The 144,179-nt window shown below is 42.5% G+C and overlaps 1 protein-coding gene across 1 annotated transcript; it reads left to right on the top strand.

Annotated features, from left to right (window-relative positions):
* The first annotated feature begins 63,420 nt into the window (after positions 1 to 63,420).
* Positions 63,421 to 142,748, top strand: LOC124552347 (synaptic vesicle glycoprotein 2A-like). The gene is made up of 7 exons (XM_047126616.1): positions 63,421 to 63,445; positions 98,199 to 98,372; positions 113,564 to 113,725; positions 118,070 to 118,232; positions 133,633 to 133,754; positions 140,391 to 140,893; positions 142,728 to 142,748. The coding sequence occupies exons 1-7, from the start codon at positions 63,436 to 63,438 to the stop codon at positions 142,746 to 142,748; spliced, it is 1,155 nt and encodes a 384-aa protein (XP_046982572.1). The 5' UTR covers positions 63,421 to 63,435.
* The last annotated feature ends 1,431 nt before the right edge of the window (positions 142,749 to 144,179 follow it).

The raw sequence follows: 144,179 nt of genomic DNA, 5'->3' as shown, positions 1-144,179 counted from the left end.
CAAAGTGATCTATTCATGCAAGTGAAATAATCAATACTTTGCATTGCAGAAAGTACTCCGCATGGTCCAGTTTCACTGGAGGTCAAGGTTAGTACAAAAAAATGGTTCAAATGGCTCTGAGCACTATGGGACTTAACATCTACGGTCATCAGTCCCCTAGAACTTAAAACTACTTAAAGCTAACTAACCTAAGGACATCACACAACACCCAGTCATCACGAGGCAGAGAAAATCCCTGTCCCCGCCGGGAATCGAACCCGGGAACCCGGTCGCGGGAAGCGAGAACGCTACCGCACGACCACGAGCTGCGGACAGGTTATTACAGCGAATTTCATAAGTACAAGTAAATCATACAACAGGTAGAGCTATAGGCCTATGCTTATTAATATGACTGTCAGTCAGTTTCACATCTTTAATTTTTAATAACACTTATCTGTATTAATAGTCTTTGTTTAATACTTTGAATATATTAAACGAATGATCTCCTTCTTTATATTACATGGGAATTTATAACACATTCCATTAAATTTCTATTTCTATCTGCCTTACTGAAAGTTACGTTAGTTAATGATAGGTTACACATTTTATGTTATGGGGTCAGAATTTATATTTTTGCAGGTGGGCGCGTGTTGCATACGTTTACACCTGTGGGTTCGTCGAAGTACATTCTAATCCGAGTTTGGTCTCATTTCCATTGCGTTTAAGTCAGCTGTGTTACCAACTGAGCTAGGGCAGTCTCAGCGTATGCTTACAGTACCGGTGTATATTACTCCATCACAGCACAGATATTTATGACACAGGGAGTGTTCATAAAAGATTATAAATGAAAGATAATCATTTTAAAAAAATCGGGACTCCCCAGAAAACATATACTAAGTCCTCGATTGTTATACACCCACAGAAGTTTTGGAAAGTCAGCACCCTTGATGCTCAACACATTTTGTAGAATTTTGCGAGGAATATTCTTCGAAAGTACAGTTCTTTTCTCGAAATGAACAATTTTGTGGAAAAATTTAAAAAAATGGGACATGTTCACATCAGGTTGTCGAGAAAAGGAGGATGTGCTCTCCCTACAGAGAGAGTAATTTTTCTGCGACCATTTGCAGACAATATATCACATGCAGCAGATCACTGCAATCCGTTGCTCGCATCTGCGGCCCACACAACGAAACGCTATCCACGCAGGTAACCGTACTACGTGACTCAAGTCCTATGAGGGCTATTCGGAAAGTAAGAAACGATCGGGTGCGAAATGGAAACTGCAGTGAAATTCTGATGAGGCTTTCCACAGACGTGATGGGCATTATCTCTAGTATGCCTGTCGATAGCGTCACGTCGATCTTTTCTGTTCCGAGTGCACAGACTACTCGTAAAGAAGGCTGGAAGAATAGTATCTCCTTTCAAGTATGGCTGCCCACTGAAAGGTTTCGCCTCATTTCACGCAATCCGCATAACGTACCTGTTATGCGTTTCATTCTTCACCACAGTTCTCAGCCACACACTGCAGGGACATGGTCACTCCGGCACCATTTTCGATGGGAAGTGTTTGATCGCGCACCATATAGCCTCTCTGATTTCCATCTGTGCTGACATGAACCGCTGGCTTTGAAGACAACATTATAGCACAAATAAGGAGCTGTAAACCAGCGTAGAGCACAGGGAGCTGCCTTTTATGACGGGGGTACTGAAAAGTTCATACAATGCTACGACAAATGTCAAACATTTGTCGATGCGGCAACTACACTACTGGCCATTAAAATTGCTACACCACGAAGATGACGTGCTACAGACGCGAAATTTAACCGACAGGAAGAAGATGATGTGGTATGCAAATGATTAGCTTTTCAGAGCATTCACACAAGGTTGGCGCCGCTGGCGACACCTACAACGTGCTCACATGAAGAAAGTTCCAACCGATTTTTCGTACACAAACAGCAGTTGACCGGCGTTGCCTGGTGAAACGTTGTTGTGATACCTCGTGTAAGGAGGAGAAATGCGTACCATCAATTTCCGACTTTGATAAAGGTCGCATTGTAGCCTATTGCCATTGCGGTTTATCGTATCGCGACATTGCTGCTCGCGTTGGTCGAGATGCAATGACTGTTAGCAGGATATGGAATCGGTGGGTTCAGGAGGGTAATACGTAACGCCGTGCTGGATCCAAACGGCCTCGTTTCACTAGCAGTCGAGATGACAGGCATCTTATCCGCATGGCTGAAACGGATCGTGCAGCCACGTCTCGCTCCCTGAGTCAACAGATGGGGACGTTTGTAAGACAACAACTATCTGCACAAACAGTTCGACGACGTTTGCAGCAGCATGGACTATCAGCTCGGAGACCATGGCTGCGGTTACCGATAACGCTGCATCACAGACAGGAGCGCATACGACCGTGTACTCAATGACGAACCTAGATGCACGAATGGCAAAACATTTTTTCGGATGAATCCAGGTTCTGTTTACAGCATCATAATGGTCGCATCCGTGTTTGGCGACATCGCGGCGAACGCACATTGGAAGCGTGTATTCGTCATCGCCATACTGGCGTATCACCCGGCGTGATGGTATGGGGTACCATTGGTTACACCTCTGGGTCACCTGTTGTTCGCATTGACGGCACTTTGAACAGTGGAGGTTACATTTCAGATGTGTTACGACCCGTGGCTCTACCCTTCATTCGATCCCTGCGAAACCCTACATTTCAGGAGGATAATGCACGACCGCATGTTGCAGGTCCTGCACGGGCCTTTCTGGACACAGAAAATGTTCGACTGCTACCCTGGCCAGCACATTCTCCAGATCTCTCACCAACTGAAAACGTCTGGTCAATTGTAGGCGAGCACCTGGCTCGTCATAATACGCCTGTCACTACTCTTGATGAACTGTGGTATCGTGTTGAAGCTGCATGGGCAGCTGTACCTGTACACGCCATCCAAGCTCTGTTTGACTCAATGCCCAGGCGTATCAAGGCCGTTATTACGGCCAGAGGTGGTTGTTCTGGTTACTGATTTCTCAGGATCTATGCACCCAAACTGCGTGAAATTGTAATCACATGTCAGTTCTAGTAAAAAATAGTTGTCAAATGAATACTCGTTTATCATCTGCATTTCCTATTGTGTAGCAATTTTAATGGCCCGCAGTGTATGTAGACAAGTAGCTGGAAGGTATAGCTAAGTGTTGTAAATAAAATATTTTTTTTCACTGTGCTTTCCATTGTGTGATCATTCAGACCTTACTTTCTTAATAGCCCTCGTGCTATTTTCTTTCTGTCTGACTCTGTACTTGGATGCGGGATGGAGATGGTCAGAGTAACGTGACAAACTGTGGCTTCTCTATCATCCCACCCCCCTCAATCCACCCTCCTCCCTTTCCCTACACTGAAAACTAGATCCGCGCGCCTGCCTCTACTTCTGCGGTAAGAGTTAGCAGCGATTGCTACGCAATGAAGGCACAACTCCAGTAGACTGTGCCGACAGGAGTTGGAATGTTTGCGGTGTACCCGGTGGAGGTAACGCACAATAGAGTTCCCACGGTGCGAGGAGGAGGGTGGGGGGGGGGGCACCCACCTCTGCCGCCCTCACACTGTTCCGCTTCACCAGCGCTGCCGACAAGGCGGCTCTCGTTGTCTCGTCTGTCCTTGGGTTCCAGCGCGCCTGCCGTATGCGTCTGCCCCTGTATACAGGTGGAGAGACAGGCGGCCACTTAGCTGCCACCGCGAGATGGAGGGAAAGAAAGAGCCGGCCTGTCGCCGCGACTTGTTCCCACGCAGTGCGTGCGCAAAAAGCTGGCCGACCGCCGACCGCTGCGCCACATTCCGACTGCTCCCAGGCCGGCCTTCTGCGCGATTCTTACCGTGACTGTGTGTCGCCACCTGCCCAAAACTTTCTACCGCTAACTGTTCCTCACTAACTGTAGACAATGTAAACGGCTTGTCTGGAACCAAAGCATCATAGCAAACCTTAGCAAGCAGTCCTGTACTCTCTGCTATACTCCACGTCTTCCAAACCAAGATGTTTGCATTGGGGAATGCTTCGAGGCCACCTTAGTCAGCATGGTTCCCCCACACAACAGCCAGCGTCAGCCAAACACACCAGAAACATCACACGTGAACTGCATTCGTGTTGTTGCTGTTGTGGTCTTCAGTCCTGAGACTGGTTTGATGCAGCTCTCTACGCTACTCTATCCTGTACAAGCTTCTTCTTCTCCCAGTACCTACTGCAGCCTACATCCTTCTGAATCTGCTTAGTGTATTCATCTCTTGGTCTCCCTCTACGATTTTTACCCTCCACACTGCCCACCAGTACCAAATTGGTGATCCCTTCATGCCTCAGAACATGTCCTACCAAACGATCCCTTCTTCTAGTCAAGTTGTGCCACAAACTCCTCTTCTCCCCAATTCTATTCAATACCTCCTCATTAGTTATGTGATCTACCCATCTAATCTTTAGCATTCTTCTGTAACACCACATTTCGAAAGCTTCTATTCTCTTCTTGTCTAAACTATTTATCGTCCCTGTTTCACTTCCATACATGGCTACACTTAAATCTATACTCGATGCTAACAAATTTCTCTTCTTCAGAAACGGTTTCCTTGCCGTTGACAATCTACATTGTATATCCTCTCTACTTCGACTATCATCAGTTATTTTGCTCCCCAAATAGCAAAACTCCTTTCTCATTTCCTAATCTAATTCCCTCGGCATCACCCGATTTAATTCGACTACATTCCATTATCCTCGTTTTGCTTTTGTTGATGTTCATCTTATACCCTCCTTTCAAGACACTGTCCGTTCCGTTCAACTGCTCTTCCAAGTCCTTTGCTGTCTGTGACAGAATTACAATGTCATCGGCAAACCTCAAAGTTTTTATTTCTTCTCCATGGATTTTAATACCTACTCCGAATATTTCTTTTGTTTCCTTCACTGCTTGCTCATTATACAGATTGAATAGCATCGAGGATAGGCTACAACCCTGTCTCACGCCCTTCCCAACCACTGCTCCCCTTTCATCTCCCTCGACTCTTATAACTGCCATCTGGTTTCTGTACAAATTGTAAATAACCTTTCGCTCCCTGTATTTTACCCCTGCCACCTTCAGAATTTGGCCCAATTACACTAAGTGATCAAAGTATGAGGTCACCTGCCCTTCATCGGCAATGCTGGAATTTAATACAGTGTTGGCCCACCCTTAGCTTTAAGGACAGCTTCCACTCTCGCAGGCATTCGTAGTCCACAAAAATCATTCTGACCATCCATTGGCTGCTGCATACGGTACTGTCCAGCCAAGTCACTCTCGATAGCTCTCAATGTCTTATACACAGGAACACTGCGCCGCCAACGGCGACGGTATCCACGTGGCAAAGGCATTGCAGAGGCACGTTTACTCGCAGCACTTCTGTAGGTGACTGAAACACCGCCAGCACAGACAGAAAATAGTGATCACCTTCTAATGGCCCAATTACACTATGTGATCAAACTATGGGGTCACCTGCCCTTCATTGGTAATGCTGGAATTCAATACAGTGTTGGCCCACCCTTAGCCTTGAGGACAGCTTCCACTCTCGCAGGCATACGTTCACTTCGGTGCTGGAATGTTTCTTGGACACTGGCAGCCCATTCTTCATGGAATGCTGTCGGTCGGTGAAACCCGGCACGATGTGGCGCTCCAAAACATGCCAGAGGTGTTCTGTAGAATTCAGGTCAGGGCTCTGTGCAGGCCAGTCCATTAGAGGGATGTTATTGTGGTGTAACCACTCCGCCGCAGACCGTGCATGCTGTGAACAGGTGCTCGAGCGTGTTGAAAGACGCAATCGCCATCCCCGAATTGCTCTTCAACAGTGGGAAGCAAGAAGGTGCTTCAAACTTCAATGTACGCCTGTGCTGTGATAGTGCCACGCAAAACAACAAAGGGTGCAAGCCCCCTCCGTGAAAAACACGATCATACCATAAACCACCACCTCCGAATTTTACTTTTGGCACTACACATGCTGGCAGATGACGTTCACCGGGCATTCGCCATACCCGCACCCTGCCATCGGATCGCCACATTGTGTACCGTTATTCTCACTCCACACAACGTTTTTCCACTGTTCTGTCGTCCAATGTTTACGCTCCTTACACCAAGCGACAGGTCGTTTGGCAATTACCAGGATTGTGTGTGGCCTATCAGCAGCCGCTTGACGATGAAATCCAAGGTTTCTCACCTCCCGCCTGTCGTAGTACTTGCAATGGATCCTGATCCAGTTCGGAATTCCTGTGTGATGGTCGGGATAGATGTCTACCTATTACACATTACGACCCTCTTCAATTGTCGGCAGTCTCTGTCACTCAACAGACGAGGTCGGCCTGTACGCTTTTGTGCTGTACGCGTCCCTTCACGTTTCTACTTCACTACCACATCGGAAACAGTGGACCTAAAGATGTTTAGGTGTGTGAAAATCTCGCGTACGGATGTATGACAGAAGTGACAGCCAGTCACCTGGCCACGTTCGAAGACTGTGAGTTCCGCGGAGCGCCCCATTCTGCTCTCTCACGATGTCTAATGACTACTGAGGCAGCTGATATGGAGTACGTGGCAGTAGGTGGCAGCGAAATGCACCTAATATGAGTTGCGTATGTTTTTGGGGGTGTCCGGATACTTTTGATCACATAGTGTATGTGGTGTCACCGCCAGACACCACACTTGCTAGGTGGTAGCCTTTAAATCGGCCGCGGTCCGTTAGTATACGTCGGACCCGCGTGTCGCCACTGTCAGTGATTGCAGACCGAGCGCCGCCACACGGCAGGTCTAGAGAGTCTTCCTAGCACTCTCCCCAGTTGTACAGCCGACTTTGCTAGCGATGGTTCACTGACAAATTACGCTCTTATTTGCCGAGACGATAGTTAGCATAGCCTTCAGCTACGTCATTTGCTACGACCTAGCAAGGCGCCATTATCATTTGCTATTTATCTTGTGATGCATGTACCGTCAGACAGATGTTTACCAATTATGGATTAAAGTTAAGTAGTCCAGAAGCTACGTGCTATTTTTGCTACTATAAAGACCTTGTCATTTTCCAGACCTCACGCCAGCCTGCGTGAGCTTTAACGCGTGCCTTTCGGCTTCACCTCCAACAGTGTACATACACTGCTGTGCAAAACTTAACTTTAGTAACTACAAGCATGAGCCTCAGGGAGTGTCAGCTTCAAATGTCTCTCGCTGTGGCAAAATTTCAGAGTTGGCTGCATACGAATTCCTTGGAAATATCGCCGGTCTAATCCGCGGCTTGCATTTACACGCGCTGTAGATGGCAAGCTGGTCGAAGCAATTTTTTCGGATTGCTGATGCGCTCGGTCGTTCGCAATACTCATTCCCATCACGCATCGCGGCTAACGGTGCAGTTTGAATGTCCCAACGCAAACCGTTCAGAATTTGTGCCGATTTTATTTCCTATAGTTCAGTAACTGTCACATTGTAGGTATAATGCTAAGACCAATATGTAAATCGGAGCGGCGACTATCTAGGTAAGTAGCTAAAAGGTACAGGAAAGTGTTTGCAAATAAAATGGTTTTCATTTTCACTGTGATTTTCATTTCGAGACCTTGGGGACCTGCTTTCGCAAATAGCCCTCATACGTGGTTCAGGCCAAGTTAGTCGGCAGCGCTAATTGGGTGCAGATTCGTCGACAAGCGTTTTTTTTTATATATTGGGAATGAAATTACAGCAAATTTCAACGATTCGCGCCGTGTTTACAGCACAACCAACTTGCTATGTGGATACAATTAATTGACTGTTCTACCACACGGAATTTTTCTAAAGCAAAGTGTCGCAGATGTTTTTTTCTATTTTTACTAGAAAGGACAATTACGACAGTAAACAATGCATTTTATTATCCATAATGATTTTCCTCAACTGTAGCCTTTATTGTTCGTACCAGTATCTGCTTCATACAAAAGTAGTAAATCATTCTTGTTGAAAATCAGTCAGTTCACCAAATCTACTAACTGTGGTTGACCAGTCGGGAGGGAAGGAATGAATGTGAACCGGAAACACGTTGTGCGTCTCTTCTTATAAAACCTCAACAACCAGATTCCAAGTTGATGTCATCGAGCTGCAGACGTGAATATACAATCAGACTACAGTAACAGCTAGCACAGAGGTGTACGAAGCACTCATTTTTCCCAGGCCATATCGGTAACTGCAATGAGGAGACATTTAAACATCTAACGTGACAACAAGGACGCTCTGTTACATACTTCGTAATGAGTCGCAGACTATGCAGGGAGTCGTCGTTTCATAGTCTTCAGTATTTATCTGTCTTTTTAGTACAGACATAGAACTCACTAAAACTTTGTGGCATATTAAAACTGTGCTGGACCGAGACTCGAACTCGGAACCTTCGCCTTTCACGGACAAGTACTCTACCAACTGAGCTACCCAGGCACGACACACGACGCATCCTCACAGTTTCAGTTCTGCCAGTATTGAAATTGCTTGGGTAGATCAGTTCAGAGAGCACTTGCCCGCGAAAGGCAAAGGTCCAGAGTTCGAGTCTCTGTGCAGCACACAGTTTTAATATTTCAGGAAGTTTCATATCAGTGCACTCTCCACTGCAGAGTGAAACTTTCATTATAGAACTCACTATCCGCAGTTATTTAAACGTGTAGACTTTAAATGAACATCCAAAACAGTGCTTTATCCTTCCTTCACCACAACAAGAATCACTAACCACCGCTAAGTGACCGTCAAAACCGCAGCACAGTTCCCAGTACATTTCACACCACGGAAAGAACGATTATTTATTTATCATTGCTACAAACTAAACCTACACTCTCGTTACCTAATGTTAATTGTATAGCACAAACTGTAATTGTGGCATATTAAATCACTTCAGAGAGACGAGCAAACATTGTGTGCCAAGAGAAATACCCATTATTCAGGGATACGACACGAATGGTGATTCGAAACAAAAACATCTGGTAAGACCGTTGTGTAAAATACAAGGGACGTTCAAAAGGAAACAAGCCGGAGGTATAATTACAGAAACCAGTACCTGTACGTTATAAGTATTGACCCTGGCTGTTGAGACACTTGTCCCACTGTGACAAAAGGCGGTGAAAGGCTGTCTCATAAAATCCCCTGGGCTTCTATGTTCTGTAAGTAGGGATTAGCCGAGCGCTCTAAGGCGCTGCAGTCACAGACTGTGCGGCTGGTCCCGGCGGAGGTTCGAGTTCTCCCTCGGGCATCGGTGAATTCAGGTTAAGTAGTGTGTAAGCTTAGGGAAAGACAACCTTAGCAGTTACGTCCCATTATATTTAAAACAAAAAAACAGTTCTGCAAGTACAGATGGACATCGTCGTCCGAGATGAATCGTTTGCCTCTCAGAGCATTTTTAAGTGGACCAAAAATGGTGTAATCACAGGGAGAGAGATGCGGACTGTATGGAGGGTGGCCGGGAAACTCACATTTGAATTTCTGCAGGAGAACCGCTACTGTGTTGGCCGTACGAGGCTTGGCACTGTTCAGAATGACCGCCCAGGTGACATTGCCTGGTCGTTTTGTTTTGCTCGCTTGGCAAAGGGTGGTCAAGGTTTGCGAGTAACGCTGGGCGTTCGCTGTTGTCCCGTGCTGCAGGAATGGAATCAGAAGGAATAAATTTTTTACACTAATTTCTCGCATCTTATCTTCGTGATCCTGACGCGTAATGTATGTTGACGACTGTGGAATCGTTCTGCAGTCAGCTTCAAATGCCCGTTCTCTAAATTTTCACAATAGCGCTCGTCGAAAAGAACGTCGACTTACCTCAGCCACCGTGACACAGTTCGTGCACTGCTTAAAGATCGAATATTGCGTCCAGCATTACAGCCAAGGCCACAGTAATATTACCAATTCCAACTTTTCACCTAGTACATTTTTTCGTTCGATGAGTCGTTCTCGAGATATTTACCTGTCTCTAATTAAAGCAGACACCATATACAGTATACACTACTGGTCATTAAAATTGCTACACTAAGCAGAAATGCAGACGATAAACGGGTATTCATTGCACAAATATATTATACTAGAACTGACATGTGATTACATTTTCACGCAATTTGGGTGCATACAGCCTGAGAAATCAGTACCCAGAGCAACCACTTCTGGCCGTAATAACGGCCTTGAAACGCCTGGGCATTGAGTCAAACAGAGCTTGGATGGCGTGTACAGGTACAGCTGCCCATGCAGCTTCAACACGATACCACAGTTCATCAAGAGCAGTGATTGTGACGAGCCAGTTGTTCGGCCACCATTGGCCAGACGTTTTCAGTTGGTGAGAGATCTGGAGAATGTGCTGGCCAGGGTAGCAGTCGAACATTTTCTGTATCCAGAAAGGCCCGTACAGGACCTGAAACATGCGGTCGTGAATTATCCTGCTGAAATGTAGGGTTTCGCAGGAATCAAATGAAGGGTAGAGCCACGGGTCGTAACACATCTGAAATGTAACGTCCACTGTTCAAAGTGCCGTAAATGCGAACAAGAGGTGACCGAGACGTGTAACAAATGGCGTCCCATACGATCACGCCGGGTGATACGCCGGTATGGCGATGACGAATACGAATACGAATACGTTCATTTGTGGCATGTAAAAGCTAACACGAGTAACACATACCCCGACAAATTTTAGATAATCTTCATTTTGTAAGTATCGGAATTATATTTAATTTGACCAAAATGTTTTTATTAATACTGACGACAGTGTTACATACAGGAGACTGATAACTAAATACTGAGTAATAAAGTTTAGTTAGAAACATATTAAATTTGATTTCGATAATTTCTCGAACATGTTGACTGCTATTACCTTTTTAATAGACAATATTAAACGAATACGAAGTATTATTTGGATCCTTAGTTGCATTTTTCGTTTTTGTTTACCTCTTCTATTTTAAAACAAAATAATACACTATTGGCCATTAAAATTGTTACACCAAGAAGAAATGCAAATGACAAACGGGTATTCCTTGGACAAATATATTATACCAGAACTGACATGTAGTTACATTTTCACGCAATTTGGGTGCCTAGATCCTGAGAAATCAGTACCCAGAACAACCATCTCTGGCCGTAATAACGGCCTTCATACACCTGGACCTTGAGTCAAACAGAGCTTGGATGGCGTGTGCAGGTACAGATGCCCATGCAACTTCAACACGATACCACAGTTCATCAAAAGTACCGACTGACGTATTGTGACGAACCAGACGCTCGGCCACCATTGACCAGACGTCTTCAAGTGGTGAGAGATCTGGAGAATGTGCTGGCCACGGCAGCAGTCGAATATTTTCTGTATCCAGAAAGGCCCGTACAGGACCTGCAACATGCGGTCATGCATTATTATGCTGAAATGTAAGGTTTCGCAGGGATCGAATGAAGGGTAGAGCCACGGCTCGTAACACAACGGAAATGTAACGTCCACTGTTCAAAGTGCCGTCAATGCGAACAAGAGGTGACCGAGACGTGTAACCAATGGCACCCCATACCATCACGCCGGGTGATACACGCCGGGTGATACGCCAGTATGGTGATGACGAATACACGCTTCCAATGTGCGTTCATTGCGATGTCGCCAAACACGGATGCGACCATCACGATGCTGTAAACAGAACCTGGATTCATCCAAATAAATGACGTTTTTCCATTCGTGCACCCAGGTTCGTCGTTGAGTACACCATCGCAGGCGCTCGTGTCTGTGACGCAGCGTCGAAGGTAACCGCAGCCATGGTGTCCGAGCTGATAGTCCATGCTGCTGCATACGTCGTCGAACTGTTCGTGCAGATGGTTGTTGTCTTACAAACGTCCCCATCTGTTAGCGATCGAGACGTGGCTCCACGATCCGTTACAGGCATGCGGATAAGATGCGTGTCATCTCGACTGCTAGTGATACGAGACCGTTGGGATCCAGCACGACGTTCCGTATTACCCTCCTGAACCCACTGGTTCCATATTCTGCTAACAGTCATTGGATCTCAATGTCGCGATACCTTTATCAAAGTCGGAAACGTGATGGTACTCATTTCTCCTCCTTACACGAGGCACAACAACGTTTCACCAGACAACGCCGGTCAACTGCTGTTTGTGTATGAGAAATCGGTTGGAAACTTTCCTCATGTCAGCACGTTGTAGGTGTCGCCACCGGCGCCAACCTTGTGTGAATGCTCTGAAAAGCTAATCATTTGCATATCACAGCATCTTCTTCCTGTCGATTAAATTTCGCGTCTGTAGCACGTCATCTTCGTGGTGTAGCAATTTTAATGGCCAGTAGTGTATGATGATGAACCTTTATTGCTATATGTCGAACATGAACGTCGTACTTGACCACAGCTCAGGAAAAATACCCCTACTATCTACAAGGCGTGTTAATGAAATAAATACTTATATGTGATCATGTGTATGGCTTTATTCATACAGAAATTTGTATAGAGTACAATATAAACGTAGTATCGACCACTAGAATATTATCGCCACACATAAATTTCAGATGATATTTTGTGAGTTCAAAGATCATTAGCCCTCTTAATACACCACGACTGAGCCGCTACCTCACCCGATCTGAACGGTATAGAAAATGTCGGGAACAACTTGGGACAACAGGTGAAACATGCAATGGATTTCCGATATGCTGGATGACAATCTTTCATTCTTATACTATTTTGGTTTCTTTGCGCACTATTTTGCGGTTCGTAATGTATAATGTTACATTTCGTTGCAGTGCATTTGAGGGCGCAGCTGTTTACTGTTTGTTGGTTTTAAAGGACCTGCTGTTTCTGAAAAACTCTAAAAATCTTGTCTGTGATAGCTGATTCGTACTTTTAATCTCTTATATTAACTGTTTTATCCTTGACGACTGGAAGCTCTAATGAACACATTTGCTACAGCCTAATAGGATGCCCTCTGCCTGAGGTTTTCCTGTTGCAGAGGCGGAAGCAAACTATCAGTTACACGTTGCTTCCGTCATTGTTCATGGTTAAATGTGTCTTTGTTATACATACGAGAGCCGTTCGATAAGTAATCAACCACTTTTTTTTAACTGGAAGCAGGTTGGTTTAATTCGGGATTACAATGCACCGTATTATTCCCCACTCTTTTGGGTACAAAAATCGTTTGACGATGTCAGTGCTTGCGAAAGATTTAAACTTTGATCCTACGCCTTCTTCACCTCCTTTAATAGATTTCGTCAGTTCTATTGAGGAGGCTATTGGACTTCTTCCTGTGGATCCGACAGACGACGTTCGCCGGGAATCGTGTCATACCTTGCTGAAATGTCCGCCGCAGCGGAGTAACATCTCTCCAGCGGAAACAGCTGCTCTTCACAACCTGCGTGAAGATACTGGTACGGTCGCACTCCCTGCTGATAAGGGTGTTATTACGGTCCTTTTGACAAGGGGAGCCTACAACGAGAAGATATACAGGGTGGTCCATTGATAGTGACCGGGCCAAATATCTCACGAAATAAGGGTCAAACGAAAAAACTACAAAGAACGAAACTCGTCTAGCTTGAAGGCGGAAACCAGATGGCGCTATGGTTGGCCCCCTAGATGGCGCTGCCATAGGTCAAACGGATATCAACTGCGTTTTTTTTAAAATAGGAATCCCCATTTCTTATTACATATTCGTGTAGTACGTAAAGAAATATGAATGTTTTAGTTGGACCACTTTTTTCGCTTTGTGATAGATGGCGCTGTAATAGCCTCAAACATTGGCTCACAATTTTAGACGAACAGTTGGTAACAGGTAGGTTTTTTAAATTAAAATACTTAGTTGGATCCGTTAAAGACGATTTACAGTTGAGGAAGGCCGGTGTTTATAAAATTGCTGTGAGTGTGGCTCTGTATATGTAGGTCAGACGACACGAACGGTGTGTAGAACACGAATGCCACACCCGTCTGCGGCAACCTTTAAAAACAGCAGTGGCAGAACATTGCATTTCCATGGGACATTCAATGGAATACAATAGCACGAAAATTTTAGCACCGGTGTCCAGCTTCTGGGACTCTGTAATTAAAGAATCCGTGGAAATACGTCTTGCTGATAATATAATGAATCTTGACAACAGCTTTCAGCTTGATAAAAATTGGAATACTATAATTAAAATGATGCGGCCACAACGGAGTCTACATGCTCAATCAATACTCAGCGATTAGATTGTTCTTACTTTACCAGTGAGGGCAGCACACACAATTTGGCTGCCTCTCGCATCTCATCTCCTAACGCATGCGCTGTAAACCGCCAGTACGATTCGCATGCGCAGAATTCGCTATAAATAGCATGACTGCATCAGGTCTCTTCCAGAATCACCTTGACCTATTTGCTGCATGGTGTAACCAGTGGCTCCTGAAAATCAATCCTTCCAAGACCCAAGACCCAAGACCCAAGACTCGCTCCTTCCGGCTTCTTGATTTCTCCCTTGCCATTTGCGCCCGTCCTCTCCGCCTCACCCCCACCCTCACCTACCTTGGCCTCACTGTTGACCGTCACCTCACCTGGATCCTTCATCTCCATCCAATCCAAAGCCCACAACCGCCTCCTCTCTGGCCAGACATGGGGGTTGAACCCCTCCCTCATCCTCCACACCTACAAGTCCTTAATCCGTCCCATCCTCTGTTATCCCAGTCCCACCTGGATATCCGCCCCCCCCCCCAAATTTTATAAGTCCTTCCAAATCCTCAAGCACCTCACCTTCCGTATACACCTCCTGTCTCCCACGTGGATCCTCTATGACCTGATTCCTTTCCCCCATCTGCTCCTATTCCTTGAACATACCCACATACTCTACACCTCCCACTGCCTTGATCCCCCTCATGCCCTGGTTGCTCCTCTCCTCTCCTCTCCCTCACCCTCTGCCGCGCTTTCACTGTTGTGTCCCCCCCTACCCTCCATCTCTACACCCTACATCTCCTTTGCCATGGTGGCTTCGTCAATTTCCCCTCCCAGATGATGCCCTCTCTCCCTCCTTTTATCCCTGCTATCAACTCTGATCCTCATCTCCCCCTCCTTTCTCCTGTCCTTTCCCTGCGCTCTGTCTTTCCCCCCTTCCATCGTGTTTTTCCCCCACCTACCCTCTCTCTGCCTCCCTTGCCTTGTTCCCCCCCCCCCCTTGCGAGTCATTTGCATTCCCCTCCTCTGCTTTTCCCCACTCCCTCTCGCGTCTGCCCAGCCCCCCGTCGGCTCCTGCTCCCCTCCCCCCAACTCCATTTATCCTCTTCTTCCCCCCTTTTCTTTCCCATCATCTGTCCAGATTCCACTGGCCGGACTGGCCGAGTGGTTCTAGGCGCTACAGTCTGGAACCGCGCGACCGCTACGGTCGCAGGTTCGAATCCTGCCTCAGGCATGGATGTGTGTGATGTCCTTAGGTTAGGTAGGGTTAAGTAGTTCTAAGTTCTAGGGGACTGATGACCTCAGAAATTAAGTCCCATAGTACCCAGAGCCATTTGAACCATCTGTCCAGGTTCCCCCGTCTGCCCTCGGCTGTAGTGTGTCATGTTTGTGCCAACAAAAGTGCTGTGTTCATGTGAGTGTTCAGCGTTGTGCGTCTTTCCAAAGTGTTGCGAACAGAAATCATGCTGGCACTGGGTGTGATTTTGATATGTCTTCCGAACAGAAACCAGACTGTCGCCGTGTTTTATTAATTGTCTGTTTATTATTTTACCTGCCTGCTTCCTGTGTATTTTATTAGCATCACCAACCCTTTGTTTTATGTTTTAAGTTCCACAATTTTCCGACATTTTACCATTTAAGTCACCGATTTTATCGCCTGCTTTTATTATTTATTATCTTCATTTCTTTTAAACAAATTCTGTAGGCTGAAGAGCGGCGTACTAAGCTGCTGCCAGCCCGCCCCCTTCGGGAGGAATCGAAACACAATAAAGGAAAAAAAAGAACAGGTCTCTTCACTACTTCGTCTACTCTCCTGAGGATGGCCGGACGTCTCTGGGCCGAAATATCGTGGCAGAATGTTGATGGGATCCGGCTGCAAACTCGGAAATTACTGGAAGTACAAAACTCTGTTTTTCAGCGTGATCTCCGTTCAATGCGACGGCCTTACGCCACCTTGCTGGAAGGGCCTGTATGCCTGCATGGTTCAGCCCTGCTGGTCGACGTCGGAGACAGCGACTCGCTGCATCAATATCGTCCCCATCACACGCGTACTGCCTCCCGTGGAGTGCATCCTTCATTGGGCCAGTGTCCGCCCCGACAGCGCGACGGAATGCCGTGCTAAAGGGCCCGGGTTCGATCCCCGGCTGGATAGTCCGTTCAGGGACTGGTGTTGTCTTCATCATCTCAACCCCATCGACGCCCAAGTTGCCGAAGTGGCGTCAACTCAAAAGACTTGCACCAGGCGACCGGTGTACCTAACGGGAGGGCCTAGCCACGTGACATTTTATTTCATAGGTCCAAACAGATGGAAGGTGCGAGGTCCAGGCTGTAGGATGGATGAGGGAGAACAGTCCAATGAAGATTTCTGAGCTCCTCACTGATGCACAGACTTGGGTGAGGCCTCGCGTTGTCATGGAGAAGGAGAAGTTCGTTTGCGTTTTTGTGGCAACGAACAGGCTTACCTCGGGCATGGATGTGTGTGATGCCCTTAGGTTAGATAGGTTCAAGTAGTTCTAAGTTCTAGGGGACTCATGACCTCAGAAGTTGAGTCCCATAGTGCTCAGAGCCATTTGAACCATTTGAACAGGCTTCAGTCGTTTCTTCAGTTTCCTGAGGGTAGCACAGTACACTTGAAAGTTGATCGTTGCACCACGAGGGGGGACATCAAACACAATAACCCCTTCAGAGCCTCAGAACACGGTCGCCGTGACTTTATGGGCTAAGGGTGCGGCTTTGAACTTTTTCTTCGGAGGAGAGGTGACGTGCCGCCATTCCATGGATTGCCATTTGCTTCTGGTTTGAAGTGATGAATCCATGTTCCATCACCTGTAACGATGTTTGGCAAAAAGTGGCACAATCAGCCTCGTAACGTGCAGGCGATTTCCAGTAAATGGTCCTCCGTTGCTGTTCATGATCTTCTGTTAGACGGTGAGGAACCCAACGGACACAAACCTTGAGTACCCCAACTGGTGGACTAGTGTGTCAGCACTACCAACAGAAACATCCAGTTGTGCACGTTTAACTGCGATTCGTCGATCACCTCAAATTAAAGTGTCACGTGCGACCTCGTTCCGATGATGACAGACGCCTCGCTCAACGACTCACCGTGATTTTGTTGATTGCTAGGTCTCCGTAGACGTTCTGCAAGCCCCTATGAATACCTGCGATGCGCCAGTTTCCCGGTAACGGATCCTCAACGACACCTTTCTGCTTGGAACGCACCTTTCTCTTTTTCGGAGGTGGAGCCCCTCCACGCCCACATCGGCATGATGACCAACACAAAAGGTCTACTGCCATCTCTGCATAAGGGTTAATTTTTGACCCATGGTAAAATTTGCTGTTTTGAAGTGCCCACCACAGCGCGTAGTGTGAAGCAGTCGCCCTCCATGGTTGGCGGTGACGCCACTGTGGCATTCGCAGCTTTGATGTCTCCCTCTGGTGGGAAAGGGAAAAGGTTGCCTGTTCACGTGCATTTAAGGGGCGCTTTGAGCTCGCCAGACCCTCCATTTATCCCTCCTATCAACTCTGATCCCCTCCTTTCCTCTGTCCTTTCCCTGGGCTCCCTCTTCCCCCCTTCCGTCCTGTTTTCTCCCCACTAAACCTCTCCCTACCTCCCTTCTCTCCCTCCCCCCCCCCCCGAGTCCTTTTGTATTCCCCTCCTCTGCCTACCCCACTCCCTGTCGCGTCTGCCCAGCGCCCCCCACCCCTCTTATGGGTCCTCATCCTCCATCAGCTCCTTTCCTGGCTCCCCCCCCCCCCCTTTTTTATTTTCCCGTAATCTGTCCAGTTTCCCCCCACCTGCTCTCGGCTGTGGTTCGTCACATTTGCCAACTTTTTGGTGCAGTGTTCGAGTGACTGTTCAGTGTTGTTCGTCTTTCTCGTGTTGCGAACGGAAACCATGCTGTCGCTGGGTGTGAATTTTTGTCTTTTGCGAACAGAAACCAGACTGTCGCCGTGATTTTTTTTTTAATTGTCTGTCTATTGTTTTACCTGTCTGCTTTGTATGTCTTTTCTTAGCGTCATCATCCCTCTGTTCTTTGTTTTAAGTTCCACGATTTCTTTTTGCCATGTTACTCTTTAAGTCTCCGATTTTATCGCCTGTTTTTATTGTTTATTCTCTTCATCTTTCTAACAAAGTCTGTAGGCTGAAGAGCGGCATACTAAGCTGCTACCAACTCGCTCCCTTCGGGGGGAATTGAAATTCAATAAAGGCAAAAAAAAAAAAAAAAAAAAGGGCTCGCCAGTCGGTCAGTTGGTCATCTGGGTCAGTGTGGGGCAGTCAGTGTTTGTCTGTCGTCCGGAGAGCTAGTATGTGTTAGGCCACCAGTCTGCTCGAGTTTGCTCAGGCAGTGGTCATTGGCGGTTGGATCGATCGGTTGGTCGGTCGCGCACTGGGACACAAGATGACTTGTCCATCTTGAGCGTCGGCGCATGTGAGGTCGCCACGTGAGTCCAGTGGGCCGCGGCGTATAGCGAGGGGCAGTGGCTTCGCGGCAGACACGGGAGCAACAGGAGTCAACCCAAGACATAGGGCTGGCCGGCGGAGCTGTGACGCCGTGAGACGGGAGATCGGCGCGCCTTCCTGCGTCCGTTGAAGCGGCTGGCAGCGGACGGTTCGGGAGAGCGTTTTGGGGGTACTGCGCCAGGTCTTCTCCAGAAATCGCAGTTAAGTGATTCGTGGTATGTTGTTTCATTTACGTGTTATATTCTGCTTGTTTTCTTGGTCACTCTCTCGTCCCCAGCTTGCTCATCTGTCTCCCGTCCGCATTTGTTAGCCATTTAGTGTCTGTCTGTCTGTATTTCTGCCGTACGTTAATAGCTGACTCTGTCATGCTTGTCGGATTCGGTGTTAACGAATTTATTGCTTGAAGTGTAACGGCCGAATTCCTGAAATATGTTTCTATCTTGCCTATCATCTTGAGAGGCGGTATGTGTGTAATGTAGAGCATGTTTGGCCAACCTTGTATATTTTATGTAAGACTGCATTTCATGGGTTTTTATTTAAATGGTTACTTTAGTATATAAAGTTGCCACCATTCCACCGTAAGAGTTTTTTTCTTTTTTTAAAATAAAGTTGCACCTTCAGTGGCAAGTTAATCTTTTAATGTTAGTGTGTTGTACCATTTCCATCCCTCCTACGGGGTGCATAGTTTATGTGCTTGTGTGAGTTGTTAAAAATTTTTAGTTTAAAGTAATCTGGTGTGTTGCAGATTTGCACCAGTGTAGTCTTTCAGAGGTTGTTGTGAGCGGTCGTGACTACGGCCGTGTCAAAAGAGAGCGGCAAGGTTCTCAGCGCGAAAGCTCATACTGTCAACAATTTGTTCTTTCTGCCTCTTAATAAATTTTAACTTGATATTTAGAGGGTGCTTTCTGATTATAATTTTAAATATGTTTAAAAAAAGGCTTTTAGGAATAAAATTTCCATTTGTTGAAAGAAATTTGATTTGTTTTCATCAGTTACCCACTGGCAACTACTTCCACGCTGACATAGTGTGATTAAATGTGTTAATGTTCTTGATGAATCGCTAGTAAATAAAGTAAATTCTTAAGAAAAGGTTTTGAAAGTAAATTCACGATTCAGTTTTCAATAAAGTGAGGTGTCGCAGGATGTGGGTATAGCGATGTTTGCGTGCGTCTGGTTAAAGGTTAACCATTAATACGCACTCATCTGGAGATACGTTGGGTCGAAAGTTGAACAATTGAACAAAGGGTAGCGATTTGGAGGACAGAGGGAATTAAGTGCCAAGGCAAGAGCCAAGGGTAAAAAATCTCTGCGATACTCGGGTTGTAAGAGCAGTAGCGGTTTTCTTGCTGCCTGCGACAGGTGTTGCAAGGGTAGGCTTTGTTAGTAGCGGGTATCATGCAGGTCGATACCTTTGACGTTGTGACATGGAGCTACTCGGCGGATGCCGCTGGGTGCCGCTGTTGATTTCTAGGTTAGTGTCAGCATACCTGTAGCAGGTTCATCATCGTTTAGTATCCGATAGGCCATAGAGCGGATTCATAGCATAGGGCAGTGCTGTCTGTGCGTTAGTGTGCGAGCTTGTCGGTTTCCCTGCTGTAGCCTTTTGTCGGCTTTAATGGCAGCTGGCGTATCCAGTCAACGCAGCTGATACGCAGCGGCTTGCCGATGTTGTCGCTTATGGGTGTATGTTAGCTCGCCATAGGTGGTTATGCCCTAGCTAGTAGAGTCTGTTTGCCGCTTATGCTTCCTGTGGTGTCACCGCCAGACACCACACTTGCTAGGTGGTAGCCTTTAAATCGGCCGCGGTCCGGTAGTATACGTCGGATCCGCATGTCGCCACTGTCAGTGATTGCAGACCGAGCGCCACCACACGGCAGGTCTAGAGAGACTTACTAGCACTCGCCCCAGTTGTACAGCCGACGTTCATAGCAATGGTTCACTGACAAATTACGCTCTCATTTGCCGAGACGATAGTTAGCACAGCCTTCAGCTACGTCGTTTGCTACGACCTAGCATGGCGCCATTACCAGTGTATATTGAAATGGAAATTATGTACAGTCAAGAGAGATGTACACCGATTGTGGATTAAAGTTAAATATTACAGCAACTGCGTCCGTTTTTCTAGGTTCTCATTTCCTTGCAATGTTCCAGACCTCACGCCAGTCTGCGTGTAATTAAACGTGTGCATTTCGGCCTCCTCTAGCAACACGGTGTTGGCTCTTCTGCCAACACAGCACTTCCACCTATGGTTGTGATCACAGGTGGATGAAAGGATTGTTCGAGTGTCTCGAGTTCCTGTATAGTAGTATGGCGTGTTTTTTGAATACTTCCTTGGGGCTTTCAAGACGGTATGCACTGTGAAGATCCACTGTAGCGTGGAGCGTTCCTAATGATTCGTAGCACTTTGTTCTGTATGATCTGCAGGTGGCGCAGGCGTGTAGGAGCTGCGAATCCCCAGACGGGAGCCGCGTACGTCATCAGAGGTCTAATCAGTGTCCTGTATATGGACCTAGACATCCGCGTATTCAGTGTACTTTCCCTGTTGAGCATTGGGCAGAGTTGTTTGAGTCTTCCGTGCGCTCTGTTGGCAACGTATTCGATGTGGTCCCCCCCATGTAAGTTTCCGGTACGACCAGACACCGAGATATCTTTCTCTCTGAAACGTATCGGGCGTGCACGTAGTGTTACCTGTTGACAGTTGTGATGTTTGCGCAGTAGTTTCGGTCTGCGTGGGGAACGCACCTCTGTTACGGACGCCTACGCATTACGCCGCCACCTATCTGAACTTTATAAAACTACAGCGGCAGAGAGAGTACTCCACTACGTCTACTACTATAACAAATCCTGCATTTTTTCAAACGAAACTGGCCAAAAAATAAATGTGTTGTATTACTTATTGAACTCCCCTCGTATATCGAAACGTAGCAGTTAACCAACATCCGCGCGATTTGGTTGCTCTACGGCAGTGGGGTAGCCAATCTTCCTCAGACCATTACCCCTGAGTGCAATCAGAAATTACCTAGCCTCCCCCTTTCCCCACCCCTCCTGTCACCTGTTGCCTCCCCCCCCTTCCCCTCTAGCACATTATCACCAACTTCAGCACCTAACTAAATTGTAGAAGGAAAGACTTTTCGTGGAAAATGATGAAAGATGAATGATATTTAGTTTGTGTGTGTGTGTGTGTGTGTGTGTGTGTGTGTGTGTGTGTGTGTGTGTGTGTGCACGTTAGAATGAATGACTAAGGAATTCGTGGTGTTTTGCGAGTGCTACCCGCAACTGCTTCTCAGAAAATAAAGCTATTAACAGTGAGGGTATACAAAACATACTTCCTCTCCATTGCGGCACTTGCTTTACCTCCACACTGGAACCCCATTTAAAATGTATGCACAATATTTACTGTTCGTAAATAACTTGATTTCTGCACTCCTTACTTCTGAACAGGCAGAAATTGAAAGACTTTAGGCTGTTAATGCCTTGTATATAAACACTCTAATAATAATAATAATAATAAACTGTATAGAGCACTAAAGCACCCCTTATGTAGTTACTGCTGTCTCGTGATGTCCATCAATTCATTTATCTCTTTTGAAGCGAGTAGTGATGCAAGTTCTGGACTGTTCTTCACGACATTCACATGCTGTGGAGTCGCGTGCAAATCCCTACTTTTTCAAGTTGGTCTTCGTTCTTCCAACTCCAGAACGCAGCCTGTTGAGGGTCTTCCATAATGACTAGCTTTCTTCGTGACCTGATGAGAGCCTTTCGGTAGGGATCATCCATCCTTCGAGGTGGTTGGATCTGGAACGCCATGAGTTGACTCTGAAGTTCAAAGGTGGTTCAGTGAGGCTTTCAGTTGAATGGATACAGCTTTTCCTTGATCCTTGGTGCTGCTGGCTGATACCCGTGTGGGTCTTCAGGTTCAATGCCTCAGACTTTTCCAGTCTGGAAGCACATTCACCACGGATATCTGGAAGTGGGATGCCCGCTTGACAATAAACTTTATCAGGTGGTGTACATCTCAAACATTCCGTAATGAGTCTGCAGGTTTCATTCGAGGCGATATCCACTTGTTTAGCATGACTAGATCTGCACCAGACAGGGCAACCATATTCTGAAGCTGAATAACAAAGGGATACCGCAGAAGTTCTTAAGATGCGAGGATGCTTCCCCCAGGTTGTACCCGATAATTTCCGGAGAATATTGTTCCTTGCAGATACCTTCCGTTTGGTGTTCAAGCAATGTATTTTATATGTAAGTGCTCGATCAAGAGTTACTCAAGATATGTGGTGGTGAAGCAGTGTTCCAATTGCTTATCTTCCCAGAACACCTGAAATTTCCTTGCTGCATGTCTATTTCTATTTCTACTGCAGTTACTATCTTCAACTTGGAGAAGAGAGAGATTTGGCATTTGTTACACTGCTGGCCACCGTAAATGCAACACCCTGAAGGAAGCATCCGAATCAAGTGAAATTTACACCATGAGTATGCAGCGATGAGATATGCAACTGATTAGAATTTCAGCGCAGACCTTCAGGGCTCGGCCACAGCCGTATTTCAACAGGATAATGCGCGACCACACGTGGCACGCATTGTCCAAAGGTTCTTCGTCAATAACCAGATTGAATTGCTTCCCTGGCCGGCTCGCTCTCCGGATCTTTCGCCGATAGAAAACATGTGGTCCATGGTTGCACAACGAGTGACCCAGATTACATCCCCAGCTGCCACACCAGATGATCTTTGGCAACGTGTGGAAGCTGCTTGGGCTGCTGTACCCCAGGAACACATCCAACGTCTCTTTGACTCAATGCCGAGACGTGTGACAGCGGTGATCTCCAACAATGGTGGCTACTCTGGCTACTGATTCTGGCAGGAACCACATGTCACAGACGTCTGTAAACGTAATCATTTGATACTTGGTCAACATGTTATCTACAAAATAAATTTTGTTGTGCTACCTCTTGTCTTTCTTGGTGTTGCATTTACGGTGGCCAGCAGTGTACTTATATGTCTCACTTTTATCGTCAGCGATGTATGGAACGAGGCGCAACATACGAAATAAAATCGCCATAACTTCTGAACGGTTTGGGCTAGGACATTCCAACTACACGGTTGGCCGCGAGGCATACTGGAAATTAGTATGCGCGTGCATGGTTTAGTTTAGCGACGAGGCCCACTTTCATTTAGATGGCTTCGTCAATAAGCAAAACTGGCGCATTTGGGGGACTATGAATCCGCATATCGCGATCGAGAAGTCTCTTCACCCTAAACGGGTTACTGTGCAGTGTGCAGTGTCCAATCACGGAGTAATCGGTGCTGTATTACTTGATGTAGCGGTGACTAGCGAACGGCACGTGAAGGTATTGGAAGATGATTTCGTCCAGATTATCACAAGTGACCCTGATTTCTACAAGATGTTGTTCATGAAAGACGGAGCTCGATCACATCGAAGCTGGAGAGCGATGTCCTAGTGAAGCACTTTGTGGACCGCATTGTAACTCCGGGGTACCCAGAGCCCACTGTCATGGGCTACGATTGGCCGCCATATTCTCAGGCTCTCAAACATGCGACTCCTTTTTGTGGGGCTTCTTTAAAACAAGATGTACGACATTAACCACAAAACCATTGTTGAGCTGAAAGTAGCCATTCAGGAGATCATCGACACCATCGATGTCCCGACACCCCAGCGGCTCATGCAGAATTTCGCTATTCGACTGCGCCACATCATCGCCAGTGATGCCAGGGATATCGAACACGTCATAACGTAGATCTGAATATCTACAGTGACGTTTACATGTTGAATAAAGTCTGTGTGCGCCGCAGTTTGTAGCTAATTTACGTTTCTTTTCCCACCTTGCACGCGTGTAGTGCGTGGACTATGTGAGGAACCTGTAACTTCCACTGCATTAATGCTACTAACTGAAAAAAAGTAATTATTGATAACTTGTATAATCAATATTAGAGATTTGTAAAACTGTGGTAATAAGAAAACGATCTTTTGAAAATAATTTAGTTTCGTGGCTCTGAGCAGTATGGGACTTAACATCTATGGTCATCAGTCCCCTAGAACTTAGAACTACTTAAACCTAACTAACCTAAGGACAGCACACAACACCCAGTCATCACGAGGCAGAGAAAATCCCTGACCCCGCCGGGAATCGAACCCGGGAACTCGGGCGCGGGAAGCGAGAACGCTACCGCACGACCACGAGCTGCGGACATTTGGTTTCGTGACTGAACCAGAATCGAATCATTTAATTTTTACCCTTGATTAAATTTCATTTTGCCCCTCCGGGGTGAATTACCCCCCAGATTGGGAACCAGTGCTCTACGGCATCTGATCATAGACGAGCGGTCTGACCTGGTTGTGGCATACCTCAAGGTACTAGCGGAGTCTTTCTCGCCAATTATCAACGTCAGAGCCGTCGATACACCGGTAATAGCGTGACGTCTCCCCGCAACGACTATTTTCCAGTAGTGCGCTTTGTGAGATGAAGAGAAGGTACGGAATTGATCCCGCCCTCGCACCTGCTGAGAGAGAGAGAGAGAGAGAGAGAGAGAGAGACTCCAGCCGCCGCCTCCGCTCTCGCCTCACGCCCGCACCCGAGGTCGATAGCCTTGCGAGATATCGCACGATCGACTGCCGCGCTGACCGGGAAGTCCGAGCCTCGGCCACGGCTGTCCCTGCCCCCATTACGCCGGCTACCTGCTGCCGGCTGTATATTTTTCTGGCCACCCGCCCAGAGCCAGCCTCATTTGCATACGTCCACCTGCGGGCCCTCTCATGTCTCGCCAATTACCCGCCGGGCGACCTCCGCTGGACACCAGCAAAGCCACACTCAAGAGCGGTCGCCGTCACGAACACGGTAAACACTGGTTGGTCACCACGTGCCACTCATAAGACACTTTCGTTTTTTGTGTCATCAGCCTTCTGACTGCTCTGACACGGTCCATCACGAAATTCTCTCCTGAGCCAACCTTTTCCTCTCAGAGTTGCGCTTGCGTCCTACGTCCTCAACTATTTGCTGGATGTATTCCAATCTCTATTTTCCTTTACAGTTTTTGCCCCCTACAGCTCCCTCTAGTACCGTGAAAGTACACTACTGGCCATTAAAATTGCTACACCACGAAGATGACGTGCTACAGACGCGAAATTTAATCGACAGGAAGAAGATGCTGTGATATGCAAATGATTAGCTTTTCAGAGCACTCACACAAGGTTGGCGTCGGTGGCGACACCAACAACGTGCTGATCTGAGGGAAGTCTCCAACCGATTTCTCATACACAAACAGCAGTTGACCGGCGTTGCCTGGTGAAACGTTGTTGTGATTCCTCGTGTAAGGAGGAGAAATGCGTACTATCACGTTTCCGACTTTGATAAAGTTCGGATTGTAGCCCATCGCGATTGCGGTTTTTCGTATCGCGACATTGCTGCTCGAGATGGTCGATATCCAATGACTGTTAGCAGAATATGGACTCGGTGGGTTCAGGAGGGTAATACGGAACGCCGTGCTGGATCCCAACGGCCTCGTATCACTAGCAGTCTAGATGACAGCCATCTTATCCGCATGGCTGTAACGGATCGTGCAGCCACGTCTCGATCCTTGACTCAACAGATGGGGACCTTTGAGAGACAACAACCATCTACACAAACAGTTCGACGACCTTTGCAGCAGCACGGACTATAAGCTCGGAGACCATGGCTGCGGTTACCCTCGACGCTGCATCACAGACAGGAGCGCCTGCGATGGTGTACTCAATAATGAACCTGGGTGCACGAATGGCAAAGCGTCATTTTTTCGAATGAATCCAGGTTCTGTTTACAGCTTCATGATGGTCACATCCGTGTTTGGCGACATCGCGGTGAAGGCACATTGGAAGCGTCTATTCGTCATCGCCATACTGGCGTGTCACCCGGCGTAATGGTATGGGGTGCCATTGGTACACCTCTCGGTCACCTCTTGTTCACATTGACGGCACTTTGAACAGTGGACGTTACATTTCAGATGTGTTACGACCCGTGGCTCTACCCTTCATTCGATCCATGCTAAACCCTACATTTCAGCAGGATAATGCACGACCGCATGTTGCAGGTCCTGTACGGGCCTTTCTGGATATAGAAAATGTTCGACTGCTGCCCTGGCCAGCACATTCTCCAGATCTCTTGCCAATTGAAAACGTCTGGTTAATGGTGGCCGAGCAACTGGCTCGCGGTATCCTGTTGACGCTGCATGGGCAGCTGTACCTGTACACGCCATCCAATGCCCAGGCGTATCGAGGCCGTTATTATGGCCAGAGGTGGTTGTTCTGGGTACTGATTTCTCAGGATCTATGTACCCAAATTGCGTGAAAATGTAATCGCATGTCAGTTCTAGTATAATATATTTGTCCAATGAATAGCCGCTTATCTGCATTTCTTCTTGGTGTAGCAATTTTATTGGCCAGTAGTGTAGTTCTGTGATGTCTTAATAAATGTAATCATCAGTGTGTTCCATCTACAGGGTGTATCAAAAAATAATCATCCGATTTGGCACGTATATATTTGTGAAACTAATGATCATATACACTGAACTTCGTTTTTCGATGAACGGGAAACTCAAAAAGGTTTTTTTCATGCCGTTTCATAGCTGTTCAATATGACCCGCTTGACATGCACAGCGTATGTAAGGCGGTATTCAAATTATCCCCACAGTGCAGCGAGCATTTTTTGAGTTACAGCCTCCAAAGCTGCTGTTAGGCGATGTCTCATTCATTGTTGTTGGTAACGAAGGTACATAAATAGTCTTTTGTAAACCCCCACAAGAAAAAAATCACATAGGGTAAGGTCTGGTGTCCTTGGAGGCCAGTAATGTAAGGCTGAATCATTTGGTCTACTGCGACCGATCCATCGTTCTGTAATCCTTTGATTTAAAAATTCCCGCACTCCCAGATGGAAAACGGAAATTTGTGGTAAGTTCCCATGGTACCAAACTGCTGAGTTCATCGGTCCCTAGGCTTACACACTACTTCATCTAACGTACGCTAAGGACAACACACACACCCATGCCCCGCGAACTTTGGCAAGGCGCTTTAGCCCGAACGGCTACCCCGCGCGGCGCTTCCAGACGCCTGAGGGGCGGTGCCCTATCGTGTGCCCACGGATCTTAAGAGATACGTTTTAGAGCCCATGTTGACCCTTGTTTTGTTGTAAGGAACCTGTCTCCAAATTTTTAAAACATCCTTCTGAAACACCCTTTCCTTGTAGTTCTGGATACGACTATCTTTTGCTGGAATCTGTGAAGCCATCTTATGGAGTGTGGTGGAGGGTACTTTGAGCATCATTATCATTTCAACCGTCCCCTTCCCCTGTTAAGTCGCGAATGTTGCGAGGGAAGAAGCATTGTTCATAAACCTCAGCTCGAATATTATGTCACGTCTTTTCCCGATATGTACATAAGATGACGCAATATATTGATTCACTCTTTCGAACTTTAAGCCACACAGTGATTGGGAACGCGTCTGTTGCAACGTCTGCCACAGCAGATGGCTGGAGCATCTCTGTGAGTCCGTCGCGCGTGCTAACGAACCTGTGGCGAAAGGCACTGCTCTCTTTTTGGATCCTTGCTACTTCTTGTTCTGCCTGGCGGTTGCGTTTCCTACAATAGTGAGTCAATAAGTAAGTCGCAAACGCCGGAATACGGCATAGAGCTGTAAATTTCGCACCTATACCTACCTAGAAGGTGGCAGCACACGTCTAGCGGAAAATAGCTGCTACACAGTGTTTAACGATCTGCAGCCAAACCCAGGAGGCAGGTACGCAATGACTGTGTGCCCGACTAGAACAACGAGATTTTTGCGAGCCGAGGGACATTCCACAGAGGACGTTGTACGGGATATCCTCCTCTAGCATTACTTTTCCTCAGCAGTAGTTGTCGATACCAGTACTCTTTTTCGAACTTTTGACAGGTCAATATTATCGTAGCTGCTTTTCTGAAAACTTTCATATAATTTTATACGCAGTATGTTATATTTCAAGCTAAAATTTATGAAAAGGAATTACTTTATTTTGAATGTTATAATCGATAAATAAAAATTTAATGAATGAAAATTTAAAATTAATTTTCTAAGAAACATTTGAAATTAGTAAATTATTTGCCACCCTTAAAATTTCAGTTATAAATTACGCAATATAGCACTGTTTATTATGTTTATTTCCGGATTCATATATGAAATAATAATAGAAATTAATAGAAATTCATTTGCCAATGAGAATTTGGAATATGGTTTTTACCGCAGGGTAAGATATGAGTAAGCAAGCCTCTGATGTCATTGGACGTACTTTTTATTTTGGGCGAACAATGTAATTTCGGCTTTGTTAATGTGAAATTTCAAAAGACTGTATGATATACTAAATATATTCACGTAACAACAGAAATTTTGCAACGACAATCTTCAAATTTATTTGGATCAATTCAATCATGAGGAATTGTGAGAATTTCAGCTTCAAGAAACAGACCCTAAACAAGAAGAATTGGAGCCAACTGTACACGAAAAGCTAAGTAAACTAGAAAGTTTATTATAATCTTAGCTCCTCTCATATTTTTCATAAAAGACTTTGCTTATGGTGGACAATAGCTGAAATTAGGAAAGAGGGCGGAGGTTACACGTCCATGGCGAAATTCGTCCCGTATATGGTTAGAACTGTATTTCGTAGAAACTTGTGTTCAACTGGATACTTTGATTCAGCAAATGACAGAAAAAAAGATCACAAACAAGGAGCATCTTGACCGCCCTAGTTATTCAGTGATGGCACGTTGTTTCCACATCTAGAGGTATTTCGCTACCCGCAGAACACGTCTGTCTTGCAGGTTGCAGCAATGTAAGGAACCAAATAACGTTGTTATATGCAGATGCGAAACTGTCACAAGAATTCTATGCTGCGGGCCTTTAACGCTTTGTCGAGCAATGGGTTGAGTGCTTACGTTTATAGGAGGAATATGGTGGAAAGGAGAATAACTTTCAGGCTGGTACACGCGGCTTTGTACCACTTTGGAACCTATTTATTGACACCCTCGTACGATTCCTTTGATGAACTCGTTCCACATTAGGTACCAGATATTCAATAGATGTGACTGCTTCCAGTGATCGCTCGACAATCTTGCTGTCACACAGTAACGGGTCGTTCCGCCTATTTATACGCGCAATACGATACACTCGTTCCGGTTCAAGCCTAAATGACAACGCCTGCATCGAGCGCCAATTCCCTGCAAGTCTTCCCCTATTTCGCTACAATTTTTTTAACGTTGTACTTCACCCTAAAGAAAAACATTATCCACGACCTGAACATCTCCAGACGAGTAGCCAGCAATTTACAAATTAAGTGTCTGGCAGAGGGTTCATCGAACCACCTTCTAGCTATTTCTCTAACGTTCCACTCTCGAATAACGCGCTCAGAAGAGAACACTTAAATCTTTCCATGTGAGGTCTAATTTTTCTTATTTTATTGTGATGATCACTTTTCCCTATGTAGATGGTGGCCAAAAAAGTATTTTCACATTCTGAGGAGGAAGTTCGTGATTGAAATTTCATGAGAAGATCCTGCAGCATCGAAAAACGACTGACTCGCGTATCATATCAGTGGCACTCACATCCATATTTGGCGATAATATAAAACGAGCAGCCCTTCTTTGAACACTTTCGATGTCTTCCGTCAAGATACTACAATGAACGACACTACTCCAGAAGAGGACGGACAAGCGTGGTGTAGGCAGCCTCCTTAGTGGACCTGTTGCATCTTCCAAGGGCTCTGACAATAAAATACAGTCTCTGAGCCGGGCGCGGTGGTCTCGCGGTTCTAGGCGCTCAGTCCGGAACCGCGTGACTGCTACGGTCGCAGGTTCGAATCCTGCCTCGGGCATGGATGTGTGTGATGTCCTTAGGTTAGTTAGGTTTAATTAGTTCTAAGTTGTAGGGGACTGATGACCTAAGATGTTAAGTCCCATAGTGCTCAGAGCCATTTTTGAACAGTCTCTGATTTGCTTTACCCACAACAATATCTGTGTGATCGTTCCAATTTAAGTTATTCTTTTTACATTTGTGTGATTTACTGAATAATCGAAATTTAATGAATTCTTTTTAGTAATCATCTATATGACTTCACACTTCTCATTATTTAGAATCAACTGCCACTTTTCGCAGCATGCAGATATCTTGTCTAAATCATTTTTCGTTTACTATTGATCTTCTGATGACATAGCAAGACGTTAAATGACAGCATCATCCTCAAACAATGTAAGAGGGCTGCTCAGATTGTCTCCTAATCGTTTATATAGACCAGGAACAGCATGGGCAACGCCAGAAATCACTTCCGTTTTACTCGATGACTTTCGCTCGGTTACTGCGAACTGTGGTCTTTCTAACAGCAAATCACGAATGCAGTCGCACAACTGAAATGGTACTCCGTAGGAACGCAATGTGATTGGAAGTCGTTTGTGAGGAACGATGTCAAAAGCCTTGTGGAAACCTAACAAAGTGGAGTTAATTAGAGATCCCCTGTGAATAGCACTCATGGCTTCATGAGAATAAAGGGCTAGTTGTGTTTCACAAGAACAATATTTCCTGAATCCGCGTTGGCTATTTGTTAACAAATCGTTTTCATGATGTTCCTCTTCCTTCGATTCTCTTCTCCCAATGAGTCTTTATGGGTTGTTCCGCTAATGGTCACCCTGGAGGGATACTCTTGTGAGACATACTGCGAATGTAGCACCTTAAAGTGACTTGTAGTCAAAAACGTTACTGAATTTTCTGCATATTTGTGACATGTTCAGTATATATATATATTTTTTAATAAGTTTTGGGTCAACTACTGACCCTGTGCCAGCTGACAATCTTTCGGAGGGCGTCCTTCTTAAAATATATTTTGTGGTGCACCAGATGTCACTATTACGCCAGCTGGTTTTGCAGCTGATGGTCAGATGCGTAACGTGAGCGTAATCTTTATACAAGTACTTTAGTGCTACGAACTCTAAGCGAATATGCTGGAGTGCTGATCAGTTGCATATCGAAGTTTGTAGTATAACATTTCATGTCGATCTTCTGTTTGTTGAATGCCCCTTGATGGTTACAGAGTTCTGATGACGAGGAGTGTCCCTACATGACAACCCGTAGCCACTCGAAATGTAAATTGAAAGTTACAATAAGCTGTTACTCAATGTTGTCAAAGACCTCCTTCATACAGGACGTTGACAGCTATCGATTGCGACTTTTCAGAGAGCTTAAATACAGCTATCGTCGCTGAAACCGTCGTATAACCTGAGTATAATGTCGCAACATCACTCCAAAAGCAATAAAACACTCATACTGTTGTGTGGCCTCTTCCCTTCAATATCCTGAAATAACTGTGTTTGCTGTCTGTTGCGTGATGCACTTTGTATACATCTTTTTAAAAAAGAAAAGACATTGATCGGGACAAAAGCCGAGAGGCGATTTTGCAGCCATTCTAGGTCCTCTCCTCAATAGGTGGCGTAAAATCTGCTATCAATTATTACGAGCCCCATACGTCGCAAAAGAAATCTGCTTTTATCACAGGGTGTACAAAATATTTAATAGTGCCCTAGCTGCATAGTATTTGCAACAAACTCCAATAAGTAAATTAAAATAAGAAACAGAATGCAAGGAATTACTGTCTACTTTGTAGAATAATTACTTTTTCTACTGTCATGTACTTAATTAGCCGGTTTTGCTTTGCGATGGATGTCAATGACGTTATTTATCTGAAGATAATATTCGTTCGATATATACCACAATGACATCGAGACGGCTGCTTGGGAATTGAGAGCTCTCTGGGTCGCATTATTACATCTAACATTATTAAATCGATACAACTTCAGTTATGTCTGAGAACTCTTACTAGTAAATAAATGTATCGCACGTAAGCTCTATTGTTTAACAGATGCACTGCTGTTAACCGTTATTACTGAATTGTCGATTCAGCTAAAGTTAGAAGAAATAGGTTTACTACGACACAATTAACATTGGAACTAAGTCAGCTTTCACAGGGAAGTGTACTGCTCATTCAAGAATATATTCTGGTTAGTGTTTAAAAGGTACGTACCGGATTTACACTACTGGCCCTTAAAACTGCTACACCGCGTAGATGATGTGCTACTGACGCGAAATTTAACCGACAGGAAGAAGATGCTGTGATATGCAAATGATTAGCTTTTCAGAGCATTCACACAAGGTTGGCGCCGGTGGCGACACCTACAACGTGCTGACATGCGGAAAGTTTCCAAACGATTTCTTATACACAAACGGCAGTTGACCGGCGTTGCCTGGTGAAACGTTGTTGTGATGCCTCGTGTAAGGAGGAGAAATGCGTACTATCACGTTTCCAACTTTGATAAAGGTCGGTTTGTAGCCTATCGCGATAGCGGTTTATCGTATTGCGACACTGCTGCTCGCGTTGGTCGAGATTCAATGACTGTTAGCAGGATATGGAATCGGTGGGTTCAGGACGGTAATACGGAACGCCTTGCTGGATCCCAACGGCCTCGAATCACTAGAAGCTTATCCGAATGGCTGTAACGGATCGTGCAGCCACGTCTCGATCCCTGAGCAACAGATGGGAACGTTTGCAAGACAACAACCATCTGTACGAACAGTTCGACGACGTTTGCAGCAGCATGGACTATCAGCTCGGAGACCATGGCTGCGGTTATCCTCGACGCTGCATCACAGACAGGAGCGCCTGCGATGGTGTACTCAACGACGAACCTGGGTTCACGAATGGCAAAACGTCGTTTTTTCGGATGAATTCAGGTTCTGTTTACAGCTTCATGATGGTCGCATCCGTGTTTGGAGACATCACGGTGAACGCAAATTGGATGCGTGATGGTATAGGGTGTCATTGGTTACACGTCTCGGTCACCTCTTGTTCGCATTGATGGCACTTTGAACAGTGGACGTTAGATTTCAGATGTGTTACGACCCGTGGCTCTACCCTTCATTCGATCCCTGCGAAACCCTGCATTTCAGCAGGTCCTGTATGGGCCTTTCTGGATACAGAAAATATTCGACTGCTGCCCTGGCCAGCACATTCCCCAGATCTCTCACCAATTGAAAACGTCTGGTCAAAGGTGGCCGAGCAACTGGCTCGTCACAATACGCCAGTCACTACTCTTGATGAACTGTGGTATCGTGTTGAAGCTGTATGGGCAGCTGTACCTGTACACGCCATCCAAGCTGTGTTTGACTCAATGCCCAGGCGTATCAAGGCCGTTATTACGGCGAGAAGTGGTTCTTCTGGGTACTGATTTCTCAGGATCTATGCACCCAAATTGCGTGAAAATATAATCACATGTCAGTAATATATTTGTCCAATGAATACCCGTTTATCATCTGCATTTCTTCTTGGTGTAGCGTATTTCAAGGAATACAGATTCGCCATTACGATATGCTACGGCGTTTCATAGATAGTGCGGATTGATGTAAAACGAATAAGGCTATACCAAAAACCCCATTACCGCCACCTAACTATGTACTAATTGCTTTTTCTTCTTTCAGGCGATATTTATTTGTGAGAAGAATGGCTGATGAATCCAATTACATCCTGGAACAACGAATAGTCATGAGTACTGGAGTTCATGAACGGCCTTACACTGGGAAAACACTGAGAGAGATTCGAAATGACTTCACCATTAAATATGGCTACAACACCGAAACTAACAATATTACGGTGAGAGAAGAAGATGTTCCATAAAAGACAGACCAGGCTCTGGAAGAGCGAGCGTAGGAGCAGACACCATGTGCGGAAGTTGCAGCATCGGGGGAACGTTCGCCAAAAAAGCCGATTCGCAAGCAATCACGATAAATGAACATCCCATTAACGACTTTACGGCGCCGTATATGAAAAAACATAAACCTAAAACTGTTCAGACCTCGTTTGGGAATGAACTGAGTGACCAAGACCTGGAGAATCGACGGAAGGCCTGTGCTCGGTTACTGGAGGTGCTCGACACAATTCCCAAATGTGCAAAAGTTATGTTCTCAGATGAATGTGCTTCTCACAGTAGTGCAAGAGACAGACATGCTTCATCTTAAGTATTAATAACCTCTTCAGCTGTATTTAGTCCTTTATTACTGTATCACTACCGACAACATGAGATGGTTGCGAAACCTGGACGTTATATCGCTGCAATCTAGAACGCTTCAACCAACAGAAGCTAAGATATATCATGAACCTGAAATGGGATGACTTCATATCCAACACGGCTGTTCTAGAGAACGCAAAAATGCATAGCATGGTAGCTCTTATCATTGGGCATCAACTCAGATGTGTCGGACATGTCCAGCGGATGAAAAATGACAGACTTCCACGCCAAATGCTGTACAGCGAAGTGAGCACAGGTAAAAGGCCACGAGGCGCCCCTCTCAAACGTTATAAGGATCAGTACAAGAAAAATCTGAAAAACTTGAACATCGATCCGAGTAACAGGTCCACAATAGCAGAAGACCGAAGTCGCTGGCGCTCAGTTACCTCAAATGCTCTTCACACTTTGAGCTGAAACGTCGAAGAATGAGAATGACAAACGCTGGAGACGTAAACTCCTCCAGGCTGAGCCGCGTCCTCCACCTTCCATCAGCTGTAATGTCTGTGGCCGCCTGTTCCACGCTAGTATTGGATTGCTAAGCCGTCAACGACACTTCCACGCCTGAACCGTGACAAAGGAAATCTCAGGAGAGAAATGAAAACTCGGATACGAGTATCAGCCGACGACGACGACGACTACCGACAACGAATGTTGCGTAAAAAGATTCCGAGCTTTTCCAAAAAATTGTTCAAATGGCTCTGAGCGCTATGCGACTTAACTTCTGAGGTCATCAGTCGCCTAGAACTTAGAACTAATTAAACCTAACTAGCCTAAGGACACCACACACATCCATGCCCGAGGCAGGATTCGAACCTGCGACCGTAGCGGTCGCATGGTTCCAGACTGTAGCGTTCAGAACCGCGCGGCCACTCCGGCCGGCCGAGCTTTTCCGCTCTAATGTTTTAATCATATAGAAATTCTTCCAATTTTTTGCTAGAAGTTCTAGCTCCGAATGACGCAGTATTGAATGTTATATGGGCGGCCTCTTTATCTGAAATTACGGTCCTGTGTTTTTAATGGTCTCGTTCTAGTGGTATATGATACGAAAAACCTGTATATGTACTGCATCTGTGTGTTGTGTTATACACCTTGTTTTCTGATTTTAAATTTACCGCCTTCAAATGGTTCAAATGGCTCTGAGCACCACGGAACTTAACTTCTGAGGTCATCAGTCCCCTAGAAGTTAGAACTACTTAAACCTAACTAACCTAAGGACATCACCCCGAGGCAGTATTCGAACCTGCGACCGTAGCGGTCGCGCGGTTCCAGACTGTAGCGCCTAGAACCGCTCGGCCACCCCGGCCGGCTTACCGCCTTCATTTATATTTTACTCCGTCAGAATTTTAGGATAAGTTATTGCACAGGTGTTGCCCCTAGTAGCTCCATCCTATCAATGTTTTATGTGCATTACATTTATATAGTTTTAGTGGGTATGTATATCCAGTTTACGATCTCTCATTCTTATCACTGCTGCGTCGCCGCGCCACCTATTGAGGTGATTCTGTATTAGGATTTAGTACTAGCACACGACGCTGTGGCGCATTATGCTTACTACCTGAGCCCCCATCTTACTCTGTTACTCGCTCCTGTGAACGGGATCGCGTTATACAGATCTTGGTGCCTCACGCGTCGATCTAGAAAAGGTAATGATTTTACTGTTTTATATTTCGAATTTTTACTGAGTTTAACGAAGGCGATGTTAGCCTGATATATTCGACGATGCGCTTTGGCTACACTAACTAAAGGATTCTTCTAAGAAATACCAAATTAAGGTATTTGCTCTTTCAATTAGTTGATCTGTTTATACATGCTTATGGGTTATCCATGTCTGCACAACGCGATCGCGATTCTTAAATAGATGTATTTGTTCTCTGTTTTCTGTGTAGATAACCTTAAGATGCTTAAAATAAGGCGAAACGCGTCATTGAAAAATAAAAAACTAAAATTGGAACCAAGACTGTTTTGAACCAATACTTTTAATCATATGTGCATCTGAACATGTGGCTTACAGTGCCACGGAACCAGTAGTGATCCAATAATAAAGGACTAAATACAGCTGAAGCGGTTATTAACACCCAAGATGAATACTCATAGCTGTGGTTGCCCCACTTACAAGGTTGTCTGCAGAGACATGTTTATTTCTGGAGTAAGGAAAACGTGCACTTGGGTTTGAGGAAGTGGAAATGAACCCGCCCCATGTCATGACATGGGATGCAAGTCCATATTTCTTTGAAAATCCCGAAACTCAGTGAATCAGGGAACGTATCTCTCCATGCTACGCGACTGATTTGTATCGGTATTGAAACGTTTGGGACTTCTTGGTCGTATCTGGTCCCAACAAGATGGAGCGACAGCGCATTTGTAACATGTGTAAGGAAATACCTCACCGATGTGTTCAGAGGCCGACGGATTGGAAGAGGATCATCTACGCACCGTTACCGGCACTTCTGGAATAACCCCCCCCCCCCCCCCCCCACCATTCTCCAATTCCCGATATGAGGAGATCGTGTGACAACGTATTATGGGGACAAAACAAATAGAAAGGCGCCCAGACTCGATATCAGACAACTGAGGACCTCAAAGACGCTGTTCGGAATGCATTTTCTTCTATGACGCCAGCAGCGCTGTGGCGAATACCACATCGCACCTGGACGCGAATAATTTCCAGATCACTTGGAGTAAACGGTGGTAATCTGATGGTACACCCTCCTCTCACAAGATCCCTGCTGTTGAAAGAACGTTTCGCACGATTGTAAGCAATGTAGAGGGGGTGTAACGGGACTTTAGGAACAGCCTGTACAGTAGCATCCTGCAGCCAAGTTCACATTCCCCCAGGAAATTCTATTATCTTTTTTACGGACTTTGTTTCATAGAAACGTATTGGACAACTATCATCCACTGTTCATCGGTAAAGCTTTGCTTGCACACGGACGGATTCCGGGCGATCTGTGGAGATCGATTAAGTAGTTCCTTACAGATACCAGTCACCATTCCCGAGCTAGCTACCGGATTCTACAGAAAGCTGTACGGAAAATGCCAGCAAATTAATAGTACTGCTAAACGGAATAACGCCGTTAACTTAAATCAACGTGTCCTATTAAAACAAGGAAAAAAATACCTCTATGTCGTTGATTAGTCTCAGGCTTTATGCAACAACCTTTTCTAAGACTGAATCATTGTGATTTTCCATACTGCTCATTAAATTCACACATTTGAGCTTTCACAGTAAGAGTTCCTTTAGACTTCTTTAACAACTTTCCCTTGGGTTGGCACAGAGTTAATTACAGTCCGTTAGAAAGATATTTTACGATCTCTTTTTGTCAAGCAGAACAAATGTGAACTCAAACCTGCACAGCGCCTGCTGTGTACGCAACCCGCTGCAAACTTGAGCTACGCAGGTTGCCTGGCAAGGTGCCTCTTATTCCACCTCCTGGCGTTGTTACTCTATTATAAATGGTGACATTGCCAATGGCGAGGTTATAATGGGAACCAAAACACAAGATCATATCACTTCGAACGCAAGAACACGAAGTGTAAGCAAGATTAATAACGAGATGCTGAAACGTAAATGTGGCCAGTAATCGCTTTGTTTTCAACATCAGCACAAATTGCTTCCGCATAGATGTAGGTTAGAAAAACGACGCGGCTATTGTGTCATACACCCATATTTGCATATATTCGATAAGAAACGCTAGAAGATTGCTACTGTGTGTGTGTTGCTGGGCGTTAGGCCCTGTAACAGCTACCCAGTTTCAGTGCCATGTTGGTCCATATGGTGGGTGCTCCAAATACTCCACACATGGTAAACGTTGGCCACGCCTTCTACTGAAGGCAATATGCAGGCCATTTACGACGTTATGCGGTCGAATAGCGACGACTTCTTATAAACTTACCACATACCTACATCTGCATCTACATAGATAATACGTAGACCACCGACAGTGCGTGGCAGGTGGTACCTTCAACCCCTGCTAGTAATTCACTTCCTTGTTCCACTCGCAAGTGGAGCCAGGAAAAAGTGACAGTCTATACGCTTCCGTGCGAGCCTTGATTCCTTTTGCGTTGTATTCCCGATCGTTACACTTCCTATACGTTAGTGGCAGTAAAATCGTTCTGCAGTCGAGGCAAACTTTCTCTGTAGTGTTTCGTGAAAAGAATGCCATCTTTCCTTCCTTTAATCCGCCCTTATCAGGATTCCAAACACTCGAGCAGCACTCAAGAATTGGTCGCGGAAGTGTTGTGTACGCAGTCTACTTTTCAGATGAGCTATACTTTCCTAGATCCTTCCAGTAAACGAAACTAGACCATTCGCTTTCCTCGCCACCGTCCTTACGGACTCACACCGCTTTGCAATGATACCTCTGCGCATGCAACCGATTTTCCCATTCACTGCAACATTATCAGCAAACAGTCGTAGACAGCTGCTTATCCGATTCGTCAAATCCATTATGTAGTAATAGTCCCCCATTCGGATCTCCGGGAGGGGACTGCCAAGGGGGAGATTACCATGAGAAAAAGATTGAATAATCAACGAAAGGATAACGTTCTACGAGTCGGGGAGTGGAATGTGAGAAGCTTGAACGTGGTAGGGAAACAAGAAAATCTGAAAAGGGAAATGCAAAGGCTCAATCTAGATATAGTAGGGGTCAGTGAAGTGAAGAGGAAAGAAGTATTTGTTGTCAGATGAGTATAGGGTAATATCAACAGCAGCAAAAATGGTATAACGGGAGTAGGATTTGTTATGAATAGGAAGATAGGACACTAACTGTATTGTGGTGAACAGTTCAGTGATAGCACTGTTCTTATCAGAATCGACAGCAAATCAACAACGCCTACAATTGTTCAGGTATACATGCCGATGTCGCAGGCTGTGGATGAAGAGATAAAGTGCATGAGGGTATTGGAAGAGTAATACAGTATGTAAAGGGATCTGAAAATCTAATAGTCATGGGAGAATAGAATGTAGTTGTTGGGGAAGGCGTAGAAGGAAAGGTTATAGGAGAAAATAATGGCTTGGGACAAGGATGCTTCAGCTAGTAATAGTGAATACCCTGTTCATCAATCACAAGAGGAGGAGATATGCTTGGAAAAAGTCGATTGATCCGGGAAGCTTTCAGTTAGATTATATCATGGTCAGACAGTGATTCCGAAATCAGATAGTAGATTGTAAGGCGTACTCAGGAGCAGACATAGATTCAGATCACAACAAAGTAGTGATGAAGGGTAGGCTGAAGTTCAAGACATTAGTCAGGAAGAATCAATACGCAAAGAAGTGGGATACGGAAGTACTAAGGAATGACGAGATACAGTTGAAGATCTCTGAGGCTATAGGTACAGCAATAACGAATAGCTCAGTAAGCAGTAAAGCTGAAAAGGAATGGACATCTCTAAAAAGGGCCATCACAGAAGTTGGGAAGGAAAACATAGGTACAAAAAAGGTATCTGCGAAGAAATCATCGATAACAGAAGAAATACTCAGTTGATTGATGAAACGAGGAAGTACAAAAATGTTCCGGGAAACTCAGGAATACAGAAATAGAAGTTGCTGAGGAATGAAATAAATAGGAAGTGCAGGGAAGCAAAGACGAAATGGCAACAGGAAAATGTGAAGACATCGAAAAAAAATGATTGTCGGAAGGACAGACTCAGCATACAGGAAAGTCAAAACAACCTTTGGTGACATTAAAAGCAACGGTGGTAACATTAAGAGTGCAGAGGGGATTCCACTGTTAAATACAGAGGAGAGAGCGGATAAGATGGAAAGAATACTTTGAAAGCCTCTATGAGGGGGAATATTTGTCTGATGTGATAGAAGAAGAAACAGGAGTCGATTTAGAAGAGATAGGGGATCCAGTATTACAATCAGAATTTAAAAGAGCTTTGGAGGACTTACTGTCAAATAAGGCAGAAGGGATAGATAACATTCCATCAGAATTTCTAAAATCATTGGGGAAGAGGAAACAAAACGATTATTCACGTTGGTGTGTAGAATGTATGAGTCTGGCGACATACCGTCTGACTTTCGGAAAAGCATCATCCGCACAATTCCTAAGACAGCAAGAGCTGACAAGTGCGAGAATTATCACACAATCAGCTTAATAGCTCATGCATCCAAGTTGCTTACAAGAATAATATACAGAAGAATGGAAAAGAAAATTGAGAATGCGCTAGGTGACGATCAGTTTGGCTTTAGGAAACGTAAAGGGACGAGAGAGGCAATTCTGACGCTACGGATAATAATGGAAGCAAGGCTAAAGAAAAATCAAGACACTTTCATAGGATTTGTCGACCTGGAAAAAGCGTTCGACAATATAAAATGGTGCAGGATGTTCGAAATTCTGAGAAACGTAGGGGCAAGCTATTGGGAGAGACGGGTCGTATACAGTATGTGCAACAGCCAAGAGGGAATAATAAGAGTGGACGACCAAAAAGGAAGTGCTCGTACTAAAAAGGATGTAAGATGAGGATGTAGCCTTTCGCCCCTACTGTTCAATCTGTACATCCAGGAAGCAATGATGGAAATAAAAGAAAGGTTCAGCAGTGGAATTAAAATTCAAGGTGAAAGGATATCAATGATACGATTCTCTGATGACATTGCTGTCCTGAGTGAAAGTGAAGAATAATTACATGATCTGCTGAACGGAATGGACTGTCTGATGAGTACACAGTATGGACTGAGAGAAACTCGATGAAATACGAAGGTAGTGAGAAGTAGCAGAAATGAGAACAGCGAGAAAGTTCACATCAGGTTTGATGAAGTTAAGGGAGTCTGCTACCAGGCAGTAAAATAACCAATGACGAACGGAGCAAGGAGGACATCAAAAGCAGACTTCCAATGGCAAAAAGGGCATTCATGGCCAAGAGAAGTCTACTGATATCAAGTATCGGCCTTAATTTGAGGAAGAAATTTCTGACACTGTACGTCTGGAGTACAGCATTGTATGGAAGATGGACTGTGGGAAAACAGGAACAGAAGAGAATCGACACATTTGAGATGTGGTGCTACAGACGAATGTTGAAAATTAGGTGGACTGATAAGGCAAGGAATAAGGAGGTTCTGCGCAGAATCGGAGAGGAAAGGAACATGTGGAAAACACTGATAAGGAGAAAGGACAGGATGATAGGACATCTGTTAAGACACGACGGAATGACTTCCACGGTACTAGAGAGAGCTGTAGAGGACAAACACTGTAGAGAAAGACAGAGGTTGGGATACACCCAGCAAATAATTGAGGACGTAGGTTGCAAGTGCTACTCTGAGATGAAGAGGTTAGCACAGGAGAGGAATTCGTGGTGGGCAGCATCAAACCAGTCAGAAGACTGATAACCAAGAAAAAAAAGAGGGTGTGGTTATAATTAAACATTCACTACTTGAAAGGGCCCGCATGCAAAACGAGTGATCATGTCACAATGAAACATTGTGGAAATATTTGTGAGGACCTGCGAAAGAGAAATAACGAATAAACTATTGAAAGATGTCTGAGTTTCTAGATCGGGGGGGTAGCATTTTTCGATTGTGTGCAATGTGTATGTTCCAGATTGCAAACGTTGCTCAGTGTGAGGACCATCTACTCCCACGATGGCCTGGAACCACACTAGAGATACAAGTTCACAATTGTTCGCATCACTTTTCGAACCGTGGACCACGGAATGTTCAGCTGTGGGGCACTGCTCGTGCACTGCATGAAGATCGCACATTGCGTCCAGAATTCTCAGCCGTGGCGACAGCTACTTCTTCATCAGTTTGTGGCGCAGTTGGCCATCGGCCTCTCCCAGGAGCAATTCCCACTCCGTCAGTTAATTCCAACTTCCGAATCACGTTCGTTAACCCCAGTACAGAAAGAGGACCTCTCCGCATTCCTTTAATGCGCCGATACTCGCGGTGAGCAGGGTCACCGTTGCTGTTGTTTTGGTAAAACAACGTCACGAGTAAAGTCCTGCTCAGCTTTGCCCAGACCGCTGTTCACTCTCTGCATCTGTAATGCACACTGATGCTTGTGTTCCAACCCTACGTCGCCGTACCAATACCGGCGCCTAATGCTAAGTCGCGATACTAACATTACTAACTCCGCAAATCCTGTAGCGCACAGTCCGAACATCATTCCCGTATAGTTGGGTACCCATACAGTAACAAATTTTCTGTCTACAGCGAGCCAAGTAGGAAAAGTTTATTTACAACCACCCCGTACACAGGGAAATAAAGTAGTCTTGCCACACTTTATAACACTAGACATACTTCTTTGTCTTGCCTGTCGTGACACAAGTTAGTGTTACCCTCTGGGAGGATTTTGGGTTTCGACAGTATGTCTGTCTAGCGGATAAGGGATATCGGACACTAATTTCGATTATAAAGCAATTTATAAAAAAACAAAACAGGCTTTACTTTGGGGATATTGAAAGTATAAAAGCTCATACGAATGAAACAATAAACGGTCGCCACCCTAATTAGGTATATTAATTTGAAACATTAGTGCAAGGAAATTGAACTTTAGTAGTTGTAGTGACTTTAATTAAAATTCCCTTTGAGTAGTACACTGGATACACACGACTACAGGGCGATCTAAGATTTGGGTAGCAGTAGTTACCACTAATGCACAAACCAATTATCAAAGAAAGCAAGATTGCATTCCACTTATAATAATAACAGTTACGATTACAATCATTATGTAACTCAGTACTGAGATGTTACTGTAGGAAATAGTGAACTAAATTTGGGCATGAAAAGAGTTCTGACTTAACTGAGAAACAAATATCACAAATAAAATTAAATAATACTACATGTTACGCCCTCGCCAAGGTAGCCCCTGCGGGCCGGCAACACATCTAACACCACACAGGACCGAGGTTGTCTATGCCCAAGGCGTAAGGAATGGTAGACATCGGCTGTTTTGGAAACAGACATTCCGCGTACTACTTCCTGCAGAGGGAATTCGAGATGGCCTGCAGGAAGTATTACTAGACCAACATCTGATTGGCTGCCCAATACTTTTTTTTGAAGGCTAGAGCCAGCACCGGACGTCAGTCCACGCCAAATACCGACCTCAAGGACGTCTGCACAGAAGACTACGTCTTCACCATCGGAATGTCCGCCCCAGTAGCTGAGTGGTCAGCGTGACGGATTGCCGTCCTCTGGGCCCGGGTTCGATTCCCGGCTGGGTCGGAGATTTTCTCCGCTCAGGGACTGGGTGTTGTGTTGTGTTCATCATCATTTCATCCCCATCCGGCGTGCAGGTCGCCCAATGTGGCGCCGAATGTAATAAGACCTGCGATATGGCGGCCGGACCTGCCCCGCGAGGGGCCTCCCGGCCAATGACGCCAAACGCTCATTTCCATTTTTTACCATCGGAATTGGACTTGGAATTAAGTGTGTGTGTGTTACCAAGGATTTTTGTGGGAAACTTAGAAGTTATCTTTTATTGCGTCTAGTAGGAAATTCTTACTGGCTTTGTGATTGTGACTTTTCGTTGTTATTCAGTCATTTCCATGTAGACTCACGTAAATAAAAATTGTGTTGTAAAAATTTTCAAATTGTCAGTTACAACACTACATATACACATTTTTATACTCCCATTTATATCCCAATTACCTTTATGATATGAGAAGAATATAGTGAGGACCCATAAACTGAGCCGGCCAGAGTGGCCGTGCGGTTCTAGGCGCTACAGTCTGGAGACGAGCGACGCTCCGGTCGCAGGTTCGAATCCTGCCTCGGGCATGGATGTGTGTGATGTCCTTAGGTTAGTTAGGTTTAATTAGTTCTAAGTTCTAGGCGACTGATGACCTCAGAAGTTAAGTCGCATAATGCTCAGAGCCATTTGAGCCCATAAACTGATATTGTCTCTCTAGGCAAACTCTATGATTATTTCAGAAGCAAAGTTCAATTCAATCAACATTAATTCTTAGCCCCACTTGGAATAATTTATGTTTTCATCCTTTAAAGCAAATTGCTCAACACTGAGCTCAATTAACCAAAAAAATATCTTTCATGTTAGCAATCAAGACTAAATTACGTTTCAAATGAGTTCAATTTAAGTGCCTTTTTCATAACCTGTGAAGCAGGTATTTTAGACAGTAACAGCTACACTCTCTGGCACTGAATTTTTGCACATTTAATACACAGAAACAAAGCACAAGTTAGTTAGAAACAGGATATTCGGTTTTCTGCGCACTTATGAGGGGATCCTGCTTCGGTTCATGATTATGATAAAGTTAGGGTCCAAAACATGGGTTCATTGCACTTGGATTATTATTGAAAACACTCACACAAATTTACTCGTCCATGCTATAATACATGACACTAATAACAGATGGAGAAAATCTGAGAGCTGTCATAGAATACAACAAAGTAGTAACTGAAATGAGCAGTGACTGGTGCAGAGCCAACCTTTTATCAATAAACAAATTGAAAACTGAAGATATTTACACCCTGAAACCAATTGAACAGAATACAAAAAATGTCAAGTTAGTAGGTTTACATATAGATCAAAAACTTACTTGGGACAGACACACAAATTATCTATGTGACAAACTTGCTCGAACTCTCTTTCTATTACACAAGCTGAGACACGTTATCAGTAAAAATCTGCTAATCTCCAAATACTTTGCTTTTTTCCATTCACAACTGCAATATGGGTTACTTCTTTGGGGTAACTCAGTGGGTTCAAGTACCATCTTCAAGTGGCGGAAGAAAGCAGTTAGGTGCATTTTAGGACTAGCACCAAGACAAAGTTGCAAAAATCATTTTAAAGAACTAAAGATAATGACACTACCTAGTGCATACATTTATAATTGTTTAATATATGCTAAAGAGAACGTTGTTGTTGTTGTGGTCTTCAGTCCTGAGACTGGTTTGATGCAGCTCTCCATGCTACTCTATCCTGTGCAAGCTTCTTCATCTCCCAGTACCTACTGCAACCTACATCCTTCTGAATCTGCTTAGTGTATTCATCTCTTGGTCTCCCTCTACGATTTTTACCCTCCACGCTGCCCTCCAATGCTAAATTTGTGATCTCTTGATGCCTAAAAAGATGTCCTACCAACCGATCCCTTCTTCTAGTCAAGTTGTGCCACAAACTTCTCTTCTCCCCAATCCTATTCAATACCTCCTCATTAGTTAGGTGATCTATCCACCTTATCTTCAGCATTCTTCTGTAGCACCACATTTCGAAAGCTTCTATTCTCTTCTTGTCCAAACTAGTTATCGTCCATGTTTCACTTCCATACATGGCTACACTCCATACAAATACTTTCAGAAACGACTTCCTGACACTTAAATCTGTACTCGATGTTAACAAATTTCTCTTCTTCAGAAACGATTTCCTTGCCATTGCCAGTCTACATTTTATTTCCTCTCTACTTTGACCATCATCAGTTATTTTACTCCCTAAATAGCAAAACTCCTTTACTACTTTAAGTGTCTCATTTCCTAATCTAAAGAGAACGTAAAGAACTTTAATTTAAAATCTGAAGTGCATGTTCATAATACTCGAAATAGTAGTAAAATAGTCCTACTGTACACAAGGCTGACATTAACACAAAAGAGCCATTAACACATTAGCTTGAAATTTTATAACAAGTTCTCAAAGGCTGTGAGCGATCTACCGATGAATAACTTTAAGCAAACAATAGAAGCGTAGCTCAAATGTACGCCGTATTACTCCCTTGATGAGTTTCTAAACAGTGACACAAAAGAGATATGCTACATGAAACGAAAAACTGCCATATGAATTATACCTACATGTTTGTGACAGTAACGTACCAACAAAGACTTTTACATGGATACGTAAGAAGTACCATAAATATATCTTGATACTATTGTATATTTAACTGTTATGATGTATTATCATTATTATTATTGTGAATGAATAATTGTTGTATTATCAATATTACTTTAGCATGCGTATCTGTTTGCCCTGCACAGGCACAATTATATACAATAATAATTATTGTATTTTTTAAAAAAGTGTATTGAACACACTGACGATGCCAATTGTATGGAAAACATACTGTAAGGCAAATAAAGATTCTATTCTATTCTATATCCGTGTGCGTGAAGTTGTCGAGCAGTGGCGAAGTAGTGGTGGCAAGCTAACTGTGCCCACGGTTCTTGATGTTGAATGCTCTTTACAATTTCTTCTTGGCGACGGATTTTTATCGTGTTAGAGCCATTCCGTATTGCCGAAAGTATTATGCAACAGCCAAATCCACATCCGAGGCTATTTGCCATGCTAAACGGCTTCCAACTGCCTCCCTTGGCACCCTCGATGTTTATCGTGCCACGTCTGGCCACTGACTGCGTATCATTGCCACCAAGTAGCCGCTTAGTTCGACCGCCAAAACCACCTTTTACATCGCGCCGAGCTACTTCCGTTGCAGATGGACTTCTCTACAACTTTTACCTTTGACAATACAAGTTCCCTAAGCATGAACCAGCTTCCAGTATACAAATTTTTCTTTATGAACATAGATATATTATAAAATTTTATTATTTTTAAACATCATTTAGCTTCTACAATATATATCTATTACAAACTTTAACCTTCCTGTCACAAATAAATGACCTTAAGTAACAAAGAACAAACACTTCATAATCACAGATACATAGTTACATAGAACAAATCTATTTCTAATCGATATTGGTGTTACATCTTCCCTGCGACACATATGATGATACCCTTGTCCCTGATGTCAGTGCCAAGGACGTGCGAGTACGACTACTTGTGATAGGTGTGCAGTTCGCATGTAGTGTTGCAGATAGAAGTGTGCTCTTCATGCACAAGTCGTCAAGTTGTAACTACCGCTCCCGTACAAGCATGATGCCATGTCCCTTGTGTCTGTAGCCAGCGCCTAGTTAACAGTACTGTGTGCGCAAACAAAGCTGACACTCGGCGCGGTGGCTGATGGGAGCAACATTAAAGGCATTTCCCATTTACAATCGCCCCATCAGCAACCGCGTCGAGTACCAACTTCGTTTGCACGAATAATACGTGGATCGGTACGAAAAACGTGCTACATGGTAGTTGGCAATCATTCTCTTAACTGTTTAGAGCGCAAAGACGTTGTTTCACTGTTTGTAACAACGGTCCGCACATGTTTTCTTTTATAATTTTGCTTCTGTTCGGGCCCCACTCTCCAGAAATTTTATGAATGAAAGCACGGTCAGTAGCAGGCTGTATGTTTTCTATTTTTTATCAGTTGCGCTATCGGCCGATTTGGAGAATTACGATGCTATCAAACCTAAAATGGAACATACAAACATGGAGCACAATATAACGTCTGTACGTACTTTAAAAAAACGTACAGGACAGAATGAGATTTTCACTCTGCAGCGGAGTGAGCGCTGATATGAAACTTCCTGGCAGAGTAAAACTCTGTGCGGGGCCGAGACTCGATCTCGGGAACTTTTGGCCTTCACGGACAAGTGCTTTACCAGCTGAGCTACCCAAGCACGAGGTGAGGTACTGGCAGAGAACTGAAGCTGTGAAACGGGTCTCGAGTCGTGCTTAGGTAGCTCAGTTGGACGCCGGCACTGTAGCTCAGCGTGTTCGGTCAGAGGGTTAGATGTCTTCAGTAACAAAGAAAACTGAGTAAATGGATGAACTATGAACTTCAACAAGCGTCATGGGACGTGTCCCCCCCCCCCCCCCGAACAAATACAACGACCAATAACGAACAAAATGAGATTTAAAAAAGAAAAAGTTGGTAGAGAACTTGCCCGCGAAAGGCAAAGGTCCCGAGTTCAAGTCTCGGCCCGGCACGCAGTTTTAATCTGCCAGGATGTGACCTAAGCCTTATCTCTACTTACACGGGGATGAGCATCGCTTGATGCGTCATTCGAAATTTCTGTTCTAAACTTGAGGCCACATTTTATACAGTGCATAACAAATATTACGTGTGAATGAAAGCATGTCCTTACATCTGCATGAATACATGACAGCGCGTATAGGCTGTAGCTACTCGATGTGTGAACTGGACGTTACAACAGCTTTACTCAATGTTGTCAGTTGCTTTTTCATACATAATGTCCATAGCTATCGATTACGGCTTGCCAGAGAGCATAAATACACTCGCTGGTATGTCAGAAAAGGCCAAAATAATTTACGTTCCAAACAGAGAAATACATGACTCAGTCACGATAAACAAATTTCAGTTAACCACTACAAGAAACCTTATATACCATATATAACACACACAACACCCCGTATATATAAACATCAGTATTTTACGAATGTGCTAACGTGGATTTGTTTAGCAATAGGTTTACAGATTATTTTTCACTGTTACTTGTATTTTAATTTATTGTATCGTGATTCAGATCAGTGCAATCTTGACATTCACACTAAATTTAAAGTTGACAGAAGAGTTGTGTCTGAGCACAAGTGAAGATTCGTTGTGCTCTATGCTATATACAGTACATTTCGCTTCTTGTAGTGGTTAACTCATGTTTGCGCATCGTAACTGAGTCATCTATTTCTCTGTTTGGAATGTAAAATATTTTGCCTTTGCTGGTGTACCAGCGAGGATATTTATGCTCTCTGGCAAGCTGTAATCGATAGATGTCGACGTCGTGAATGAAGGAGGCCTTTGACAACACTGACCAACAGCTGACTGTAACTTACAATTCACATATCGAGTGGCTACAGCTTATATCGGTTGTTATGTATTTATGTAGATGTAATGACATGATTTTACTCACCTGTGTTATTTGTTATGAACCATATAAAATGTGGTCTCAAGAGAGGAATAGAAATTTTGACTACGTGCCACTTCTGATGTGAAGATTCATATGATGCTCATCCAGTTGTAAGTACAGAAATCACTTTTATCACGTCTGTAACCAGATTGGTACAATGTCTTGTAGGTTGTTGTGAAGTGCGTACTGATGTTATATTGTGCACCATCTCGTTATGTTTCATTTTAGGTCTGATATCGTCGACCGACAGCACAGTTAATCTATATTAAAAAAATGTAAACGTCCGTATGTTCAGTATCGTATATCTCGGAAAGTTCTTGACCAGGGATTTGATATTTTGACACAACGCTGCGTTCTAATATGGACGTGTTTTTAGATACCTAGTGTTTTAGTACATGATGTATAATTTACGTATACAGGTATATAACTTTTTGATATTTTTGTAACAATGTTTCTCTGGTATTAAATTTTTGTAAATTTATGTCTTACAAATACTTAAAAGTAGGTAAATAAAAAGCGAGTGTACCAGTGAAACGTTGTGTCGTAATTTTAACTTTCGGAGATTTGCGATTACGTACACTTTCTATGTAGTTTGTACAAACGGACACGTTTGTTTCTTCAAAATCTCAAATTTCCGAAAGTCCTTCATAGATTGCTTTGAAATTTTGCCAAAACATTGCTTTCGAATACTCACGTGCTTTATATACCTACCGGAACGCCATCTGGCATATACATAACACATATGTAATGAAACGGGAAGTGCTGTAGAAGTGTAAATGTTACTTTGTTCAAAAGCTTTAGTCTCCCAAAGTTCTTGAGTGATTTCTTTGAAATTTTGACACAATGTTGAATTAAATAAAGGCGTGATTTTTGGTATCTAGATTTAAAATATGTATATTTTTAATACATATAATATATAAATATATATAGAAATGTAATCTATAGATGGAAAACTTAGTTTCAAAATCGCAAAATGTACCTTTCCGATTTTCCTGAAATTTTTACACGTTACTGTAATAAACGTTTAGACACATACAGACTAAATGATTCTTAAGATCCAAGTACGAGAGTACAATATACTATAGGGAAACGTTGTTAGCAAACAGGAAAGTTTTTGATTAGAATACTACCATAGAATCTGAATTTGGAATAACGATAAACAAGGCTGAAGGTCAGAGAAAGAGAGACAGATAGACAGACAGACAGATAAACAGGGAGAGAGAGAGAGAGGGAGATGGGCAGAGGAAGGGAGAGAAGGAGATAACAACTTATATCCAATGTCCAATTCCCACACGTAGTAGAAACGTGGACTTTCTCTTTTCTTTCTTTTCCATTTAAGCAGACTGAATCACAGCAATGCGAGGCCGGGTGCAGCTAATAAAAAATAAAAACAATACAGCCTACTACATGCTTTCATTCATAAATTATATTTTCTTTTTATTTATTCTCCTTCGCGTACATGAACACTGCCGGTCCAGACTCAAAGCGACGCCTCCCCATACCTGGTATCAATCGATGGTTTCTCCAGTTTCTGAGTAATGTAAATCGCATTCTGTTCATTTGGTTAAATAACATACAATCCCCCCCCCCCATGAACCATAGACCTTGCCGTTGGTGGGGAGGCTTGCGTGTCTCAGCGATACAGATGGCCATACCGTAGGTGCAAGGGGTATCTGTTGAGAGGCCAGACAAACGTGTGGTTCCTGAAGAGGGGCAGCGGCCTTTTCAGTAGTTGCTGGGGCAACAGTCTGGATGATTGACTAACCTGGCCTTGCAACATTAACCAAAACGGCCTTGGTGTGCTGGTACTGCGAACGGCTGAAAGCAAGGGGAAACTACAGCCGTAATTTTTCCCGAGGGCATGCTGCTTTACTGCATGGTTAAATGATGATGGCGTCCTCTTGGGTAAAACATTCCAGAGGTAAAATAGTCCCCCATACGGATCTCTGGATGGGGACTACTCAAGAGGACGTCGTTATCAGGAGAAAGAAAACTGGCGGAGCATGGAATGTCAGATCCCTCAATCGGCCAGGTAGGTTAGAAAATTTAAAAAGGGAAGTGGATAGGTTAAAGTTAGATATAGTAGGAAGTAGCGACGTTCAGTGGCAGGAGGAACAAGACTTCTGGTCAGGTGAATACAGGGCTATAAATACAAAATCAAGTAGGGGTAATGCAGGAGTAGATTTAATAATGAGTAAAAAAACAGCAGTGCTGGTAAGCTACTACAAACAGCATATTGAACGCCTTATTGTGGCCACAATAGACACGCAGCCCACGCCTACTACAGTAGTACAAGTTTATATGCCAACTAGCTCCGCAGATGAAGAAATTGAAGAAATGTATGATGAGATAAAAGAAATTATTCAGACAGTGAAGGGAGACGAAAACTTAACAGTCATGGGTGACTGGAATTCGATAGTAGGAAAAGGAAGAGAAGGAAACGTAGTAGGTGAATATGGATTGGGGGTAAGAAATGAAAGAGGAAGCCGCCTGGAAGAATTTTGCACAGAGCATAACTTAATCATAGCTAGCACTTGGTTCAAGAATCATTAAAGAACGTTATGTACATGGAAGAAACCTGGAGATACAGACAGGTTTCAGATAGATTATATAATGGTAAGACAGAGATTTAGAAACCAGGTTTAAAAATTGTAAGACATTTCCAGGGGCAGATGTGGACTCTGACCACAACCTATTGGTTATGAACTGTAGATTAACACTGAAGAAACTGCAAAAAGGTGGGAATTTAAGGAGATGGGACCTGGATAAACTGACTAAACCAGAGGTTGTACAGAGTTTCAGGGAGAGCATAAGGGAACGATTGACAGGAATGGGGGAAAGAAATTCAGTAGAAGAAGAATGGGTAGCTTTGAGGGATGAAGTAGTAAGGCAGCAGAGGATCAAGTAGGTAAAAAGACGAGGGCTAGTAGAAATCCTTGGGTAACAGAAGAAATATTAAATTTAACTGATGAAAGGAGAAAATATAAAAATGCAGTAAATGAAGCAGGCAAAAAGGAATACAAACGTCTCAAAAATGAGATCGACAGGAAGCGCAAAATGGCTAAGCAGCTAGAGAACAAAAGTAAGGATGTAGAGGCTTATTTCACTAGTGGTAAGATAGATACTGCCTACAGGAAAATTAAAGAGACCTTTGAAGAAAAGAGACCCAACTGTATGAATATCAAGAGCTCAGGTGGAAACCCAGTTCTAAGCAAAGAAGGGAAAGCAGAAAGGTGGAAGGAGTATATAGAGGGTCTATACAAGGACGATGTACTTGAGGGCAATATTATGGAAATGGAAGAGGATGTAGATGAAGATGAAATGGGAGATATGATACTCCGTGAAGAGTTTGACAGAGCACTGAAAGACCTGAGTCGAAAGAAGGCCCCAGGAGTAGACAACATTCCATTAGAACTACTGACAGCCTTGGGAGAGCCAGTCCTGACAAAACTCTACCATCTGGTGAGCAAAATGTATGAGACAGGCGAAATACCCTCAGACTTCAAGAAGAATATAACAATTCCAATCCCAAAGAAAGCAGGTGTTGACAGATGTGAAAGTTACCAAACTATCAGTTTAATAAGTCACGGCTGCAAAATACTAACGCGAATTCTTTACAGACGAATGGAAAAACTGGTAGACGCCAACCTCGGGGAAGATCAGTTTGGATTCCGTAGAAATACTGGAACACGTGAGGAAATACTGAACCTACGGCTTATCTTAGAAGCTAGATTAAGAAAAGGCAAACCTACGTTTCTAGCATTTCTAGACTTAGAGAAAGCTTTTGACAATGTTGACTGGAATACTCTCTTTCAAGTTCTGAAGGTGGCAGGGGTAAAATACAGGGAGCGAAAGGCTATTTAAAATTTGGACAGAAACTAGATGGCAGTTATAAGAGTCGAGGGACATGAAAGGGAAGCAGTGGTTCGGAAGGGAGTGAGACAGGGTTTTAGCATCTCCCCGATGTTGTTCAATCTGTATATTGAGCAAGCAGTAAAAGAAACAAAAGAAAAATTCGGAGTAGGTATTACAATCCAGGCAGAAGAAATAAAAACTTTGAGGTACGCCGGTGACATTGTAATTCTGACAGAGACAGCAAAGGACTTGGAAGAGCAGTTGAACGGAATGGACAATGTCTTGAAAGGAGGATATAAGATGAACATCAACAAAAGCAAAACGAGGATAATGGAATGTAGTCGAGTTAACTCGGGCGATGCTGAGAGAATTAGATTAGGAAATGAGACACTTAAAATAGTAAAGGAGTTTTGCTATTTGGGAGAAAAATAGCTGATGATGGTCGAAGTAGAGAGGATATAAAATGTAGACTGGCAATGGCAAGGAAAGCGTATCTCAAGAAGAGAAATTTGTTAATATCGAGTATAGATTTAAGTGTCAGGAAGCCGTTTGTGGTAGTATTTGTATGAAGTGTAGCCATGTATGGAAGTGAAACATGGACGATAAATAGAATTCTTCCAATAAACCGAAGTCGGCCATTCACTTAACCTACCACAATCGTCACATGCTCGTTCCATTTTCATGTCGCTTTGTAACGTTGCGTATACATAATTCATCGATGTGACAATGTCAAGTACCACAGCACTACTGGACTCGCATTCGGGAGGACGACGGTTCAATCCCGCGTCCGGCCAACCTGATTTAGGTTTTCCGTGATTTTCCTTAAATCGCTTCGTGCAAATGCCGGGATGGTTCCTCTGAGAGGGCACGGCCGATTTCCTTCCCCGTCCTTCCATAATCCGATGGGACCGATGACCTCGCAGTTAGGTCCCCTCCCCAAATGACCCAACCAACTTATAGTGTATTCTAATATGACGGGATTCTTTTTCCTATCCTTTTGCCTCATCTAGCATTTATCTACATTTAAAGAAGTTGCCTTCAGATCACCAACTAGAAATTCTGGATACGTCATCGTGTATCCTCCTAGAATCAGTCAACGACGACGCTTCCCCTTACACCACAGCGTCATCAGCAAACAGTCACAGATTGCTGCTCACCCTGTCCGTCCGATGTTTTAAGTATATAGATAAGTAACTAAGGTAAATCATATGGTCAGTATTGTCTCGGATATTCAATATTTCTCCGGAACCCAAACAGGTGTCCACCAAGGTCAATTTCGACCAGTCTTTCCATTCTTCCGTAAATAAATTATGTAAGTGTTTTGCAGTCATTACTTATTAAACTGATGATTCGCTACTATTCATACGTTCATTATTTCTTAATCTTGTATCGTCCACATTCCACACCCATACAAAACTATACTCCATACACGTTCATACCAGTAATTCTAATACTTACTTTAGTACATGGTGACAATTATTGAACTACACTACTGGCCATTAAAATTGCTACATCATGAAGATGACGTGCTACAGAAGAGAAAATTAACCGACAGGAAGAAGATGGTGTGATATTCAAATGATTAGCTTTTCAGAGTATTCACATCAGGTTGGCGCCGGTGGCGACACCTACAACGTGCTGACATGAGGACAGTTTCCAACCGATTTCTAATACACAAAAAACAATTGACCGGCGTTGCCTGGTGAAACGTTGTTGTGATGCCTCGTGTAAGGAGGAGAAATGCGTACCATCGGAGTGTAACCTACCGCGATTGCGGTTTATTGTATCGTGACATTGCTGCTTGCTTTGGTCGAGATCCAATGACTGTTAGCAGAATATTGAATCGGTGGCTTCAGGAGGGTAATACGGAACGCCGTGCTGGATCCCAACGGCCTCGTATCACTAGCGGTAGAGATGACAGGCATCTTATCCGCATGGGTGTAACGGATCGTGCAGCCACGTCTCGATCCCTGAGTCAACAGATGGGAACGTTTGCAAGACCACAACCATCTGCACGAACATTTTGACGACGTTTGCAGCAGCATAGACTAACAGCTCGGAGACCATGGCTGTGGTTACCCTTGACGTTGCATCACAGAGAGTAGTTCCTGCGATGGTGTACTCAACGACGAACCTGGCTGCACGAATGGCAAAACGTCATTTTTTCGGATGAATCCAGGTTCTGTTTACGGCATAAAGATGGTCACATCCGTGTTTGGCGACATCGCGGTGAACGCACGTTGGAAGCGTGTATTCGTCATCGCCATACTGGTGTATCACCCGGCATGCTGGTATGCGGTGTCATTGGTTACACGCCTCAGTCACCTATTGTTCGCATTGACAGCACTTTGAACAGTGGCTCTACCCTTCATTCGATCACTGCGAAACCCTACATTTCATCAGGATAATGCACGACCGCATGTTGCAGGTCCTGTACTGTACGGGCCTTTCTGGATACCGAAAATGTTCGATTGCTGTCCTGGCCAGCACATTCTCCTCTCAGCAATTGAAAACGTCTGGTCAATGGTGGCGGAGCAACTGGCTCGTCACAATACGCCAGTCACTACTCTTGATGAACTGTGGTATCGTGTTGAAGCTGCATGGGCAGCTGTACCTGTACACGCCATCCAAGCTCTGTTTGACTCAATGCCCAAGCGTATCAAGGCCGTTATTACGGCCCGAGGTGTTTTTTCTGGATACTGACTTCTCAGGATCTATGCACCCAAATTGCGTGAAAATGTAATCACATGTCAGTTCTAGTATAATATATTTGTCCAATGAATACCCGTTTTTCATCTGCATTTCTTCTTGGTGTGGCTATTTTAATGGCCAGTAGTGTATAGTTGTTTTGAACTGGATGTCATATCATTAAGATAAAAATACATTGTTTGCTCTGCAAAAAAATCTTTCCTTTGCTAACCACATGCCTATCGGTAGTTAGAGCCTTCAGTAGTTAGACTCTTTTTATTTAGCTGGCAGTATTGGTGCTTGCGGCTTTGCTGTAGTTCGTGTGTTGAAGATTTTTGTGAGGTAAGTAACTTATGAAAGGTATAGGTTATTGTCAGGATTCCTCTTATTCAGGGCCACTCTCTTGAGTTAATTTGAAAGCAGTCAGATCGCGTTACCGTTGAATATTGTAACTAATGAATAGGAGGAGTGGTCATAGTAAGGGTCATTCCTTTGTATTAATTATTTGATGTCAGGTTATCATTTTTGAGCAGTCAGTTTGCGTTGCGCTAGGATATTGTGGGTCAGTGTTGAAATGATAATGTAGCAAAGAGACAGTACATTCAGTTTCATTCAGCAGTTTAAGAAGGTTCACTTACATTCAGCAGTTTACGTAAAATCATTTAAATAAAGAAATTCCAACATACACAGACGGATTCAGCAGTTTAAGAAGGTTCAGCAGTTTAAGAAGGTTCACTTACATTCAGCAGTTTACGTAAAATCATTTAAATAAAGAAATTCCAACATACACAGACGGATTCAGCAGTTTAAGAAGGTTCAGCAGTTTAAGAAAGTTCACTTACATTCAGCAGTTTACGTAAAATCATTTAAATAAAGAAGTTCCAACAAACACAGACGGCGATAGAGTCGTGTACACAGAGTATTAAAAGGACAGTGCATTGGCGGAGCTGCAAGTTGTACTCAGTCGATGTCAAAAAGTTTCCAACGTGATTTTTGCCGCACCACGGGAGTTAACATACTTTGGACACAGAATGGTGCTTGGAGCTGGATGCATGGGACATTCCATAACGGAAGTCGTTAGGAAATTCGATATTTTGCGATCTGCAGTGTCAAGAGTGTGCCGAGAATACCAAATTTCATGCATTATCTCTCACGACAGATAATGCAGTGGTCTACGGCTTCCACTTAAGGACTGAGAGCAGTGGCGTTTGTGTAGAGTTGTCAGTGCTAACAGACAAGCAACTCTGCGTGAAATAACCGCAGAAATCAATGTGGGATGTACGACGCACGAAACCATTAGGACACTGCAGCGAAATATGGATTAATGGGCGGCAACAGAAGACGACCAACGCGAGTGCCTTTGCAAACAGCAAATCATCCCCTACAGCGCCTCTCTGGGCTCGTGACTATACCATTTAAACCCTAGACAACTGGAAAACTTTACCCTTGAAAGACGTTCACTTCATTCACCATTCAGTGCTCGTATTTCATATTTCTAATCCCAGCATTCTGGTATTCGGTAAAATAATAATTCAGGTAATATTAATAATTTGTATGGGTTGCCTGATTTATTTGACGATTTTTACAGCTCGTCTCACACTGATCTGTGAGAGGAGCTTGGCGCTAGAAATTTTCTTTATTTATGGGCGAGGGCAGCAGTCTTCCGAGCAGTCATAATGGCTTCCCGTTTCACATCCCTTTTCCGATCACCAGGCTAGCACGTAGTGTCGTTTCAACATTCAGTAGTGGCCAAAGTTTCTCCTGTTCTCATTTCCCCAACCTGCCTTACCAACATTGTAACGCTATTTCTGCTCGATTTTAACGTCGGGAGATCGCCTCCCTGTGAAATTCCGGCGCTATGATTGGCCAGTTCAGGTGCGCGCCCGTCTTTCGCGGGCGGACGCCAACCGTCCTCCGTGCATGGGTGGTGGAGAAAGGGCCAGTAGGGCAGTTCCAGTGTGACCGTGCTGGAGACCGGAGGTGCCGCTTCCAGGAGATGAAGTTCGGTAAGCATGAGCGCCGACGTGCACTGTAGATTCGCGCCCTGCGGCCCAGAGGAAACATTATAGGTCATTGTGAATAGTTTCGCGTCTTGCGGGTTTTATTGCTTTGCTACGGGAGACTACCGAGCGATTCACGCACGGTAGAATCTTCTTAGTCTTTGGCTAATTGCTGGTGGTGGTCGTTGCACGCCTGCAACCCCCTCCTTTACTAAATGGGATTCTATTCGATAATACGGCGATCGTTACTAAAATTCCTTTCCTCCTGCTATCGTAGCTTGTTATGAACGTACGTGAGGGCAGGCTGCTGAACTCGAATCTTTCTTCCCCCTCCCCCATTTTGTTGTATTATTGTTCGATTCTCAACTGTTTAATAAATGAGTCCGTAAATCTTGCATTCTCTCTCTTTCCTTGCGTGAACTCTCCCCTAGTGTAACAGAATAATCCAGAACTATAACGGTTGCTATAAGGTCTCACGCCACTAACGACAGTATAAAGATTCAATATCGCGCGCCTGGCACGACCATTGCGCGCATGGCACCGATAACTGTGGTAATCATGTTCAACTTTTCCCCATTGATAAACTGGGAAGTGTTCACGGCTCAGTGTGAGTACGTGAGCACTAAATCCACTTGATGGGGTGGAAGTAGTGGCCTCTGTTTTACCTTGCTGGTTCAGACAAAAAATCTCAAAAATCACAACCCCTACAGCAAGGAAGTAACCTGTAAAATAATAAAACGAGCCACCGCTTTTAACGTATCAGATGAGTTCCGATTTCAGTTGGTAAGAGCTGACAGTAGTTTTCGAGTGAGTCGCAGACCGCACTTAGCCATGGACCCGAATTTTTAACAAGGCACTGTGCATGCTGGTGGTGTGTCCGTAAGGGTGTTTACTCGGACTGGAAATCACGGAAAACCTAAATCAGGATGTCCGGGCGCAGGTTTGAACCGTCGTCCTCCCGAGTGCGACTCCAGTGTCCTGACCATTGCGCCACCTCGCTCAGTGTGACGAGTGTCTACTCTCTCTGTTTTCTGAGGTTTATTTAAAGGTAGCAGTTGCGACCGACTGAAAATTGATTCATAATTCTATTAAAACGTTGTTATAAATAAACAGCAGCAACTCACTCTTTGACTCATTAGCTCGTGGTTTAATAAAACATTCACAATCTCTAAATACAATATATATAAATGACCTAGTAGATAGTGTCGGAAGTTCCATGCGGCTTTTTCCGGATGATGCTGTAGTATGCAGAGAAGTTGCAGCATTAGAAAATTGCAGCGAAATGCTGGAAGATCTGCAGCGGATAGGCACTTGGTGCAGGAAGTGGCAACTGACCCTTAACATAGACAAATGTAATGTATTGCGAATACATAGAAAGAAGAATCCTTTATTGTATGATTATATGATAGTGGAACAAACACTGGTAGCAGTTACTTCTGTAAAATATCTGGGAGTATGCGTGCGGAACAATTTGAAGTGGAATGATCATATAAAATTAATTGTTGGTAAGGCGGGTACCAGGTCGAGATTCATTGGGAGAGTCCTTAGAAAATGTAGTCCATCAACAAAGGAGGTGGCTTACAAAACATTTGTTCGACCTATACTTGAGTATTGCTCATCAGTGTGGGATCCGTACCAGGTCGAGTTGACGGAGGAGGTAGAGAAGATCCAAAGAAGAGAGGCGCGTTTCGTCACAGGGTTATTTGGTAAGCGTGATAGCGTTACGGAGATGTTTAGCAAACTCAAGTGGCAGACTCTTCAAGAAAAGCTCTCTGCATCGCGGTGTAGCTTGCTGTCCAGGTTTCGAGAGGGTGCGTTTCTGAATGAGGTATCGAATATATTGCTTCCCCCTACTTATACCTCCCGAGGAGATCACGAATGTAAGATTAGAGAGAGTCGAGCGCCCACGGAGGCTTTCCGGCACTCGTTCTTCCCGCGAACCATACGCGACTGGAACAGGAAAGGGAGGTAATGACAGTGGCACGTAAAGTGCCCTCCGCCACACACCGTTGGGTGGATTGCGGAGTATAAATGTCGATGTAGATGTACAATTTAGTCTTCATCATTTTAAATACGAGGTACATGAGGTAAGTTCAAAAAATGGTTCAAATGGCTCTGAGCACTATGGGACTTAACATGTGTGGTCATCAGTCCCCTAGAACTTAGAACTACCTAAACCTAACTAACCTAAGGACATCACACACATCCATACCCGAGGCAGGATTCGAACCTGCGACCGTAGCGGTCGCACGGTTCCAGACCGAAGCGCCTAGAACCGCACGGCCACACCGGCCGGCTCATGAGGTAAGTAATGATACTGGCAATACTGTAAGCGATATGGCAGCGCTGTGTCGTTCTACTGGCGAAGACCGGAGTGTTCATTCTTTCCAGATGCTCAGTCCGAGTTTCAATGAAGTTATATTTTTATTACGGTTACGGAAATGGAACAGCGCAATTTGGAGCAACGTTATGCAATCAAGTTTTGTGTCAAGCTTAGGCAACGCGCGAGTGTGACCTTTGGAAAATTGAAACAGGCCTGTGGGGAACACCTTATCTAGAGCACAAGGTTTTCCCTGGCACAAATCGTTTTTGAGAGGCCGGGAACAAGGTGAAGACGAACCTGGCTCGTGAAGACCTTCAATTTCAAAAACCGATTGAAGCGTCGAACGTGTGCGTAGGTGCCCTTGTGAGATCACACCGATGTTTAGCACCATGAATGAAGATGGGTGACGTGTTAAAATTTAGAAAGATATTCTTGAAAAGCTCAGGAAAAGGATGAACCGAGTTAGACCGGACATTGCAGGAAAGTGGATGCTGCATTTCATACGGCCACTTCCATAACGGAATTTTTGACCTCAAAAGCCATTCCTGTTTTTCCGCAGCCCCCCTATTCACCTCATCTGAGTCCATGTGACTTTGTCTTTTCCCGAAATTAAAAAATATCTTAAAAGGTCGTCATTCTGGGACTCTGGAGAACATTCAAAAGAATATGCTGCTACCAAGCCTGGGAACATCGTCACCGCCGTAGGGATGGGAAAAACCGACCATTTGAAACCGGTATTTAATTCTGATTATCTACCTTTTACGGTGTTTGTTTGATTTTAGTTATAACAGGTTATTTTATTTATTACTAACAACCGAGTAAAATAAAAGAAATATCAATTGGTCATAGCAGCAGTGCTGAAATTTTTTGTTCCTAAATATGGCTGGTCCCGGCGGAGGTCCGAGTCCTCCATCGGGCATGGGTGTGTGTGTTTGTCCTTAGGATAATTTAGGTTAAGTAGTGAGTAAGCTTAGGGACTGATGACCTTTGCAGTTAAGTCCCATAAGAAATGGTTCAAAAGGCTCTGAGCAGTATGGGACTTAACATCTGAGGTCATCAGTCCCCTAGAACTTAGAACTACTTAAACCTAACTAACCTAAGGACATCACACACATCCATGCCCGAGGCAGGATTCGAACCTGCGACCGTAGCGGTCACGCGGTTCCAGACTGTAGCGCCTAGAACCGCACGGCCACACCGGCCGGCTAAGTCCCATAAGATTTCACACACGTTTGAACATTTTTTCCCCTAAATATACCCTTAACAAAAAAAAAAAAAAACAAAAAAAAAAAAAAAAAACAAGAAGGATGTAATTTTTGTTCGTAAAATTTGTTTGGTTTGAAATATTGTATTATTATAGAAAATAAGAAAAGCAATCAGTGCTATTTTAATAACAATGCCGACGGAAAGACATAAGAATTGGTACAGTACTGCAGAGACAATAATGTCCGTGTTGCCGTGTGTCGTGGCTTAAGGTACGTTTGCGCAAGTGCCGTGTGCAAGACTGTTCCCCACGTGGTCTGTACGGCAGTTTCTCGCTGTCGTCTCCAGACATCCGTTGTGTTGCAGAATGACACCAGACATAGCCTGGAAATATTTTTACGAAATGACGTAACCGTGAAGGATAATGTTTCATTTGCTTTAAAAGATAAGAGATTTCCCTGCCATTTCTATGAAGTAATAAAAGGGGTAGGAAATTATGGTATCAGTAATAAATTAGAAACTTCATTCATAGAAAACAATAAAAATAGAAACTAGCTAACCAGTTGCCTGCGACTATATAATATGGCTTTATCTGACTGTAGGCCGGCCGGTGTGGCCAAGCGGTTCTAGGCGCTTCAGTCTGGAACCACACGACCGCAACGGTCGCATGCTCGAATCATGCCTCGGGCATGGATGGGTGTGATGTCTTTAGGTTAGTTTAAGTAGTTCTAAGTTCTAGGCTACTGATGACCTCCGATGTTAAGTCCCGCCGGCCGGAGGGGACGAGCGGTTCTAGGCGCTTCAGTCTGGAACAGCGCGACCGCTACGGTCGCAGGTTCGAATCTTGCCTCGGGTGTAGATGTGTGTGATGTCGTTAAGTTAGTTAGGCTTAAGTAGTTCTAAGTTCTAGGGGACTGATGACCTCAGATGTTAAGCCCCATAGTGCTCAGAGCCATTTGAACCACTTGTTAAGTCCCATAGTACTCAGAGTCGTTTATCTGACTGTAGTCCTTGAAAAAGAACAAATCAACATGAAAAACAGAATTCCTTAATCTCAGTTTTCAATCTGTAGCCATGACTGTTCGTAATATCCGAATAGCGATACGATCCCCAACGACTACATGACTTTTGAGCCGAGTTTCAGAAAATTAGAATCAACAGGAGAATACTGGTGGTTTGTTGTAATATTCAACCATTTACCGCTTGTCCAGAAAGGAATCGAACGGTGCACGGACTGCTTTCGTTTATTAGTTTACTTAATTTAATATTTCGATTGCATGTGTTTTGAAACTGAGTGACTGAACATTTTCTACGTTTGTTCCATTTCTACGTTTATTTCAGGCATTAATAGCACCAAAAGAAACGAAAATCAGTTATTTCAGAAACCGCTTACCTTGAGAGGTTTTAACGCTCTGTTTAAACTGGCGTGAAAAACCGAAACCGGTTGATTCAGCGACAGCGACCATTCCTACTCCGCCAGTGTACAGCTGCCGAAAGAGATCTACTTTGAAGGGGACAATATTATAGCTTTTATGAAAATAAAACTTCGGTCGGTAAAAAAGAACAGTCTCATTACTTTTCTCACACATCTCAGACTAAAACGTTCAAAGAACATTCATTTTCATTCTAACGTTTAATTAGGTGTTAATACTCAGAATGGTGATGGGAGTATGGGAAGTTACCAGCTGAAATCTGACTGCACGCAGACGAAATAGCGTCAGAAAGGTACAGGATAGACGAAGTGACAGGTAAGTTTTGCGACACCGCGTCTTTTGACGTGGGATGGCGATACAAAATGGCAGGGCAAGTAAACGAGGTCGTCATCACCTTGACAGAGTTTGCTAGCAGACGAGAGTCGGATTAGAAGGCGTAGTGTTATCTGAGGATGTGCCCCAGGGTCCTTATGCAGATAACAGTCCGCCGCTGACGAGACAGGCGGGTACAACAAAGCGTGCAGGGGCCGGCGGTGGACATGCGCAGAGGTTAGTATCGCCCACGCTGGAACTGCACACACACACACACACACACACACACACACACACACACACACACAATCACACACACAAAAACTTTAATCTCGTTCCCAGGAGACACGCACATAGGCCTACTCATAAACACATTGGACGAAATGATAGAGAGCCGTTTACACTGGTGACAAAACTGATACGAAGGCAATATGCATATATAAAGAACGCGGTAGTATCTCTCATAAAAGGCATAAAAAGCAAGTGCAATCGCGGAGCTGTCATCTGTACTTAGGTGAGTCATGTGAAAAGGTTTCTGATGTGATTATGGACGCACGATGGTGTAATGTTGATGCATCAATTTGTTCCGAAAGCGGTGCTGATACTCAAGACAATAAAAGCGGGTTAAAAGCTGTGAGCTGTCTGGGGAAGTTAACGTTGCATTACTGAGCAACTGTTTCTCCAGGAATCCAGTCTAGCTTATCAAATTCCCAACCAGACTAACATTAATTATAATCTTTTAGTAGTCATCTTACGATAACCGGTGATATATACAGGGTTATTACAAATGATTGAAGCGATTTCACAGCTCTTCACTAACTTTATTATTTGAGATATTTTCACAATGCTTTGCACACGCATACAAAAACTCAAAAAGTTTTTTTAGGCATTCACAAATGCCCCTTTAGTGATTCGGCAGACATCAAGCCGAAATCAAGTTCCTCCCACACTCGGCGCTGCATGTCCCCATCAATGAGTTCGAAAGCATCGTTGATGCGAGCTCGCAGTTCTGGCACGTTTCTTGGTAGAGGAGGTTTAAACACTGAATCTTTCACATAACCCCACAGAAAGAAATCGCATGGGGTTAAGTCGGGAGAGCGTGGAGGCCATGATACGAATTGCTGATCATGATCTCCACCACGACCGATCCATCGGTTTCCCAATCTCCTGTTTAAGAAATGCTTCTGCCTTAGCCTTTTCCGTAAGATTTTCCAAACCGTCGACTGTGGTACGTTTAGCTCCCTGCTTGCTTTATTCGTCGACTTCCGCGGCTACGCGTGAAACTTGCCCGCACGCATTCAACCGTTTCTTCGCTCACTGCAGGCCGACCCGTTGATTTCCCCTTACAGAGGCATCCAGAAGCCTTAAACTGCGCATACCATCGCCGAATGGAGTTACCAGTTGGTGGATCTTTGTTGAACTTCGTCCTGAAGTGTCGTTGCACTGTTATGACTGACTGATGTGAGTGCATTTCAAGCACGACATACGCATTCTCGGCTCCTGTCGCCATTTTGTCTCACTGCACTCTCGAGCGCTCTGGCACCAGAAACCTGAAGTGCGGCTTCAGCCGAACAAAACTTTATGAGTTTTTCTACGTATCTGTAGTGTGTCGTGACCATATGTCAATGAATGGAGCTACAGTAAATTTATGAAATCGCTTCAATCATTTGTAATATCCCTGTATAAATAAATCAGTTTATATTTGGGCATTTATTTTAATATTGATCATTGTGCTGTGTCTGGACAAGACAGCCTAGACACAATGAGAGGAAGCCGAAAGGCACGCGCTAAGCTAAAGCAGGATGGCGTGAGGTCTGAAACAGGATACGTAATGAATGCTATAAAGAAAAGTACATAGCTTCTGGGATACTTAACTTTAATCCATCCTTGGTACATCGCTATTGACGATATAAGTGAGACTCCATAGATACATGCAATGTTACTAATGGCGCCTTGCTAGGTCGTAGCCATTGACTTAGCTGAAGGCTATTCTAACTATCGGCTCGGCAAAGGAGCGAGGCTTCGTCAGTATAGTCGCTAGCTACGTCGTCCGTACAACTGGGGCGAGTGCTATCCCGTATCTCGAGACCTGCCTTGTGGTGGCGCTCGGTCTGCGATCACACAGTGGCGACAAGCGGGTCCGACATGTACTAATGGACCGCGGCCGATTTAAAACTACCACCTAGCAAGTGTGGCGTCTGGCGGTGACACCACACATTGTTCCCTTAAAATTTCAGCATATTAAACTTGATTCATAACTAAACTGGTGCCTTATTTAGGATTGTGAAAATGTGAGTTTGTAATCTTACGGAACACATCAAATATGGAGCCAAGATTGGGAGACTGCATACAACACTGCATTCATAAAATAACACACGAAGAACGTTGAAACATATGCAAGAGGAAATTGAGCACAACCAACCGATTCAATTTTCACCCAAAGAAGTTACGTTCGTAGAGCAATCCTGTCCGTCATGTAATTACCACACACTGGTATACTAAATTCATACTAACTCTCTGTGAAATCTTCCTGAAAAGAATAGCTGAGGGCTACTTTGATGATTACACTACATGCTTCACGTGGTCAACTTGGTTTACACAAAGAGTGTAACTCCACAATAATTTTGATAATTAAAATAAATTACATCGAAACACAAATTACAAAAGAAAAACCTCAAACTTGTTACTATCATCTTACTATTAACCTGATGGGTCAAACAATTGTATAAGCACGTGGTACTGGTCTCACAAAGTACACCCCACGTGGGTTGAACATAAAGAAAAGTTGCTATATTGCAAAATATTGTCAAGACGAGACGTTATAATCTCACGCACATTCGCATTTAAGATTGATGATATTAGTTAGAGTTACGGATCATCAGCACGTGGTTCCACTTTACTCACAGAGTAGTGACAAAGCAACTACTGGAAGATATTCTGAACTTCACACTCGAATTACACTGCGTCGCAATTTAATATAACATAAGATATTTTAGATCTAAACCTAAAATAAAGGTGATTAAATTTTCAGTTAGGCTGAACTTAGGAAATCCATTGTCCTACGGACTTAGCAGGCACGCGCTTAGCCGGAGATCTCACCACTTCAGACGCTCGCCGCGAACCGACTGTCCGTGGGCCCCTACCGAGGGTGCTTCACAGATACAAACGGAAGTGACCAGAGAGGCAGCTTCCTATACCAACATCACAAGGGACAGACAGGACCATACCAAGAATAGAAACCTCTTTGCTTTCAGAAAGCGTAGCTACCTGTTCCGACGTTGGTCCTACTGATATCTAGCCGACAGGCTTGCCTGCTACCACCAAGCATGCAACTAGAAATACATTTGCTCATTCATCCTTTCACACAGAAGGGAAGGTGGATGACAGTATCTTATCATATACAGTATATAAAAGAAAGCGGATGTAGGTTCCGTATGAAACTGTGTGACATGAATTACATATAAACTGTGTTTTAAAGTGTAGTAGTGTGACAGATCGTTCTTGATTATGTGTAAAAGTAACACGTTCCACTGCTCAGTCTCCTCCCAGATAGAGTCAGAAACACCACAGTAAATTTAGAAGTGGAATGTATGCCGTAGATGACAACAGTTTTAAGAAATTAACATGAAAGGAATCCAACAGAGATCTTTCAATGGGAATTAACAAACGATGAACGCGAGATGGTACTTGGAGCTAGACGCATGGGACATTCCGTTACCGAAACTGTTAGAGAACTCAGTATTCCGAGATCCACAGTGTCAAGAGCGAGCAGAAATTCCTAAAATTTAGGCATTACCTCTCACCACGGACAACGTTAACCACCGAGAGTAGCGCCGTTTCCATACAGTTGTCAGTGCTAACAGACAATCAACTCTGCGTGAAATAACCGCAAAAATCAGAGGGGGACGTACGGTGAACGTGTGGCGAAATTTGTCGTTAATGGGCTATGGCTGCTGACAAACGACGCGAGTGCCTTCGTTAACAGCACGAGATCGCCTGCAGCGCCTCTCCTGGGCTGGCGACCACTTCGGTTGGACCCCAGACGACTGGACAACCTCGGCCTGTTCAGATGTTTCACGAGTTCAGTCGGTAGGGTTCGAGTGTGGTGCAGACCCCACGAAACCATGGACCCAGGTTGTCAACAACAACAAAGCACTCTGCAAGCTGGTGGTGACTCCATAGTGTTGTGCCCTGTGTTTACATGGAATGGGCTGGGTGCTCTAGTGCAACCGAACCGATCATTCTCTGGAAGTGGTTATGCTCGGCTACTCGGAGACCACCTGCAGCCATTCACAGACTTAATGTTCCCAAACAACGATGGAATCTGTGTGGCATGTCTCTGGGCTACAGTTGTTCACGATCAGTTGTAGCAACTTTCTGAACTACTCGAGTAAATGATGCTGTAACCTAGATTGCCCGACATGAATCCCATCGAACATTTATGGGACGTAATGGAGAGGTGAGTTCGTACATAACATCCTGCACAGGCAACAGTTTCGCAGTTGTGGCTCAGTAATTCTGTAGGGGACTTCCAACGACCTCTTGAGTCCATAGCAGGTCGAGTTGCCACGCTACGGCTGCAAAAATAGAGCCGACACCATATTAGGAGGTATCGCATGACCTTTGTCACCTCAGGGTATAGCTACCATGTCCTCGCCCGGAAGTCATCAAAACTTGCGAGTTAGTTCCACGTCGGTCACTATTTTTCAGACGTCCTGAAGTACCGAAAGAACACAGTTACTGTTTAATTACCCGTGTTGCCTCCTGCCAATCGTTGCTACAGCACTAGCAGTATACGAGTTGCTAATCTGTGTTATTATTCCTGACAATCTTACTATTTAAAAGCTGTTCATCATGACTGTATTTAATTGTCTGAATACAAAGCACAGCTTAGTAAAATCCGTGACAGAAAGGCCTGTACATCACAAACATCTCACACTGGAGAGTCTTGTCGCCGGAGCAAGAGAAGGATGTGTCCTATGTGAAGGCCAGTAAGAAGGACTTCATCGTGTTTGCATGGCAGGAAGGAGACACACCTCGGCCACTTGCGTGTTCCACTTCAGTCATTTTTTCCTCCCCAGGAGCAGCTGGTTCTGCGTCTCAAAAGCGGGACGAATGTATGCTGGGGGAAGGCAGACTAAAGTATATGAGGACAACGATCCGTAACATACACCTACATCTACGTACATACTCAGCAAGCCACCGTACAGTGTGTGGCGACGGGTACCTTGTACCGCTGCTTGTCATTTCCTTTCCTGTACCACGAGCAAACAGAGAGAGGGCAAAACATCTACGTAGGTACCTCCGTACTAGAATCTCTCATCTTATCTTCGCGGCCCTTATGCACAATATACGCTGCTGGCAGTAGAAACGTTCTGCAGTCGACCTCAATAGCGTTTCTCGAAAAGGACTTCATTTTCCTCCTGCGATTCCCACTTCAGCTTCCGCACCAGCGTCCTACATGTAGTCTCATTCAGAAATGAGCTACACTTTCCTAAAATTCCCCCAACAAACCGATGTCGACAATTAGCCTTCCTTACCACAGTTCTTACAGGCTTGTTCCACTTCATATCGCTTTGCACTGTTAGGCCTAGATACAGGGTGAGAATTATTGAACTATATGAAAAAAATGTAAATTAGTTACAAAATACGGCGTGCACACAGTTTGTTCAACACGTAAACGTCACTGCAGGTATTCGGATTTAGGTTATGGCATGTTCGATATATATACCATCACTGGCCCCGCTGAAGTATCAGAACATCGATACTGTCGATGTACTCCTGAATGGCTGTTTCCAGCTCAGCTGTGCTTTTGGGGTTATTGCTGTACACCTTGTCTTTCATATAGCCCATCAAAATGTAGTAGCATGTGTTCAGATCCGGAGAATAAGGCGGCCAGTCGAGACCCATGCCAGTGGCGTCTGGGTACCCTAGAGCCAGAATGTGGTCACCAAAGTACTCCTGCAGGACATCAGACACTATCCTTCTTCGATTGGGTCGAGCTCCGTCTTGAATGAACCACATCTTGTCGAAATGAGACTTTGATTAATGGGGATGAAATCATCATACGTTCGGTAGTCACCGTGCCATCAAGGAACATCGCACCGATTATTCCGTGACTGGACATTGCGCACCACCTGCTGAGGATGAAGAGACTTTTCGGTCTCGAAATGCGGACTCTTAGTAAGCGAAAAGTGCCAAATGTGCTTGTTGACGAACCCGTCCAAATGAAAGTGGGCTTTGTCGCTAAACTTACAACAAGGCGCGTCCCCATGCGCATACTGATTCCCATCAAGCTCCGCGCCCAACCGCCCAGTTTGAACGTCCTATCGCAAAACCGTTCAGAAGTTTGAGGATTTCATTTCATTTGGTTCAGAATTGACAGCCTGTATTTAAGCAACTTAACTGTGTCATGCGGTACACTAGTAGTACTGTATCCGAACATTGCAGATTTGTTCTCCCTATTCATCTGCATTCTTACGTTCTTCCACATTTGGTATCTGGGTCATGAGACCAACCAGAAATTTTGTCTAAGTCGTCTTGTGTCTTCCTACAATCAATCAACTTCGACACCTTACCGTACAGCCGGCCGGAGTGGCCGTGCGGTTCTAGGCACTACAGTCTGGAGCCGAACGACCGCTACGGTCGCAGGTTCGAATCATGCCTCGGGCATGGATGTGTGTGATGTCCTTAGGTTAGTTAGGTTTAATTAGTTCTAAGTTCTAGGCGACTGATGACCTCAGAAGTTAAGTCGTACAGTGCTCAGAGCCATTTGAACCATTTGAACCTTACCGTACACTACGACCGTACAGTGCTCAGAGCCATTTGAACCATTTGAACCTTACCGTACACTACGACATCATGAGCAAACGACTGTAGAGTGCTGTCCATCCTGACCGCCGAATCATTTATGTATACAGAGAACAACAGCACTCCTGTTACACTTCCATGGGGCACTTCTGACGATACCCCCGTCTCTGATGAGCACTCGCTGTTGAGGACAACATACTGGGTTCTGTTACCTGAGAAGTGTTCAAGCCACTCACATACACATACAATAAGGAAGTAGGTTACAGTACGCTTCTTCGCCCACTGCTTGAATACTGCTCAGCAGTGTGGGATCCGTACCAGATAGGGTTGATAGAAGAGATAGAGAAGATCCAACGGAGAGCAGCGCGCTTCGTTACAGGATCATTTAGTAATCGCGAAAGCGTTACGGAGATGATAGATAAACTCCAGTGGAAGACTGCAGGAGAGACGCTCAGTAGCTCGGTACGGGCTTTTGTTAAAGTTTCGAGAACATACCTTCAACGAAGAGTCAAGCAGTATATTGCTCCCTCCTACGTATATCTCGCGAAGAGACCATGAGGAAAAAATCAGAGAGATTAGAGCCCACACAGAAGCATAAGGACAATCCTTCTTTCCACGAACAATACGAGATTGGAATAGAAGGGAGAACCGATAGAGGTACTCAAGGTACCCTCCGCCACACACCGTCAGGTGGCTTGCGGAGTATGGATGTAGATGTAGATGTAGATATCTGGGAACCTATCCTGTATGCCTGTAACCTCCTTAACAGTAGGCATATGGCACCGAGTGAAATTATTTTCGGAAATGTACGATTACGGAATGAGCCTGCTGCCGTTGATCCGTAGTTAGCGGTACCTCATGTGAGATACCCACGAGCGATGCTTTCTAAAACCGTGCTGATTTGTGGACAGGATCTTTTTCTATCTCAAGGAAATTTATTATATTTGAACTACGAATGCGTTGTATACCGTAGAGTAAGCAAGATGTCGAATATCGAATCAAGAACCGTGACGTGATTGAATATCTTCATTTGAAGGGAATGACGCCCAAGGAAATTTCGGAGGAGATACGGAATACACTGAAGGGCAATGCTCCGTCTTATGCAACAGCGAAAAACTGGGTTTCCGACTTGAAACGTGGAAGAATGAGTGTGGAAGATGCGCCAAGGAGCGGAAGGCCTGTCACGGTTGCCACTGATGAAACAGCGACCGCAATCGACGATACGACTTTGCAGGATCGTCGAACTAAGTTGCAGCACAGTGAAACCACGTTTTGAATCTCACATGGGCGTGCTCATGACACTGTCGTGGATATTTTGGGCATGCGGAAAGTTTTATCTCTGTGGATCACGAAAGACTTGAATGCAGGTCAGGGACGGGAGGGTGTGCAATGTTGTGAAGAAATCGTCCGCCACGGATGAAACGTGGGTTCACCACTGTGATCCTGGGGCAAAACAACACCACTCACCCCACAACTCCAAAAAATTCAGGGTGCAAAAATCAGCCGGTGAGATGATGGCACCGGTATTGTGGGATCCAGAAAGCATAATTATGGCGGATTACTTGCAAAAGAGCGTAACTATAAATGCATCATACTATTGCACCCTCCTGCGCCCTTTGAGAGAAGAGATAGAGAAAAAAAAGGCGCGGAAAATGGGCTCGCGGAGTTCTTTTGCATCTGGACAACGCACAGGCGCACAAAGCCATCGCAATATCAGAAACTCTGGGTGAATGCGGGTTCGAATTGTTTCGTCATCCGTCAGATTCTCCAGGTTTTGTTCTATCAGACTTTTTTCTTTTCCCAAACTTAAAAAAAGACCTCAAAGGACGACGGTTTGAAAATGACGATGCAGTGATTGTTGCTGTGAAAGCTTGCTTAGAGTCGAAATTGAAGATCTTTAATTTGATTGGTTTGCAGACGCTACCTGAACGTGCCAGCGAGTGTGTAAGTGTACACGGGTATTATATTGAAAAATAAATTGGTATTATGAAATTTCTGACATTATTTATTTGTTAGGCTACGAGTTTTTCGTCCCCCTCCCCCCCCCCCCCCCTCGTAGACGAAAAGTTTACAAATTGAGCAATTTTTGGATGTTAGATCAATTGCTCCGTTCTATCATTACGAGAAAGATAGCACTGTTTTTGGCTCACCCCCCCCCCCCCCCCCCAACTCGCTTTATACAGGGTGTTACTAAAAGGTACGGCCAAACTTTCAGGAAACATTCCTCACACACAAATAAAGAAAAGATGTTATGTGGACATGTGTCCGGAAACGCTTAATTTCCATGTTAGAGCTCATTTTAGTTTCGTCAATATGTACTGTACTTCCTCGATTCACCACCAGTTGGCCCAATTGAAGGAAGGTAATGTTGACTTCGGTGCTTGTGTTGACATGCGACTCATTGCCCTACAGTATTAGCATCAAGCACATCAGTACGTAGCATCAACAGGTTAGTGCTCATCACGAACGTGGTTTTGCAGTCAGTGCAATGTTTACAAATGCGGAATTGGCAGATGCCCCTTTGATTTATGTATTAGCACGGGGCAATAGCCGTGGCGCGGTACGTTTGTATGGAGACAGATTTCCAGAACGAAGGTGTCCCGACAGGAAGACGTTCGAAGCAATTGATCGGCGTCTTAGGGAGCACGGAACATTCCAGCCTATGACTCGCGACTGGGGAAGACCTAGAACGACGAGGACACCTGCAATGGACGAGGCAATTCTTCGTGCAGTTGACGATAACCATAATGTCAGCGTCAGAGAAGTTGCTGCTGTACAAGGTAACGATGACCACGTCACTGTATGAAGAGTGCTACGGGAGAACCAGTTGTTTCCGTACCATGTACAGCGTGTGCAGCCACTATCAGCAGCTGATTGGCCTCCACGGGTACACTTCTGCGAATGGTTCATCCAACAATGTGTCAATCCTCATTTCAGTGCAAATGTTCTCTTTACGGATGAGGCTTCATTCCAACGTGATCAAATTGTAAATTTTCACAATCAACATGTGTGGGCTGACGAGAATCCGCACGCAATTGTGCAATCACGTCATCAACACAGATTTGCTGTGAACATTTGGGCAGGCTTTGTTGGTGATGTCTTGATTGGGCCCCATGTTCTTCCACCTATGCTCAATGGAGCACGTTATCATGAATTCATACGGGATACTCTACCTGTGCTGCTAGAACATGTGCCTTTACAAGTACGACACAACATGTGTTCCGTGCACGATGGAGCTCCTGCACATTTCAGTCGAAGTGTTCGTACGCTTCTCAACAACAGATTCGGTGACCGATGGATTGGTAGAGGCGGACCAATTCCGTGGCCTCCACGCTCTCATGACCTCAACCCTCTTGACTTTCATTTATGGGGGCATTTGAAAGCTCTTGTCTACGCAACCCCGGTACCAAATGTAGAGACTCTTCGTGCTCGTATTGTGGACGGCTGTGATACAATACGCCATTCTCCAGGGGTGCATCAGCGCATCAGGGATTCCATGCGACGGATGCTGGATGCATGTATCCTCGCTAACGGAGGACATTTTGAACAGTTTCTGTAACAAAGTGTTTGAAGTCACGCTGGTACGTTCTGTTGCTGTGTGTTTCCATTCCATGATTAATGTGATTTGAAGAGAAGTTTCCGGACACATGTCCACATAACATATTTTCTTTCTTTGTGTGTGAGGAATGTTTCCTGAAAGTTTGGCCGTACCTTTTTGTAACACCCTGTTTAGCCTGCACTGCTAGTGCTGACACCTCCTGTCTGTGAGTAGTTACTGCACGTTGGCGTCAGGGATTGCTCACATTATAATGGCTGGACCGTGTGTACGAATGTGTACAATTATTTCAGAACTGTTGGCGCTGAGAAATGAGCAACGGGAATAAAGAGGCATCCAAAACAAGTCACTGACGTTACACTATTGTTCATAAAATTGTCAAGTCGCGTCGTACGAAGCTGCCCTGACGTCGTGTTGTGAAACATCAATGTAAGCTGCTCACAGGAGTCGCGTCATGCCCGAAGGACAATACGAGCACGCATAATAGCAGAGCATAAGTCCCCTCTCGTTGAGTAAGACCCAACCAGCCATTGTTCCTAACGGGAGAGATGATATCTCTCGGAAGCGTTAAGTGAGTATGCAAGGTGACTGGAAGATCATATAACTGTAGATGAGGTCATTATTATCAGCTGCTGGTGCATAAGGGTGGCTTAAAAAAATCCCTGAATTCTGTGATATTGCACAATTCAACACTAATAAAATCATGTTTAAGTGAGAACATGAACGCCTGTAAAGATTACTAATACAGCTACTTTCCCTTTTTGCCGTTATACGCCACATACACTGAAGCGAAAAAATCGCAACATCAAAAAATAATTAATGTAGAGTAACGAAATTTTGGGAATGTATTTGTCTACGTAACATACTGTTCATATTTTAGTGATAAACACTGGAAGACCACAGGTCAATGTAAGAGCGAGATACGCCAGTGAGAATACGAAGTGCTGGTACATTAACAACTGATGTTACCGCCAGGATGTTGAAAACATGCGTGTAGACGTGCATGCACTGTGTTGTACAGGTGCCGAATGTCAGTTTGTGGGATGGACTTCCATGCTTGTTGCACCTGGTCGCTCAATACAGTGAGAGTTAATGCCCGTTGCCGATGTCGGAGGAATATCGTCCAATGATGTCCCGTATGTGCTCGATAGGAGGCAGGTCTGGTGATCGGAAAAGGCAAAGCAACATGTCAACACACAGTAGAGCATGTTGGGTTACAATAGCTGCATGTAGGCGAGCGTTATCCTGCTGGAAACTGCCCTCTGGAATGCTGTTCATGACTCACTGCACAACAGGTCGAATCATCACACTGACTTACAAATTTGCAGTCAGGTATACACACCACTGGGCATTAAAATTTCTACACCAAGAAGAAATGCAGATGATAAACGGGTATTCATTGGACAAATATATTATACTGGAACTGACACATCATTACATTTTCACGCAATTTGGGTTCATAGACCTGAGAAATCAGTACCCAGAACAACCACCTCTGGTCGTAATAACGGCCTTGATACGCCTGGTCATTGAGTCAAACTGAGCTTGGATGGCGTGTACAGGTACAGCTGCCCATGCTGCAGTCGAACATTTGCTGTATCCAGAAAGAGCCGTGCACGACCTGCAACATGCGATCGTGCATTATCCTGCTGAAATGTAGGGTTTCGCAGGGATCGAATGAGGGGTAGACCCACGGGTCGTAATAAGTCTGAAATGTAACGTCCACTGTTCAAAGTGCCGTCAGTGCGAACAACAGGTGTCCGAGGCTTGTAACCAATGGCACACACTACCATCACGCTGGGTGATACGCCGGAATTGCGATGACAAGTACACGCTTCCAATGTGCGTTCACTGTCATGCCGCGAAACACGTATGCGACCATCATGATGCTGTAAACAGAACCTGGGTTCATCCCAAAATACGTAGTTTTGCCATTCGTGCACCCGGGTTCGTCGTTGAGTACACCATCGCAGGCGTGATGCAGCGTCAAGGGTAACCGCAGCCACGGTCTGCGAGCTGATAGTCCACGCTGCTGCAAACGTCGTCGAACTGTTCGAGCAGATAGTTGTTGTCTTGCAAATGTCCCCATCTGTTGACTCAGGGATCGAGACGTGGCTGCACGATCCGTTACAGCCATGTGGATAAGATGCCCGTCATCTCGACTGCTAGTGATACGAGGCCGTTGGGATCCAGCACGGCGTTCCGTATTACCCTCCTAAACGCAACGATTCCATATTCTTCTAACAGTCATTGGATCTCGCCCAACGCGGGCAGCAATGTCGCGATACGATAAACCGCAATCGCGATAAGCTACAATCCGACCTTTATCAAAGTCGGAAACATGATGGTACGCATTTCTCCTCCTTACACGAGGCATCACAACCATGTTTCACCAGGCAACGCCGGTCAACTGCTGTTTGTGTATGAGAAATCGGTTGGAACCTTCCTCATGTCAGCACGTTGTAGGTGTCGCCACCGGCGCCAACCTTGTGTGAATGCTCTGAAAAGCTAATCATTTTAATATCACAGCATCTTTTTCCTGTCGTTTAAATTTCGCGTCTGTAGCACGTCATCTTCGTGGTGTAGCAATTTTAATGGCCAGTGGGGTAAATGCTAGAGCATAATGAGAATCGAATACCAACTAAGTTTCTAATATTTCTCCTATCGCAAAATCCGTAAAACGATTTCTAGAGCCAGCCTGTCGTTAGTATTCATAATAAGACTCCCAGTTGTCAATCATTAGTTCCCGAGGACCGCAAAAGTCACAAAATGCTTCACACGATCTTAGAGTCCACATGGCATCGCACAAATATGTTTTCCGCGGCAACTTTAACAATTAATTCGTTTTATGCGGAGTGGCAGTTCACACACTACTTTGCGTGTTGCCGCCTCGAAAAATGATCGCAGACAGCCCTGGATTAACACAGCAGCACACAAGTACGTCATCCGAGACAATTTTTCAACAAACTTTTCCGTCTTCACATGAGATCAGATTTTAGACACAGACCCGTGTATTGCCTGTTCGGGAACCGATCGTAGACGAGTCGTGAGCCGTCTTAGCAGTTTGGCGCCTGCCCTCTGAGGGCGCACTTAAGACTGGCTCATCTTTTCCGCCAATAAGCACAGACAGTCAGGAAAATTTGTAATTAGCGTTTCCAGTGAAGTTATTATTAACAAGTGCTCAATGCACGGAACGGCGTCAGCATAGTTGGAGCTGTATGTTTAACCAAGAAATATAAAATGACAAATGTTCACTTGTTGGCGTCCAGTGTGGTGAGTAAGTCCCGACTGTCTCTCTCTGCTGCTCTCTCTCCCTAGTCCGGCCGTGCTCACGTTATGCGAGCAATTGGCGCGTCGTCCGGTGAGTCTGCCTTGTGGTCCTACCTACTCGTTTGCCTCCCGTGACAGAATCTGCTTATGGTGTGCATTAAAACATAGCAACAAAAAATGTAATATACGTGGGCTGTGATGTGACATAAACTCCAGAACTCGACCATCTGCTACTGTGTGCCTAGAAGGCTGGCAGTCTCCTGGACCACGTTGGTACTGACGATGAAACGACTATTTCAACGCTGAGTCGAAGCAGCACAGCGTACTCTCGACACATTCGGGTTCGCCTGTGACAAAAAAAATTCCATTATGTGCCATCTGACAGGAAAGTGATATTAACGGCCTTATGGGGTCACCGTAGACCGCTCCTGCTGTGTTTCATGCCACTAGGGGCAACTGTTGGTTTGGTGCATAAGCTCGTAGTGTTCTTCCATAAATTTAATACACGCAACAGATACACATAACACAGACTTATGTCTTCAATAATATATACACCAACACGATTTACAACAGTCTGCCAGCGCTGGAGTAACTTTTTGATTCCACGACTGTAGAAATCGCGTGGTTTTGAGACGAAGAACTCGTGGAGACATGTTCTCAGCGCATTTTCATCCAGAAAGGAACTTCATTGAAGTTTGCTCGATAAGGAGTGGAAAAAGTGAAAACCTGAGGGTTTGTTTTAGTTTATATATCTATGCTGATACTGGACCAAAGAGCGCATTTTGTTAAAAATTATATAATTTAAAACTAAGATTTTAGTTCTGTCATTTCCCCCATTTATTCAAAAAAACTAAAGTTATAAAATACAAATTTCTAAAATATATTCAAATTCAATAACATGAACCAAACGATCTTTATTTTGTTTTATACATCAATAAACATAATGTGATCCATCAATTTTCTCTAATTTATCATCTTCTTCTGAAAAGATTTTAGTGTATCTATCTGGATGAGTAATTTTGTATTTATCATCTAAGAGTAATATCTAGTTATTAAAATTTTAGCTTTTGAAATATTGTAAGATTTATTTCTTTTAAATTCTGATAATTTAGTAAACACTTCCACATACTCATTATTATAACTGTTAAGTTCACTTACTAGATTTTCAACACTACCATTCATGTTCATTTTGCTTTGCTTTTATTTATATAGAAAAAATTTAGGTTTTCGAAAACTAAAACAGTTATCAAATGTTTTAATTTTTGAAAATCTAAATTTGTTCCATTTTTATTTTCGGTGTGTTTCCGAAAATATTTCAAAAGAAAATATAAAAATGAAGATAACATTTTTACAATGTTTTTGATTTTTTATTGTTTTATATAATTATAAAATTTTCAGTTAAATTCTATGTTGTGATTCCTAAGTTATTTTTTTACCACATGTATTTATATATACAATTGTATCCTTAGGCATATTTTTAAAAATGCACAAAATTTCGTTGTTCTTTTTTGAGTAGATAAGACATTCATTCTGCTAGTCATATTTATGAGATACATAGGATAATTTTGAATAAAACTTATTGGATTTACATTTACATCATAATTTAACTGTGTTCTTTTAAAATCTCTAAAAGAATTGTTTGGGGATCAAGATTCCATATTCTTGAGGAAAAACCTTAATTCATCCATTTTACATAAATATTTTGTAATATAACATGATCTAATAAAGAAGGATCATTTAATTGCTTACTTTTTCGATTAATTTAGAAAACAACAAAATAAAGTAAGGCATATTAAATTCATGAAAATGATAATATTTACTAATATCGAATTTAAAATTTCTTTTTCCATTTGATCCACCAAATTCAACTGTTTGTAGTTGAAAGAAAATAATTGAAATTTTTGAGTTTTTCAGCCTTTCTTGTTCTAAGTCAAGAGAACATTCTGGCTCATATTGAACAACAGGAACACGTGTTTTCATACTTTTTAGAACAATTTTACCTTCTTTTGGAAGTGTACTATTAGCATTATTAGTTGTCCATCAAAGAATAGAAGCTTCTTGATCTTTTCTTGAACTCCAAGAGAAAATTACTGTTGAATATCCTTCCTAAATTATTTCTTCAAAATTCTTAAAAAAAACACCAACTAATTCTAATGGATAAAGTACTTCGTTTTGTTTTATATTAATTTTATCATTGTTAAGAATATGTCCTTCTATAGTTAATTCATTTTATAGACATGAAGTTAGTCGAGTAAGAGATGCTGAAGAAATAAATGGATGCTCCATTCTAGATAAAAAATTGTTTCCTTTTCCAAGTGTAATAAGATCAATCAATTTTCACACATAATTATCACATACTTTGATATAAAATTTACCGTCATATGCTGATAAATTTGTTCCAGATTTGTGAATAACATCAAATGACATATACATTTGGGAAATTTGGATGAATCCATCCATTGCCAATATTAATATTAATTTGTTTTTTCTTAGAAGGTTTAAATTAGTTTCTTTTCTCATCGATATGAAATGAGTAAAACTGATAACTTTTGATTTGATTCACAATTAATTACAAAAAAGTTTATTAATTCATTTTTAAATTAGTGTTACAGGAGCAAAATTGAAATCAACCAAATTATCATATTCATAAAATATTGAATAGCATCAAAAATTGGAATATTTACATAATAATTTGCCTTATAAATTATTGGTTGTCCAAATTCAGCATTTGGTTTAAATGAAGAAATAATATTGGATTAGATTCTCTATGAAAGTGACTATTATGTTTAACAGACATTCCATCACCTAGATTAAAAGTTGTATTCATTAATTCAACTTGAATAATTTTAGGAATATTACTAGCAATTGTTTATCCATTAGCTTCAATAACTCAATTACTAAAATATTTCCAATAAAATCTTCTTTATCTAGGAATAATGTAATATCACTTTCAATAAAAATATTTTAAATTTTTTTCTTCTTTAATGCATCTTTTAGGTGTTCTCGACTGAATAAAACTTACCAAATTTTTCCAGCTATATTGGCCAACAGGAATTTCAAGTGTTTTCTCGATAGTGCTGGATTTATTATTTTTTGTACTTTAAAGAGTTGAATAGTAGCCAACTAGTGAAATATTTTTATTAGTTTCTTTTATTGGAACAGTTAAGCTTTCTTTGGAGCAGATAAATTATCGCTCAGTTGAAATAATCTACTCATTTATGTTAGTGAAAATTATGTAAATTAATATCAAATTGGGAACCAAAAATAAGAATTCCTGAAAAAATTTAAAATAAAATAATAATAAATTTTCAAGAAATTCTATTCGATGTTCAACAATAGGACCAAGATCAACGTTAATGACGGATAATTATATTCTAGCACCAGGATGGTTAAATTAGAAAAACTAACGACTTGTATGTTAATTCTAAAAGTTAAGATCTACAAAAAAATCAAGAAGAATGTGATAAAGTTGATGATAAAACTAATGATAAAATAGCTTCTTTTATTGAAAATAATGATGGAATTATTTCATTAGATGAATGTGGAAATAATACAGTTGTAATTCATTCTTTAAACTCATGGTATAGTTAGGGATATTTTACTACATATAGATATAAAAGAATGGATTTTTTTCCTTAGCTGTAATCTGAAATCCCTAAACGCTCAGTCAGCGATAATGTAACTTTTTTAAATATTTTCAGACAAGATGACACAAATTAGAATCATATTTATCATGAGTCTGTTGGAGGTGATGTAAAATTTGACAATCTTCAAGGAAATTTGTAGTAATTGTTGGAATAAAGGCATATTTGCCTTCATAAGAATAGATTCAAGAAAAATGAAAATAGTTAATGCAGAGAAGAGATTAAGGAGTTTTTAAACAATAAACATAAAAACTTTAAACATAAAAACGTTGAATGTAAGCATTAAACACAAAAACGTTGAATATTAAAACTTAAACATAAACAATGAAACAAAATAAAAAAAATATTTTTGTATTTTTATCCTTAATAGATGTTTTCAAAATATGACTGAGAAGTTGTTAAAAAAAGCTAAACAAAGTAGAAAAGTAGAAGAATAAATAAAAGAAGAGTGCAAAAATCGAAAAACCAACCAACAACAGATTATGATAAATTTAAAAAAGGACATCAACTATTTATTGATGCAATTGATGAAGCTAAACAAAGAATTGAAGGTTTCAGTGAGAATGGGGAAGATGAAATAAAATTATTCCGAATAATCTACATTATTTAGAAGAATTTAACGATATTCCAACAATTAAATGATATGATAGTGATAAGTGATTATACATTAAGTAAACATAAATACAATTTTTTTATTGAATAAATATGAAGAAAACGTTAATAATAGAAAAAATCAACAGACAAAGATGTTAAAAAATAAATGTAAGTTAAGGAGTAATAAAATTTATCAATCATAATGAAGATACTGCTTTTGGGTTAAGACCTGTTGATTATTTTAAAGATATTTGTAAATACCCAGTTGAATTTGATGGTGATAAATTAAAAAAAGAGTAAGAAGGTACTGATAGATTAGCGAAGCTTTTAACTAAAAAAACAAATTACTATGGATGAGTCTGGTAGAGCATTTGATTCTCTTGATTTACAAAATTTAACTAGAATTTTATTCGACTCAAATGCCGTATATTCTGACAATACTCCAAATAAAATTAAATCAAGTAAAAGAAATAAATAAAATTATTTGATAAAACAAAAATTTCGAAAATTGTTTTCCTAGTTTTTCAGAATGAAATCTTAATAATTCACTTCAAAATTATAGTCAAGGCTTAGTGAAAACAAATTAAGAAAAATCAGTTCAATATATATGGATGAACGATGTTTGTCAACGAATTCCTAAATTAGGAGTAATACATGGTGGAGAAGTAGCTGCAAATAAATAAATAAGTCAGAACAGCAAGAATGTTTACTAATAAACGTAATGATTTATAATTAACAATCCATAAGGCATCCCATATTTTTATAGAATTTTGAATAATTTGTCATATACATTTTGGGAAACATAATATGGAAAAGGCTTAATTAATAATTCATACAATAATATACCATTTGAAATGCATTTATCTACTGATAATTGGTGTGACCCTGGTACTAAACTAAAATAAAATATTAGCATGTGGAGATGAAATAATAAATCCTTCAGAAGTTTCAATAGATGAAAATGAGCTACAACTGCAGTTAGAAGAATACTGTATGGGAAGTGAAAATTAGGACTTGGATCAAAAGTTTATGAAAGCAGATATCAATTTAAAAAATTCTTTATTAGTTTTTAATCTGTATGAATGAATAACTTAAGTATTGATTATACTAAACTTCTAAACTGTGAAATAAAACCAAAATGCATTACGGTTATTGACTGATGTAGAAAATAGAAAAAAGTAAAATCTGGCGGAGATCTGCTTATTACATTTGGTATTCCTGTTGTGAAAAAAATTGTTTGATATGTAATGAGTGAGAAAGAAACAAAGCACAAAAGTGAACTTTTACCATTACTGTTGAAGAATTAGTCAAACAATTAAATGTTAATTATTTATATGACCCTTTTATAATTGATGAATTACCTGATAAACCAAAAAATTTAGAATGTCAATCTGTAGATTTAGATACTTCTGATCATGTTGGCACTCATTGGATTTGTTATGTTAAGCATAGAAATACAAATTTTTATATTAATTTGGAGGAAATATACCAAAACAACTAGTAAATTATTTAGGAAAAACTTATTTATATTATTTGAGGGTATACCAAATTACAGCGAATTTTTTCTTGGCCATTTGCATTTACTTCTTTTAAAACTATTATATATGAATTATAAGTTTAATGATATTTTGAATTTAAGGAAATGAACGTTTTAGGAAAGAAGTTATATGCTAAACGCAACAACGATTTAAAAATTACAAGATTTTCAGTCATAAGAACCAAAAATGAATAATGAATTAATTTTAAAATTTAAAGATATTAAACCAGCAATCTACTATTTTCAATCAAAAATTATAAATATTGAATCAACAACAAATGCAAAAATTCAGGAGCAATTAGTGTCAGAATTTAAAAAACATAACTATTATTACAGCTGTTAGAAACTAAATTTAAAGATATGTAATCATCTGTAAATTTAAAAATAAATTATTCAAATAAACAATTTCAAAAATTATATGCCATTCTGAAGTAACTAGGTCGTATATTAGTTTCGAAGCTAGAAGAACCGTAAAAATAATAAATGATCCTGTTGATGTTAAAACTGCAGTGATCGAATAATATTTAGTTAATGAATTCAAGAATCTTGTTACTTAAGCTTACTGTGCAACTATTTTAACTCAATTGAGCAGTTATGTCAATAAAATGGATTTTAATCAGCTCCATAAAACTAATCTAATTACTTTACAGAAAAGGAAACAGAAAAAGATTTTTCTGACTCTTTCTGTAAGAAAAGCTTTAACTGCATATTTCAACTTGTTAACTAATCTTAAAGATAAAGTGTAGTATAAACAAATTATTGAACTTACTTTTATGACTGAGGTGAACAAAAAGTGCACAATTTCAATGAATGTGATCTAATTCTTAAGATTTTGTTTCTTTGGGTAGAAATAGATAGGGAGATTTAACAGTTAATGATTTTGATCTTTTGTTGAGTGTTTTGACAAACTGTACAAAATAACTCCTGACCTCCAATCAACAAAACGAGTGAGCAAATCAAATTTTCAAACTATGAGATTAAAGGTTCTGTTAAAACTGTTCCTGTCGATTTAAAGTTAATTATATTTGATGAAGTAATTTAATTATTTTTTATTCTATAGAAATAGAGAATCATAATTATATTTACCATTTGAAATATAAAATGCTTACTGTAACACTTAACCCTCATAGAGTAACAACTAAATAAGGAAAACAAAGAATTGAAGTCTTTTTTTAATTTGTAAAACTAAAAACAGCAAATTTGTTAAAAACTTGTAAGTACTGGATTAAATATTACATTAACTATTGAGGAAAAATTTTTAAAGAGAAAATATAATTTCTTTCCAAGTAGATAATTTATGGTAAGCTGACTTAGTTGAAATGCATTCTGGGAAATTTCAAAAATAGGAAAATATAAATTTTTAACTAACATTTATAGTTGTTTTCTTTCAAACTTTGTTTGGGCTATTCCAGTTAATGATAAAACAGAAAAAAAAACATAGTTGATGGTTTGGAAAAAATATTCTAGCAGAGAAAACCAAAAAATTTAAAAACGGATGAATTTGATTATAAAGAATTTCAAGAATGAATGAAAAAATTTAATGTTAATCATTATTCAACTTTTAGGGAATTATAAAAATCTGTTGCTGAACAATGTAATAGAACATCAAATGAAAAACAGGTGGAAAAAATTTTAATAGCAAGGAAAATATAAATGGTTTGAGTATCGAAATTAGCTGATAATATAATTACACAAAACATACAACAATAAAAATAGAAGTAAAACATGCTAACAAAGAAAGCGAAATGTTATTGTAGACAGTTTATATAACTAATCTATTAAATACTAACACTAAATATAAAATTACTGTTAAAGTAAGAATAAGTAAATTTAAAGGAATTTCGAAAAAGGATATACAGCAAATAAAGCAACATAAATTTTTGAAATTGAAGACGATATTTAATCCAATCCAATCACATATAAATTGAAAGATTGAAATGATGAAAAAATAAAAGAACATTTTTATGAACAAGAACTAAAGGTTTGAATTTTACAGTTGTTTATCTTGTTGAAAAAGTTTTAAATAACAAAGGTAATAAAGTATATGTTAAATGGTTAGGTTTTACAGTTCACACTATAGTTGGGTAAATAAAAGTAATGTCGGTTTTTAAAAGGTTAATAATAACCAACCATATGAATTATTTGCATCTAAATATGCAATATAATTTGATTGTTTTTCTGGCTCAAAATTTTTCATATATTTATTAGTTAATTTAACATATCTTTTAATACACTGAGAAATTCCACCTTGATTTCCCTTTCCAAGAATTAAAATCAAATCATATTAGTTTAATGAACCTAATTTAATTATTGTCAGTTTTAACATAGACTCCTAAGATAAACAAGGAGCTGTAAAGTACCAAGATGAATCGTGTTTACAAGATTTACTACATGTATGTCTAAAATTTTCGAAAAATCTTTTAAAATTAAAATGTCGCATTTATTATATAACTTTGTATATTCATCTAAATTATAAATAGTGCATTTTCGCAAACTTTATTTCCATGATTATAATCTTCATCTGAAACATTTTATTTATTAACTCCTGAATAAAAGTATTCTTTTTTAGGTAATCTTTAATTGAAATACTTGACCTCTTTTAATATACTGTGAATGAAAGAGTACACATTTGCTATTTTTGTATTTTTTAAAAGTTCAATAACTGTTTACCTTTCGACTGCTGTAGTTTTCTTCAAAGTACCAATATGGATCGAGTTTACAAGATTTACATAACGTATCTCTAAAATATTCAGAAACATCATTTGAAATTAAAATGTCGATTTATTATATAATTTTGTATATTCATCTAAATTTTTGATAGCACATTTTTCCCAAAATTTTTAACATGATTATAATGTTCATCTGAAATATTTTATTTATTAACCCTCGAATAAAAACATTCTTTTTTAGGTAATTTTAAATGAAATATTTGATTTCTTTTAATATACAGTGAACAAAAGAGTACACATTTTCCGTTTTTGTAATTTTTTAAATGTTCAGCAAATGCCTACCTTTCCACTGCTGTAGTTTTTTGTCCACATAGATTTTTTGTTGATAAATATAAATCTAAAATGATTTGCTTCCCTATTCATAATAAACAGGAATGTACAGTTATTTCTCGACTGCACACTCTTAGGTATAGTTCCCCTACATTGTACCCTTACAAACTTTCAACTTAAGGTTGTGGGACTGAATGTATTTCGTGCATTATGATTACGTTTCCATTACTTTACTGTCAATTCTAAGCAACCTAAGACAGAACATTAAGTGTATTAGGTCTACAACTTTGCTTCCGCCGGTTTACCTCGAAGCTCTAGGCTTTATTGTGAAGAAAACAAAGTATGGTTCGAAACATTGGCCAACGGAAGTGTCTGCTTTCCTCCATCTCTCGCGCCGCATACGAATCCCGCGGCGGAATTGATCCAATTTTGCACCTGTTCACATGACCAGGATTGCTGGTCAACCAGACCATACGTCTTTGATCAAAAAATGTGACAGTTTGAGGGAGCAATGTCTGGAGAAGACGGCAAGTGATGTATTTAACTTGTCCCAGTATGTTTTGATGGGGTTTGCGATATGGGGTCGCTGGCCAGTGTGGCCAAGCGGTTCTAGGCGCTTCAGTCTGGAACTGTGCAGCCGCTACAGTCGCAGGTTCGAATCCTGCCTTGGGCATGGATGTGAGTGATGTTCTTAAGTTAGTTAGGTTTAAGTAGTTCTAAGTTCTAGGGGACTGAAAACCTCAGATTTTAAATCCCATAGTGCTCAGAACCATTTGAACCATTTTTGACATGGGGTGGAGTGTTGTCATGCTGAAAAATCACCTTTTCATGTCTTTCGTCGTACTATGGCCGTTTGTCTTTCAGTGCTCAACTCAAACATGTCAACTGCTTTTGATAATGATGTTCTGTGATTGTTTCTGTTCGTTTTGGTAGCTTCCAGAACCTTCTCCCTCCCACCGCCACGCCGGTCTTCGGCGTCAATGTCGCCTTTCTTGAAGCGCTGAAATCATTCTATGCACGTTATTTCATTAATAGTCGCCTCATCATAGGTCCTTCCCGGCATTTCATAAGCCTCATTAGCAGATTTCTTCATGCTAAAGCAGAAAATGAAAACTTCCCGCAAACGACATTTTCAATCGAGAATAATTGTATGATGCAACCACAAATCGACTAATATTTTGATGGCGTTATGGTTACAAACGTCTAAACGTATTGTACGACACTTCGACTTGCCATCTGCACGACCACTTGCTGCTACTGCCATCTCTTGTAAAATGGCGGAAGCAAAGGTGTAGAACTAATACATGTGCTTTTAAGAAGTGAAGCTTAGTCTTTGGCTGGTAAAGTTATTGGCTCTCGCCAGTGCTGGTTCATTCTCGTGACCTTGTTGACGCACTGAACAACAGAAAAAAGAAACAGGCTGCTCCTTATATATTTGAAGTATTCCACGTCAACTAAATAGAGGAAAAGCCATGTCGTATTCGAACATTTGTACATGGCAAACTGTACCTGAACCCCTGGGTGTAATAAAGCTGCCTTACTCCCACAGTATTTTTACGCAAATAACAAGTCACATGTATACCAAATTTGGCTAAAATTGTTCCTGTCGTTGCTGTGTTATAGTTTATGGTTTTATGTCACCTTCTTGTCACCCCCACGGCCCCACAGGGGTGCTACGGGTCTCTTACTGTCACAGTAAATATGTTCCAGATACCAAGCGATAGATCTGTGAAGTATGCTAGAAACTGAAGCCTGCTGCCAGATTAAAGCTGTGTGCTGGACCGAGACTCGAACTCGGGACTTTTAACTTTCGCGGGCAAGTGTTCAGCCACTTAGCTACTGAAACATGACTCACGACCCATCAGCACAGCTTTGTTCGCCCCCAGTAGCTGAGTGGTCAGCAGACAGAATGTCAATCCTAAGGGCCCGGGTTCGATTCCTGGCTGGGTCGCAGATTTCCTCTGCTCAGGGACTGGGTGTTGTTCTCATCATCATCACTTCATCACCAACACGCGCAGGTTGCCGAAGTGGCGTCAACTCGACAGACCTGCACCCGGTGCATGGTCTTCCCTATGGGAAGCCCTAGCCACATGATCCCCCAAAGCACAGCTTTAATTCCGCCAGCATACATCCCCCAAGCTGTGGCTAAACCATCACTTCAAGTAGTACTTCCCCTCCTGGGACACCAGAATTGGTTGCGTAAATAAATTAAATGCAAAAGAGACATCTGGAGGTGTTTTAACTTTCATATCATTTTCCAATCTTTCTTTCTAACGTGTTTAAAGTCAGATATTTAATACATTAACTTATTTGTAAAGACAAGTAGTAAAGAGTAAATCAGTCGTAATGGCGTTTATTGCGTTTGTAAAGTAATCAAACGTTTGAATCCCATACACGGGAGATTCTTTAAGGAATCGAGGACTTCCTAATACCAAAAAATAACGGTAATCACAGATTCACGCCCGTGGCATGCTGACTACGCAGCTGAAGCATTTATGTAACGATGGAAGCCAGGCTGACGAAACTGTAACTCCATAACGCACAGTGGCATTAAAGAAACGACAGTAAAAAATCAGCACGTGGAGTTCATGATTAAAAACTTTATTAACAGCCAATATCTGTTATGTCAAATCCAAACTAAAGCCCAAAATATGTAACATGCAACGTGTCTAACATTAAGTCAATAATAGCCGAAGGTAACGACTGGAAAGTTCATCACAGACCCAGATATAGTCAGTAGTCCCCCAGTATCATGTGACAGGACTACTGTTGTAGTCGATATACATACACTGAAGAGGCAAAGAAACTGGTACAAGTGAGTAATATCGTTTAGGTCCCCTCGAGCACGCAGAAGTGCCCCAACACGACGTGGCATGGACTCGATTAATGTCTGAAGTAGTGCTGGAGGGGCACCATGACTCCTGCAGGGCTGTCCATAAACCCTTAAGAGTACGACGGGGTGGAGATCTCTTCTGAACAGCACGTTGCAAGGCATCCCAATAATCTTCATGTCTGAGCAGTATGGCGGCCAGCGGAAGTGTTTAAACTCAGAAGAGTGTTCCTGGAGCCACACTGTAGATATTCTGGATGTACAGGGTATTGCATTGTCCAGCACGAATTGCGCAATTCCGTCGCAATTCACAATGGACGTGAATGGAATCAGGCGATCAGACAGGATACTTACGTACGTGTCACCTGTCAGAGTCGTATCTAGACGTACCAGGGGTCCCATATGACTCCAACTGCATACGCCTCCCACACCATTACAGAGCCTCCCCCAGCTTGAACAGTCACCTGCTGACATGTGGGGTCCATGGATTCATGAGGTTGTCTCCATACTCATACACACCCACCCGCTCGATACAACTTAAAATGCGTCTCGTCAGACCAGGCAACATGTTTCCAGTCATCGACAGTTCAATGTCTGTGTTGACGGGCCCAGGCGAGGCGTAAAGCTTTGTGTTGTGCATTCATCAAGGGTACACAAGTCGGCCTTCGGCCCCGAAAGCTGATATAGATGGTGTTCCACTGAATGGTTCGCACGGTGATACTTGTTGATGGCCGAGTATTGAAATCAGCAACAACTTGCGGAAGGGTTGCACTTCTCTCACGTTGAACGATTCTCTTCAGTTATCGTTGGTCCTGTTTTTGCAGGATATTTTTCCGGCCGGAGATTTGATTTTTCACCGGTTTCCTGATATTCACGGTATACTCGTGAAATGGTCGTACGGGGAAATCGCTACCTCTGAGATGCTGTGTCCCATCGCTCGTGCGCCGACTGTAACACTACGTTCAAATCTTGATAACCTGCCATTGTAGCAGCAGTAACCAATCTGACAACCGCGCCAGACACTTGTTGTCTTCGTTACTTACCGCAGATATTGTGTCCCATCGCTCGTGCGCCGACTGTAACACTACGTTCAAATCTTGATAACCTGCCATTGTAGCAGCAATAACCAATCTGACAACCGCGCCAGACACGTGTTGTCTTCGTTGCCGACCGCAACACCGTATTCTGCCTACTTACATATCTCTGTACTTGAATGTGCATGCCTATACCAGTTGCTTTGGCGCTTAAGTGAAAATGATCTGGCGGACAGGGTGGACACCAATCTGCTGTTGTTTGCTGATGATAGCGTGGTGTATGGTAAGATGTCGAGTGACTGTATTAGGATACAAGACGACTTCGACAACATTTCTAGTTGGTGTGATGAATGGCAGCTAGCTGTACTTGTGGAAATAAGTTAACGAGGATGGGTAGGAAGAACAAACCTGTGATGTTCGGATACAGTGTTACGAGTCTCCTACTTGACACACTCAAGTCGTTTCAATATCTGGGGGGGGACGTTGCAAAGCGATATGAAATGGAAGGAGCATGTGAGAACTGAGGTAGGGAAGGCGAATCGTCGACATCAATTTATTGGGGGAATTTTAGGAAAGAGTGGTTAAAGTGTAGAGGAGACCTCCTATAGAACACTGGTGCGACTTACTCTTTAGTACTGCTCGAGCGTTTCTAGTCCTTACCAGGTTGGATTGAAGGAACACATCGAAGCAATTCAGAGACGGGCTGCTAAATTTGTGACCGGTAGGTTCGAACAACACGTAACTGTTATGAAGAAGCTTTGGGAACTCAGATGGAAGCACCATTTAGAAAAGTTAGAGAACTGGCATTTGAAGCTGACTGCGGAAAGATTTCATCCCAGCCAACATACATTGCGCGTAAGGACGACGAAGATGAGATATGAGAAATTAGGGCTCAACGGGAGGCATATAGATAGTGGTTTTTCCCTCGCTGTGTCTGTTGGCTTGCGGATTATCGATGTAGATGAAAGGAAAGGTACTGAAAACGGCGCGGACCCAATTCAGCTCATTGTCAGTCAGACAAAATAGAGCGGGAGAATCATGTGGATCACGAGTGTCATCCACACTATCAATGAAGGGTTAAATCATTTAACCACACCAAGAAAAATTTTTGAATGGTAGCTGTCTCTCAAAAACCTTCTCATATTTTTGAAATGTACATGACGGCACCATTGAAAGTTTCCCGCCTCCTCTTTGAATGCGAATACAATATAAAGACATCGGAAATAAACAGGTCTAACAATGGACAGTCTTATGCAAAATCGATTGTTAGGATTCTCCTGCCAGTATTTCAATTTATTTCATCAGTGTAGGTAAACGTTTCTCTTGGCGATCTGCAAAAGTGACTTTCTCTACACAAGACATAATTCAAATTGTGGAAGCATATTGTGAAAACAGGTTCGATTAAGCAAACTCGTGAAATTTTCGGGGTCAAATAACAGCATAGAGGACTTCCAGTAAAGAGAGCAATACAGAGTCTGTAAGAAAACTGAAGCTCCTACGGATCAAAATGTAAATCTACAAAGAATTCCTCCAGTTCGCACCCCAGAAGTGATTGCAAACATTTGCCGAAGAATTACTCAGATCCCAAGACGAATTGGCCCAAGACGCGCAAGTAAGTAGGAGTTGGCAGTGGATTTTTTTAATTTTTATTTTATTTTTTTTTTCATCAGTCTTCTGACTGGTTGGATGCGGTCCGCCACAAATTCCTTTCCTGTGCTAACCTCTTCATCTCAGAGTAGCAATTGCAACCTACGTCCTCAATTATTTGCTTGACGTATTCCAATCTCTGTCTTCCTCTACAGTTTTTGCCCTCTACAGCTCCCTCTAGTACCATGGAAGTCATTCCCTCATGTCTTAGCAGATGTCCTATCATCCTGTCCCTTCTCCTTATCAGTGTTTTCCACATATTCCTTTCCTCTCCGATTCTGCGTAGAACCTCCTCATTCCTTACCTTATCAGTCCACCTAATTTTCAACATTCGTCTATAGCACCACATCTCAAATGCTTCGATTCTCTTCTGTTCCGGTTTTCCCACAGTCCATGTTTCACTACCATACAATGCTGTACTCCAGACGTACATCCTCAGAAATTTCTTCCTCAAATTAAGGCCGGTATTTGATATTAGTAGACTTCTCTTGGCCAGAAATGCCTTTTTTGGCCTTGGCGAGTCTGCTTTTGATGTCCTCCTTGCTCCGTCCGTCATTGGTTATTTTACTGCCTAGGTAGCAGAATTCCTTAACTTCATTGACTTCGTGACCATCAATCCTGATGTTAAGTTCTCGCTGTTCTCATTTCTACTACTTCTCATTACCTTCGTCTTTCTCCGATTTACTCTCAAACCATACTGTGTACTCATTAGGCTGTTCATTCCGTTCAGCAGATCATTTAATTCTTCTTCACTTTCACTCAGGATAGCAATGTCATCAGCGAATCGTATCATTGATATCCTTTCACCTTGTATTTTAATTCCACTCCTGAACCTTTCTTTTATTTCCATCATTGCTTCCTCGATGTACATATTGAAGAGTAGGGGCGAAAGGCTACAGCCTTGTCTTACACCCTTCTTAATACGAGCACTTCGTTCTTGATCGTCCACTCTTATTATTCCCTCTTGGTTGTTGTACATATTGTATATGACCCGTCTCTCCCTATAGCTTACCCCTACTTTTTTCATAATCTCGAACAGCTTGAACCATTTTATATTGTCGAACGCTTTTTCCAGGTCGACAAATCCTATGAAAGTGTCTTGATTTTTCTTTAGTCTTGCTTCCATTATTAGCCTTAACGTCAGAATTGCCTCTCTCGTCCCTTTACTTTTCCTAAAGCCAAACTGATCGTCACCTAGCGCATTCTCAATTTTCTTTTCCATTCTTCTGTATATTATTCTTGTAAGCAGCTTCGATGCATGAGCTGTTAAGCTGATTGTGCGATAATTCTCGCACTTGTCAGCTCTTGCCGTCTTCGGAATTGTGTGAATGATGCTTTTCCGAAAGTCAGATGGTACATCGCCAGACTCATATATTCTACACACCAACGTGAATAGTCGTTTTGTTGCCACTTCCCCCAATGATTTTAGAAATTCTGATGGAATGTTATCTATCCCTTCTGCCTTATTTGACCGTAAGTCCTCCAAAGCTCTTTTAAATTCCGATTCTAATACTGGATCCCCTATCTCTTCTAAATCGACTCCTGTTTCTTCTTCTATCACATCAGACAAATCTTCACCCTCATAGAGGCTTTCAATGTATTCTTTCCACCTATCTGCTCTCTCCTCTGCATTTAAGAGTGGAATTCCCGTTGCACTCTTAATGTTACCACCATTGCTTTTAATGTCACCAAAGGTTGTTTTGACTTTCCTGTATGTTGAGTCTGTCCTTCCGACTATCATATCTTTTTCGATGTCTTCACATTTTTCCTGCAGCCATTTCGTCTTAGCTTCCCTGCACTTCCTATTTATTTCATTCCTCAGCGACTTGTACTACTGTATTCAGTGGGTACTGACTGCAAAGTCTTAATTTGAGGTCATTTGGTGTAACAGTTGTGTAGCAATTACCGGAGGATGCCGGTCATAAACGTGTGGGTTACCACACGTGGCTTTTGAATAACATCAGCGATGGTTTGCTAGACCCTTTCCATTACACCATGAGTAATGAAGCATCTTTTCGGTCACTTGAGTTTACAGGACACGAGATACTGCTCAACGAGGACCCCTAACATCGTGTGTCAAGGAGCACTCCATGAAGAAACAATCGGCGTTTCGTGTGGTGCAACAGGAAAGCGCAGCATTGTACCGATATTTTTTGCATCATCCTCAACCCGGTTGCATGTATGGAAGTTGTTGATACATTTTGTGGTCAACTCACTGAATATGAAAGACAATACCGTTTCTTCCAGCAAGACGGAGCAACTGCTACGCATCTAAGGTATCCCAGGAACATGTTCACGCTGTTTTCACTGAGGAACGAGATGTCAGCGAACATGTATGGCCACCAAGTTCACCGGATCTAACAACATGTGATTCATTTCCTGCGGGTGAGGAAACAAATGGGCACGCAATGCAGGGGCTCAAAGACAACTTCAGCCGATATGTTGCCGATATCGATGTCCGAACTTCGCGCCGGGTGTATCTGGATATGCTTAGATGTGCACAGCTACAGGGCGACAACTATTGAACCGTAACTCCTAAACGGTTTGTGTTAGCACATTCAAACTGCACGGTTGGCTGCAGGGCGTAATGGGAATTAGTATGCGGATACATGGTTTAGCGACGAGGCTTATGAGCAGTGCTAGCCCCGGCTTATGTGTCGGTTTAAGCTTTGACTGTTACTCTGCGTTTGGTTTCCCGCAGTTATTGCTGTTATGCCATGGTTCTTCTTCTTTCTACGTGTGGCAGCAGCGGTGTGTATCGATATTCGCACCTTGTACTATCTTTGGTCTGGTGCTGACAGTTTCCGGCTAGCCGGTGCGCGGCAGTCGGTCGGTTGGTGTGGATCAGCCAGGAAATCTCCGTGCCGCGCAGTGGGCCGGTCCCGCTGGCAGTCTCTACGCAGTGTCGGAGTGTGTGGGAGCTGTTCCGATTGCTACGAGGTTCGTGGCTCACGGACCCAGGACATCAAAGTTGAGTGGCGATTTAATTACCGAAGCCAGTCTGTTCACATCGTGCCGTTGGTTTTCATGGTTGGCTGTTGGGGGTATTCCCGTGAGCAACAGAGAGTGTTAGAGTGGGCGAAAGTTTGGCCACAATCTGGTGGAGTTTAATTGTATTTTGGTTATTTCAAGTCCAGGTGCACCAGCGGAATTTTCTGCCTTGTGGCCGTTAGCGTTCCGGTTACCTGCCCTGGCCACTAACGTAAAATTCAGGCAGTGTCCTTTCCTCACCGTGTTGTCGCTGTCCAACACGTGTGTGTAATTTTGAGAGCTTATGCATACTTGGTTCTGTGCGGCTACGCCTTTTACGTTTTGGCTTTGGAGTTGCTTGTGCAGTGGTCGGGTGGAAAGCAAGTCGTCTTGTCGGTGGGTCCGTTGACTGTCTCTTGCTTGGGTTGCCGGCGGATCGGATATAGTTGGGCCGACTACCTGTCTCCCCTAAGAGAGCGTTAATATTTCAAGTGCAGACCGACCCCCGGAAACTTCTGAGCGCCGCTGGCTGTACTGCCTTTTCCTATTGGCGTTTGTAATGGCTCATAGCCGATGGTTTGAATTTGTATGTTATTAGTTGGGTTTTAAATAATGGGCCTTCAGCCGCTTTAAAATTGAAAGTTCCTTACTTGTAAAGTCTTGCATTGTTTGGGCCTTCAGCCTCATTTAAAATATTTTTTTGGATAAAGCTTTGGGCCTTTTTCCTTTTTAAAATTCATTGTAATTGTGTTTTTCAATAATGGGCCTTCATCCTGCTTAAAATATTGTTTAAAGATAAAGCTTTGGGCCTTCTCCCTACTAAAATTTATTTTAGTTGTTTTAAGTCATCGGCCTGCAGCCGTTCTTAAATTGATACTCTTGTTTTTCAAGTATCAGACTGTGTGGGCCCCTTCAGCTTAATTGAAGATAAGGTCTTCTGCCTTGTTTTTTTTTTAATTAATTTTACCTGCATTCTTAAATCATGGGCCTTCAGCCATCTTTAAACTAAACTTGTTTCCTTTGCAATGTTAGATTTGTTGGGCCTTCAGCCAAGTTATAGAACCGACTTAAGTGAGGCCTTCTACCTTCTAAATATTCTGTTTTCAGTCTGAATTTTAAGTTAATGGCTTTCAGCCGTTTTTAAATTCAAGTTGTTGTGCCCTTAAGGCTTAAAATAGTGTGGCCTGTTCAAAAATTTTGCTGTATTGTTTGGACAACTAAATATGTTGTTATAGGTGTTTGAGTGTAGCTGAAAGCCCCTTTTGGCCCCTTTCCACAATTCCAGCTGTCCTGGGGATTTAAGCAGGGCGTTCCAGTCCATTGTCATTTGGATGGGTTCGTCAATAAGCAAAATTGGCGCATTTGGGGGACTGAGGATTCAGATTTCGCGTTAGAGAAGTCTCTTCACCCTCAACGGGTGACTTCATAGTGCGCAGAGTTCACACACACAATAACCGGTGCGATATTCTATGATGGCATGGTGACTTCCGTGTGGGTTTTGGAAGATGATTTCATCCCCATTGCCGGCCGAAGTGGCCGTGCGGTTAAAGGCGCTGCAGTCTGGAACCGCAAGACCGCTACGGTCGCAGGTTCGAATCCTGCCTCGGGCGTGGATGTTTGTGATGTCCTTAGGTTAGTTAGGTTTAACTAGTTCTAAGTTCTAGGGGACTAATGACCTCAGCAGTTGAGTCCCATAGTGCTCAGAGCCATTTGAACCATTTTTTTCATCCCCATTACCTCTAGTGACACTGATTTCGATGTGGTTCGTGCAAGACGGAACATGACCACGTGGGATTAGGAGAGTGTTGGACGTCGTGGAGGAGCACTTTGGGGACTGCATTCTGGCTCTGTGGTATCCAGAGGCCATTTGACATGGGCCGCGGTTGGCTGCCATATTCTCCGGTGCTGAACACGTGCGACTCCTTTTCGTGGGGTATATTAACGATAAGGTGTACAGAAATAAACCCAAAACACTGCTGAGCTGAATACAGCCATTCCGAAGTTCATCGACAGAATCAGTGTTCCGACACTTGAGCGGGTCATGCAGAATTTCGCTATTCGTCTGCGCCACATCATTACCAATGAGGACAGGCATATCGAACATGTCATAACCTAAATCTGAATACCTGTAGTGATTTTTACATGTTGAATAAAGTGTGTCCATGCGATACTTTGTAACTAATTTACAGTTTTTTTGTATACACTGAACCGTCAAAGGAACTGGTATAGGCATGCATATTCAAAAATGGTTCAAATGGCTCTATTCACTACGGGACTTAACATCTGAGGTCATCAGTCCCGTAGACTTAGAACTACTTAAACCTAACTAACCTAAGGACATCAGGGGATTGTTCAAGCTGGTGGATGGGACATGTGCAGTTGGAGTGATATGGGTCACCTGATACGTCTAGATACAACACTGACAGGTCACACGTACGTAAGCATCCTGTCTGATCACCTGCATCCATTCATGACCATTGTGCATTCCGACGGACTTGGGCAATTCCAGCAAGACAGTGCGACACCCCACACGTCCAGAATTGCTACAGAGTGTCTCCAGGAACAGTCTTCTGAGTTTAAACACTTCCACTGCCCACCAGTCTCCACAGACATAAACATTATTGAGCATATCTGGGCGTGCCTTGCAGCGTGCTGTTCAGAAGAGACTTCCACCCTCTCGTACGGATTTATGGACAGCCCTGAAGAATTCATGGTGTCAATTCCCTCCAGCACTACTTCAGACATTAGTCGAGTCCATGCCACGACGTGTTCCGACACTTCTGCATGCTCGCGGGGTACCTACACGATATTAGGCAGGCGTACCAGTTTCTTTGGCTCTTCAGTGTAGTTCAATAATTGTCACCCTGGATGTATTTGATGTTGCTGTCGGTCAGTTCCAGCGTCTTCTATAAATGTATTTTTCAGTGTAAATAAATGGTTAAGTATATTTCCGCTCTTCGTTTCTGTAATTTCACAGCATTTCCTTTTTACTTAGACGGGCTACTTTTATCGGCTGTGACGTCAGTTTGTGTCGACCGTTTGAGATTCGTTATTCGTTATATACAAAGGAAATTATTTATATATATTTTATATATTTTTATTTTTAATTTATCAGCATGATTCTTTCTCTCAGGGATATTGTCTTTTCTTATCACTTTTATTTACGTGCATAAGTAAATATGAAACGGGTTCTTGAAGGGCCCCAGTTATTCATGTACCAACTTTATATTTTGAACGTGATGACTAAAATACAGTTGCCGTTAACTGAATTGAATGTAATTTTGTTAATTTCTATTTATTGATTGCAAAGCAAGGCTCGAGAGAATTTCGATTGTTGCCGTGAAGCGGCCAAAATAAAACTTACTGAACTCACTGAATCTGTATATTTTAAAAACATGAACTTTAACGTAAATTAATTATCTGTTGCAATTTAAAAAGTTTCTTATGTAACGAAATCTCTCGCATTTACAGTCACTGTTAACACTAAAAATAAATTAATGTTTCGGCGCGTAATGGCCGACCAGAGGCTGCATCGGAAGATGAGCTTCTCGCAGCGCAAATTACTGAAAAAATGCTTATTAAAAATAATTAGCCACTGCGAGCATTTGAGGTGACAACTATTACAAAGAAATTCATTTTGTAATAATAATAACAAATTTATTTTAGTAATAAATACGAATAACTTACATAAAGTATGTGTAGCCGCTCAATGACTGCCTTCCGTATAGCGAAACAAAACAGTGTGTACCAAAAAATACGTCCTTCCTCCTCGGCCGTACAATCGCGTCTCTTTTGATCCTTTTTTTATTTTCATGGAAATTAAATAAAGATGTTACTCTTTAATTAACAACTGCATATCAGTTGTTTCAAGAACATTAACTATATCTTTTACACTAATTATATTCATACAATACTTAATTACGGTTTACAACCGATAAAAATGTCAATATTTATATGACGTACCGTTACACGGCGCTACCCTCTACGTGGTAGGTTGACAATATGTCTTTGGATACTGTCATTGATCCACATTTTTGATGCTTTCCATTTGTGAGGTTGTCTTTTCTCATGTGACGCACGCCGTCTGTTGCGTCGGCAGACGAGGAGCGCGGGGAGACTGGCGCCGGGGTGTACAAGATACGTCCCGACACTGAGGCCGACCTGGGGTCGGGGAAGGACTGGCAGCGGCTGTCCAACGGGGCGCAACATGGCGGCGCAGTGGGGCCAGCCGAGGGCACTGCCACACCATTCGAAGAGGCCGTCGCCATGACAGGTGGGTACAGCGCCAGGCGTCACACACTGCGGGGCCACACTATATTCACCATAAGAATACACCTGATGATGTAGACAAACACAAACGGCATGGTTGGTCAGAAGTCGTAGCACACGTACACTATTGCTATTACACTCTTGGAAGTGGGTCCTAGTTACAGGGACAGGCAAAATAATGTCAACGTTCTTAGTAATGGAATGGTTGTATATGACGGACAACAACGTGGATAAGGCACATGTCGTGCTGGACTGCGCGTGTTCAGTACGGATGAGGCATCAGTGCAGGTCGTTTACAAGTAGTGCACACTCCGTATTTGCGTCCACAGCTCGAGGTCTAGTGGCTAGCGTTGCTACCTCTTGTTCACGGGGTCCCGGGTTCGATTCCCGAGCAGGTTGGGGATTTTCTCTGCCCGGGTACTGGGCGTTTGTGTTGGCGTCATCATCATCATCATCATCATCATCATCATACGTGTTGTTGTTGTTGTGGTCTTCAGTCCTGAGACTGGTTTGATGCAGCTCTCCATGCTACTCTATCCTGTGCAAGCTTTTTCATCTCCCAGTACCTACTGCAACCTACTTCCTTCTGAATCTGCTTAGTGTATTCATCTCTTGGTCTCCCTCTACGATTTTTACCCTCAACGCTGCCCTCCAATACTAAATTGGTGATCCCTTGATGCCTCAGAACATGTCCTACCAACCGACCCCTTCTTCTGGTCAAGTTGTGCCACAAACTTCTCTTCTCCCCAATCCTATTCAATACTTCCTCATTAGTTATGTGATCTACCCATCTAATCTTCTGCATTCTTCTGTAGCACCACATTTCGAAAGCTTCTATTCTCTTCTTGTCCAAACTATTTATCGTCCATGTTTCACTTCCATACATGGCTACACTCCATACGAATACTTTCAGAAATGACTTCCTGACACTTAAATCAATACTGGATGTTAACAAATTTCTGTTCTTCAGAAACGCTTTCCTTGCCATTGCCAGTCTACATTTGATATCCTCTCTACTTCGACCATCATCAGTTATTTTGTTCCCCAAATAGCAAAACTCCTTTACTACTTTAAGTGCCTCATTTCCTAATCTAATTCCCTCAGCATCACCCGACTTAATTAGACTACATTCCATTATCCTTGTTTTGCTTTTGTTGATGTTCATCTTATATCCTCCTTTCAAGACACTGTCCATTCCATTCAACTGCTCTTCCAAGTCCTTTGCTGTCTCTGACAGAATTACAATGTCATCGGCGAACCTCAAAGTTTTTATTTCTTCTCCATGAATTTTAATACCTACTCCGAATTTTTCTTTTGTTCCTTTACTGCTTGCTCAATATACAGATTGAATAACATCGGGGAGAGGCTACAACCCTGTCTTACTCCCTTCCCAACCACTGCTTCCCTTTCATGTCCCTCGACTCTTATAACTGCTATCTGGTTTCTGTACAAATTGTAAATAGCCTTTCGCTCCCTGTATTTTACCCCTGCCACCTTTAGAATTTGAAAGAGAGTATTCCAGTCAACATTGTCAAAAGCTTTCTCTAAGTCTACAAATGCTAGAAACGTAGGTTTGCCTTTTCTTAATCTTTCTTCTAAGAATTGCTAAATTGGCTAAATTGGACTGTGCAAAAATTGGACAATCTAAAAATTTGGACTTTGTATGGGCGCTGATAGAAGCTGACCTCGGGGAAGATCAGTTTGGATTCCGTAGAAATGTTGGAACACGTGAGGCAATACTGACCATACGACTTATCTTAGAAGAAAGATTAAGGGAAGGCCAAACCTACGTTTCTAGCATTTGTACACTTAGAGAAAGCTTTTGACAATGTTGATTGTTATACTCTCTTTCAAATTCTGAAGGTGGCAGGGGTAAAATACAGGGAGCGAAAAGCTATTTACAATTTGTACAGAAACCAGATGGCAGTTATAAGAGTCGAGGGGTATGAAGGGGAAGCAGTGGTTGGGAAGGGAGTGAGACAGGGTTGTAGCCTATCCCCGATGTTATTCAATCTCTGTATTGAGCAAGCAGTGAAGAAAATAAAAGAAAAATTCGGAGTAGGTATTAAAATCCATGGAGAAGAAATAAAAACTTTGGGGTTCGCCGATGACATTGTAATTCTGTCAGACACAGCAAAGGACTTGCAGGAGCAGTTGAACGGAATGAACAGTGTCTTGAAAGGAGGGTATAAGATGAACATCAACAAAAGCAAAACGAGGATAATGAAATGTAGTCGAATTAAGTTGGGTGATGCTGAGGGAATTAGATTAGGAAATGAGACACTTAAAGTAGTAAAGGAGTTTTACTATTTGGGGAGCAGAATAACTGATGATGGTCGAAGTAGAGAGGAAATAAAGTGTAGACTGCCAATGGCAAGGAAAGCGTTTCTGAAGAAGAGAAATTTGTTAACATCGAGTATAGATTTAAGTGTCAGGAAGTCGTTTCTGAAAGTACTTGTGTGGAGTGTAGCCATGTATGGAAGTGAAACATAGACAATTTAGTATTGGAGGGCAGTGTGGAGGGTAAAAATCGTAGAGGGAGACCAGGAGATGAATGCACTAAGCATATTCAGAAGGATGTAGGCTGCAGTAGGTACTGGGAGATGAAGAAGCTTGCACAGGATAGAGTAGCATGGAAATGGAAATGTCGTGTGGCTAGGGCCTCCCGTCGGGTAGACCGTTCGCCTGGTGCAGGTCTTTCGATTTGACGCCACTTCGGCGACCTGCGCGTCGATGGGGATGAAATGATGATGATTAGGACAACACAACACCCAGTCCCTGAGCGGAGAAAATCTCCGACCCAGCCGGGAATCGAACCCGGGCCCTTAGGATTGACAGTCTGTCACGCTGACCACTCAGCTACCGGGGCGGACAGAGTAGCATGGAGAGCTGCATCAATCAATCCAGTCTCAGGACTGAAGACCACAACAACAACGACAACATGGGCGCTGAAAATCACGCAGTTTAGCGCCCCACAAACCAAACATCATCATCATCATTCGTAGCTGCATTCAGAGGCCGAGGTCCACGTGCAATGACAGATGTAACAGAGATTCTGAGAGGGCAGATTGTGGGGCCGCGGTTAGCTGGAGCATCAGTAACCGAGACAGCCAACTTATTGAATGTTTCGAGAGCAACTATTGCAGTAGTCATCACATCCTAGACAAAACATTGAAAGATATCATCGTGTAAACGTAATACTGGGCGCAAATCAAAGCTAAATGACAGAGATAGTCGTACGCTAACACGAATTGTCTTGTCTCAAAACAACAGAAAACTACGACTGCTAAAGTGACTGCGGAGCTCGATAACCATTATCGAGACTCCGTATCTATCGACAGCGTCCGTCGACAACTCCATAAAGCGAATATTAACGGACGAGCTGCTATAACGAAACCATCAGTGACGACAACCAATGCAAAGAAGCGTGAAACTTGATATCAGGAGCATAAATCCTGGACAGCTAATCAGTTCAAATCAGTCTTATGGTTCGACGAGTCAACGTTTTCGTTATTTCTAACATCAGGCCGGGTTCACATCTGGAGAACGCCAAAAGAAGCCTACAATCCTGACTGCTTGATTCCAACGGTTAATCATGGGGATGGAAGTGTGATGGTTTGGACAACCCTATCATGGTATTCTGCTGGTCCTACCATTACTCTCAAAGGCCGTGTTACAGCCAACAATTATGTGAACACATTAGGTGATCAGATACACCCGGTGATTGAAATTTTGTCCGCCCCCGGTAGCTGAGTGGTGAGCGCGACAGACTGTCAATCCTAAGGAGCCGGGTTCGATTCCCGGCTAGGTTGGAGATTTTCTCCGCTCAGGGACTGGGTGTTGTGTTGTCCTAATCATCATCATCATTTCATCCCCCTCGACGCGCAAGTCGCCGAAGTGGCGTCAAATCGAAAGACTTCCACCAGGCGAGCGGTCTACCTGACGGGAGTCCATGGTCACACGCCATTATTATTATCTTCAAATTTTGTTCCCTAACAGTGATGCCATACTTCAGGACCCATTCACACAGCCAGGACAGTACAATCGTGGTATGAGGCGCATACAACTGAACTGCATGGTCTTCTTTGACCAGCACAGTCCACAGACTTGAACATTATCGAACCCTTGTGGGCGACTCCGGAGACTCCGGAGCACATTTCCCCCTCCCTCGCCACTACCGGGGTTAGAAGAGGTTCTGATCGAGGAGTGGCACAACATTCCACTGGAAACTATACAGTCATTATATACCAGTATTCTAAGAAGAATCGCAGCTGTATTACGGGCAAATGAGGGTCCAACCCCTTATTAATAAACCATCCCCAAGTAAGTATAGGTGTTCGCATTATTTTGCCTATATTCTATATGTATTGGATATCTTATTACTAAGTTACGTTAAATGAAACTTTAAGATATTCTAATGTATTCACAGCCATCAACGTTTTTCTGAATCATTCTTTACCTTTGTACTTTTTATTTCAAAAATCGTGTACAGTCACAGTCTCTCTACTTTTTTGTGCTCCGATTGTCGCGTTGTTAATACGCTGTATGAAAATGGCTGAGGCTGTTTCCTGCTCCGTAGTGAAACATGCGTGTCTAACGCAGTTAAAAAGTGGCGAGAAATAGGTTGTACTTACTGTTTTTCACAAATTTACAGGAAAAATCGCCATTGAAGGTTTCCGAGGCACTATATTTGATAAAGTTGAGGTACAAATAGTCAATGGTTATAAAGCGGAATCTGTATCGTAGTGGCATGTTAATCTGGTGAAGTTCATGTATCACTGGTTCAAATCTCGTCTTGGTTATCTTTCGTTTTTCGTTCAATTTGAAATTCCAAAATCTCGTAATTGTAAATTTCATCATAATGTTTTTATAAATAATGTACTCTTCTTGTTTCTAATTACATACTGCACGCGAAAGTCCTGTTTTCATTTCAAATATAAATTCTTAACTTTCGATATTTTATGAAAGATTGTTAATAAAGGCCTGCTTAAATTAAGAAAACATAACAATTTAATTTTTAGAACAAAAATAAAAAACCAAATATTCTTTATTTGGACAACGACCATTTTATATCGCAGATGTAGTCTCACGTACCAGAGTTGGAAGAGTCGTAAAAGCTGGCCTTGGATCACAGCGTCGAGATGTAGTCTCACACGTACCAGAGTGCTAAGAGTCGTAAAAATATTAAAAACAATCATTTTCACAGCCTCGAGCACACCTTATAAATGCTGCATTTTTACTTTTGCTAGTGTACCATTACAATATGACCCTAACAGAACTGATATAGAACGTGAGAAATAACAGACCGTTAAGCTACCAGACGTACTGGTACTAACGCAAGCAGGTTTTTTACATGTCACTGTCGAACGCTGGCGGCATATAGAACGTCTCGACATAAAAGAAGAAGGGAAAATGCGGCGCCTTTGAGGCTTCGTGGATTCTGTTGTTGATGGACTCGTTATCAACGTAGCAGGTGACAGTTCCAGAAATGAAATGTATTCTTCCCGATTCGGATAAGGAAGAAGCTAATGGATCACCAGACGACTGATGTAATTAATACCTTCAGTGGCGTCGGTATTCAAAAGTACGGTGAAATCGTTGCAGTATGCTATTGCATTACACATAGCTCGCTCAGAAAAATTACCCTGTGTTTAAGTCAACAATTTTCATCATTCTTGTGTGTTATTAGAATACTCTGTTAAGGGAGAACGAGAGCATTTTATGCTTTCCGTCTGGTCACCTACGAAGCATGCGGTAGTGCTGGAATTTTGTCGTATGTTATTTCATTCTCTTTAAAAGTTAAATGACGTTCGAAGCTATATTGTTTCTCTGCTCGTCTCTTTTTACATATGAACTGCAACAGCTCACATAATTACAGGTTAGTAGGACCATCTGGCTGCCAGTGCCGTCCAAATTAAATTCGCCGTAAAGCTGTTGTCCCGCATTATCGGTCTATGTGCGTGTAACATAGCATAAAACAGGTGCTTATGATCATACGTGATTGTATTGGACACAGCTCGGCTTCCGTTCCGCGTGAAGAGAAACCCAATGAGATTCAAGCCACACGCGGAAGGATACATGATGTAATGGTTACATAAGGTTGATTCTTATGATGAGCACAGTACAGCTGAGAGTCACGCTGGAACAGGCGTGTGTACATATGCGCACGGGACGAAAAGAAAAACAAGAGACATCATGCTAAATACAGTTTAACACCACCAATAACATGTATAACGGCCTTAATATGGCGAGGTTTCTAGAGGTGCAGCATATCTAGCTGAAGGTAATCATCCACTGTTGGATCCTGTAGTGCCACCAAATGCGAGAAGTTTGCTGGTTTCACCCAGTGTTCCAAATAATCTGGTACAGTTTCTATGATATTAATAGAGGAAAGTGCCAAAATGCATCCCTCCCACTTTTGGTTTTAAGAAAATAGAAAATAATAAAAAAATTGAAAGCATGCAATATTTACATGCCCTGCAAAACTGTGTGCATTTAACCACCACTTACGGCGCTGGCCTTGGATCGAATCTGCCGTCAATTACTGTCCAGGCTCGCTGTGCCAGCCTGCCTGTAAGTGATTTTTAGGCAGTTTCCCACATACTACTACGTGAATGCCTGGCTGGTACCCAAGTCCCAAATCAAATGACTCCAAGCACTATGGGACTGAGGTCATCAGTCCCCTAGACTTAGAACTACCTAAACCTAACTAACCTAAGAACATTACACACATCCACGCCCGAGCCAGGATTCGAACCTGCGACCGTAGCAGCAGCGCTATTCCGGACTGAGGCGCCTAGAACCGCTCGACCACAGCGGCCGGCAGAAAACACTGACGGAAAAAAGCGCAACACTAAGAAAGAGTTGTTCGACATAATCAACAATTGATAGGTGTGTTTCTACATGTAAAAGATGATATCTATTCAAAGTTCTCGCCAATCGCGCCACTACTAGGATGCATGTATAACGGTCGTAAACGCTACATACCTTAGAGATTGCATTTGGCGAGCTGTTAGACAAAGATGCCTTTGAGGCAACAAAGACTCAATTATCAGCACATTAGTGGCTTTGAACGACGTCATGTACTAGGGCTATGAGAGCTGGATGTTCCTTCTGCGATACTGCACAGAGACTAGGCAGGAAGGTAGCATTGTACGTGATTGCTGGCTGCAGTGGGCACGAAAAAGTATGGTTGCAAGAAGACCAGCTTCCTACAGGGGAGTAAATCGTGCTCTGCTTATGGCAGTTGCGCATCGTACTGCAATTGCAGTAGTAGTTGGCACCACAGTGACATAGCGAACTGTTACAAATTGGTTACTTCAAGGACAGCTCCGACACAGACGCCATGTAGAGTGCGTTCCACTGACCACAAAAGACCGCCGTTTGAGACTTCAGTAGTGTCGAACGAGAGCTCATTGGAGAGCTGGATGGAGGTCTATTGTGTTTTCTGATAAAAGCTGGTACTGCCTCGGTACCACTGTTGGTTAAAAGGAAGTCAGTTGAAGGCTTGCAACCAACCAACCTGCCCGCATGCATGCTAGGCACACAGGACCTACACCAGGAGTTATCCTCAGGGATGCTACTTCGTATGACAGCAGCAGCATTCCCGTGGTTATACCACGCTCCCAGACTGCAAATCTGTACATACTGTGCTGCCGTTCATGGATAGCATTCGAGTGGGTGTTTTCCAAGAGGATAACGCTCGCCCACATACCGATGTTATAGCCCAACATGCTCTACAGAGCGCCGACATGTTGCCTTGGCCTGCTCAATCACCTGATCTGTCTCCAATAAAGCACATGTGTGACGTCATCGGACGGCAACACCAGCATTAACTGTCCCTGTACTGACCGATCAAGTCCAACAAGCATGGAACTCCATCCCACAAACTGACATCCAGCACCTGTACAACACAGTGCATGCGAGAGGCGTTCAATGAATTCGTAAGTAAAGTTCTATGTACTAACTTGGCAGAAAATCCTAAGAAATTTCGGTCTTACGTCAAAGCGGTAGGTGGATCAAAACAAAATGTCTACATCTACATCTACATTTATACTCCGCAAGCCACCCAACGGTGTGTGGCGGAGGGCACTTTACGTGCCACTGTCATTACCTGCCTTTCCTGTTCCAGTCGCGTATGGTTCGCGGGCAGAACGACTGTCTGAAAGCCTCCGTGCGCGCTCGAATCTCTCTACTTTTACATTCGTGATCTCCTCGGGAGGTGTAAGTAGGAGGAAGCAATATATTCGATACCTCACCCAGAAACACACCCTCTCCAAACCTGGCGAGCAAGCTACACCGCGATGCAGAGCGCCTCTCTTGCAGAGTCTGCCACTTGAGTTTGTTAAACATCTCCGTAACGCTATCACGGTTACCAAATAACCCTGTGACGAAACGCGCCGCTCTTCTGTGGATCTTCTCTATCTCCTCCGTCAACCCGATCTGGTACGGATCCCACACTGATGAGCAATACTCAAGTATAGGTCGAACGAGTGTTTTGTAAGCCACCTGCATTGTTGATGGACTGCATTTTCTAAGGACTCTCCCAATGAATCTCAATCTGGTACCCGCCTTACCAACAATTAATTTTATATGATCATTCCACTTCAAATCGTTCCGCACGCATACTCCCAGATATTTTACAGAAGTAACTGCTACCAGTGTTTGTTCCGCTATCAAATAATCATACAATAAAGGATCCTTCTTTCTATGTATTCGCAATATATTACATTTGTCTATGTTAAGGGTCAGTTGCCACTCCCTGCACCAAGTGCCTATCCGCTGCAGATCTTCCTGCATTTCGCTACAATTCTCTAATACTGCAACTTCTCTGTATACTCCAGCATCATCCGCGAAAAGCCGCATGGGACTTCCGACACTATCTACTACGTCATTTATATATATATTGTGAAAAGCAATGGTCCCATAACACTCCCCTGTGGCACGCCAGAGGTTACTTTAACGTCTGTAGACGTCTCTCCATTGATAACAACATGCTGTGTTCTGTTTGCTAAAAACTCTTCAATCCAGCCACACAGCTGGTCTGATATTCCGTAGGCTCTTACTTTATCAGGCGACAGTGCGGAACTGTATCGAACGCCTTCAAGAAGTCAAGAAAAATAGCATCTACCTGGGAGCCTGTATCTAATATTTTCTGGGTCTCATGAACAAATAAAGCGAGTTGGGTCTCACACGATCGCTGTTTCCGGAATCCATGTTGATTCCTACATAGTAGATTCTGGGTTTCCAAAAACGACATGATACTCGAGCAAAAAACATGTTCTAAAATTCTAAAATAAAACAGATCGACGTCAGAGATATAGGTCTATAGTTTTGCGCATCTGCTCGTCGACCCTTCTTGAAGACTGGGACTACCTGTGCTCAGCGGTAGCGTTCTCGCTTCCCACGCCCGGGTTCCCGGGTTCGATTCCCGGCGGGGTCAGGGATTTTCTCTGCCTCGTGATGGCTGGGTGTTGTGTGCTGTCCTTAGGTTAGTTAGGTTTAAGTAGTTCTAAGTTCTAGGGGACTGATGACCATAGCTGTTCAGTCCCATAGTGCTCAGAGCCATTTGAACCTGTGCTCTTTTCCAATCACTCTGTGACCAAAATGGTACTGAAACAAAGGATGACGGACTAAAGGCCGAAATACTTAATGTCTTTTTCCAAAGCTGTTTCACAGAGGAAGACTGCACTGTAGTTCCACCTCTAGATTGTCGCACAGATCACAAAATGGTAGATATCGAAATAGATGACAGAGGGATAGAAAAACGATTAAAATCGCTCAAAAGAGGAAAGGCCGCTGGACCTGATGGGATACCAGGTTCGATTTTACACAGAGTACGCGAAGGAACTTGCACCTCTTCTTGCAGCGGTGTACCATAGGTCTCTAGAAGAGCGTAGCGTTCCAAAGGATTGGAAAAGGGCACAGGTCATTCCCGTTTTCAAGAAGGGACGTAGAACACATGTGCAGAACTATAGGCCTATATCTCTAACGTCGATCAGATGTAGAATTTTGGAAGACGTATTACGTTCGAGTATAATGACTTTTCTGGAGACTAGAAATCTACTCTATAGGAATCAGCATGGATTTCGAAAAAGACGATCGTGTGAAACCCAGCTCGCGCTATTCGTCCACTAGACTCAGAGGGCCATAGACACGGGTTCCCAGGTAGATGCCGTGTTTCTTCACTTCCGCAAGGCATTTCATACAGTTCCCCACAGTCATTTAATGAACAAAGGAAGAGCATATGGACTATCAGACCAATTGTGTGATTGGATTGAAGAGTTCCTAGATAACAGAACGCAGTATGTCATTCTCAATTGAGAGAAGTTTTCCGAAGTAAGAGTGATTCCAGGTGTGCCGCAGGGGAGTGTCGTAGGACCTTCGCTATTCACAATATACATAAATGACCTTGCGGATAACATCGGAAGTTCACTGAGGCTTTTTGCGGATGATGCTGTAGTATATCAAGAGGTTGTAACAATGGAAAATTGTGCTGAAATGCAGGAGGATCTGCAACGAATTGACGCATGGTGCAGGGCATGGCAATTTAATCTCAATGTAGACAAGTGTAATGTGCTGCGAATACATAGAAAGAAAGCTACAATATAGCAGGTCATCAACTGGAAGCAGTTAATTCCATAAATTATCTGGGAGTAGGCATTAGGAGTGATTTAAAATGGAATGATCATATAAAGTAGATCGTCGATAAAGCAGATGCCAGACTGAGATTCACTGGAAGAATCCTGAGGAAGTGCAATCCGAAAACAAAGGAAGTAGCTTACAGTACACTTGTTCGCCCACTGCTTGAATATTGCTCACCAATGTGGGATCCGTACCAGATAGGGTTGATAGAAGAGATGGAGAAGATCCAAAGGAGAGGAGCGCGCTTCGTTACAGGATCATTTAGTAATCGCTAAAGCGTTACGGAGATGATAGATAAACTCCAGTGCAGGAGAGACGCTCAGTAGCTGCGTACCTTGCAGAACTAGCACTCCTGAAAGAAAGGATATTGCGGAGACATGGCTTACCCACAGCCTGAGGAATGTTTCCAGATTGAGATTTTCACTCTGCAGCGGAGTGTGCGCTGATATGAAACATCCTGGCAGATTAAAACTGTGAGGACGGGGCGTGAGTCGTGCTTGGGTAGGTCAGATGCTAGAGCACTTGCCCACGAAAGGCAAAGATCCGAGTTCGGGTCTCGGTCCGGCACACAGTTTTAATCTGCCAGGAAGTTTCATATCAGAGCACACTCCGCTGCAGAGTGAAAATCTCATTAAAGAGATGAATGATCTCAAGCATATAGCCTGTAGCAATGGTTATGATGCGGCCATGGTGGACAGGTTACATACAAAAATTAAAAAAAAGCAGGAACAAGTAGGAAAGGCCATCTAAGGATAGTAGGGGTAAAAAGTATGCTCCATTGATATATCAAGGCCCGTCTTCTGACAAAATAGACAGACAATTTCGTAAGTCCGGCGTGGTTCTGGCATTTAGCACGGAAAATAGTTTGCACTCGAAACTTAGGCATACGATTGAAGACAGCACCGACAAATTTAGAAACACAGGGGTACACGGATTAAAATGTGGTGGGTGTGAATGCTTTTATGTGGGGCAAACAGGGAGATGGTTTTTTACGCGCTTTCGTGAGCACACGAGTGCCCACAATAAGTCCACTTTGGGTGACCATCTGCGGGACTCCAACCATTAACTTACTGATATGCAACAAGGTATGAAAATCTTGCATAAAGGACCTATAGGAAGCAAACTCAACGTTTTGGAAAACATCGAAATTTACAAAACCAGAAGGAGGTTTCCAAGCAAATTGTTGAACGACCAATTAGAATCGGCGGACCATAATTTCTTTGACATATTTGATGCGGTGCTCTAGAGGTCCTGTGAGGCCTGTTCAGAAACTATGATTGGTGTTGTGTATCTGTTATGCTCGGAAAACCACCTATAGAGTACTGCTAAAAACTTTACTCACCGGGCCTTTCTTAATTTCAGGTACCTATAAGGTTTGCAAAGTCGGCCCGTACTACGTTCATAATGAGTGTATAGATGATGAGAGCCTTTTGTAGCACGTTAGTACTTTTTTTAGAGTTTCAATACCTAAGACCGTAGTGTCCAGACAGGTTGGTTGGTTGGTTTGGGGAAGGAGACCAGACAGCGTGGTCAGCGGTCTCATCGGATTAGGGAAGGATGGGGAAGGAAGTCGGCCGTGCCCTTTCAGAGGAACCATCCCGGCATTTGCCTGGACTGATTTAGGGAAATCACGGAAAACCTAAAGCAGGATGGCCGGACGCGGGATTGAACCGTCGTCCTTCCGAATGCGAGTCCAGTGTCTAACCACTGCGCCACTTCGCTCGGTGGTGTCCAGACAGGTAAAGCCCAGCGTACAGGTTTCAATCACTCGTCACATTGTATCTAAGTCGTGTTATGAACAGCTTACTATGTGTAAATTCCTGACTTCCATACATGAGTAAGGGTAAATTATAATATGTAGTTTTTATGGCTCTAATGTGGATAATGCCTTTGCTTCAGATGTTTTTACTCTTTAATAGACGTACTCCATAGTATGTATAGTATGCATAGAATGTATAGTATGTACAGTGAGTGTATGCGAAAGTGTCCTTTGCATGGCTATTTGATTAGCAGTAATAGGAAAGTTGTAACGCAGTAGTAATGAGTGGTTACACTGTGGGCCTGTGTGTGCACTGCTGGGACAGCAGTACCCGGTGGCCGGTCGTGAACCACTAGAAACGCGGCAGGTAAAACCAGCGCGGAATAGGGCAGTGTGTTGCTGACCGTTCTTAGACGAGCAACGGTCATATACCCAGTAGTTTTATCTTGAGACTTCGGCTTAAATATCTGATGGAAAATAATGACTATGAGAGCAGTTGTTTTTTATTTTTGTGACAATTATTTTATATCAGCTGGCCTATCTCATGTGTCGTTATATCCAAATGGTTCATAAACGTTAACCTACATTCAGGTATGTGGTACTGTACTAATAGTGATGTCTATAGTGTAATGTAAGCCCTCCGTCAAACCTGTCACGCTATATCTTCACAGATCCGATGATGGCACCTTTGGTGAGTTGAAACCGGTTATCCAGTAAACAGTATTTAAGCAATCTTGGCTTTCCAATTATTTCTACAACAGAGTGATCGCCCCACCACACACTGTGTGTTCACTGCATTATGGATTTTGTCAAAGGCTTCCTTTATGGTGACCTCAATCGGATTGATGTAGCACGCTTCATCTTCGGTGCTTGACCGACCACGTTTAAATTCATGAATCGAAAAGTAAATTGTCTTTAATGGTGGTGCAGAGCCCGAGTGAACTTCATCCAGTTCTGTTCTGTACAGTAATCCAACCCATCAAATGAAAATGTTTAATAACAGCATGGATCTCGATTTTCTTCTAATGATATTTTACTATAAAAATACAGCGGCCAGCCACTATTTTTTAATGCGTTTTATTTATGCCAATATGCATTTCGGGTTTGCACCCATCTTCAGCTGGCAGATTACATGTATCTTCAGTTTCTACAGTGCTACAATATCGACAGCAGTTTGGATGCTGCAGCTGGCCTGTGCAAAAGCATCGATTCCAATCATTTACTTCAATTTCACGAGTTTAAAGTTACGCACTATCAGTTGATGATTTTACTTACGTTCTCCTCTCCTTGTTTTTTCTTGGCTTTTCTTCTTTTTTGTAACAGCACAAACATGTTTTTGTCACGTATTTTACACAGGCGCACTGCGTTATCCGCCATGTTGTCGACACAGTTTTTGTTCTCACATAAGCAGTATGAATTACTGCTTTGTATAAATGTGTTATATTAGTTTATTAACTTCAATACTGCCTAAGTAACCAACAAAATTAATAAATTTGTATACATCGTACTTAGAATACTTCTATCACCCAAGGCAATGTTTAGTAAACAATAGCTTAGCTAGAACCTCAAAACTTTAGTAAAATATAACTCTGTCCATAGATTATTAGGCTTACAAAATATGAAGGCAGTACAAAAATGTTCCCTTCTTTCATGGAAATTTACCAGACTTATCAAATCACCCTCATAAAGCACCTCCGACTATTCTAGGCCATTCTGGAATCTTCTAGAAAAAAACGTATGTTGATATTCGACAATACTTGTAAAAGCTCGAGATCATTATAGAACCATATCTAATTTTTCTCTCGAAAAGTATATTGACTGGAAAGAGACAGAAGGTGTTCTAGTGACCAACACAGTGTGATGGCAACCACTGCAGACACTCGTAGCTCTACAACCACAACGACTGCCTCTGTAAAATCTCTATACTGCACTACAAGAAAACCATCAGTACCACCAGAAACAAAAGTGCTCTATAATATTTCAGAATGTTCTAGCGTTTTCAGGGAAAATCGTAGAGTTTTCTGGAATGTTCCAGAATGTTCTAGGATTTTCCAGAATATTGTAGAATTTTTCAGAATGTCCCAAGATGTTCCAGGGTATTTAAGAATGTTCTCAAATCTTCCATTATACTTTTCTGGTGGGTATATAGTCCAGATCAGAAAGTCATATACAGGCGATGACTAGATCCATGCTTCAACATACTCTTGGGAATCGTTTAAAGCAGATTAAGGAAAATGAAAGTGATGGGATGCGAAACAAATTCTAGTAAATTCTGGAACATTTTAGAGATTTCTAGAACCTTCTGGAAAATTCTTTATCAAACATTTTACAAAATTCTCCAATATACTCGAACGTTTTGGCACTTGATTCCCAGCTCTTCATCGACTGTCCATCAGAAGTTCATTGTCGTGAGGCCATCTTTTGACACCCACATCTTCGACCAAACACCGCAGTTCCAAACTGAAACCTTCTGCATGGTTGGGGCATGGAGGACTGTACAATCCCCTTAGGCCTGGGAGAGGATCTCATAGTACCATGCTTGGATAAGCCACATTTACATTCATTACATATATTAACTATGGGCTGTTCATGTACCATATGCAGTGGAGACTCAACTTCATGAGTGGTTTGTGAGCCAGAAGGCCGTAATGTTACCAGACGAAATGCGTACCTAAGTAAATATTGCTGGTACGCGAGGAACTGCACTGTAAAGTCCGAATTGTCCTCCACCAGACACATCTTCAGGAAGCCCGCAAGATCAATCACAGCTGGTAGCGATGCGTGTGTTCCAGGGGTGGGCCGCTTCCATTACGTGCTGGTGACTGTCTGCGGCTTCTGCCTCATCTCCATGATTTTCGAGTCTCTGGCGGCGGCCTACGTCACGCCGGCGGCCCAGTGCGACTTCGACATGACGTCATTCGAAAAGGGCTTCCTCAGCGGAACCATCTACGTGGGTGAGTACACACGTCACTAACACTGTGTCTCGCTGGTCGTGCCTTCTCCTTCTTCTCTTGTACACATCTGTCTTACGAGGTGAACCGACTAGACATTTTTCATGTGGCCCTGTCCTCATGCAGAGAACCATATCCGTTGCCAAGAGAAAGACATTCGTTTGTTCAGAATCATGTATCTTGAAATTTTGACAGAGCATTGAATTTTAATACGGCTGCGTTTTTAGTTACATAATTCTTTAACATATCTATATTTTTATACGAGTGTACTACCTCATGGCGCAACATGCAAGCAACCGGCAGCTCAGTCGTGAACAGTTCGTCCAAGGAGACACACGTTTCTCAAATTAGTGATTACGATTTATTGTCATAGTTACTGCTGGAAGAAAATGATGAAGAATACGTTCCACACTAACAGTTGCATAATGGAAACGCTCAAACACATCTCATATTTAGGACAAAGCTTGGCAGAAGTTTCTTTGCAACACATGAATCGTCTTTTATTTAAAGAATATGATTCATATTACATAATACGTCAGAGTGAATTTTTAGCTCTTGGACTAAAACTTTTACATAAACTAAGTATCAATGCAGTCTACTGTCTTCATTCAGAGTAATATCTATTTTAATTCGAAATAAATACGCTGACTGCGAATATCTTGGCATGAACTGTGTTAGATAGAGATATTGTATCTATTAGTGACATATGAAAATTTGTGTCCGAACAGGACTCGAACCCGTATATCCCACTTACCACGACCAATTTCTTTAAGCTGTTTAGCTATCCGTGCACGCTAGTTTATTTCTAATTAATTTCGGACGACTGTCAATCGTCATTATTGACTGTTCATCCAGACGTGGAAGTAAATAATACCTATATGCTACTTTCAGGTTGAAAACATGAATGAAAATTCCAGCACTGACACAAACACTGTACCTCCTGCAAAGTGTCCTACAACAGCTGTTTCTGTTGGAAGTGAAGATGATTTATACGCTCAAAGTCCCAGGAAAACATTAAGAAAATAATGAAATTGCTGCAGGGAAAAAGAACGATATTTACAAAACAAAGCAGCTTGAATGTTACCTGAAGCTAAACGTAGTGGCAGTTGACAGATTACACATGTGAACATAATGAATTTAAAAGCTTATGTGACATGTTTTTGGCTAAAGATTTATCACAATTTATTTCACTGGCGTTCCCTTTCGTAAACGTTTTCATTTCGTCGGTTACATTACTTCCGTTTCGTAAGAATGTCCATTACGACCGGTAGTAGTAAGCAGCTATATAGTTTCGCTTTTGCGAGGATTCAATATTGCGCCAAGCGCAATGTTTCGCTTGGCGTAAGAGAAATCAAAGGAGCCGCCACCTGCTTTCTTCTCTGTATACTCCATCTCCGTGCTTTAGCTGTTCGTCCCCTAACCTCCACTCACTACGTAAGGAGACCTCTTCCCGCAAATGTATCATTCACACTATTCCTGAACTCCTTTTTGATGACTGGCGTAATACATGGAGGTGACAAAAGATATAAAATATCGATCTCCACATGTACAGATGGCAGTAGTATCGCGCACACAAGGTATTTTTACTCCGGCGATACGTGATTCGTGATTATGGGCGCACGACGGCAGATAATAGACTTTAAGCGCGGAATGGTAGTTGGAGCTAGACGCATCTACATCTACATCTACATCCATACTCCGCAAGCCACCTGACGGTGTGTGGCGGAGGATACCTTGAGTACCTCTATCGGTTCTCCCTTCTGTTCCAGTCTCGTATTGTTCGTGGAAAGAAAGATTGTCGGTATGCCTCTGTGTGGGCTCTAATCTCTCTGATTTTATCCTCATGGTCTCTTTGCGAGATATACGTAGGAGGGAGCAATATACTGCTTGACTCCTCGGTCATTGTATGTTCTCGAAACTTGGACAAAAGCCCATACCGAGCTACTGAGCGTCTCTCTTGCAGTCTTCCACTGGAGTTTATCTATCATCTCCGTAACGTTTTCGCGATTACTAAATGATCCTGTAACGAAGCGCACTGCTCTCTGTTGGATCTTCTCTATCTCTTCTATCAACCCTATCTGGTACGGATCACACACTGGTGAGCAGCATTCAAGCAGTGGGCGAACAAGTGTACTGTAAGCTACTTCCTTTGTTTTCGGACTGCATTCCTTAGGATTCTTCCAGTGAATCTCAGTCTGGCATTTGCTTTGCCGACGATTAATTTTATACGGTCATTCCATTTAAAATCACTCCTAATGCCTACTACCAGATAATTTATGGAATTAACTGCTTCCAGTTGCTGACCTGCTATATTGTAGCTAAATGATAAAGGATCTTACTTTCTATGTATTCGGAGCATGTTACACTTGTCTACATTGAGATTCAATTGCCATTCCCTGCACCATGCGTCAATTCGTTGCAGATCCTCCTGCATTTCAGTACAATTTTCCATTGTTACAACCTCTCGATATACTACAGCATCACCCCCAAAAAGCCTCAGTGAACTTCCGATGTTATCCACAAGGTCATTTATGTATATTGTGAATAGCAACGGTCCTACGACACTCCCCTGCGGCACACCTGAAATCACTCTTAATTCGGAGGAGTTCTCTCAATTGAGAATGACATGCTGCGTTCTGTTATCGAGGATGACATGTTGCGTTCTATTATCTAGGAACTCTTCAATCCAATCACACAATTGGTCGGATAGTCCATATGCTCTTACTTTGTTCATTAAACGACTGTGGGGAACTGTATAAAACTCCTTGAGGAAGTCAAGATACACGGCATTTACCTGGTAACCCGTGTCTATGGCTCTCTGAGTCTCGTGGGCGAATAGCGCGAGCTGGGTTTGACACGATCGTCGTTTTCGAAACCAGTGCTGATTCCTACAGAGTGGATTTCCAGTCTCCAGAAAAGTCATTATACTTGAACATGATACGTGTTCCAAAATTCTAGAACTGATCGTCGTTAGAGATATAGGTCTATAGTTCTGCACATCTGTTCGACGTCCCTTCTTGAAAACGGGGATGACCTCTGCCCTTTTCCAATTTTTTGGAACGCTACGCTCTTCTAGAGACCTACGGTACACCGCTGCAAGAAGGGGGGCAAATTCCTTAGCCTACGCTGTGTAAAATCGAAATGGTGTCGCATCAGGTCCAGCGGCCTTTCCTCTTTTGAGCGAATTTAATTGTTTTTCTATCCCTCTGTCATCTATTTCGATATCTACCATTTTGTCATCTGTGCGACAATCTAGAGAAGGAACAACAGTGCAGTCTTTTTCTGTGAAACAACTTTGGAAAAAGACATTTAGGGGGAACGTATGCGTTAGGGCAGTGTGGCGGAATTTGGCATGAATGGGCTGTGGCAGCAGACGACCGACGCGAGTGCCTTTGCTAACAGCCCGACGACACCGCCTGCAGCGGCTCTCCTGGGCTCGTGACCATATCGGTTGGACCCTAGACGGCTGGAGAACCGTACCTGGTCAAATGAATCCCGATTTCAGTTGGTAAGACGTGATGGTAGGAAGCGAGTGTGGAGCAACCCCACAAAGCCATGGGCCCAAGTTGACAACAAGGCACTGGGTGAGGTGGTGGTTTTGGAAAAATTGGAAATTTTTGGAATGGACTATGGGACCAACTGCTGAGGTCATCAGTCCCTAGGCTTACGCACTACTTAGTCGAACTTTAACTTAGGACAACACACACACACACACACACACACACACACAACACACAACACACACACACACATGCCCAAGGGAGGATTCGAAGCTCCAACGGGGGGAGCCGTGAAGGTGGTGGTTTCACTATAATGATGTGGTCTTTGTTTACGTGGAATGGACTAGACCCTCTGGTTATATTCGGCTACCTTCAGCTATTCATGGACTAAATGTGCCCAAATAACGCTGGAATTTTTATGAATGACTACGCGCCACAATGGTTTACGGCGGTCGTTTTGAAGATAATTGGATAATTCAAGCGAATGATTTGGCAATCCAGATCTCCCTATGTTAATCCCATCGAACATTTATGACAAGTAATCGAAAGCTCAGTTCGTGCATAAAATTCTACACCGGCAACACTCCCGCAATTATGTAGTCTGCAAAATCAGTAGACTCAGTATTTCTGCATGTGACTCCCAACGACTTGTTGGGAGTCCATCCCATGCCGAGTTGCTGCACTGCACCAGTAGGAGATCTGACACGATATTAGGAGGTACCCGACGACTTCTGTGCCCACAGTGTATAGTTGTTCTGCTGCTATCTGATATGACATCACAGTGTCAAGGTCTCTGAACTGAGCGGCTAGTACATGTTTCGGCATTAACATGGTGTTCCATCCTCAGGCATGATCGTGAGCTCGCACCTGTGGGGCTTCGTGGCGGACACGCGCGGCCGGCGGCAGGTGCTGCTGGTGACGCTCGCCCTCAACTTCGTGTGCTCTGTGGCGGCCGCCCTCATGCCCACGCTGCCCCTCCTCATATTCTTCAGGTTCCTCAACGGCGTCTGGTGAGTCCATCGCAGCCAACGGCGTCGCATGATGAAGTATTCGGTACTAAGATCGACGAATACATTGATTTATTCAACACAACCACGGTCTGTCGCTAAAATAATTAATGTAGAGTGATGAAGTTTTGGGAATATTTTTCTCTATGTAATATAGTGAAGTAATTAGTATTGCTAGATCAGCCGACCAGCGTGGCCGAGCGGTTCTAGGCGCTTCAGTCTAGAACGACGCGACCACTACGGTCGCAGGTTCGAATCCTGCCTCTGGCATGGATGTGTGTGATGTCCTTAGGTTAGTTAGGTATAAGTAGTTCTGATGACCGCAGATGTTGTCCAATAGTGCTCAGAGCCATTTGAACCAGTATTGCTAGATCACAGGTCAATGTGAGCGCGAGGTAAGCCATTGCAAATGTGAAATGCTGGTACATTAACAACCGGTGTAACCGGCTGAATGTTAAACGCAAGCCTGAAAACGTGCATGCATTGTGTGGAAAAGATGCCGAATGTCAGTTTGTGAAATAGAGTTCCATGCCTGTTGCACGTGGTCCGCCGCGCTGGATTAGCCGAGCGGTCTAGGGCGCTGAAGTCATGGACTGTGTGGCTGGTCCCGGCGGTGGTTCGAGTCCTCCCTCGGGGATGAGTGTGTGTGTTTGTACTTAGGATAATTTAGGTTAAGTAGTGTGTAAGCTTAGGGACTGATGACCTTAACAGTTAAGTCCCATAAGATTTCACACACATTTGAACATTTTTTTTTCTTTTTTGCACTTCGTCCGTCTGTATAGGGACAGCTAATGCTGAATGGGGCTGACTTTGGAGTTTATGTCCAGTGATGTCCCATACATGCTCGGTTGGAGACAGAACTGGTGATCGAGCAGGCCACGACACTATGTCGACGATCTGTAGAGCATGTTGGGTTACAACAGCGGTAATTGGACGAGTGTTATCCTGTTGGAAAACATCCCCTAGAACCTTGTTCATGACTGGCAGTTTAACAAGTCGAATCACCAGAATGGGGTACTAATTTCAAGTCAGCGTGCGTGAGATAACGGCGAGAGTGCTCCTGCTGCCTTACAAAATCGCACATCAGACTATGACTCCAGGTGTAGGTCCAGTGTGTTAAGCACGCAGGCAGGTGGGTTGCAGGCCCTCAACTACTCTGTCTGATCAACACACGCTCATGACTGGCATCGAGGCAGAACCAGTTTTCATTAGAAAAACACCACCCCTCCACTCTGCCCGCCAGCGTGCTCTCGCTTGACACCAGTGAAATAGCAAACGGCGGAGGCTCGGGACCAGCGGAAATTACGCGACAGGCCGTCTGGCTCAGACCTGTCCCTGAAGTAACCGATTTGTGACAGTGTTACTGACGTACCAACTGCTGCTCAAATTGCTGCTGCAGATGCAGCACGATGCGCCAGAGCGATATGCTGAACACGATTTTCTTTCCTCTAGGAAGCTGGTCTTCTTGCAACCGTGACCACTCCTCAGCAATCATGTACAGTAGCCACATTTCTGCAAAGACTTTCTGCAGTGTCGTAGAAGGTACGTCAACTTTCCGTAGCCCCATTACACGACCTTGTCCAAACTCAGTGACGTCTTGATGATGGAGTCTTTGCTACCTTAAAGGCATGTTTTGTTAATAACTCACCGAGTCGAATTCAAAGGTAACTAACGCTAACGACCGGTACAACGTGTGTTTAAGGAGAACCTGATTTGCACCCTCGTGGTGGCGCTACTGGGGCCACTCTTATGCGACTGGCGCGATATCTTATAACATTAACTGCTTACGTAGCTTGTGCTATCTATTACTAAATTTGGTTTACTACGCGCAATGTTACAACAGAACAAATAGTCCTGTCACGGGAAAAGCCACGTGTAACACTCATACTGCTCGTTATTTAAGTTCTGAAACTATTTTGTTAACCAATTATGGTACATAGAAGCAGAGCAATGTTACCCTCTGAAAGAAATTTTGTTGCTTTGACCATGATGTGCCTAAAGGAGGTTGCCTATCGGACGTGAAAACCAGAATTACGTAATTATACAACATGTAACAGATAATATTTTGCCTATTTAAACTTGTAACCTCCCCACAATGATTTGAAAGAAAGAAACACGACAATATTTAATTATGAATGCTAATGGACATTGCGCTATGCGTAACCTGCCCACAATGAAATGTACTGACAATGGCAACAAAATGTGAAATTCGCAATCTGACTCAAATACAAATTCTTCACAAAATTTAAAGTCCGTTCAGTGACAAGAAAATACAATTAAACCGAAATATCGGTCTTTGGCCCTGTGTAAAACAATCAGAATTAAAGTCTTACCTCAGAATAAATGGATGTCACACATCTGCTCTTGTTGTTGCGCACCGCTTGGAGGAACTGCATTGCAAATAATAATATTCTCCTTTTTTTTTGTGATTCTAGTGGAATTTTTCTTCAAAAGAAGTGGAATGAAATGGGAAGTGCAACGAAATCTTGAGTTCAATAAAAAATTAAATTTTTGAGAAAATGCTTTTGAAATAAAAAATTATTATTGGGGGACTTGTTGGAGAATAATTACAGTAAATAAAATTTTTCATTATCTAATGATTATATTAATTAACAGTATACCTTATTCCTCATCTTGACCAGTGTTGCCGACCGCCTACATCACACAACCGCACTGGGCTGCTACTACTGACCGACCGCTCTGTATGACGACTACAGACTGAGTACTGCTCTCAACTAGACAGAGCTACAGACTCGCAACGACTGACAGACTGCTACTGACTGAGAACCGCTCGCAACACTCGCGCGGTCAATCGCATACTCTCTGGTCACAGATGCTACAATGCCTCGCCATCGCTGCTATGTTACATACGAGTTTCATAACCCTCCACTGGGGGGGCAAAAATTTGGCAGCGATGGTGAGTCATTTGGACTTGCCAAGCGCGGCAAAATTTTTCTTTAATTAACAAAATTCTACAACTTACAGAGTATTTAAATGTTGTGCACACGCACTAAGTACAAAATATATCAGACAAAGACAAAATGTGAGTACAAAACATAGTAGCAAATCAGAAAAATGTATATACAAATTATTTGACAGATAATGTGCACAGGCACTGAAAAAATTCTTTAGCATATTCATAACAAATAAACAGACTGGCAAAAAATATTATGTTGACAAGTGACATAAGTGTACTCGCATTGGAGTTCAGCGAATCGAAAAATGTATAACCTATGAACATAAATGATGTTACCAAAAAATTTTTTTTTTTTTTTATGTGACAAGAATCAGGATAGGAAAGGGAAGGATTGCATCATGGTTGTAGCACTTTAGATTGCACACAGCTGCTCTGAAAGTCCATATCTTTCCACAGAAGTACAACACCAAGTGACACAACTTGAAGATCTTTTCCCATCAGAATTTATCAGTGTAGCAAAGACACTGAACTGTCGTAGTAATGTTCCATGTTTTCATTTTGGCAGTACATTAGGTACACCAAACAGTGGGACCATAATAACGTCTTCATTGCTCACGGTGGTGGACAGCATGTCGTGTCAACACCACACTCTTACAAGGCACACCAACGTAGAATTAGTGCAAAACCAAAGATAGTGCTCCATGATCACTAGGATAAACAGGACAAATGGACATTGCAGTAATTCAGGGTAGTTAGCTTATGAGGAGAAGGACATTATGTCACATAATATTGACAATTACAGACTTAATTAGTAGTTTGTGGCATTCATAGCCCAGTTATTGAACATTTCTGTACCAAGTATGTAGTATTACAGAAAAATGTTCATTAATTGTTGTACATAGAATCAGTAGCCTTCTTTTCCTGGTTACAAAGCATTATGAAATAATCGCATTCTTTTCAGTTACAGAGTATAATCAAGAATCATTAACCTTCTCCTAATTACAGTTAATTAATCATTTGTCATTCCAATAATCATTAGCCTTTGCCTAATTACAGTTAATTAATCATTTGTCGTTAATTAATCATTTGTCTAATTACAGTTAATTAATCATTTGTCTAATTACAGTTAATTAATCATTTGTATAATTACAGTTAATTAATCATTTGTCGTTAATTAATCATTTGTCTAATTACAGTTAATTAATCATTTGTCGTTAATTAATCATTTGTCTAATTACAGTTAATTAATTAATCATTTGTCATTTCAGTATAGTAAGAATTATTAGCCTTAATTAATTACAAAGCATTATTAAAAAGTACCATAGTTAATTAATTATGTGTCATTCCAATCTATTAAGAATCATTAGTCTTTTCCTAATTACAAAGCATTATGAAACAGTCACATTCATTTCCAACAACAAAGTATGGCATCGTTAATTAATCATTTGAAATTCCAATATATTAAGAATTATTAGCCTTCTCCTAATTACAAAGCATTATTAAACAGTCACATTCATTTCAAATTACAAAGTATCAACATTGGAAACAAGAGCTAATCAATGGCATAATTAATAACAATTCGTGGAGTGACATTAATTATTGGCACTCAGTGGCCAGCAAGTATTGAATAAAATCATCATTCAGTATTATTCAGATTATTACGAAGTCATTATTAAAAATCAGTTAATTACAGTCAAATCATTAATAATCATGGGCATTACAAGTACTCATTACAATAAACAGTGGCAGTTATTAGCTAGTGACAAAGCATCATTTTGAATATAGTCTCATTAAGAGGTCATTACTCAAGTGACATGCTATTCATAGTTGATCAGTATTATTCAGAATTATCATAAACTAGTGACATTATGTGGGACTGGTAATACATGTTTTTTGTTAGCAATGCATTGCGTTGGGATCGATAATTAATTGCTGAGGCATAACACTATTGGCTTTTGACCTATTGCAGCAAATGAGGATAGGTAACGTCATTCGTCATGAGTCAGCTGTAGCAAGATTATGTAACAAGGCAGTACATGTGATCACATTTATAAACGATAGACACAAATGGGTAAAAATATAAAAATGCAAGTACTAGAACAGGTATAATAAGTAACAGGTTTAGTAAGTATCATGAAAAAAAACTTCTCCTGGAAAAAATACAAAAACGGATTATTGACCTGAAAGAAGAAACGCACACTATGCTGAAAAGTAGTGAACTTCGAATTAACAGGCAGTGAAGTGTGTATAAAAATGTGTTCCATAGCTGTCCTTTCCAAAACTTTCAGTCATCCTACTATGCAATGTAACACCTGCTGTCAAAGCAAACTGCAACAAATACTTAAATAACTACATAGCATAAATACATAACTTCAACATTATCCTCATCTGTAAAGAAAAACTTCATTATCCATATCATCATAACTTCACCATTATCATCACCTGTAAAGAAAAACTTCATTATTCATAATACCATTTCCTTCATCATTATTCATCAGTATTCACTATCATCTGCAAAAAATCACTTCATTACTCATTACATAACTATTCCTTATCTCTAGCATATTTCATCACTAAAACTAAGATGTGTAGTTCTCTCTGACAGCCTGCATCAATCACCTTGTATTCTGAAAGAAAAAATTAGTTAAGACTGCTATTCTTCGATGAGTATAGTATATTCTTGTTAATGCCTGTTAATCCTGATCCATTTACTCTTCCTCATAAAGTTATTGCATCTTCTTTCGTTTATTCCGTATGTGAAATTCCCATTTCTGTTGAATTTATTTCTTACACGCATCATTTCTTTCTGAAATTGATGAACAGAGATTAATGTCTTGCATTTAAATCATATACCCACTAAATAATGACTGGTTTATGGTGACACAATTAACCATACAGCATAACATGACAGAAAACGTAATATGTTAAAGACGTTGACAGTGTTCAGATGCAAAAATGTACACAGAATAATACAATGCAGTAGCAAAAAAAAATGTTAAACATTCACGATGTTGAGATGTCATAAGGCAAAAAAAAAAATGTCAAAGTCGACTGGTGTGTGTTATATCTTAACTATTTCATAGTGCATACAAACAAAACTGGAGTACAGTCATATACACAAAAAAAAGTGGAAAATGTGCACGGTCTGATGTGTAACGACAAGAAAAGCGACCTGCTAACCTTACCTTGCCGGGCACTTGCCAAGAAAAAATACGATAATCATCAATAAGTAGTCACATAAATATAATTGCTGAAATAGTCGTAAATGTGTAAATTCATCTGGAAAAAATATGCACGGTCTGATGTGTAACGACAAGAAGAGCGACCTGCTAACCTTACCTTGCCGGGCACTTGCCAAGAAAAAATACGATAATCATCAGTAATTAGCCAGGTAATTGCATTAGTAAATGGCATCATAGTGTGTTGAATCATACAGTGGTTTCACTCAATAAACGGTTTAATGTTTGAGATATGGTGATTGCCTTTCGATTTTCTGGTTCTCAAAGTTTCGACGTGTACAACATTGGGGTGAGGGATGCTGCGAATCCGATATGGACCTGCGTATAGAAGTTCAAATTTACTGCACTTACCTTTTAATTTGCTGGATAAATAGTGTGTACGCACTAATATTTTCTGTCCAACGTGAAAGTCTCGGCGTTTACAAACCTGTTTTTGCTGTCTTCTCCGGCGCTCTGCGGCACGTTTGATGTTCTTCAGCGCAATGTCAATTATTTCGTGGTGTCGTAGGCGACGACTTTTGGGAAATTCTATTAATTCTTTAATTTTGTTCGGTGGTTCAACGTTTCTCAGTATAACAGTCGGAGATAGCATAGTGGATTCATTTGGAATGGAATTAATTACATCTTGGAATGACAGTATGTGTGTATCCCAATCAATATGTCTTTTGTGGCAGTATATTCGGCACAGCTTACCAATTTCTTTCATTAATCTTTCACAGGGGTTCGAAGAAGCGTGATACTTGGATATATAGATCGGAGAAATGTTTCTGGCTCGTAACATGCGTGTCCATACGCTACTACGAAATTGAGATCCATTGTCAGAAATTACTTTCATTACATGCCCTACATGAGATAGAAAATGTTTTACAAATGCTTTCGAAACAGTTTTAGCAGTAGCTTTGCGTAACGGAGTGAAAGTAACAAATTTTGAAGTGAGCTCAACAGCGACAAATATGTAGCAAAAACCTCTGTTAGTTCTGGGAATCGGACCAAAAATATCTACTGCGGCCATGTGTCTTAATTTAACAGGTATAATGGGATATAAAGGAGGAATATGTGAAGTGGTGTCTGATTTAGCTTTCTGGCAAATTTTACAAGACGCTAAAACTCGTCGTATACGTTTCTCCATGTTGGCAAAATAACAGTTCTGTGTCAGTATAAGAAAACATTTTCGTGCTCCGTAATGTGCGTAAATTAGATGAGTGTACCAAATTAATTTGTTAACCAGTTCGTCAGGAATGCATAATAACTAAATGTTGCTGTCAGGGTGAGAGCGGCGAAACAGAATGTCATTGCGTACAGTGTAGTGGTTCCTAATCGTAACATTATTCTTATCTTCCCAAAGGTGTCTAATTTCTTTCCACACATTGTCTTTATTTTGTTCTCGTGCTATGTCCTGTAATGATGATGAAATAAAGTTTTCAAATGCAACTTGCTGAATGTACATGACACTGAAATTTGTTTTGCAGAAGTTGGTTGCTACGTCTTGCTGATTGTTGCCGAGAGAACGCGATAGTGCGTCTGCTATAACATTTTGTGTACCGGGAATGTGAACAATCGTAAAATTAAATTCTTGCAAATAAAGTTTCCATCTGCTTAATCTATCGTGAGTAAATTTAGCTGAAAGCAAAAATTGTATTGCTCTGTGGTCTGTGTAAACGGTGGTATGTCTGCCATAAAGAAAGTGCCGAAATCTCGTGAAAGCCCATACAACACATAATGTTTCAAGTTCTGTAACAGAATAATTTCGCTCAGCAGGTGACAAAATGCGGCTTGCAAATGCGATGTTTTTAATAACTGTTGAACCATCTTCTTCTATTTCCTGGAAAATATGTACGCCTAAAGCGGTGTTGGAACTGTCGGTGGCAATGGAAAAATTTCTGGTAAGATCTGGGTGCGATAAAAGTGGAGCATTCAACAAAGCATGTTTCAAATAACATTCTCGTGAACAAAATTCTGCGTGTCAAAAGTAATGTTTGCGTTACTGTAATATGCAATCTGTGCTGTATCTGGTTAAAATCTATCGTACGTGTTATTATTTACGGGAGAATGTTGTGGCATATCCACTATATGAACTGTTCTGTTATTTCTTACTGACGTGTTACGCTATGGATGACACCTATTGTCTGTTTCATTCATGATTATTTGTTGTTGCTGATGTTGTTGCTGCTCATAAGATCGACTGTTATTAAATGTACGCTGAAAATTGTGCTCGTTATTTTTACGTCTGTCAAGATAGTAATTTCTATACGGCGTATTGCTATGCGAGTTGAAATAGTGTGTTGTCTGTACGTAGTTATTTCTTTGCTGCCGTGCGTTACTATTTGTTGGAGCTGGGACTATACGTGCACGCGGCGAAACATTAAAGTTTGGTTGACCTTGTAGACTGCATTGTTGGTTACGTATGCTAAGCGGCTGACTTTCATGCTATTGTGGTGGAAAACGTCTATTGTTACCAAAAAATGCGTTTGCTATTAATTTTACACATACTGATGATTACGATTTTATCTGTTATTAAAATTACGGCGGTAGTTGTCATTACGGGAGTGCCTACTGATAACTGTCACATTCGGTAAAAGTTTGTCATATCTGGTTTTCATTACATATTCTTAATCCTACGTAGAGCAATAGTTAAAGAGCAGTTTTGATAGATATAAAGGATAGTAGAAGAGAAGGCAGCAGTGCAGAAAACTAAAGATGAAACAGCACTACTACAGCTCGGGGCCCTATGCTCGCTACGGCACATATTCATTAAAGCGTAATGAATCCCCTGAGGTCTATTACGCACTGCAAATAAATTTTAGCTTTTGCGTTGCAAGCAATAGCGGTAAAATTCCCAAAGTAAATAGTTGTATCCATGTTAATTCAAGTTTCCTTATTACGGGCAATGCTGATGAAAATACAAAAATAAATTGTCGCATCTGGTTCAAAGCTAGCTTTTGCATTACAGGTAATAGCGGTGAATGTACAAAGATAAATTGTCGTATACAGCTCAAAGCGTGTACCTGTACGCTGTCATTATTAAATTCCTTAGATTTTCTTACAAATGCAAATTGCTTATAATCAACATTCTCGTCACTGACTTTGAGAACACGTTCAGGTTTGTGTGAAAGTCTGTTTGTCTGTGTCATTTCGGATTTCAAGTTGCATAGCTTTTCAGATTTTAAGTCGCGTGGCTTTTCGGATTTTAAGTCGCGTAGTTGCTGTAAATTGCTCACATTATACACGCTGCGCGACTCTGATAAATGCTCGCAACGTGGCGGATTCTGTGACGTATTGGTGACTGAAATAATTGTTAATTCTGTTACTTTAATACTTTCGTCACTCTGGTTGTCGTGTCGTGCAAATTTCTCGTCATCTTCCATATTCGGAGTGTGTGAAACTTCCACTGACTCTAAATTAATTTCGTCGCGAATCTGTACTTCGTTTTTAGGACATTCTTCAGTGACTGCATTAATTTCATGTATCTGTGTTGCATTTGAATTATCTAAGCCTTGTGCAACAGTGCCAACTTCTTCATTACTGTTATTAGCACAAGCCTTAGTATCCGCATGTAATTGTTCTTTACTGTCCTGACATTGAACGGTAACAGCTGTAATCTCTTCCCTAACTTGTTTGTTCTGTTCATTAACATTATCGTGTTTTTCTCTCGGCTGTTTAATACTTTCAGAAAATTGTTTGTTCCGTTCTCTAAATTGTTTGTTTTCTTCTTCCAGTCGTTTGTTCTGCTCATCAAGTTTTTTATTAAGTTGTTTATACTGCTCACTAAGTTTGTCTAGTTTTTCGTTCTTTTGTTTGTTATCTTCCCTAAGTTGTTTGAAATTTTCGTCATTTTTGTTCTTAGATTGTAGCATTATTGTCATAAATTGTTCCAAAGTAACATTACCTACTTTATTCTCACTACTGTTTGATGGTGTATCTACAATTGTCGCGTTTTGTGTGACCATTTGGTCATTCTGTAATTTACAAAAACGTTTATCAGTCGGATGTACATTGTCAGACACTGTTCCGGAATTAAATAAATCCGTCCTACTTTGAGTATCCTGATCATTTTCTTTAGACAAATTTGCCTGTACGTTACTTGAATTTTCCAAATCGGGTGTGTTAAGCTCTGCAGCGCTCATTACAATAGAGCGTTCTGCGTCATCAATTGTCGTCAAGTTAACAGACGAGACAATTGAGTTCGTTTGTTCATCATTAAGGTGAAAGTCATCATTAGTGGTTGGAATGCACTGATTGTTAGTGAACGCAGGATTGTCATCATTACACTGCGTGTCGCATGTCCTATCGGCAAAGTTGTTTGGGTCGGTAATTTCATTCATAATACCTCGCGATACACTATTCACAGTCTTTCGCGGCATTTTTACAATAGTCAAAATTTTTCACAAAACAAATAAACACAATGCAAAAGCAACACACCAATACAACAGAGCAACAAATTGCCGTTGACCTGTAGAAAGAAAGTCACAATATTATTAAAAGCGTTGCGCTAAATCCTAATTATATCTAAGCAAATAAGAGCAGATATCTGACTGTCGCTCAAAAGACTCTCAACGAAATACGATCCTGGCAGGGTCGCCAAGTGTAACCTCCCCACAATGATTTGAAAGAAAGAAACACGACAATATTTAATTATGAATGCTAATGGACATTGCGCTATGCGTAACCTGCCCACAATGAAATGTACTGACAATGGCAACAAAATGTGAAATTCGCAATCTGACTCAAATACAAATTCTTCACAAAATTTAAAGTCCGTTCAGTGACAAGAAAATACAATTAAACCGAAATATCGGTCTTTGGCCCTGTGTAAAACAATCAGAATTAAAGTCTTACCTCAGAATAAATGGATGTCACACATCTGCTCTTGTTGTTGCGCACCGCTTGGAGGAACTGCATTGCAAATAATAATATTCTCCTTTTTTTTGTGATTCTAGTGGAATTTTTCTTCAAAAGAAGTGGAATGAAATGGGAAGTGCAACGAAATCTTGAGTTCAATAAAAAATTAAATTTTTGAGAAAATGCTTTTGAAATAAAAAATTATTATTGGGGGACTTGTTGGAGAATAATTACAGTAAATAAAATTTTTCATTATCTAATGATTATATTAATTAACAGTATACCTTATTCCTCATCTTGACCAGTGTTGCCGACCGCCTACATCACACAACCGCACTGGGCTGCTACTACTGACCGACCGCTCTGCATGACGACTACAGACTGAGTACTGCTCTCAACTAGACAGAGCTACAGACTCGCAACGACTGACAGACTGCTACTGACTGAGAACCGCTCGCAACACTCGCGCGGTCAATCGCATACTCTCTGGTCACAGATGCTACAATGCCTCGCCATCGCTGCTATGTTACATACGTGTTTCAAACTGTTCAAATGATAAAGGAAAACGGTCGCCAGCCTAATTAGGCATAAGAATGTTTAACATTCCTGTTCAAAAAATAGATTTAAGTACCTTAAATGGATAGACACAGTCTATACTTTCCCACACGAGAGTGCAAAGAACCCAGTCACAAGAATATGTTAACGTTAAAGAGAGTGCTGACAGTTATAGCAGAACAAACCTGTTTGCATGAGCACAACATATAATGACACACCCTTCTGCCAAACAGTTTCAATAACATTATCATTAAAGTTTTCTATAGAATTATAAAATTGGGCATAAATTTAGTCTCTCTTTACCAATTACTTTTCTAGCTGACTTGAAAATTAAATAGAGTTCACTAGGAAATAATTTCTCACAGTTCCCTGGAGAAAAGAAGTTACTATCTTTATAGGTAAAGCTCTTTCTGTTAATAACTTTCTATCAGTGAGCACAAAAGGCAGAATGTGGATCCTGTTAAACTGGCAATATATTCTTTAACACACATAGGGACCAATAATTTAGCAAATGTGAATATATAACTTTCAACAGTGATAGTTTTTAACTTTTACTGCACTGCGACACAAACTGACTTAATTACAAGACAATGACTCACCTTTTTGAATTTTTCAACAGGCTGCACTGCGATCTTTACTATGCAAAACGCTATGAGCCACAGTTATGAAAACACTTACTTTTGAAACTAACAGCAAATTGTTTTAATATCACTTTTCACTATTTCATTACTTTAAAATGAATTATTCACTTTATGCTTTTTGAAAGCTTACAAACATTGAAATAAGCAGTTTCAATTGCAAAAATATCTTCAGCAGACATCATTTAATATCTCACACACTTTTGCAACATTAACTTTAAATTTAATTACTTTGTTCTTACTATATCAAAGGGGCATTATTTAGTTAACAACTGAGCTTTAAGATTTTCGCAACATGGACACTAGGTAAGCAAATTTAGCATGGAAACGATCCTAAGTGGTTATGTGACTGGGGATAACTCAAGGTAAGATTTCAGAGTATAGTTGTTGGTTTTCCTTATTATTTGTAACAAATAAAACATCCACATAAACTGATCCTTCACGTTACATTTCTACAACTCCTTATTTCCGTTGCAGTGATTACGCAATGTGGTGGCGAGTACGTCCTGGCAGGTGGATCAGCAGTTGATAATGATAAAGTTCTATCACTTCCTGGTGGCGATGACAGATACCAGCTCCAAAACAGAGCTAGCTATTAATCCATCCATGCGAGGCGTTGGCACATTGGGAAACGGCACACAAAGCCTCTCCGGCACCAGTACAATCCACTGTTGTTACATGTGCTATTGGCGGTTCAGTAGCTCGTGTCCGACTTACTCGTTGTCCCACCTCTTCCTTCATGCCAACCACATTTTGCGCGCGCTGCAAGATTCCGTTCCGAGGGGAACCACAACACCTTTTATGCATATAAAGACCTAAGAACCCCAAGTGAAGATCAGCAATTACAAATGGTTCAAATGGCTCTGAGCACTATGGGACTTAACATCTGATGTCATCAGTCCCCTAGAACTTAGAACTACTTAAAACTAACAAAGATATCACACACATCCATGCCCGAGGCAGGATTCGAACCTGCGACAGTAGCGGTCGCGCGGTTCCAGACTGAAGCGCCTAGAACCGCTCGGCAACACCGGCCGGCCAGCAATTACTTAACAGCAACCAAACATATTAAATAAAACGGAACAATTGCACATATTGACATTTCTACAAAAAATTATTCACCTAAATTCCAAATATATTCAGGAAGTCTTGTCTCCGACCAAATGAGACAAAGTGTTTAACTAATAAAGAGAATACATTGCACAGCATTTTATCAGGTCATCAAAGTTTTTACAAAGAAAGAAGTAAGCACTCTTATGATATCGATACAGTCAAATAATATTTACAACAATTTAACTACAGAATGCTAAGTAAAACAAAAAGGCGAAATAAATTAATAGATCACTAGAGCTCTGGTGTTACAATCTGAACAGACATCATTCCGATGTAGAAATATGTCACACGGTTTCTTCTTGGCGCTGCAAGTTTTTTTGCATCGGTGTAGTTCGTAAGCTGTCCAAGTGCACGAGAGCCCGAAACACAACAAGATGATTCACCAGAATGTCTAAGGGATCCAAAGCCAAGTTGTCCTGTAACGCAGTAATCCAGTACGCACCAGAGTCCACATGCGATGACAGATTACCTCGATGAGTCAGGCGGTGCCACTAGCCATTTGATGATCAGTTGTGCCGTTACACGGCTTTTTTTTCTCTCTTTCTTTGTTGTTATTTCAATTCCTCACGAAGGGGTGGGCTGGCGGCATATGAAAACGCAAACGCTGCACAAATTTAAAAGATTTCTCAAATACATACAAATGATTCTAAATCCCCGTGGTGTGTGTGGCATATAGCATGCGTATGTGTGATTGTCTAACACTGTCTCTGTACTGGAAACGTCACACACGCAAATGATCAAAACGACCCTGCTACTGACAACCTAAACCCAGGGAGTTCAATAAAACGAAGTATCGTGTTGTGGCTTTACTTCAGTTTAGCAAATCAAACCAATTATTTCTACCAGGATGCTGCTAAAATGAATCACAGTTTGTATGCTGTAAATGATTTCTCCTCAAAATTACTTCATTGATTTACTTCAAAGTTCTTTGCCGATTTACTTCAATTTTCTATATTCAGATGAAACTGTGAACAGAATTAATGAAAAATTAAATACCTAACAAACGAAAAATATCGTGGTAAATTGATTGTAATTTCTATTGCGAAAATAAATTACAGGGGCAATACCAGTCTCGGACATAGTACTGTGAGACGCCACTAGATCGCGGGACGAGCGAAAGATTGAGAATTTCACAGAAACATGATTGAAGACTCTTATTTATTGATTACTTGCCGTTGTTACACATTCCACATACGCTAAAATATATGTTAGCCGCGTTTCACAGTGATTTTAATTATTAAAATCTACAGTGCCACACAAATGCTAAGACGGGTCTTGGATACAGTACCAACAACAGTCACTAGATGGCGGGCCGATCAAAAGATCGAGCAGAACACGACATTTCCCGAACTGTGAAGTAAATGGTTCAAACAGTTCGGGTCATGCTCGAACACAGCCCTACTTGAAACATTGAAAACTGAACTCAAACAATAGGAGATGAATTTTCCAAAAGTACAATGAAATAAGTTGATAAATCGGTATGTCTTTTTTAAATAATTAGACATTTTTCACCTGTGATGACTAAATATGTATTTAAATTGAACGAAATATTAAAAAAATACATAAAATATTTATTCATTAAGCACATGTACATATTTTTAGAGTCAAAATATGTCTTGCAGAAATTTTAGCGACTGATATGATAAAAGTATGTATTTTACCGTCAGATTTTAGCTACATTTTGCATTATAGGAATGTTTCATAGTTTGCAGTTTAAAACTAATAAATGCATATTGTATGACGTAATTGTTATCAGAAATCAATTTTTTTAAATTTTTGAATATTTCCAAAAGTCAGAACCAGAAACCTATAACGTGATTTTTATGAATGGTGCAGGTGAAGACACGTTCATTCGTCACATTCTGTGGACACCCCGCGATCAAATTGCCCTTCGATTTAAAGCGACTGCAGTTTTCCATACGCCTTGCATTCGCTATGAGTATGAAATATGCACACGGCCAATCATTTTGTGTGTCAGATATTAAAACCCTGAGCGAAGCTGGACACTGCAGCTAGTTTAAAATAAAATTATCATCGTCGCTGAAGGTGAGCGTTATACACACTTTCATCTGGGTGTTTCTGTTTCTGTGTTTCATCTTCAGGATCTGTGGGCCCTCTGCCGTGACGTACGCCTACCTGGGGGAGTTCCACTCGGACAAGACGCGCACCCAGGCCATCGTCTACGTCTGCATCTTCCTCTCCATGGCGCTCCTCGTGGAACCAGGTGAGTTGCAGGTTCTGTCTAATGATAGGCCGCGTTACGATTCATTACTCCAGAGGAAAACACGAAGTAAGTCACTATCAAAACGTGTTGTATAAACACTACATTTTCACACAACACCGATGGAGGGCATCAATATTAATTGATTCACTCATTTTAACGATGTTCATTATGCTCACAGGCCAGTTCCGAGAAAATTTTTTAAATCGTAACTGTTGGTCTCAGGCAGCTTAACTTAGTGGGCCCAAGTTGCGAGGAGCGTAGGCAACTTTGAAGATTAATGCAACACATTTTTTTCTCGGTCAGTGTCGGTTGAAAAAACGCTAAATTTGTTCTGAGACTTCGTGGAATGTTCCTGCTTCCCGTATAGTTCCATGAAGTTCCAGTAGGTGGTGGAGCTATACATAGCCTTCAAAATGGCGTCCGTAACGGAGGTGCGTTCCAGGCAGAGAGCAATAAGTGAGTTTCTTTCGGCGGAAAACCAGAACATCGCAGATATTCATAGGCGCATGCTGGATGTCGACGGGGACCTGGCAGTGAACAAAAGCACGGTGAGTCGTTAGCCAAGGCGTCTGTCATCACCACTACAACGTCGCACAAACCTGTCCGATCTACCGTGTGCCAGCCAGCCGCACATAGCTTTGACTGCTGTAATGCTGGAACGTGCGGACACTCTCACTCATGGTGATAGACGGATCACAATCAGACACCTCGCTGCTCAACGGGACGTCTCTGCTGGTAGTGCTGGCACACTCGTCCACAAATTGGGGAACTCAAAAGTTTGCGCATGGACTCGCGACTTCCGACTTCAATTTCTCAGTCCAATGAGAGATGCACTCCGCAATACATGGTCGATGGGAATGTTACGGCTCCAATATCGACCAGTGGAGTAGCACCATGCAGGTATACAGGCGCGCACATACAGGTGGCATAAGGCCGTCGTACTGAACGGAGATTATGTGAAAAATAGGGTTTGTTGTCAAAAGAGTGGGGAATAAAATGGTTTGTTGGAATCCTGAATAAAGCCAACTGCTCCCAGAAAAAATGTGTGGCGCAACTTGTTGAACGCCCCTCGACAATACCTAAGCAGTCTGTTCCAGACACAGGTGTGTAGTGAAGCAAGTCTTCTGGTCCCATTTGTATATCATAAAAGTTTTTTTTCGGATTAAGCTGATACAACAGCTCCATCTTTAGCTGTAATATACAACCGCTCCCTTGATAAAATATGGGCTCCTACAGACTGATTAACGTGCACTGCTGTCGTCAGTTCCTGGTGCAGGATTTGATGTCCCAGTATGGCTATGGAGATGACTCTCAAGCCATGGGCAGCCCTGTTGTCATGGATACTGTGCACTCATAATATCTCTTTATGTTTCAGCACTTGTTCCATTTTGCCCGGGTTACGATTCTGTAGCTGTGGACAATCCCCTTACTGCGGATCACCATGTGCTCCTAGCGCCTCTTCCTGATTCATAACCTGTTATTCCAGGTTTGGCCTTGGCAGTGAATTCGCAGCTATCGTCAGCACTGTTGCTATGGATCACTGTGCACTTCTTGCACCTCTCGATAATCCAGGACATAAAAAATGACTTCATTCTGGAAATAGTCCTTTAGCCTTTCGCTAAGCTATTTCTGCACGATAACTTTCCTTCCAGGAGCGTTAGTCCTCGAAGGGTATGCACGAAAACTTATGTGAAGTTCCAAAAATAGGAGGGATGCGTTGGAGGAAGTAAAGCTGTGAAGGGCTTCCATGAGCCTACGTCTACATGCATACGGTTCAAACCGCTGTGAAGCACATAACAGAGGGAACTTTCATGTATAGAGTGTGAGAAGAATGTTTAAATGCATCTGTGCATGCTGCAATATAATTTAATCCTTTCCTCACAATCCCTATGAGGGCTTTACATATGGGGTTGTAGCATACTCCTAGATTCACAATTTAAAGCTTGTTCTGAAATTTTATAAATCTTATTTACGCCAGTGACTGTAACACTTTCTTTATTTCCCGACTGCAATTTCGGCCTTAGGCCATTATCAAGTGAATATGTTATGGCTATTAGGCCATCTCAACCTAAAACGAGCTGACATAACATCTTCACTTGATAATGGCCTAAGGCCGATATTGCAATCGTGAAATAAAGAAAGTGTTATAGTCACTGGCGTAAATATTATGTTTTTTATAAAATTCTACATGACTGTGGATCCCAGGTACAAAAAGTTATTTACTTGTTCTGGAGCTCTGAAAGTAAGCTTTCTCAGGATAGTTCATGTCTATCTTAAAGTGTCTGCCACTCTAGTTTTTTCGCTGTCCGTAACACTCCCCTATGTGCCAAATAAACCTGTCGCCATTCATGCTGCCCTTCTCTATAACCGTTCAATATCCTCGTACTGATACTATACTCCTGAGCAATATCTACAATAGGTCGGTCGAGTTGTTCGTAAGCAGTCTCCTTTGTAGACCGATTATATTTCCCTAATATTCTACCACTAAACCCAAGTCTACAACCTGCTTTACCCGCTACTTAGCCTATGCTATGGTTTCATTTCAAATCCTTCCCAGATGTTACACCATCGTAATTGTACATGTTGACCAGTTCCAGCTGTGATTCGTTGAAACTATAGAGAGAGAATGCTAAATCTTTTTAAACTTTTGAAGTGCACAGTTTTACATTTCTGAACATTTTAGGCAAGTTGCCATTCTTTGCATCACTTTGAAATCTTATTTCGATCCGATTGTATTCTTGTGCAGCTTTTCTCAGACATTACCTCACTATAAATAACGGCGCTATCTACCAAAAGTCTGAATTTGCTATTAATGATACCTACCAGTTCATTAACATAGAACATGAACAGTAATGCTTGCAACGCACTAGCCTGGCACACACACAGAGTTACTTCTACATCTGTCAGTGGCTGGATACCTCCATCACTATAGGATTTCCCTCTGAGAGGTGGAAATTTAGGTCAAAGTCCTGGTCGAGTGCACGGTTTTAAGCTAGCGCTAAGTTTCAACTTCCAGGCTATGTGTTCCAGTCTTGGATTGTGGGGCTATTCCACAGCCATGAGCAACCTAGCTGCTGTGAATCCCTGTATACTCATGGCGTCGCTTCCTGATCCAGGACGTAGCGTTGTAGGATTGGCTTGGAAGTTGTGAAACAACTCAGTTCACTTAAGAAAGCCAAGTCTCCCAGTCCAGATGGTATACCTACAAGGTTCCTCTCAGAGTGTGCAGAAACAATAGTGCCTTTCTTAGCCATCATATACAACCACTCACTTGACGAAAGGTCTGTTCCTAAAGACTGGAAAGTAGAACAGGTCACACGAATATTCAAGAAGGGGAAATAGGAGTAACCCTTTGAATTGCAGACCCGTATCACTGACCTCAATTTGCAGTAGGATTTTGGAGCATATACTGTACTCGAACATTATGAATCACCTTGAAAAAAATGACTTATTGATACATAACCAGCAGGGACTCAAAAAACTTTTTAGTGCAACATAGCTTTATTTCCATGAAGTAATGAGTGCTGTCGACAAGGGACCTCAGATCGATTCCATAATCCTAGATTTCCAGAAGGCTTTTGATACCGTTCCTCACAAGCTACTATTAATCAAATTGCGTACATATGGAGTATCGTCTCAGTTGTGTGGATTCGTGATTTCCTCTCAGAGAGGTCACAGTTTGTAGTGATGGACGGTAAAACATCGAGTAGAACAGAAGTAATGTCTGGCGTTCCGCAAGGTAGTGTCATAGGCCCTCTGCTACTCCTGATTTATATAAATGATCTAGGTGATAATCTGAGCAGCCCCCTTAACTTGTTTGCACATGACGCTGTAATTTACCGCCTAGTAAAATTATCAGACGATCAATTCCAATTTCAAGATGATCTAGAGAGAATTTCTGTATGGTGCGAAAAGTGGCAATTAGCACTAAACAAAGAAAAGTTCGAGGTCATCCACATGGGTACTAAAAGAAATCCGATACATTTTGGGTGTACGATAAATTGCACAAACCTAAGGGCTGTGAATTCGACTAAATGCGTAGGAATTACAATTAGGAGCAGCTTATATTGTAAAGACCACATAGATAATATTGTGGGGAGGGCGAAACAAAGACTGCGCTTTGTTGGCAGTCCCATTAAAGAGGCAGCCTACATTACAGTTGTCCTTCCTCTGCTGGAATATTGCTGCGCGGTATGGGATCCTTACCATGTAGGATTGACAGAGGACATCTAAACAGTGCAAAGAAGGGCAGCTCGTTTCGTGTTATCGCGCAATAGGCGTGAGAGTGTCACTTATATGATACGCGAGTTGGGGTGGCTGTCACTGAAACAAAGGCGGTCTTCTTGGCGGTGAGATCTATTTACGAAGTTTCAATCACCAACTTTCTCTTCCGATTGCGTAAATATTTTGTTGACACCCACGTACGTAGGGAGAAATGATCATCATAATTAAGTAAGAGAAATCAGAGCTTTAACGGAAAGATTTAGGTTTTCCTTTTTCCCACGCGCCATTCGAGAGTGGAATGGTACAGAAGTAGTATGAAAATGGTTCGATGAACCCTCTGCCAGGCACTTAAGTGTGAATCGCAGAGTAACCATGTAGATGTAGATGATTCTGCACAGGTGGGCAGCTGTTCACGGTTTGGACTCAAGATCCAGGAATTAATGTTGTAGAACTGGATTTGGCGGTGATTCCATAGCCGTGTGTAACCTCACAGCCATACGGCACTTCATGTTGATGATTTCTCTTGCAATACGGGAACCTGCTGTTCGAAAACATTTCCAACTTACAGCTGGACATAGTCAGCTACACCCCACGATGGTTCTACTGTGCCCCTACCTCAAGTAAGCCACCAAAGACTGACGGAGACATCTTCCATTCCACAATATCGCAGATGATGGGAGAGATGCCATAAGTGCATGGTGATCCACAGTAGTGGGGCTGCCTTCATAAAGTGGAAGCGGCGCCAAGTCAATCACATCAAAATTATCCGGACACCCCCAAAAACATGTTTTTTTATTATTAGATGCATTGCGCTGCCACCTACTGCCAGGTACTCCATATCAGCTGCCTCAGTAGTCATTAGACATCGTGACAGAGCAGAATGGTGCGCTCCACGGAACTCACGGACTTGGAACGTGATCAGGTGATTGGGTGTCACTTGTGTCATACGTCTGTACGCGAGATTTCCACACTCCTAAACATCCCTAGGTCCACTGTTTCCGATGTAATAGTGAAGTGGAAAAGTGAAGGGACACGTACAGCACAAAAGCGTACAGGCCGACCTCGTCTGTTGACTAACAGAGACTTCCGACAGTTGAAGAGGGTCGTAATGTGTAATATGCAGACATCTATCCAGACCATCACACACGAATTCCAAACTGTATCAGGGTCCACTGCAAGTACTATGACATTTAGGCAGGAGGTAAGAAAACTTGGATTTCATGGTCGAGCAGCTGCTCATAAGCCACACATAGCAGTAAGTGTCAAACGACGCCTAGGTTGGTGGAAGGATCGTGAACATAGGATGATTGAACAGTGGAAAAACGTTGTGTGGAGTGACGAATCACGATACACAATGTGGTGATCCGATGGCAGGGTGTGGTTATTGTGAATGCCCAGTGAACGTCATCTGCCAACACGTGTAGTGCCAACAGTAAAATTCGGAGTTGGTGGTGTTATGGTGTGGTCGTGTTTTTCATGGAGGGGGCTGCACCCCTTGTTGTTTTGCGTGGCACTATCACAGCAGAAGCCTACATTGATGCTTTAAGCACCTTCTTGCTTCCCACTGGCGACTGCATCTTTAACACCATCAAACACCCGTTCATAATTCACGGCCTGTGGCACTGGTTACATGACAATAACATCCCTGTAATGGACTGGCCTGCACAGAATCCTGACCTGAATCCTGTAGAAAACCTTTGGGATGTTTTGGAACGCCGACTTTGTGCCAGACCTCACCAACCGACATCGATACCTGTCCTCAGTGCAGCACTGCATGAAGAATGGGCTGCCATTCCCCAAGAAACCTTCAGCACCCGATTGAACATATGCCTGCGAGAGTGAAAGCTGTCATCAAGGCTAAGGGTGGGCCAACACCATATTGAATTCCAGCGTTAAAACTGCAACTCCCAGTACCAATTTATGATCCAGTACTTGGCGTTTCAGGACTGGCTTGGGTGTTGATTCTGCAGGACATAGGATCGTCAACTACTGTGAGTCACCATCTGCTTCTGGGTCTCTTCCTGATCCAGAGTTCAGTGTTTCAGGACTGGTTTGGTGTATCTGGAACTCTTGGCACCTCTTACTGATCCAGAATTTGACGTTTCAGAACTGGCTTGTGCAGTGATTCTGCAGAACGGCAGCCCAACTTCTGTGAATTACTGTCTGCTCATGGGGCTTCTTCCCGGTATATCGAGATTGCATTGATTGGTAATCACACATCTCCTGGCACCTTTTCTCAGTCCAGGGCTTGACATTTCAGGACTGGCTTGGAGGGTTATTCTGCACAACATGGACGTCTCAACTGCCATGAATCACCCTCACACCTGAGGGCTGTTTCTGATCCAGGACTGGCTTCATGAGCGTATCTGTGGCTCATGTCTCCACTTACTAATCAAAGACTTGACTTTTCAGGACTGGCCTGGATGGTGATTCAGCAGAACATGGACAGCCCAGCTGCTGTGAATCACTATCTACTCTTCTGGTCTCTTTCTGATCCAAGGCTATTTCATCATTGGCTTGGTCTCTGTATCTCCAGCTCCTGGCACCTGTACCTGATACACTGTGTGCTCATGTCACCTCTTCCTGGTCCAGAGCTGAGTGTTGAAGGATTGGCTTGGTCAGTGTGTTTGCAAATCCCAGAACCTCTTCCTGATCCAGTACTCGACGTTTCAGGACTGGCCTGGGCGGTGATTCCTCAGCCCTGGGCTGCCCCGCTGCCGTGGATCACGATGCGGTCCTGGAGGGTTTTCCTGATCCTGGGCGCTGTTCCCAGCGCCGCCACCTTCCTGGGGCTGTGGCTGCTGCTGCCGGAAAGCCCCAAGTTCCTGCTCGCTGTCGGCAGGCACGACGAAGCGCTCGACGTCCTGCGCGAGATGTTCGCCACCAACAGCGGCCTCCCACCGGAGAAGTACCCAGTGAGCCAAACTAAAAGCACCTTCCTTGCTTCAGTATTACTTGGCGTCCTTAGGAGCCAAGCGTTTCAACACGGGTCTGCACTTTCTAGACACCTAACTGTTGCACAGCTTGTTTCTCAGGATTCCATACCTCAAATGGAAAAATTATAGCATCGTTGTTTTCCGTATGTCTGCCTGCCTGTCTGCCCGCCTGTCGTCTGTCTGCCCAACTGTTCAGAATCCTTTTTCTCAGGCAATCAGGTTGAAATTTATGGTCACGCGGGATTAGCCGAGCGGTCTCAGGCGTTGTAGTCCTGGACTGTGCGACTGGTCCCGGCGGAGGTTCGAGTTCTCCCTCGGGCATTGAAGCATCCCCAACTCTCTTGTGGTTCTCTTTTTAGGTACTCCACGTCGACGTCTGCTCGTAGATACGTATCGTCGGTAGGTTTTCCGGCTTTACTTGCCGACGTGACAGCGACGACTCTCCGATGAGGTGCGGGCCTTGTGTTTTGCTATTACTGCGAGTCTTGTAAATATCGCTTTTATTTAATAATTTGTCCGGCTAAAACTCTCCCCTTTCATGATTAAGACAGCCTGCGCCACTTGTCGGCGGGAGTGGGGGTGTCAAAGAGTCACAAAAGTTCATATTAAGCAGTCCGTAAAACAGTAAACGTTCATTTCAGTTAGAGTGCTAGTTAATCCCTACGCTTTCCGCTAGATGGCGCTGACTTACTGCTGAATAGCTTTGGTTCCGAAAACCTTCACTGATTAGTACTAGGTAAACGAAATAAGTACAACACACTTGTATTTCACTTTCACTCTGTATTCAAGGATTAAGATGGTGATGGCTGATGGTCTATTTAAAAGGTCCCTAGCCTGGAGGAATCTAAATAGTCCGCAAATGCCGATATGCATGTGCTCTAAGTCTAGATCCGCAACTAACGGCACACGGCACTTTCAAAAGTCCACGCGTTAATATCTGAATACCGATACCTCTGAATTCACTCACATCCAGCAGATAATTAGAGTCTCTGCCGTCTCTATGTCCGTAAAGTTCCAATTTAGCTTTAAAGTCCTAAAATCCCCTTAATACTCCGTTGCTACCAACAGTCAGAGATCATACACTGCATCACTTTTAATCTCCGTAACATTCTAACAGTTTATCGTGAATCTTAACACAATAAAGTCCAATCTAATTATTGTCTCCTGACTGACACGGGTTCCCCGCCCTTTAACGAAACAATCAAGGAAAAAAAGGCCGCAATAATGACTATCAGGCCTTTTTATCGGTTTTTCATCACAAGACCTTAACATCACTGCCTTCTCCATGACGGAGCTTCCGTGGATTAAACTACTTGCTGATATACTATAATTTTGATCTGCAATTACCGAACTCTGTCCTTAGGGTAATTTCGGTTAAGTAGTGTGTAAGCTTAGGGACTAATGACCTCAGCAGTTAAGTCCCATAAGATTTCACACAGATTTTATTTATGCCACATACTAAGGTCTACGGTTCCTAGGTGGGGTAAAAAATTTATACTTCCAAGTCAATCCAGTCAACAGATACGGCCATTTATGTCGCATATTTTGATATTCGCAAATACATTCATTGAAACGTTCAGCTAGAGTCATGAAATTTGGAAAGATGCAAGGTTTCACTGTATAAGTACAGGAAAAACTTCTAAAATTGTTAAATTGTAATTATAAGCATATAAAATTTCTACTCTTTTGAGATCCAAGTCGTAAGCCGGACGCTTTCGATGAACTACGAGCGATTAGCAAAGTATCCGGAAAAAAGTGTAAAGTAATGAATTTTATGTTAACCTTATGTTATGCGTATTTATTTGTTGTACAGGGTGACCCAAAGGTTCGATAACAAAATGGTTCAAATGGCTCTGAGCACTATGGGACTTAACATCTGAGGTCATCAGTCCCCTAGAACTTAGAACTACTTACACCGAACTAACCTAACGACATCACACACATCCATGCCCGAGGCAGGATTCGAACCTGCGACCGTAGCGGTCGCGCGGTTCCAGACTGAAGCGTTTAAAACCGCTCGGCCACACCAGCCGGCTGGTTCGATAACATTTGAAAAGGCATTAATTCACGTAATAACGCTGGTAGAGAGACAAAACTTGACAATCATTTCTGAAATGACGTTGGGTTTTAATTATACCGAAAAACGAGTGCAAAAGCTGGCCAACAGATGGCGCTGGACAGCAACATGACAATGACGCAGCATGAGAATAGTGCATAGAGTGAGCTGCAATGAGAGGGGGAATTGAGAGGCGGCAGCAATCGCGGCATGTTCACTTTACATCTACATCTACACCTTCATAGATACTCCGCAATCTAGAGTACAGTGCATGGCGGAGGGTACCATGTACCACAACATGTAGTTTCCTTTTCTCTTCCACTCGCAAATGGAGCGAGAGAAAAACGACTGTCTGTATGGCTCCGTATGAGGACCGATTTATTGTATATTATCTTGGTGGCCCTTACCCGCAACGTATATTGACGGCAGTACAATCGTTCTGCAGTCAGCTACAAATGCAGTGCTCCAAACTGTCTCCATAGTGTATCTCGAAAAGAACGTCACCTCCCCTACAGGGTTTCCCATTTGAGTTCCCGAAGCATCTCCATAACACTTACGTTTTGTTCGAACCTACCCGCAATAAATCTAGCACCCCGCTTCTAAATTGCTTCGAAGTCTTCCTTCAATATGCCTTGGTACGGGTCCCAAACACTGGAGCAGTACTCAAGAATAGGTTGCGCCAGCGTCCTATATGCGGTATAACCGAAGTCGATCGTTCGCCGTCCCCTACCAAAGCTCTCACATCCTCGTTCCAGCAGTCCTGAGCCGCGCGACTGCTACAGTCGCAGGTTCGAATCCTGCCTCGGGCATGGACGTGTGTGACGTCCTTAGGTTAGTTAGGTTTAAGTAGTTCTAAGTTATAGGGGACCTCAGATGTTAAGTCCCATAGTGCTCAAAGCCATTTGAACATGCTCGTTCCATCTGATATCGCTTTGCAACGTTACGCATAGATATTTAAACGACTTGACTGTATCAAGCAGGACGCTAGTAATCCTGTATCCGAACATGACAGATCTGATCTTCCTACTCATCCGCATTGTCTTACATTTTTCCACATGTAGGACTAGCTAGGGTCATTCGTCACAGCAACTAGAAACTTTGTCTAAGTTGTCTTCTGTTTTCCTAAAGTCAGTCAACTTTGACACCTTATCGTTACCACGGCATTATCAACAAACAAATGCAGACTGCTGCTCACCCTGTCTGCCAGAT

This window comes from Schistocerca americana, chromosome 10 (assembly GCF_021461395.2).
Source record: "Schistocerca americana isolate TAMUIC-IGC-003095 chromosome 10, iqSchAmer2.1, whole genome shotgun sequence".
Lineage (NCBI taxonomy): Eukaryota > Metazoa > Arthropoda > Insecta > Orthoptera > Acrididae > Schistocerca > Schistocerca americana.
This window is presented reverse-complemented; position numbering and strand designations above follow the sequence as displayed.

Coding starts and splice junctions, on each gene's coding strand:
- LOC124552347 (XM_047126616.1), top strand. Junction 113,726..118,069: donor CAGCGGAACCATCTACGTGG/GTGAGTACACAC, acceptor TTCCATCCTCAG/GCATGATCGTGAGCTCGCAC. Junction 140,894..142,727: donor TCCCACCGGAGAAGTACCCA/GTGAGCCAAACT, acceptor TTTGTTGTACAG/GGTGACCCAAAGGTTCGATA.